The 144,179-nt window shown below is 42.2% G+C and overlaps 3 protein-coding genes across 4 annotated transcripts; 1 reads left to right on the top strand and 2 right to left on the bottom strand.

Annotated features, from left to right (window-relative positions):
- Positions 1-22,350: 22,350 nt before the first annotated feature.
- OTUD6A (OTU deubiquitinase 6A) lies at positions 22,351-24,098 on the bottom strand. Its single transcript, XM_031660593.1, has 3 exons — positions 24,017-24,098; positions 23,659-23,920; positions 22,351-23,570 (listed from the first exon to the last, which is right to left on the bottom strand). Exons 1-3 carry the CDS (start codon positions 24,096-24,098, stop codon positions 22,757-22,759), a joined length of 1,158 nt encoding a protein of 385 aa, XP_031516453.1. The 3' UTR covers positions 22,351-22,756.
- Positions 24,099-34,680: 10,582 nt separating this feature from the next.
- AWAT2 (acyl-CoA wax alcohol acyltransferase 2) lies at positions 34,681-45,371 on the top strand. 2 transcript variants are annotated; one of them, XM_031660631.1, is made up of 8 exons: positions 34,681-36,119; positions 41,459-41,569; positions 41,918-41,988; positions 42,232-42,436; positions 42,671-42,845; positions 43,526-43,725; positions 43,949-44,138; positions 44,282-45,371. In XM_031660631.1, exons 1-7 carry the CDS (start codon positions 36,035-36,037, stop codon positions 44,101-44,103), a joined length of 1,002 nt encoding a protein of 333 aa, XP_031516491.1. In that variant the 5' UTR covers positions 34,681-36,034; the 3' UTR covers positions 44,104-44,138; positions 44,282-45,371. The 2 variants fall into 2 exon arrangements, with proteins under 2 accessions (XP_031516491.1, XP_031516492.1); XM_031660632.1 differs by having other exon boundaries at positions 44,306-45,371.
- A 1,024-nt stretch (positions 45,372-46,395) lies between these two features.
- LOC116271824 (ectodysplasin-A-like) lies at positions 46,396-63,015 on the bottom strand. The gene is made up of 6 exons (XM_031660582.1): positions 62,997-63,015; positions 57,909-58,088; positions 56,407-56,441; positions 55,425-55,476; positions 52,391-52,512; positions 46,396-50,516 (listed from the first exon to the last, which is right to left on the bottom strand). The coding sequence occupies exons 2-6, from the start codon at positions 57,973-57,975 to the stop codon at positions 50,265-50,267; spliced, it is 528 nt and encodes a 175-aa protein (XP_031516442.1). The 5' UTR covers positions 57,976-58,088; positions 62,997-63,015; the 3' UTR covers positions 46,396-50,264.
- Between the last annotated feature and the right edge of the window lie 81,164 nt (positions 63,016-144,179).

Consider the following 144,179-nt stretch of genomic DNA (forward strand, 5'->3'; position numbering starts at 1 on the left):
GTAAAATCCTGTCTCTACTAAAAATACAAAACTTACCCAGGCGTGGTGGCTTGCACCTGTAGTCCCAGCTAATTGGGAGGCTGAGGTGGGGAGATCACCTGAGCCTGGGGAGATCGAGGCTGCAGTGAGCCGTGATCATACCACTGCACTCCAGCCTGGGTTACAGAGTGAGACTCTGTCTCAAAAAAAAAAAAATAGTGTGTGTGTGAGGTGGGAGGGCTTAAGATGGAGACACCCATTGCAAATTGTATTGAATGAAAAAAAAAAAAGAGCTCCCCCATCCCCCCACCCTCACCAGACAGAGCCTTGCTCTGTCACCCAGGCTGGAGTGCATTGGCGTGATCTCAGCTCATTGCAACCTCTGCTTCCTCCGCCTCCCAGGTTCAAGCGATTCTCCTGCCTCAGCCTCCCGAGTAGCTGAAATTACAGGCGTGTGCCACCACACCTAGCTAATTTTTTTTTGTATTTTTAGTAGAGACTGGGTTTCACCATGTTGGCCAAGCTAGTCTCGAACTCCTAAACTCATGATCTACCTGCCTCAGCCTCCCAAAGTGCTGGGATTATAGGCATGAGCTACTGCACCCAGCCAAAAAAAATTTTTTTTAATTAAAAACTTTTTAAAACGTTGTACCTCGTGGTGGGCAGCGCCCTTTGTGGATTCCGAGCCCTTCGTTTTGAAGGAAGAAATCTGAAGAAAATGCCAAGGAAACCTTCACCTGGGCAGGCAGATGGGATAGGTAATGAGATCTAGGGCCCAGGGAGTCCAGGGATATTCGAAGAGCAACTGGTTTATCCATTTGCTCCCTTCTCAGAACCCCTGGGCTTCCCTCACCTATTTATGCTAATCCTGTAGGCATGTGAGTTACCTGCCGTTTACATAATGACTTAGATTCATGGACCAACAGCATCAGCATCATCAGGTGTTTGTTAGAAATGGAGACTCTCAGGATCCTGAATCAGAATCTTCATTGTAACAAGATCCCGGGGTGATTCAATGCACATGAAAGTTTGAGAAGCACTTGTTTAGTAGACCATGGACATCTGCTCTGGAAACTTATACAAAGGTTCCTGGGCCTCTAGATTACTTGCCCATGTTTGCTGTTTTGTCACCTCCTATCCTAAATCCTAAAGGGCTTACGGGTTTGTTTCAAAGCCAGCAAGAAATCAGTGAACCAGAGAAACGTATCCTACTTTGTAGGCAGTCTGAGAGAGGAGAGGTGACGGTAGCTAGAAAGGAGAGATGCGCATGGACCTAATTGGGGCCTATGGGAGAATCAAAGTGCTACCCAACATCCATTTCCTAGTTATATTTAGATGCGACCTGGTTGCCAGATGTTAAAGCAGCCTGTTAAAGCCCAGGGCTAAGAAGCCAAGGGTTATGAAATGAAACCAGGCTGCTGAACACAAATAGAGAACAAGCATTGTAGCTATAAAGTTTAACTGGATGCTTAAACGTGCTCTCCTGCAAACTTGTCATACAACCTGAGCTTGCACTCCTCCAGTGACAGGGAACTCATTACCCGGTACCTCACAAGGTATCCATTCTGATTCATGGTCGATCAGTTCTGTTAGAAAGTTAATTCCTTGTATTGAGCTGAAATATGCCTCCCTGAAATTTCTACCCACTTATGAATCCTAGTTCTGCCCCTTGGGTACCACCCCTCACCTCCCACCTGCTCTTGCAGCTTTATAATAGCCCTTCAGAGGTACAGACCCACACTGCATTGATGTAGTGAATGCTTATAATTTTATGTTACCTCGGCATCCATTTTGAATGCAGGTTTAGCTTTCTCGTGCCAGAGGCAGGTCTCATTCAGTCACCCTTGACACCGTTTCCAGTTCTACACCACACCCAGATGGCTCAAGTAGGTGTCTGGAGATAAGAGCTTAGAGACATCTCTCCTGCAGGACCATTCAGGCATTTGCCTGTGAAATTAAAAGCGACCCCCACACACCCTATTCTGCAATATATGCAGCTAGTGGACATGCTCTCTTCTCTCTCACCTGCTCCCTGACCTTGCATGTGTGCGTGTGTGCATGCGGCTTCCAGGGCATGCTGTGTACACCCCAGGGTGGGTAAGTGCTAATAAGAACTCTTAGACTTTCACATTGTAGTTGTGTCATTGAAGCTGTGCGTGCAATCCGACCCCTGACCATGAGACTGCCTGCCAAAAGGGACCCATGCAAGTTGGTCCCCTGCTGATGTTCTTTTGACAGAGCCTCTGGTGGCTGCGAGGGACAGTTGCTACCAGCTAAACTGATTTAAAAAAAAACTTGGGCCGGGCGCGGTGGCTCATGCTTGTAATCCCGGCACTTTGGGAGGCCGAGGCAGGTGGATCATGAGGTCAGGAGTTCGAGACCAGCCTGGCCAAGATGGTGAAACCCTGTCTCTACTAAAAATACAAAAATCAGCTGGGTGTGGTGACGGGTGCCTGTAATCCCAGCTACTCGGGAGGCTGAGGCAGAGAATCGCTTGTACCCAGGAGGTGGAGGTTGCAGTGAGCCGAGATCATGCCACTGCACTCCACCTTGGGCAACAGAGCAAGACTCCATTTAAAAAAAGAAAAAAAGAAAAAAAAAACTTGAAGAAATTCATTCAAAACACGCAAGTCTTCCCTTCTTCAAGCTAAGCAGCCCCAGCTCCTTCAACTGTTTCTCTTGGGACCTGGGTTCTAGCTTTCTCTCTAGCCTCTCTGTGCCCCGCTTAACTGACATCCAAAACAGGACTAAGTTGCAGAGATGCAAAAGACACACCAAGAGGTTAAGCAGCAGCCTGGCCCTGTGGCTGGTGACAGGGATCCAAATGCCTGCCAAGGAGGCTTAGCTTACAATCTATGGCCTTTAGTCAGATGGATAATAAAGGACTTTAGTTCATTTGAGAGCAGTTTTAGAGCCTGGTGTTTCCCCCCAGGGACAAAACAAGGCAGGTTTTAAGCAGCTGGCCATCCTTGCAGTACTGGTTCCCAAGCAACTCTTTTTATCAAGTCTTTCCCGAATACATTAGCCTCTTTTAATAACCAGTATGTTCTCCATCTGGGGAGGGCCTAGCAGCAGTTTTATGTACATCTCCCTGCCACTCCCACTTTGCCAGATGTAGCTTTATACTGTGTGACACTTTCCCTGTCAATGACTGTCTTCACCAACCAGGGACCCTAGTCAGACCAGTCATAAAGGAGTACAACCCTCACTTTGCCACATTATTAGGTTTAAGCCCTCCTTTCCCCTCCTGAGCTGGTCACAAGACTTTCTGGGTGATTTTCATGAGTCTACTTGAGCATTCCATTGCCTAACCTACTTTTCAGGTCATACTTTCAGTGGTCCTGGGCCCCCCAAATATGGTGAATAATAAAAACAAAGCAACACTGATAGTTAATATTTATGAAGCATTGAATGTTTATTATGTTTCAAGCACTTTACATATATCAACTTACTTAATACAACAACCTTATGAAGTGGGTACTATCTATTATTAGCTCCATTTTTCAGATGAGAAAATTGAGGCACAGAGAGGTTAACTCGCTTGCCAAAGGTTGCACAGGTAATAGTAGTACAGTATTCAGAATCTGGCTCCAGAGTCTACATGCTTAGCCACTGTCACCCTACAGGCAAAACTTCCTCAGTGTGGCCCACAGACTACCTACATTAGAATCGTTTGAAGAACTTATTTAAAAAGTCCCAGTTCCTGGGGAAACTGTCCCTCCATGCTGTGTCTTACAGGGTGGATCCATCTTCACTTCATCCTCTGTCTGTGGATCTCAGATGCCACTATGTCTCTTAAACTTAAGGGACATCGGAAGCACCTTTAGAGTTGGTTAAAAATGCTGTCACTGGGACTCCATCTCCAGAGAATGCAATTCAGTAGGCCTGGGGTGGGATCCAGACATGTGCAATTGCTTTAAGTGGTAAACATTGAGCACTCCTCACTGCATATTTCCTCCAGCTTTCTTTACCCACTCCTGGCCTCCTCATCACTCAGCAAGGTCCTCAACAATCTACTTTACCTAATGTGTGTTCTCTCTGCTCTCTAGTGCACAGAACTCTTGGCTCTTCAGATCTTAGGAGAGGCCATTCCCTTGGGCAAAGCTGTACATACTTGGGTTCTTGATCCATCCTTTCTGGCCTCCTGAGGGAGGGATCAAGCACTTTCACTCCCCTTTCCCTGGCTTCTCTCCTGAAACATAAATGCGCTCAACCCCTGCCTATACAACAGAACAAAAAACAAACCTCCCTGTTTTCTGCATGATTTACTGTTCTCTTTTTTCATTCACTATAAACTTCTTGAAAGAGTAGTCTGTAACCTCCTTGGGCAAGTTACTTAACCACTCTATTGATCAGTTTCCTCATTTGTAGAATGGAGATTATAATAGCACATACTTCAGTGGGTTGGGGAGAATTAAATTTGTCACCATATGTAAAGTACTTATAGCAATATTTGGCACAGGATAAGTGTTCACTGAAATAATTATTAGCCACATACATGGTAGTTATTGTCACTATTGTTATTCACAATATTCAACCTAGTCTTGGTCACCATCCTAAAATTCTGTAACATTCAACTCTGTTTGACTTTCCCCTCTTTTTTGCTTTTAATATTATTTATTAAAATAGAAGTATAACACACATACAGAAAAGTGGCCATTTCATAAGGGTCCAACTCCACAAGTGTTCCCAAATGAATGCAGCCATATTATCAGTGCTCAGATCCAGAAATAAAACATTTATGATTATCCCAGAAGCGTCTCCCCAAACTCCATCCTCTTGCTCCCTTAGTCACATCCTCCTTTATGAACATTTATTTTAACATTTATAGTTTTTATATAATACTGAAAAACTTAGGAGGATGACAATGAATTTTATAGTAAATTACCTACTTGCTTGTATGGTTTTATTCTATAAGTTACTTTGCAGCTTCATTTTTCTAATAAGTCCTTAAAATATAAAACTATTTTTAGGAAAACATTGAATTTTTTAAAAATTTGAATTATTAGTTTGATCAATTTTCAGTTTTTTAAGGGAGATTTTAACTTTTCATCATGTTAGCTATTGTGTATGTGTATGTAGTTAGCATACTGCATCACTGAAATGTTTAAAATTTTAACATTTAGTACAAGTCTGGGGAAATCTTTATTCATTGAAAAAAATTGCGGCTGATTATTTTTCCATTAAAAAAAGGGAAAACATTTGCAATTTAGAATGATTTTTTTTTCTTATTTTTGAAGAAAATAAGAAAGGCATTTTGTTTGCAGAAAAAATACTATAAAATCATTTAATGAGTCCCTTACACTATCTGGGAGTCTTTACACTGATTTGTTTTTATTGAAATACAATGTAAAATAAAATGTAACATATGCTCACAGCTGATAATCTGCAGAAATTAAATTCACCTATTACTCCACTGGGGAAAAAACAAAGCTCTGATAATATTTGATGTCTATTCTCGCAGTGCTTATTCTATGCAAATAATTTTAAGGGTTACTCCCCACCATCCTTTCTTTCCTGCACTCTCCTCGCCTGGCTTTTGGGGGACTATCTTCAAAGATCACAGAGGGGAATACACCAAAGCTAAAAATTTGACCTGGCCCAAAGTAAAAAACAAAAACAAAACGACAAAAAAGCCTGCAAAAAGTTCTTGAATTTCAAAGCTTCTGCTGCAGTTTCTTTGTGTCACTAGGGTTTAATGGATCTGTTTTTAGACAAAGCATTATATGGGCCTCAGGTGTCTCCACCAGTAGAAACAGAAAGAACAGAAACTGTTTTGCAAAATGTTGTTAAAACCTAAAATCCATCATGGGTCTGAATTCAGGGAAAAAATCATTGCTTTTAAAATGTGAATTTAGACTTTATTATTTCTGAGAATCACTGCTTTCCTCGAAAGGGGTGGGATATATATATGACAAAGAGAGAGGTTATGAAATCTAGCCAATTAATTACTTACTGGAGAACTACAACTAACTGCAATGCAGAGCTCATTGCAGCCAGAGTGCCAGAGCCCTCCCTGCACTGTCCTGCTGAAGCTCCCATCTTATTGTTATCAAGTGAATTGAATCATTCTGAGTTTGGTGGCAATGTTGTTTGTTGAGGGTTACTGCTGGATGACTGTTGACACACGCTTGGCTTGCTACTAACTTTATTAATTTTAATTATATATATTTTAAATTTTAACCATATTTATATTTTGAATAAGCAATACATTCACACCCTGCCCCTTAGCCACTGAGTTTGTTTTCTTGTACTTTCTTATCTTTTCTAGGATAGTCTGTTCTCTCTCTCTCTCTCTCTCATACACATTCTCTCTTTCTCTCTCTCTCTCTCTCTCGTGCACATGCGCACACACAGACACACACACCTCTTTTTAGTTTAGCTCAGAGGTACCAAAAACCTTTAGTGTACAAAGGTTGTACACATGAAACTGGATATACTCTACTTGATAGATGATTTAAGGGATTTTTTTCGGAGGAATGGACAATTTAAGGGATTTTTTTGGGGTTGAGGGGAAGGGTCTTGCTCTGTTGCCCAGGCTGAAATGCAGTGGTACAATCATGGTTCACTGCAGCCTCAACTTCCCAGGCTCAAGCTATCCTCCCACCTCAGCTCCTCAGCTCCCCAAATAGCTGGGACTATAGGCACATACCACCACACCTGGCTAATTTTTAGATTTTTTTTGTAAATATGGGATCTCACTATGTTGCCCAGGCTGGTCTTGAACCCCAGGGCTCAAGCAGTCTTCCCATCTCGGCCTTCCAATATGCCAGGATTACAGGCATGAGCCACTGTGTCCGGCCCTGATTTAAAGTATTTTTAAGGGCCTAACTTTCAGTGAACCATTTCCAGAGTTACTTAGAAACCGGGGAATCACCAGGATCACCTGTGATCCTGGTTTTACCCTCCACATAAATGCTAATTCTATTCCGAATGTTCACAACTTTGGTCCCCTCCTCTCTCCCTGCTGCCACTGTCCCAATCCAGGTCAGCATCATCTGTCATGAATTAAAAGAGAAACTCTCAATTCATCTTCTTCCCTTCAATCTCTCCTTGCAATTAATTATTTCCCCCAAATGTCATCCAGTGTGTCATTCCTAAAGCATAGCTCTGATGTCTCATTCCTTCTGAAAAACATTAACTGAATGGATCCCATTGCCTATATTGTAACATTCTGAATCGTCAGTAAAGAAGAGCTTTTCCTGGGAGGGTGAGCAAGTTGCAGAAAAAACATTCTCTCTTATCTCAGGTATGGGGTGGTTGCTGAGTCAAGGCTCTACAGAAAAGGTAGCTCAAGAAGTTGCTGTGGGGGCCGGTCCTTAGGATAAAAAACTGAGTACTCTCTGTACCCTCAGTAATGATTGAGGGCTAGAATATACCCTGAGTAACCTCTTCTTGGTTTCCAGGTGGCTGAGAATTCTAGAAAAAGTTGCTTCATGCACACAGATTCAGAACATTGGAAAACGCTGTTTTTGCTACCCATTTCCTTCCTCCTTTCAAACAGAATTCTGATTGGGATTTTCCAGGAACTCAACTCACCTGAAATTCTAGGAAGGCCTTAATAGCCTCTTCCTAGGAACTGATTCAATTTGGTGATTTTCCAAGGTGGCTTCAAAGGGAACAGCCTGTAGCAATTGCAGCAGTCCCGATCCGAAGGTTAAGATGGACCAGGGTTCAAAAAATAAAAATAAAAAGCAACGAAGCAGCCGGGTGCTGTGGCTCACGCCTGTAATCTCAGCATTTTGGGAGGCCAAGGCGAGTGGATCACCTGAGGTCAGAAGTTCGAGACCAGCCTGGCCAACAGGGGGAAACCAAAAATGCAAAAGTTACCTGGGCGTGGTGGCAGGCACCGGTAATCCCTCCCTACTTGGGAGGCTGAGGTGAGAGAATTGCTTGAACCTGAGAGGCGGAGGCTGCAGTGAGCTGAGATTGTGCCACTGCATTCCAGCCTGGGTGACAGAGCGAGACCCCGTCTCAAAACAAAAAAGCAACAAAGCTCATGCACCCATCATATCCTGAGTTTTCCTCTGATTGGATGGGCCCAGGCCACGGGCTCATCTTTGTAAAAAGTGAAGTAGGGGTTCCTCTTCAAAGAGACTTTCCTCCCCGTCTAATTAGGAATAAATAGTAACTTCTCTTAGAAGCGAAATGTATTCAAAGACCTGTGCTAACATTTTAAAATATCTGCTAGCTGTAATAAAGAAATCAATGTACTTTGTGTTCTTAGCTTCCACAATTTAGTCTAAAGATTTGCCCTGGCATGCTTATACTGGTCCAAGAAAGCATTAGGTCATAGCCCGTTCTCCTTCCTTATTTGAAGGTGTTTTTTTTACCTTTCTCAGCATTCCACAAGTTACTTCCTCCTTCCTTTGTTCTCCTCGGCCTTTGCCTCTTTTAAAAAGTTCTAAGTTGCTAGCCATTCGGGACAAATACAGAATGTGAGGTCCCGTTCCAGCCAATGGAAACCGGAGACAGCAGCAGGGTGGATGCCTCAGGTTATAAATGACCCCGTCTCCTCTGTTGGGTGTACTCTCATGGCAAAACTGCTGGCGAGTGTGCCCTTTCTGCAGAAAGTAAAAATGGTCTTGCTGAGGAAATTAAATTTATGTTCAAGTGCTATTTCTTTACAGCACCAGGGAACAAACATTCTATTTCTAAATAAACATTTTTACATATAACATCGTGAACCAGTCACTGTGGCCAGGGAGAAGGGGTGTTTTGATTGGCAGGCCTGAGGGGGAGGGCCCTGGTGAACCCCTTTCAACTTAAGAGGGTGGGAGAGAGATGATGCACCTAAAGATAAGTGGGGGCTTTTGCAGGAATAGCGGGCAATGGATGCTGGAAATGTGAACAACTGTTCTCTACATGTGTCTCGCAGACTGTCATCTTTGTGTGTTTGCCTAATGGGGTTTCCTCTGCCTGGAATGCCCTTACCTTCAGCATTGCCCACCTAAATCTAAGCTGGCCTTTCAAGTCTCCCCATTTCCCCTTGCTCTGCGATTCCTTCACCCCAAGCTGGCTCAGGGCATCCCCGCTTCATTTCCTCATCTTCTTATTGGACCACAGCACTTACTGTTGGGCCTTGGATTTGGGGTCACTTGGATTTATGTTGGTCTCACCTCTGAGGCTAGGCCTCCTTGGAGAGCACCAAGGCAGTCTTTACTGTTTTGGGGCCTTCCTGGGCCCCAGCCCTGCAAGCGGTGCCTGTCGTTGGAGACTCTTGATACATTTTGTTTAACTGAATAGGCTACGTAAAGAGAACAAGCTGTTTTTAAGCCCCCTCAAATATTTCACAAGCACTATTTACACACTTGAGAATGTGTTCCAGTCACTCTAGGCTATTCATTAGAACAGGTCCCTTAAGCAACTCTCCAAGTTGGGCTGAAGTAGCTGTTTTGCACTTAGGAAGGGCGATTGGAATCAACATTGCAGTCATGGTGTCCCCACCTCAGGCTGCTTCTTCAGCTTAACCAAACAAGTGTGTTCCCAAACTCAAGACTGATCAGGGCTTGGTGGGGGATTAACATTTATGTGGTTCTAGAAAGAGGACTCAACTGGGCCAAAGCAAACCTCTGTCAGTGCTGCTCCACCTCCCAAGCTAGTCTTCCCCATGACTTAGGGCTGTCTGCTTCCTCTGGTTCACTCCTCACCTCCATGCAAAAGAAATCTCTTTTGTTTTCTAAATCCTCAGGTGAGGTGGAAAGCTTCTAAATTACCATCAGGTGCTTGAATGACCTGAAAACCTCTTTATGAGGTGGTAGGTGGTGGTTATCCAGCCTGGCTTACACGCCCCCTTGTGAGATGGTCCTTTATATTTTTGAATACCTCTGATTATCAAAACATTCTTACACCAAACCACGACTGCTTTCCTATCGCTTCTGCCTTGTGTTGTGGAGTCATGCACAACATTGAGACAGGTCTCAGGTCTTTTGCGTTGTGTGTGTGGAAGTGGGGAGAGAGATAGAGCAAGAAAGACAGCTGGGAAGGCCTATAGTGATCAATCTAGGTCAATGGTTGTTAACAAGTTTTCTTTTTTTCAAGATATTCAGGAACAATAAGCATATTTAGGGGACGCATTTTTTCCATTCACAGCTAAGATGGGACTTGATAGTTGGGTAAACGCATATTTGCATAATTCCCTTAGGTTAAGACCCACTGAAATGAAAAGGAACCAATGCCAGAAAAATAGATATCTTCTATTATCTTCTATCTTAAACTAGGTTCAGGCCACAGTAGCCTACCACAATCTCATCTCCATATGCAAAATAACGTAAACCCAAGGAAAAATGAAGATACCAAGATGCACAACTACACCCCCTCCTCACCCCCACAAAAGGCCAATTACCTAGGTTTTCTAGCTGTTGCTCCAAGGGCTGGATTTTCTTTTCTTTTTTTAAACAAGATCTTCTAAATGGGAAGATAGGCAGTCTGTTTTTAGTTCTACTGGTGGTTATTTTTATGATGTTAAACACCATGCCTATGCCTATAATTCTCAATATTTCAGCTTCAAAAGTGAAATTGTGTCTGATTCACCCTCTGAGAGATGAGAAAATTGTCACCTCTCCTTTTTACCTCTTGATTTTTTGGTCTTCAGTTTTTGTCCCTATGTATTTTAGATGAATTATTATTGTTTTTACACTACATAGCTTTTCTTTCAAGAATTATATCTGTCAAGAGTCTTACCTCAAAGGCCCAGGCCCAGTTTCACAAGTGAATGGATTATTTCAAAGTTGCAAGGAGCAGATAATTCCTATGCTATTTAAATTATTTCAGAGCAAAAAAAAAGGAAACCATCCGATTAAAAAAAATTTTTTTCTGGTGTTTAGATAATACATAGATAACATTTTTTATTTAAAAATTCAACAATATGATGGATAAACACAATGTGGTACATAGGCACCATGAAATATTATTCAGCCTTACAAAAGAAAGAAATTCTCACACATGCCCCAACACAGATAAGGATTGAAAACATGATGCTAAATAAGCCAGACACAAAAGCACAAACACTGTATGATTACACTTGCATGAGGTACCCAGAGTAGTTAAATTCACAGAGACATAAAGTAGAATATTGGTTGATGGGCCGGGCATAGTGGGTCACGCCTGTAATCCCAACACTTTGGGGGACTGAGGCAGGGGGATCACGAGGTCAGGAGTTCGAGACCGGCTGACCAACATGGTGAAACCCCGTCTCTACTAAAACTACAAAAATTAGGTGGGCGTGATGGCAGGCACCTGTAATCCCAGCTACTCAGGAGATTGAGGCAGGAGAATCGCTTGAACCCGGGAGGCGGAGGTTGCGGTGAGCCGAGATGGCGCCACTGCACTCTAGCCTGGGTAACAACAGAGCGAGACTCCATCTCAAAAAACAAAAAAACAAAAACAAACAAACAAACAAAAAGAATATTGGTTGATGGGCTGAGGGGAGGGGGAATGGGAGTTAGTGTTTAATGGGTATGAAGTTTCAGTTTGGGAAGATGAGAAAATTCTGGAGACAGATGGTGCTGATGGTTGCAAATCAATATGAATGTACTTAGTGCCATTGAAGGGTACACTTAAAAACAGCTAAAGTAGTAGATTTTGTTATGTATATGCCACCACGATACAAAAATTCAGCTATATAGGCTGGGCACGGTGGCTTACGCCTATAATCCCAGCACTTTGGGAGGCCAAGGTGGGCAGATCACCTGAGGTCAGGAGTTTGAGACCAGCCTGGCCAACATGGCAAAACCCCGTCTCTGTTAAAAATACAAAAACGTTAGCCAGCCATGGTGGTGTGTGCCTGTAATCCTAGCTACTTGGGAGGCTGAGGCAAGAGAATTGCTTGAACCCAGGAGGCAGAGGTTGCAGTGAGCTGAGGTTGCGCCACTGCACTCCAGCCTGGGCTACAGAGCAGGACTCTGTCTTAAAAGAAAAAAAAAAAAAGCTATATAGAAGTACGTTGTTTCAAAGTGAAAATTCACCATCTTCCTCCTTTCACTCACCCATTTCTATTCCTCTCCCTAGAGGTAATAATTAATATAGATATACCAAAATTTATTTAATTAGGCTTTACTGAGGATATTAAGGTGTGTCTAGATGTTTGAATTGACAAACAATGCTGTAATGAACATCGTAAAAATAAACTTTGTGTAATGTTGTTCCTGGACCAAACCGAGGATTGGGCTGCTATTTCTCATGCCCAATAACGAGATGCAGATGAACTGGGGAGGAAGAGAGTTTTTATTTCTGTAACCAGTCACAGGGAGAAGGCCTGGAAATTATCACCAGATCAACTCAAAATTACAAAGTTTTCCAGAGCTTATATACCTTCTAAGCAATATGTCTACATGCATGTAAGTGTGCATTCATCTAAAGACATATGTGATTAACTTCTTTTTTTTTTTTATGAGATGGAGACTCACTCTGTCACCCAGGGGGAAGTGCAGTGGCACGATCGCTGCTCACTGCAACCTCTGCCTCCTGGTTCAAGCGATTCTCTTGCCTCAGCCTCCCGAGTAGCTGGGATTACAGGCGTGCCCCACCACGCCCAGCTAATTCTTGTATTTTTAGTAGAGACTGGGTTTCACCACGTTGGTCAGGCTGGTCTCGAACTCCTGACCGCGTGATCCGCTGGCCTCGGCCTCCCAAAGTGCTGGGATTACAGGCGTGAGCCACTGCGCCCAATAATTAACTTCTTTTAATCTATAACTAAGGTCTGAGTCCTGAAGACCTTCCTCTGGAGACTTGGTAAATTTACTTAATCTAAATGGGTCTAGGTGCTGGGGTGATTACCCTTATCTTGTCTCTTGCTAAATCATGGAGGTTTGGGGAGTTCCCTCAGACCTCCAATAAACTTGTTTGTGGAGGCCTGGGGAGTTTCTTCAGACCCCCAGTAAAACTATTTTAATCATAAATAGGTCCTGTTAAGAATTCCTTCGTTATGGCCAGGTGCAGTGGCTCACGCCACCTGTAATCCCAGCACTTTGGCAGGCCGAAGTGGGTGGATCACATGAGGTCAGGAGTTTGAGACCAGCCTGACCAATATGGTGAAACTTCATCTCTACTAAAAATATGAAAATTAGCTGGGCGTGGTGGTGTGATGGCGGGCACCTGTAGTCCCAGCTACTCGGGAGGCTGAGAGAGGAGAATCACTTGAACTCGGGAGGCAGAGGCAGCAGTGAGCCAAGATGGTGCCACTGCACTCCAGTCTGGGTAACAGAGTGAGACTCCGTCTCAAAAAAAAAAAAAAAAAAAAAAAAAAAATCCTTCATTATTTTGTCATGGTTTAAGGCCCAGGAAAGGCCTAGGCAAAACTCTTGGTGGGCTTTTGTTACATCTCAACCTTTGTAGAAGGGCACTGACTTTTAATATTTAACTTAACCACTCAGTCAGTACTGAAACAGTTGTAATGGAGGCCTGTGTTAGTGAGACCTGGCCTGCCACAATACGTATACCCTCAATATACTGCGAGGTCAAAAGCTATGTGCATTTTATTAAGTAGGTTAGGTTTAAATTTTTAATTCATATAGTTCAAAATACCAGAAGTTCAAAAGATTACACAGTGAAAAGCCACCTCCCATCCTTTCCCCTAGGAACCTGGTTCCCCTCCTCAAAAGTGACCAGTTACATCCTTTTAAATATATATTCTAGTCATGTGCAAGGGAAACTGCTAAAAATGCAAATGATACTGGTTTATGCACTTTAAATTTGATAGCTATTGCCAAATGGCCCTCCAAAGAGATTGTACCCATTTATACACCATCCATCAGCAATGTTTGAGAGTGCCTGTTTCTGCATTCCCTCATCAACACAGCATACGAACAAACTTTACTTCTTTGCTAATCTGATTGATGAAACATGGTATCTCATTTAATTTGTAATATTATGAGTAAAACCGATGTTTACTTAAGCTGGGTTACTTCTCCTGCCTCCCTCTTCAGCTTCTTTTCCACAACTCTCTCACAGCTACCCTTCAGCTAGGCTGAACAGGAGACACCTGTTCTTTTTTCACTCCTTCTTGTCTCTGCTCTGGTTGTGTTCTCTGGGCGCTCCTGCTAAGCCTCCTGACACAGCAAGTCGGATGCAGTGTCCTTCCTTCCTCTGTGCTTCCTCTCATCGCAGCATTGGTCATGCTGCTTTCTGTCTATTTCTGTTTTCCTGTCTGCCACCTCTAGACGGTGAGCACTGGAACTAGATCTTTTCTCTCTCTTAAGCTATTGTTTATCACTGTTATCATCAGTAAATATGAAATGAGTGGATGAATGGACGGTTGACAGTTTCAAATTGAGGTAAAAAAATATAGGTATTCCATATAACTGATTGAAAGAGATTCACCTTTTTATAGTATAAGAATATAATATATATGGAAGGTGGCAATTCAAATCACTGGCAAAATAGTGGGTTATTCAATAAGTAGTGTTGAGCTAATTGGTTAACTATCATAATTGAGGAAAATCACTTTATGTCTTAATCTTACACCCATGTAATTTCCAGGTGGATATGTTAAATATAGTTAAATATAAAGAGAAAGCATTAAAAAATCAAAATAAATTATGCATAAGTATCAATCCATTTTCAGGATAAGGAAGCCTTTTCTAAGACTGACACCAAGACGGAAACCTTAATGAAAAAGATTAATAGATTTCATTATGATTTTAAACTTACACATATGCAAAAAGAAAGAAACAAAACTGAAAGGCTAATTAATGCACAGGAAAAACTTATTTATTTATTTATTTTTGAGACAGAGTCTCACTCTGTCGCCCAGGCTGGAGTGCAGTGGCACGATCTTGGCTCACTGCAAGCTCCGTCTTCCTGGTTCAAATGATTCTCCTGCTTCAGCCTTCTGAGTAGCTGGGATTACAGGCATGCGTCATCACGCCCAGCTAATTTTTGTGTTTTTAGTAGCTAGGATGGTCTTGATCTCCTGACCTCGTGATCTGCCTGCCTTGGCCTCCCAAAGTGCTGGGATTACAGGCATGAGCCACTGTGCCCGGTCAACTATTTTTTAAAATATTCAAATGACAAGTGGTCAGATTCATTAATATGGAAGGTCCTATTAAAAATGCATAAGAAGGCCGGGGGGCTGTGGCTCACACCTGTAATCTTAGCACTTTGGGAGGCCGAGGTGGGCAGATTGCCTGAGCTCAGGAGTTCAAGATCAGCCTAGGCAACATGGTGAAACCCCGTCTCTATTAAAATACAAAAAATGAGCCGGGCGTGGTCGTGCATGCCTGTAATTCCAGCTACTCGAGAGACTGAGACAGGAGAAATGCTTGAACCCAGGAGGCAGAGGTTGCAGTGAGCCGAGATTGCACTATTGCACTCCAGCCTGGGCGACAGAGCGAGACTCTGTCTCAAAAAAACAAAAACAAAAACAAACAAACCAAAAAAAAAAAAAAAACATAAGAAAAAGACAGACTTATTCAGAGAAAATTAAGTGAAGTTCAGGAATAGGCAACAAAATAAGAAATATTTGTTCTTAGAAAACAAGATACCATATGTTCTCACTTATAAGTGGGCGCTAAACATTGGGTAAACAAGGACCTAAAGAGGGATACAATAGACACCTGGGACTACTATGGGGGCGGTGGAGGCGAAAGGGGTGAGGGCTGAAAAACTACCTGTTGACTACTATACTCATTGCCTGGGTGACGGGATCATTTGTACTCCAAACCTCAGTGTCATGCAATATGCCCACATAACAAACCTACAGATGTACCTCCTGAATCTAAAATAAAAGTTGAAATTCAAAAAGAGAGAAATACTTGTTCCTGCATGAATGAAATAAACACATAGAAGAATATTCAATCTCACTAGTAATCAATGAAACATCCACTAACACAACATTTTTCATCTAACAAATTAGCAACAATGATAATTTTCCATGTTGGCAATTATGTGAGAAAATAACACCATCATAGCCTGGGAGTGTAAATTCATGCAGTCTTTCCCAGTATGCATTAAGAGCCTCTCCTTTTTGACCTAGATCACTTCTATAAATCTTATCAAAGGGAAATAATCAGAAATATAGACAAAGATTCAGCTGCAAGGATATTACAGTGGCATATTTATAGTGGTGAGAAATTGAAAGCAATCTAAACGTCCAACAATAAAATTGAATAAATAAATTATGGCGCATTCATTGGCTAGAATACAGGCATTAAAATAATCATATTGAAGACCGTTTAAGGACACAAGAAAGTGTTTATAATGTATTGTTAAGTTTAAAAGGCAATTTCAATAGAATGACACCAATATTGTTTTTCAAAACGTGTGAGTCTATTATGTGTTTGTGCAGAAAAATCCTCAAAAGAAGAGCCTGAGGAGTCCCTCCATGCAGGTCACTCTGTCCCCAGGGGGGCACTTTCGGTGAGCTCCAGCAGAAGCTCTGATAGCAACAGCTGGGGCAGACAGCCCTGGGAGAGTCTCTGCTTCCACTGCAGGACCTGTGGGAAGAGGCCAAGTGGCCCCAAAAGTCACTGTAGACAAAATCAAGAAGTGGCTGCTGCCAGAGCTGATATTGTCATGTTCATGGGCTCCTAGATAATATTAATAGTAGCTAACATTTGTTGGGTGCTTATTTACTGGACACTTGATACACATTTTCTTTTCCTCTTTTTTTTTTTTTTTTTTTTGAGATGAAGTTTCGCTCTTGTTGCTGAGGCTGGAGTGCAATGACGCCATCTTGGCTCACTGCAACCTCTGCCTTCTGGTTTCAAGTGATTCTCCTGCCTCTATCTCCCAAGTAGCCCAAGTAGCTGGGCCTACAGGCATGTGCCACCACGCCCAGCTAATTTTTGTATTTTTAGTAGAGACGGGGTTTCACCTTTTTGGTCAGGCTAGTCTCGAACTCCTGACCTTAAATAATCCGCTTGCCTTGGCCCCAAAGTGCTGGGATTATAGGTGTGACCCATCATGCCTGGCTGCGTTTTCATTTAGTGTTCTTAACATCCTGAAGAAATATCTCTAAGACAAGTATTAATCTCCCCATGTTATCCATGAGGAAACTGAGGTCCAGAAAGTTTAGGTGACTTATCCAAGGTCACAAAGCTAGGAAGTAGGTGGGCAAGTTAGGCATTAAACCCAGGTAGATGTCTGACTCCAGAGCCTACATCTGCATACAGGAAGCATCTTATTTTTTATTACTATGGTAAGAGGGGAGAGGGAATGAAAATGAATAAATGAAAAACACTAAGGAAATGAATGAAAGTTGCTTCTGGAATTAGATCCTTTTGAGAACAGTACCCCATGGCTTTCATGAACTTGCCCAGAATAGTCTCTGTCCTCAGTGACTATAGTCATTGTTATGGAATGGAACAAACTGCAAATCCCTCGTGTCCTGCCAGATACCACAGTGGAGACCCCCTCTTTGTGTTCTGGGCATGGTTAGGATCTGGCCTGGGTTAACAATTCCCTCTGCTTCCTGCTGAAGGCAGACCCAGTGGGGGCAGCTGGGGACAGGCCCAGTGAGATCTTAAAGGTTCCCAAAATAGGAATAGCTATTTCTCTTGTATTCAGGGACAAGCCTGTAAAATGGGACTTTACCATCTTTGGTGCCATCTGTCACAGAATTTTTTGGGCTGTACCAGCCCCACCCCCAGCAAGGCTCACATTATCCAGGCAGTGCCCTCTTCAGCAACCTATGCCTCTTCTCCACTTAAGACCCCTGCCCAGCCTATGCCCCCTTTCCCAGCCAGTGCACCCTTCCACAACTGTGCCCAATCCCCAGCCATCCCCCCATACCCTGTGAACCCCTTGCCTAGTAAGTGTCTCTGCCCCCAGCCAGGTGCCCTCCCCTCTTCAAAAGCCAGGAATCTCTTTTTCATCCTATACCAACTTATATACCCTATGCCAACTAGGCTCCCTTCAGCAATGTCACCAGCCTATTCCCCCTTCCTTGCCCAGCTGCACTTCCTTAACCTTGCTCCTCAGTCTATTTCCTTTCTAGACCTAGGCCTCCTTTCTCAGGGAGTCCCCCTTCCCCACCCGATCCCCACCCTATGCTGCCTGCCCTTCTCTCATCAGGAGCCCCGAACCTGCCTGTTCCCTGGAACCCAGTCATGCCCACTTTCTCAGCCAGGCCCCCTCACTTAGCCAGGCCCCTTCCATCCATTTATACCTTTCCTCCCAGGTAGGCCCCTTCCCAAGCCAAGGCCACTTCTCCAGTCAGGTCACCTTGACCTGCTAGGCATGCTTCCCCTATATCTACTGATACAGCCTCCCCAGTCAGGCCCCATTTCCCAGCCAGTACTGCCTTCTGCAGCAACCCTACCCAGGCTCTCTGCCCCAGCTTGTTGCCTCTCCCCAGCCTGTGCCCCCGGACAGGTAGGCCCTCTTTGGCAACCAGGCAGCCTTCCCGAGCCTGAACTCCTGTCTCTAGCTGGTCCTGGATCATGAAGGAAATCTACCCCGGCCAGAGCCCCTTCGCCTGCCAGGTCCCCTTTGCCCAATATCCCTATCTCCAGGCAGGTTCCACGACCCAACTTTATTTTCCTTGCTCAGCTTGTGTCCCCTTGCCCAGGGCCCCCTTCCCCAGCCAGACTCTCTTCCTCAAGCTGTGTCTTTAGATTGGCCCCTTTCTTAGCCATGTGACCAGTCTGTGCGCACCTCTCTGCCCTCTAACCACTTACTACTGCTAGGTTCCCAGTCTGTGTCTCGGTGGGGCTTCCTCCTCATCCTGTACCCACACTGGATGCCCCTCCTTCCTTCCTCTCCCCAGGCCAGCCTCAATCCCAGCCAGAGCTTATTCCCCAACCTGAGACCCTGCTGACAGCCTCCATAGGCACTCTGCCCTTCCCCAGCCCAGACCTTTTATCAACTCTATGTCCCCTTCCCACAGCCAGGCACCCATCCCCAGCCTTTCCCCTTTTCAACTGGACCATTTTTCCAAGGAGTTGCCCCTTTGCTGGCCTTTCCCAGCCAGCACTTCCTTCCGCAGTCAGGCAGTTCTCCCTCGCCTGCCCAGTGGCCTCCCTAGCCATGTAACCTTTCCCACCAGGATCCCTTCACTCACATGTGCCCCATGCTAAGCCAAGTCTGCTTCCCCAGCTAGGAACGCTTTCCTAGCCGTGCCCCTCCTGCAGCCAAGCTCTCTTCACGCAATATGCCCTCTGCCCCAGTCTGTGCTCCTTTTTCCAGGCAGGCCTCCTTCCACAACCTTCGCCTGACCAGGCCTCTTATCCAGCCTATTGCCTCTACCCCAGCCAGACGCCATTCCTATCCTGTGTCCCCCTCCACAACTAAGCCCGTTTTCTCAACCATGTGCCCTTCCTCAGCCAACTTCCCGTCAGGTGGAGAGGCTCTCATTCCCAGGCATGATCTCTTTCCCAGCAAGCTCTCTCCACCTGCTAGGCCCCTTCTCCCAGCCAGGCCCACTAAACTGCCTATGATCCCATCTCTAGCCTATGTCCTTCTCGGTATTCAAACCTCTCCCACCACCAGGTTCCCTTTCCTAGTCTGTGCCTCCCTCCCCAGCCCCTTCCGCTGTCAGAGTCCGCCTCCAGTTAGGCAACCTTTCCCTAAGGGGTCTTTTTACCCCACGATCCTCCCTACCCCACACCCATCTGTCTTCCATAGATTGTGCCAGCCTCTCAAGACTGTGGTCCCTTTACAAGACAGGCATATCTCCACGTCTGGGACCCTTCCTCAGTCTCGCCCTCTCCGCCAATCTATGTCCTTCTCGTCAAGTCTATGTCCTCCTCCCCAGCTTATGCTTGTTTTCCTGCTAGATCTCCTTCACTGATCCAGTGCCTTCTTCAGCCTGGACTCCATCGGATAGCCCATGTCCCCTCCTCCAGCCAGGTGTCCTTCCCCAGCCTTTCCTCTCATTAACAGCTAGGAACACCTTTCTCATCCTTTGGCTCCTAACTCAGCTGGGCCTCCTTCCCTTGACCAGCCAGTTCTTCCCTAACCAGCTCCCTCCACCCCAGCTCACCCTATTATGCCCCTCCCAGCCAGGCTTCCTTGCCCACCCCGTGTCCCAGTCCATAGCCAGGTTCCCTTGCCCAGCCTTGTCCCCTTCCTCTGCCTGTGCCTCCCTAGCCTGTTCCCTCTTCCCCAATATCTTCCTCTTTGCCCTGCCAAGGCCACTCCCATACTTGGCCCCTTTGGTCACCTAAGCCTGCATCATCAGCCTGGCCACCTCTCCCAGCCAGTGTTCCCCTACCCTTGCAGCCAGGTCCCCTCTCCCCCCATCCCAGCCAGGTTTCCTTCTTCCATGACCCCTCCACACCATATGTCACTTCTTCAGCCTGTGTGCCCTCCCCAGTGAGGCTCTCTTCCCTATCCAGGCCCAATTTCCCAATTCCCTTCAATTCCCCTGGCCAGGCAGGTTGCCTGAGCCATTTCCGCATTCAATAGCCAAAGTCCCATTGCTCATTGAGTTGACCCCGGTCAGCCTATTCCTCCTTGTATAGGCAGTGACTCTTTCTTGACCCAGCCCCCTTGCCTGACCTTTTCTCCACCCAACTCCACCCCTGCCAGGACCCATTCTCCAGACTGTAGCCCAGTTCCCAAACAGCTTCCCTTCCCAAGCCAGGCCCCCTTCCTCTCCTTCTCCAGCCTGCCCCAACTGGGCCACGTTCTACCAGGAACCCTTCACCAGCCCATGCCCCAGCCTCCAGCCTGGACCCTTTCCAGGCGTCCTCCCTCAGCCAGGCCTTCTTTCCTAGCCTGTGCCCCCCTACCTAGCTGGGCCTCTTTGTCCATGAAGGTCCCCTACCCTAGCCAGGCCTCTTCTTTTAGCTTGTCACCCCCCACCGACCCTATGTAGCCCACTGAAGTAGAGCACCTTTCCCATTTCTAGAGCGCTTCGCCAGCCTTTGCCCCGTCCCCACTCGGCAACCACCACCCTGCCACCCCCAACAGGCCTATGCTCCCTAACCCTCCAGGATTAGTAGATCCTGGGATATAAACTCTATATGAAGTTAGCTACACAAAAACAGAGAAGCAGGTATTTTTTAAATGGTTTTTATTTTTGAACAAACTACATGTTTAAAAACTTTTAAAAACATATATATTTTATCTTAGAGCATTTGGAATGTAGAAAGAATTTCCAAAATTAATCTCACTGAATTACAGAAAGTAAAGATTAAAATTTTCATAAGTTGTTGACTGTAAATCATTTCACTTTATATTCTTTTGGAAAATTCAAGGATATTAACAAGTCTCAAATAACAAAAGTATATTGTTTACTTTTTTGTCTCATGTCAGTTATTGATATAACAAAATAGAATAAAACTTTAATATTTTAAAGGATCTTTTTAGATATTTCTCTCTCTCTAAGAAATAAGGAAAGTTGTTACATTCATATCTTTCACATTTCATACCAGATGATATAACAAGGTGGATCAAGTACTTGAATAAAGTCATAGCCTTTTATATCTCTAAGAATAAAGGAAACTTAGTCGATTCAGATCTTCACCCCTTAGAGTAAGTAAATTACCTATCAATGTGTCTCTTTTTTCTTTATACCAGTTGTAAAGATAATGAAACATATCAACTATTTGAATAAAGTCATATATCTTCCTACCTTTAGTAAAGGAAATTAAGTTTAGATCTTTCACATGTTAGAGTAAACCTTATCTAGCCTATCAGTTAATCTAAATTTACTTTCTCTATTTAACAGATTTACCTTACATGTTTAACAAATGCTGTTATTTAGAATTAGCAAACATGGGAGCAACTAACGTTAATTAGGAACCACATAAGTTTTGATGAAAAAAACAAAACAAAGTACCAGCGGATCTCTTGTTCATAACTTGAGACATCTCCTGAGTAGCCCAGGTTAAGTAAAAAGCAAACCATGACAATCTTTCCCCCCAAAACTCAGCAAAAGGCCTTCACAAGGCATTTTGATCACATAAACTCCAATTTTGTCTAAGTAATCCAAGATATTCATAGGAAAACCTGGAGACTCCCCGAGCTAGTCTACTAGATTTATTTTTCCCAGAACACATGAAACATTTCCTTTTTTTCCTTTTTTTTTTTTTTTTGAGATGGAGTCTCGCTCTGTCTTCCACGCTGGAGTGCAAAGGCACGATCTCGGCTCACTGCAACCTCCGCCTCCCAGGTTCAATTGATTCTCCTGCCTCAGCCTCCCAAGTAGCTGGGATTACAGGCGCCCGCCACCACGCCCAGCTAATTTTTTATTTTTTTGAGACGGAGTCTCACTGTCTTCCACGCTGGAGTGCAAAGGCACGATCTCGGCTCACTGCAACCTCCGCTTCCCATCAAGCGATTCTCCTGCCTCAGCCTCCCGAGTAGCTGGGATTACAGGCGCCCGCCACCACGCCCGGCTAATTGTTGTATTTTTGTAGAGACGGGGTTCCACCATGTTGGTCAGGCTGGTCTCGAACCCCTAACCTCGTGATCCGCCCGCCTCCGCCTCCCAAAGTGCTGGGATTACAGGCGTGAGCCACCGCGCCCGGCCAACATTTCCATTTTTATCGTTAAGTTATGCACATCATGACCAAATCTTAGTCGGTGAGGGAGGTAAAGACCCTTATGGGCAAGAAGAGGTTAGCACTTATCAAACGTATGCCCCTCTGGTGGTGCAATGCAGAGATTTCCCTCATATTTCCAGGGAATTTCCCTCGAATTTCATTTCCCACCCCGTGAAAGCAGCAAGGTTAGGAAAGTGGGGACGGGGCAGGGGGGATAGTTACGATCAAAAGGAAGGAAAAAAAAAAAAAAAAACAACTGAGAAAAGCAAAGGGGGAAAATAAACTGAGCCTACTGAGGAGATGCAGCGAAGGAAACGCTTCCGCGGGGCCGCTCGGTGCCTCGGGGCCTACCGGAGACGCGGGAGCGCGCCCCCGGCGGCGCCGGCCTCGAGCGGTCTCACGGAGTTGTAGTGCTCGCCGAGGCTGTAGGCGTAGTGCAGGTAGACCAGGATGATCGGCTTCTTGACGTACTCCTCCCCGATGACCAAGGTGGGCGAGTTGGCCTGGATCACCTCGATGGGGGTCTTCAGGACGTGCGACAGGGCCCTCAGCTCCAGCTGGCCTCCCCATGCCGCGGTGCGCACGATGTTGTCGCAGTAGATCATGAAGTCGTCGTAGCCGAGGGGGTCGCCGGTCTCCGGGTTGCTGAAGAAGGGCAGGAACTCGTCGACGTGCTTCTGCATATAGCTGGCGGTGCGGCAGCGCAGCATCTCCACCGACACGCTGAACACCAGCTGGTCTTGGATGGCGCGGTACATGCAGTGGCCGTCGGCCGGGATCTCCTTCATCTCCAGACCTCTGGCTCCCAGGATGTCGGCGAGCTTCTCCTCCTCCTCGCGCCTGAAGCCGGCCAGGTGCTCGGACATCTCGGCCTGGAAGATGCTCTCCTGGCGCTCCCTCTCCTGGGACTCCATTCTTTCTCGCTTTCTCTGGGCTTTGGAGGGGCGGGGAGGCCGGTTTTCCAGATCCATCTTGGCCAGGTCTTCGACGACAGATTCAACGCTACGGTCGTCCTGGAACTTCTCCAGCTCCTGCCGGTGCTTCTGCGCCATCTCGGCCTCCATGCGGGCCACGTCTTGGAGCAACTGCTTTCTTTTCTTCTTATCAGTCTTGGGGACCGAGTTTTTTAAGCTCTGGATCTGGGCCTGCGACCGAACATTGCTGGTGGTGGCGACGTGGCTATGTTTGAACAGGATAATGGCGGTGGTGGATGGCGGTTTCCGGCTGGTTCATTGGCTGGTTCCGGTACTCAAACGCCTCGGGATGGCTGCTGCGACCTCGGCAGGCTCCCGGCGGCTCGACCGCACCCTCCCATTCGTTCTTCCTCGCCGCGAAGGCCGGTTGTCGCCGACGCTGGGCATGCTCAGTGCTAAGTTGGCTGTTGGGAGACGGACGATATCGCCAGTGGTTAGCAAAAGTTTTGGCGGGATTGAATATAGCCTTCCTGCAATGTAGCGCAGTTGGGCTTATGAGAGTCTTTCGCTGATTGACAGCCCAGTTCATTTCCAAGTCTGCACACAATGCAGGCAGTAGCCATACTTGACAGCCCCACGACAGATACTACACCGCTGAATGTGCTCTAACCCTGGACTTGGCATTGCCCCTACTGTTGAGGAAGCAGTGCGTTTTTCTCCAGTCTTTCAGGTCCCTTAACCGGGGAACCATTAACTTTTGTGCATCAAAGGACATTTCCCTACATTCCTGCAAACACAGTCCTTTCAGTTTACTCTTTTTTTTTGGCGGGGTGGGGGGCGGGGTGGAGGGCGGGGAATGGAGTCTCGCTCTGTCGCCCAGGCTGGAGTGCAGTGGTGCAATCTCGGCTCACTGCAACCTCTGCCTCCCGGGTCCAAGCGATTCTCCTGCCTCAGCCTCCCGGGTAGCTGGGACTACAGGCGCCTGCCACCATGCCCGGCTAATTTTGGTAGTTTTGGTAGAGACGAGGTTTTGCCATGTTGGCCAGGCTGGTCTTAAACTCCTGACCTCAGGTGATTTACTCACTTCGGCCTCCCAAAGTGCTGGGATTAAAGCGTGAGCCACTGTGCCCAGCCACAAGTTTTTATTTTAGCCCTTTTGGTAAGTGTGAAGTGGTATCTCATTGTGGCTTTAATTTATAGTTCCCTAATGGCTAATGATGTTCCTCTTTTTATGCGCTCATTTGCCATCTATGCCATATCCTTTTCAGTATAATGTTTACGTCATTTGCCTATTTTCTCTCTCTTTCCTTTTTTTTTTTTTAGTGATGGGGTCTAGCTCTGTCACCGAGGGTGGAATGCAGTGGCATGATCATGGTTCATTGCAGCCTCAAACTCCTGGGATCAGGTTCAGATGATCCTCCCACCTCAACCTCCTGAGTAGCTGGGACTACAGGCACCACCATGCTTGGCTAATTTTGGGGATTTTTTAATTTTTTTTCCCAGATGCGGTGGCTCACACCTGTAATCCCAGCACTTTGGGAGGCCAAGGTGAGAGGATCTCTTGAAGTCAGGAGTTCCAGACAAGCCTGGGCAACATGGTAAAGCCCCATCTGTACCAAAAATACAAAAAATAAGCCGGGTGTGGTGGTGTGTGCCTGTAGTCCCAACTACTCCTGGGGGCTGAAGTGGGAGGATAGCTTGAGCCTGGGAAGCAGAAGTTGTAGTGAGCCAAGACAGCAGCACTGCACTCCAGTCTGGGCTCAAGTGATCCTCCACCTCTGCCTCTCAAAGTGCTGGGATTACAGGTGTGAGACACCACGCTCAGCCCTTCATCTGCCTATTTTCTTTCTCTCTCTCTCACTCTCTTTCTTCCTCTCTCTCTCTCTCTTACTCTCTTTCTCCTTCCTTCCTTCCTTTCTTTCTTTTTTTTTTTTGAGACAGAGTCTTGCTCTGTTGCCCAGGCTGGAGTACAGTGGCATGATCTGGGCTCACTGCAGCCTCCACCTTCTGGGTTCCAGCAAGTCTCATGTCTCAGCCTCCTGAGTAGCTGGGACTACAGGTGCACACCACCACACCCGGATAATTTTTGTATTTTTAGTAGAGACAGAGTTTCACCATGTTGGCCAGGCTGGTCTTGAACTCCTGAGCTCAAGCGATCCTCCTGTCTTGGCCTCTCAAAGTGCTGGGACGACTACACGCACCACCATATCCAGCTAACTTTTTGTTTTTTTTTTTTACTTTTTGTAGAAATGGGGGCTTCGTTATGTTGCTCAGGCTGGTTTCAAACTCCTGAGCTCAAGCGATCCTCTCACCTCAGCCTCCCAAAATGCTGAGATTACAGGTGTGAGCCACCGTGCCTGGCCAGGATTTTTGTAGGAATCATGTTCAAGCTGTATATCAATTTGGGGAGAATTGACATCTTTACTATGTTGAGTCTTCCGGTCCTTGAACACCTGGATATTTATCTCCATTTATGTAGATCTTCATTGATTTCTTTCAGTGACACTGTATAATTTTCAGCATATAAATCCTGTGCACATTTTGTTGGATTTACACTTAAGCATTTCTCTTTTTTTGAGTGATTGTAAATGGTATCGTATTTTTAGTGTTCACATGATCATTGCTAGTATATAAAAATACAATTTAAAAAAAAATTATCTTGTGTTCTATGACCTTGCTTAACTAGCTAATTATTTCTAGGAGGTTTTTTTTTTCCCCCTTGATTCCTTGGAATTTTCTATGTAGACAATCATGTCATCTGTGAATAGGGACAGTTTTATTTCATCCTTTCCAGTAAGTGTGTCTTTTATTTCCTTTTCTTGCCTTATTGTGCTGATTACAACTTCCAGCACTATGTTGGATAAGAGTGGCAAGGGCAGACATCCTTGTTTTGTTCTTGATTTTAGGAGGAAAAGAATTTCGTCTTTCACTGATAAGTATGATGCTAGCTGTAGGATTTTGTAGATGTTATTTATCTAGTTGAGGCCTTTCCCATCTATTCCTATTTTTCTGAGAGTTTTTGACATGAATGGGTATTGAATGTTGTCAATGTTTTTTCTGTATTGATATGCTAATATGATTTTTCTTCTATAACCTATTAATATGATAGATTACAGTGACTGATTTTTAAGTATTGACCTAGTCTTGCATTTCAGAAATAAACCCAATTTGGTCATAGTTTATCATTATTTTTATATGTTGAGGAATTCTTTTGGTAATTTAAAAAAGGATTAAAAAATATACATTCATGAGAGGTATTGGTCTGCAGTTTTCTTTTTTGGTACTGTTTTGTTTAGTTTTAGTGTCAGGGTAAATACTAACTTCACAGGAAGAGGAGGGAAGTATTCCCTCCTCTTCTGTTTTTTGGAAAGAGATTGTGTAAAATCAGTAGTAATTCTTCTTTAAACATTTGATAGAATTCTCCAGTGAAACCTTCAGGGCCAAGAGATCACTTTCTTGGGAGTTTTAAAATTAAAAAATATTTTTCCTTAATAGGACTAATCAAATTATGTATTTCATATTGAGTAAAATTTGGTAGCTTGTGTTTTTTGAGGAATTGGGCCATTTATTCTGAGTAGTCAAATTTATGTATGTAGAATTATTTGTACTATTCCATTTTTATTGTTTGATGTTGGGAGGATTTATAGTGGTATTCCCTGCTTTATTGGTAATTCGTGTTTCCTCTTTTGTTCTTTGTCAGTCTTGCTAGAGATTTGTCAATTTTATTGATCTTTTCAAAGAACTAACATGTTGCCTTATTGATTTTCCCCATTGAATTTCTGTTTTAAATTTCATTAATTTATGCTATTTATTATATTCTTCCTTCTGCTTGCTTTGGGTTTAGTTTGCCCTTCTTTTGCTAGGTTCTTGAGGTGGGAGCTTGGATAATTGATTTCAGACTTTTTGTCTTTTTCCAATGTATACACTTAATGATACAAACTTCCTTCTCAGTACTATTTTAACTGGTTCTTCCATGTTTTGATATGTTTAGTTTTCATTATCTTTCAGTTCAATGTACTTTTTGGTTTTCCTTGAGACTTTCTGGCCCATAGATTATTTACAAGTGAGTTATTAGCTTCCAAGTGTTTGTAGGTTTTCCTGTTATCTGTTAATGATTTCTACTTTGATTCTGATATGGTTTTGGTCTGTGTCCCTGCCCAAACCTCATGTTGAATTGTAATCCCCTCTGTTGGAGGTGAGGCCTGTGGGAGGCGATTGGATCATGGGGGCAGATTTCTCATGAGTGGTTTAGCACCATCCTCTTGGTACTGTCCTTGAGATTGTGAGTGAGTTCTTGTGAGATCTAGTTGTTCAAAAGTGTGTGGCACCTCCCCCAATCTCTTTCTTGCTCCTGCTTCCTCCAAGATTGGAAGTGTCCTGAGATCTCCCTAAAAAGCAGAGTTGCTATGGTTCCTGTACAGCCAGCAGAACCATGAGCCAATTAAACCTCCTTTCTCTTTTGTTTATCACTTACCCAGTCTCTGGTATTCTTCCTTTTTTTTTTTTTTTTTTTTGAGATAGTCTCGCTCTGTCACCCAGGCTGGAGTGCAATGGGGCCATCTCGTCTCACTGTAACCTCCACCACCTGGGTTCAAGCGATTCTCCTGCCTCAGCCTCTAGCAACTAATTTTTGTATTTTTAGTAGAGACAGGGTTTCATCATGTTGACCAGGCTGGTCTCGAACTCCTGACCTCAAGTAATCCGCCCACCTTGGCCTCCCAAGGTGCTGGGATTACAGGTATGAGCCACTGCACCCAGCTGGTGTTTCTTTTTCTGTTTTCTCTTTTTTTTTTTGAGATGGAGTCTTGCTCCATCACCCAGGCTGGAGTGCAGTGGTGGAATCTCAGCTCACTGCAACCTCCGCCTCCTGGGTTCAAGCAATTCTCCTGTCTCAGCCTCCCAAGTAGCTGGGACTACAGGCACTTGTCACCACTCCCGGCTAACTTTTGTATTTTTAGTAGAGATGGGGTTTTACCCTGTTGGTCAGGCTGGTCTTGAACTCCTGATCTCGGGCGATCCACCTGCCTCAGCCTCCCAAACTGCTGGGATTACAGGCGTGAGCTACTGCTCCTGGCCCAGCCGGTATTTCTTTATATATAGCTATGCAAGAATAGCCTACCATAGATTTCTTTGTGGTTAGAGAACATATTTGTATATGATTTCCATTCATTTAAATTTGTTGGGGTTTGTTTAGTTTATGGCCCAGAATATGGCCTATCTTAATGTATGCTCCATGGGCACTTTAAAGAATGCATGTTTTGCTACTGTTGGGTGGGGTGTTCTAAAAATGTTTAGATCCCAGTGGTTCATGATGTTGTTGAATTCTTTTATATCTTGCTGATTTTCTGTCAAATTCTTACGTTTATTGTTGAGAGAGGAGTTTTGAAGTCTCTGACTGTAATTGTAGCCTTTTCTATTTCTCCTTTCAGTTCTATCAGGTTTTGCTTTTCATATTTTGCACCTCTGTTGCAAATCCTATACATTTTAAGATCTTTGTATCTTCTTGGTATATCCATCCTTTTATCATTATTGGAAGTCTAGGCTTCCCACTCAGTCTTTGCTGGTGGGGGTGGGGCCACAGTTGTTTTTTCTCTGGTTATGGCTGGCGTAGAGTGATTATTATCTAAAACTTTTCTGTCTTGCTAGGCTAATTCATTCCTAGTCCTTTGGCTGGAGAAAACAGGCTTTTATAGGGGCTCTTTTTGTCTGTGGCTGTTAGTGTATTTTTGGTTGCTGGCTTCTTTAACTTCAAGTCTACATGAATCAAAAAGAAAATTCATGTCTTTCCTCCTGTCCTGAAGACCCTATGTGGTCTGCCTTCTTTCCACTTTTTGGAGTCTTGTGTTGTTTTGTATATAATATCCAGAGTTTTTAGTTGTAATAGCAAGAGGAATAGGGCAAAGGATGTCTATTCCATCTTCTCCTATCTTATTTGAAATAAATGGAACTATTTCACACTCTCCCTTACTGGCATTTGCATGTTTCAAAGAAATTAAATACTGTGACTTAAAATGAATCAAAGCAATTATAATTTTAGAAAACCATTATGCTGATCCTGAAAGAGACATCTTTTGGACTTTGATAGTGTGATAGCGATGGTCATGTAGAGTCTGCTTGTTTGCTGCAATCAAGATAGCTTTTTGAGATTCTGCAGAAGGAATGACAGGTCCCTCTGAATGTCAAACCCCATTGTGTGGGTTTGTTTTTGTGGCCTGAAGTGCAGAAAAACCAGCTTTGCAAATGTTGAGCTTTCCTGTCTGTAGTTTGTGTTAAGGAAACCATAGTTATTATAATATCGAATGTGCCTTTTCCAGCTCTGAAGTGAAGCCTACTCCCCCAACACATAGTCTCCCATCTGGAGATTATGATCCAACTTCCGAAGCACAGGCCTTGCCTTTTAAAGTCACGTGTCTCCAGCAATGGATGAGCTGCCTGCTCTTCAAGCATCTCTCTATGAATATCATTTCTCACAAGTGAGCTTTTGATAAGGATTAGATGGCAGGGAGTTCAAGGTTACCTCTTCCAATAATAAGCACTAGGAATGGTGATAGGCCGTCATGTTGATTAACGGTTATGCTTTGCCAGTCAGTGAGGTGGGTGGAGAAGAGAATGAGTCCCTAACTTCCAGGGGGCTGTGATGATCAAATGTATGTGAAATGCAATGCTCAGTGCCTGGCACCAAAGAGGCCAGTAATACATTGCAGTTTCTTCCCTCTATCATACCTCAGTCCCCACCTCCCAGCTCCTGTTCCCCATTCTGTATCCCCACATCCACCCTTTTACCCTTATTTCTTCTCACATTCACAGGTCACCAGAGATGGCAGTTTCCATGGTAATCAGGATCCTCATTAGTTCAGAGTTTAATGGTCTCTAAGTGTCTGTCTGGATTGAGTTTGTAGCCTACATCAGAGGGAAGTTTCCAGTGAGCTCAAGGGCTGTTGAAAAATTGTCAAACATAAGCTAACACAACCAAGTTCTCCTAACTAGACACAATAGCACATGTGTTATTTGAATCTAAAGAGAGAGGATGTAAGGAAATCATCCCATCTTGTCCTGGGCTTACAGTTTCTGGGCATCTAGAGAATAACTGTCTTCCTAGAACTTGCCTATGAGGGATTATATCACCGGACTGTAGGTGTTGGAGTGTGAGTCATGAGTCAAGGGATACAGCAGATTGGGCAACAAGGAGGCAACCTCACTGAAGGCTTTTGAGTAGATCACTGTGGATTTACTGTTTCCTCATCCTCCCACGTGTCCCTTAAGGCTCTGGGGCCACACGAGCTTCCTGCTCTGTTCAGGCCTGGTTTCTGTGCTGCCCCAACCTTGTTCCTGACCCCTCTCCTATGCCGACCCCCTTTGCTCATTCATTCAATCAGTCGTTGAGCCACCATTTATCAGCCCTGCAATGTTCCAGGCACTGTTCTAGGCACTTAGGATGTAACAATGAACAAAATAGAGGCTCCTGATCTCAAGGAGCATACAGCCAAGTAGGAGAAGACAGATTAAAAAACAACTACAGAACTGCATACAAAATTGAAGCTGACCTTTGGAAGACAGGTTCCTAGTCTTGCTCTTGATTAGTGTTCTAGCCTCTTTTCTCCCTCTGTCCGTCCTCAGCAATGGTCTATGTACCCGGAGAAGCTTCTCCTGTTCCCTTTCCACATCTGCTGAAGGATTGCATAAGCATTCCCGGGAGAGTTTGAGACTTGTTACTGTCACCAGTGGCATGAGGTTGGAGGTGAATGTGAATGTTTGGGAAAAAGTGGCCATGTGAAAGCCGCCAATCCCAGGAGCCCTTTGGAAACGGGAAAGGTACATGTTACCCACCAGAGCAGAGGACAGTGACCATCTCCAATCCTCTGAGTCAGAAGAGGCCCGCTCTGGCACTTTCAAACTGTCATGCTTGATTTTCTTTGCCTTCCATCACTAATGTCCTGCTTTGGTTTCTTAGGTAGGCTCCCATACCCTGATCATTCTTAGTTTGCTAAATGAGAGAAAGCGAGAACTGGCCCTTGAACCAGAATCAGAAGAGATGAGTGGGCTGGCAGTGGGTGCTGGGCATGCAGGAAATATCCCTCAGCACAGTGGGGACTCTGCTGGAAGAATCTGAGTAAGCCGTTAAGCGCAGGAGATGGAGGCTAGCCTGATTTCTGGGGCAGCTGAGAAATTGGGGATGACATTCAGACTTCGTGAGCCACTGAATGGGGTCTGCTCTCTGGATGTGCCAGACAAGGCCCGGCTGTGGCTGCCAGGGTGTGCCAACTGCTTTGACCACGTGATCCCGGTCTGATCATAGGGTTGCCAGATTTAGCAAATAAAAGTACAGAACCTGGTTAAATTTGAGTTTCAGATGGACAACAAATAATGTTTGAGTAGAAGTATGTCCCATGCAATAATGTTTTAGTGTAAGTATGTCCCAAATATTGCACGGGACATACTTACACTCAAACACTGTTCATGGTTTATCTGAAATTCCAATTTAACTGGCATCCTGTTATTTTACCTGACAACCCTACCTGGACAGAGTAAAAACTGCTATGTGAAGGAAGAATGACTGGCTTTATTTTTCATCTGTTTCCAGGAGCCTAGAGAGTAGGACCAGTGAGGTTTGAGCCTGGGTCTGAGAGCATGAAAAAATATTTCACTGGCAGGGGTCTCAATGAAAGCCATGGAGAGTCTTCCCCTGAGTAGCTTGGAATTATTAATGGAAAACTCCAAGAACCCTTCCAGCTTTGACCATCTCTGAGTCTCAGAAAGTCCAGGAATGTTGTGAGGATAGAGTGGAGAGATGGTGGAGGGGGATAGGACTAAGGACTGGAAGCCCCCACACAATCTTGACCACTTCTCTGTTTGGTGTTAGGATGGGGGGGGATGCACGCAGATGCATCAGCTAGGTACATGGCCTTCTTTCTGTGGACGAGAAGGCAGGGCTTCCAAAATGTCCAAAACATTCACCCTGCCATGGCTTCTGCTCCAGAATTTCTGCCATTCTTTCTCCACAGTGATGCTGTTGGAGGGAAGCCCATTCTGGGACAGGTTCAGTTTGGCTCTGGGCCTTCACTCCTCAGTGCCCCACTGTATCCTTCCTACCCCTTCTCTCAATGGCAGCAACGGTGGCAACCTGTGTTTGGACACCATTTCACGGTTCACAAAGTGATCGACCATCTATGACTTCTCTGGATTCTCATATGTCTGAGAGTGACCATTCATTATCTCCTATTTAGAAGTGAGGAAACCAAGCCTCAGAGACTTGCCCAGTGCCATATGGGCCAGGCCTCCATCCACTCAGGCATTTTCATAACAATTGTCAGTGAGTGGCTACTGTGTGGCCTGTGTTAGGGGCTGGGCACGTGAGAACAGTCAGACCCAGAACCACCCAATTCTTGCCCCTGAGAGCTCCCAGACCAAGATGGGAGAGTGAGGCATCAGGGGCAGGGGACAGATGTGTGAAGAGGTGGAATCAACACAGTTCCGCAAGGCCAGGCTTGATACAAATGAGGCCCGTCTCAGGAGTGTCTCAGAGGAGGGAGTGAAGTGGCCTCAGTCCCAGGCCTTCTTCTCTGGTAGGCAGCTCTTCCTCTCTTTTCAGGCTGCTGCGGTCTCCACTTACTGCCTGGGTGCTGGCCCCTGGAAGTGTCCTGGGGCTCCACGCACTTGGCCAACAGCCCAACCCCAGCTGTGCTGAGTTGGCTTCTCCTTGGCAGCAAGTGCAGATCCTTCCCACAGGGCCGTACAGAATGTTATTCCTCTGCCTCGTCCCAACTCCAGCCCTTCTGCCAAACGGTCTTTTGTGGAATTCTATGTTCATGGAGAATCCAACTACTTCTCTCCATCTCCACTGCCGCCAACCTGGTGTGAGGCACTGTTATCTCTCACAGGGGATTATTGTCGTAGCCCCTCAAAGGTCTCTTCCTTCTTCCCTACCCTTTAGCAACTTAAGTCATTCTGACTTTTGTCTGCTCAAAGCCCTACAGAGGCTTCCCATTTCGGTCAGAGTAGAAGGCTGAGTCCTTATGTTGGCCTACAAGGCCCTCCATGAGCAGGCCTTTGCCAGGCTCTCTGCTCTCTGCCGTCACCTACTCAGTTCTTCTCATGCACTTGATTCAAGTCTTCTTGCTCCTCCTCATGACCTGCCAGGGACACCTTATTTCAGGGGCTGTGCCCTTACTGTTTCTTCTGCCTAGAACATTCTCAATCCAAATTGCCACACTGCTTGCTTCCTCATCTCCTTCAAGCCTTTGCTAAAATGCCACCTTCTCAGCGTGCCCTTTCCTGATCACTCCTTTTAAAATTGTAAAGCCTGCTCTCCCTGCCTGATCCCTTCCCACTGCCCAGCACTCTGCATCCATCCCTCTTACTCTGCTCAAATGTTTTTTCCCCGTAGGTTTTATCACCTTAGAACACACTATAGAATTAGTTAATTAATTAATTTCTATCATTTTAGTAGAAGGAGGAAGTAGACGGAGGAAGACAAACTTCCTCCACCAGAATATAAACTTCACAAAAGCATGATTTTTTTTTAGTTTGTTTTGCTGCCCAGAATGGTGCCTGGTATATATTATGTCCTCATAATAATTAGATGTTGCATTAAGACACCCTTCCAGGCTTCCACCCTTCCATGTATTTGGTCTATAGGACACACCTGGCTGGACTTGGTATCTTTCACACTCGCATATCTCCCATCACACACAGACTTGGAGATGCCACCTACTAATGTGCACATACAAACATGTGTTGACAACTAGATATGTATTTTCCCTTTGTATATATATGCTCACAGGCAAAGACCACATGTGCACATGTATGTGCATGAAAAAAAGTCACATTTGTAAAATTTTTTTTTTTTTTTTAATGAGACAGAGTCATGCTCTGTTGCCCAGGCTGGAGTGCAGTGGCAGGATCACAGCTCACTGCAACCTCTGCCTCCCGGGTTCAAGTGATTCTCATGCCTCATCCTCCGGAGTAGTTGGGATTACAGGCACGCGCCACCATGCCCAGCTAATTTTTTGTATTTTTAGTAGAGACGGGGTGTCGCCATATTGGCCAGGCTGGTCTCGAATTCCTGACCTCAAGTGATCCACCCACCTCAGCCTCCCACAGTGCTGGGATTACAGGAGCGAGCCACTGCATTTTTTTTTTTTTTTTTTTTTTTGAGACACAGTTTTGCTCCTGTTGCCTAGGCTGGAGTGCAATGGTGCAATCTCAGCTCACCACAACCTCCGCCTCCTGGGTTCAAGTGATTCTCCTGCCTCAGCCTGCCGAGTAGCTGGGATTACAGGCGTGTGCCACCACGCCCGGCTAATTGTGTATTTTTCAGTCGAGATGGGGTTTCTCCATGTTGGTCAGGCTGGTCTCGAACTCCAGACCTCAGGTGATCCACCTGCCTCGGTCTCCCAAAGTATGACCTTGAGGGAACTCTTTTCTCAAAATTCTATTATTAAAAAATTCAAACCTACAGAGTAGTTGAAAGAATCGTACAGTGAACACCCACCACCTAGATTGCACAGATAATATTTTGCTATGTTTGATTTATTACATATTTATCCATCAATACATCCCTGTATCCACCCATCAGTATATTTTATATGTATTTCAAAGTAAATTGCAGACATCAGCACTCTTTTTTTGTTTTGTTTTTTTAGAGACAGGGTCTCACTCTGTCATCCAGGCTGTAGTGCAGTGGCATGGTCATACCTCACTGTAATCTCTAATTCCTGTCCTCAACTGATCCTCCTGCCTTGGCCTCCCAAAGTGCTGGGATTACAGGTGTGAGCTACCATGCCCAGCCTAGTATTCTTCACCCCTAAACACTTCAGAATTAATGAGAGTTCTATATTTGTTTACTTTTGAGGTAAAATCCACAGGCAGTGAAATGTACAAATTTTAAGTGTATACTCACTGAGTAATGAGGTTTTGATCTGTGTAACTCAAAGTCCTATCAAGACAGAAAACGTCGCTGTTACCCCTAAAGATTTCCATCATGCCCCTTCCTAGTCAATCCCCCAGCACAGGTAACCACTGCTCTGATTTGTTTCACTACAGATTGGTTTTGCCTATTCTAAAATTTCATGTACACAGAATAATATACCCTAACATTTGTTTCTTCTTTCAATAACAGTTTTATTCAGTACCTATGATAGCTCACAGACATACATGTGATGTCTCTTCAATGTGAGTAATGAGTTCTCCCAGACTGACCAAAAGGCTGAAGGTATTTCTAAGGCCTGGCCTGTGACCTCCTTCCCTTTGCCCTCCAATCACATTGTCACTGAGAGATCATAGACAGTTGGGCCTCAGAAACAGAAATGCAAGTCCTGTGTCCCATTTGAGCCCTGGGCTCCCTCCTGCCCATCACCCTCCACCATCCAGACTGGCCCTGGAGGCCTCTTGTCAGCTGCACGCCTACACTAACTTCCCACTCCAGGGCTTCATCCACATTTCTCTAGCCAAGTGTGCAAAGGAGTGTCACAATCTCAGTCCAGGCAATACCCAAGTGGGTAAAAGTACAGGTGAGTGGGCAGCTGGAAGGAACAGGATAAGCAGAGGCGTTATGTGGTCCTGTAATTTTGTTGGGGGGTGGTGGTACAGGGGCGGAGACTAGGCAGGGGCTGGAGAAGAAAACATTAAGAGAGGGAACATCACAGACTCCTGAGCAATCAGGGCTGGGCAGCTGAACAGCGCTTAACTGGAGCCACTGGGACGCTGGGCACAATGTTCTTGCCCTCTAAGAAGGACCTCAAGACTGCCCTGGAGGTCTTTGCTCTTTTCCACTGGATCTCCATTGCCTTTATTATCAGTGAGTCTTCAGCCTTTGGTAGGGTGACCAACCATCCTGGTTTGCCTGAGACTGAAGGATTTTAGGGTTGCAGGATGTTCAATGGTCAAACTAGGGTTGTTCCAGCGAAACAAGGAAGGTTGGCCATGGTATTTGTGGGATCTGTGAGTGTCCCTGTGGGCATATGTGTGTGTGCATATGGGTGTGTGCCTATGCAGGGGTGTGTATATGCGCGTGTATACACATGGGTTTTGCTGCAGGTGTGAGACCTCCTGGGTCTACATTGGGGTGTAGAGGGCATGCTTTGGGAAGATGAGGAGCAGTTCCACTGAGGCTAGCCAAGGAAAAGGGCTTAGCTGCAATCACAGGGACTCAAGCAAACCACCAGTGACAGACAGTTGGGTCAGGTGGCAGACTGAGGCTCTGGAAACCTCGTCCAGAGGAATTTGACCATTTATCCATCCATGTCTTCCAACACCTACACTACGAACACTTGGTCAAAGTTATTTCTATGCTGGCCACTGTGTTCTAAATGCTGAAACAAATCATTACTGTGGGAAGGGGTCCTAGAAAACATTCTCGCCTTTCCAGTGGTTCAGGTGAGTACCGGCTGGAGTCAGGGACATGAATTAAGTGACCTTGTAAACTATCTAGGAATAAAGAATGCAAGTAGGCCCTGGTGCACAGGGCTGCCACAGAGGCATGCCAGTGAATAGGAAGGGTGGGCATTCCTTACCTCACCTCACTTGTTTTCAAATTCCAGGTCTACTACTTACTATCTGTGCAATTGTTAGCAAGGTATTTATCCTTTCTGAGTCTTATTTTCCTCATTTGCAAAGTGAGAGCATTCAGGGTGTATTAATCAGGATGGTCTAGTTATGCCGTGCTGATAAATTTACCCTGAAATCTCAGTGGCTTAACCCAGCAAATGGTTACTTCTTGTTCATGCTGAATGTCCAACATAGGTTGGTGGGAGTCACCGCTCACTGTGGACACTAATACTCAGGCAGATGGAGGCACCACCAAATTGTGTCGCTGCAAAATGGAACTTGAGGGATTACCACAGCATGGGAGGGAAAGTGAATGGAGAACTCATCCGCAGTCCTTACTACCTCCACCTAGAAGTGACAGGCAAGAAACCATTAGCTGTCGCCTCACTTTGAACGTCCTTAATTACTGATGAGATTGAGCATCTTTTCATCTTATCAGCAATTAGTATTTCTTTTTCTGTTAACTGCCCATTTATGACCTCTGCCCATTTTTCTCTTGAATTTGAGTTGACTCTTGAAGGACAAATAGGAAATAGACGAAGAAAGGAAGAGCATTTGGGGCAGAGAGTGGGCAACACATGGAAAAGCTAGGATGGCAAAGGGCACATAATGCATTCAAGAAGCTGCCAGTGGTTAAGTGAGGTGGAGGGTGAGAAGTACAGAATTGGTGTTCGATAGATATTGAATGAATGAATGAACAAACAAGAGAGGGAAGAAGGAAGAGACTGGAGAAACAGGCAGGGAACAAATTGTATAGGGCTTTGTAAACCATGGAAAGGAGTTTGGACTTTTTCTGAGAGCCATGTGGAGCCATGAGGGAGATTGACACAAGGTGATGGCATCAAAGATTACTCTAGCTCTGTGAAGTAAACTGATCATAGGAAGATAGAAGTGAAAGGGGCAATGCCAGGTAGGAGGCTGTTGCAGTAATCCAGATGGCAGTAATTTGGACCAGGCCATTAGTGATGGTGATGCAGAGAAGAAGAAAGAAGAGGGGAGATTCAAGAAATTGGAGTCGAATTAATAGGACTTGAAGATGGGGACAGGGCACGAGAGAAATGGAGGAAGCAAGACTGAGGGATCAGGTCCCAGTGTGAGGTGGCAGGGGCGCAGGTGGAGCGGAGAAGGGTTAAGGAGGAGAGTGGCTGAAAGGGGATGAGTCCAGGGACAAAATGGACTCAGAGGACTCCTAACTGGAGTTTGACTTTGGGTATACTAAGAAGTATAGAGAGGGCAGGCAGAAGAGCTCTCGGTCCTGGCAGCAGACGTGGGCTGCCAGTGTTTGCCCCTTTCTCACTAGCTCACATAGGGCAAGTGGGGCAATGGCCCTTCGGAGGCCTCTCAGCTCTTCACTCTAGGAGTGCAATTGAATCCATTTGGACCGTAAAGGCCTTGAGAGAAGGCCCTCCCAATAAGTGAGGGAAATAGGGCAGATATTGGTATTTTAGTTCCCATGTTGCAGATGAGGAACTGAGGCTCAGCAACGTCTTTGGTCACACACAGTAAGTGGCAGATCCAAGATTCATCACATCACAGGGCACCCTACCTGAGGCCGCACTTACAAGATGTCCCCAGCACTGCCTAGGTTTGAGCAGAGCCTAAAGGAAACTGGGAGGTGTCCTCCGGACTAGGCTCATGCCTCTCTTTACTTCTCGAAGAAGTCAGTAGTGTCATATGGTGCTTATCAAAACCCAAGAACTACTGGCCTTTGCTCCACCCTTAATGCTCTTTCGCAAGGCAGTGCTTTTCAACTTTGTTGGTTCTTTCTTCTGGAATTTACTTCCATATTTCTAAATCTTATTATTTGCTGATGTAACAATTTTAGACATTGTCTATTGACTTCCTAATATGGAAGATGAGAATTTGGCTGTATACACTATCACTGGAACTTCCTCTTTCCCCATCCTCCCAAAATTGTTATAGCACAGGTTTTGGTTAAATGCCTATGACTAGAAAATATGATTCATAACTGAGCTATTTAGTCACCAAGATTATATTTCCTTTCCCGTGGAATTTCTTGTTTTCCCTGAAGTTAATAATTGCCTCGTTTTATTTTATTTTTAATGTAATATTTTAAAATCAATTTTTGAATCTAAGTACTAAATATTTTTTAGAAATAAAACTTTTTCTACTTAACATAAGGATTAAAAATACCTAATTCCAATCCTAGAAGTATCATCATTGCAATTTGACAAAATAATTTCAAAGTTTATCTGGAAAAAGAAACCGTTGAGATTAGAAAAGAGGAAGCACAGTTGTGAACGTTCCCTATGAAATGTTGGGCAGAAAACTGTTACATAAAAAGCTTCACAGACTCTAGAATTCACAGATAAAATTATTGAGTACAGGTCGGTGGCAGCGGCTCATGCCTGTAATCCTAGCACTTTGGGAGGCTGAGGCAGGTGGATCACATGAGATCAGGAGTTCGAGACCAGCCTGACCAATATGGCAACACCCCGTCTCTGCTAAAGATACAAAAATTAGCCAGGTGTGGTGGTGCACGCCTGTAATCCTAGCTACTGGGGAGGTTGAGGCACGAGAACTGCTTGAACCCGGGAGGTGGAGGTTGCAGTGAGCTGAGATCATGGCACTGCACTCCAACTTAGGCGACAGAGCAAGACTCCGTCAAAAAAAAAAAAAAAAATTGAGTACAGTAGTCTTGAAACAGGCACACAAATTTAATATTTCATAGTGAAGCATCCTAAAGCCATTTAGGGGATGAGTTTCTTACCACAAAGTATCAGGAAAATCGTTCATTTCATTCAGAAACTCTAGTTGTAGCCTTACTCATACCATGCACTGAAATGAATTGTAGTTAATTGCTTCATTTTACGTTTCTTTTGTTATCTATTAGAAATCTATTAGTTATCACGAATTCACCCTCTGAATCTCTGCAGACATGTCAATCTCTCAGTATGGGCAAATGCAACAAGAATCTAAGTCCCCCCCATCATTTTATTTCCTTTAGAACATCGCTGCTGGAGCTCAGCATCTTCCTGTTACAATTTGGCCTCATGCACAGCTGTCACCTTCAGGGCCCTTGAGGCACCTTGGGTGCAAAATTTAAGAAAGTGCTCACTCTCAGGGCTGTGCAAGTGATGGGCCAGTACTTGCATGACCTGAGAGTGAGTGTCTTGCTCAATGTTGTGCCCTGGGCACCTTGCTCACCTCTCCCTATCCCTGGCCCTGCTTGCTGCCCTCCTTCATTGGGTCATTTTTTTCCTGGATTCTATGCCTTCCTCTTTCTTGGTTTACTCCCTCATTTTGGTGAAGCACATTCTCCAGTAGTTTTCTGAGACAGGAGCATGGGAGACAAATTATCTGAGACTGTGTGCATCTGAAATTGCCTTTATTCCACTTATATACTTGATTAATAGTTTGACTGCTTATATAATATCTTAGCTGTGTCTAGTGTAAGTATTTGAGTCTAGAGTCTGTTTGGTTCAATTTTTCGGGGAACAATCTTCCCATCATCTAGTTGTGTAGGGGAGGAGAGGGAACCTGGGGTTCTAATTCCTTGGCAGACTTTCAACCTGTCCTCCAGTTTTTCTAGCCCTGTGCCTCATCCCTGCCTCTTGTGGCACCTGATGCCTCCAAATTCTGAATCTTTCCTAGATCCTCCAGTGCAAATAGGCTCACATCTTGTAGGCATCCCCCTTCAGGTAACTAGATTTTAATTTTTTTGTTCTAAGTCAGTTACCCTCTCCTCCATCTGCTGTCCTATATGGAAATGTTTTGCTAATATCTCTTATCTGCTGTTGGCATCTCATTAATTCTCTTTCTCCTTGTGGATCTATATTTTAAAAAACATTTTAATGATAATTTTCATGGAGCTCCAGCAAGAAGTCAAGGCAAAAACTTGTGTTCAATCTACGATGTTCAATTTGAAATGTTCTCTGTCTTTTCTAACCTTTTATTGACCTACTTTCCCAAATAATCTTACTTACGGCTGCCTTAAAAACTGAGTTCAGTAATAATTCTGAGTGTGGCTCCCTATGACTCATCTCTAGTAACTCTTCCTAACTACACTAACCTACAGCGTTCCTATCTTACTGGAACTTAATACAGCCCAGTACCTTATTCTATTCCGGTTTGTATTTTTCTTTGTTTCTTTGCCATCTGGTGTGCTCCCAACTGGGCTGAAGGTGGGTTTGTGCTTTCCCTGGTATTCCCTTAACTAATGCCTCAGAGAGAAGATATGGAGAGTGGGATGTGAATTGGAGGAAAACTGTTCCAGGATTCCCCACCTCTGGTGGCCCACCACTGGCTCACTGCCACTGACCACACTGCAGGCAGAGCCCAGTGCAGTGCTGGAGCAGGGCGCAGGGAGGAGAGGGCTTACAGTGTGAAGCTCAGCTAGGGAGGAAGACACCTTGCCTTCTAGACCTGAATCAGGTTTCCAAGACCAGATAGGAGAGGGGGCTGGGGACATGGGCAGGTGGGCCAGGTGCTGGGGTGAAGAAGTGAGAGTGTTGAGTGGGTATGTGTGAGAGAGAGTGCATATGACTTTGGGATGGACAGAACTCCAGAGATAGGGTAAGTATGAGGGACCGCTTGAAATTCATTAACTCTGGTCTGGGCTTCCTGCAGCAACCACTGTGACCATTGTCAACCTCTACCTGGTGGTGTTCACACCATACTGGCCTGTCACTGTGCTTATTCTCATCTGGCTGGCTTTTGACTGGAAGACCCCTCAGCGAGGTAAGGGTCCTGCTGGTGCTGTGTTGCCACATGCTCTTTCCCCTTCTCTCATCACAATCCTGAGAGGCTCTGGCCAATTCCCAGACAGCCCTTTAGCCTGTCCCTCCCTGGGCTAGAGAGGCTGAGGGAAGGGGTCCTTTTAATGTGGTAGAAAGGCCCAGATCAGAACTGGAGTAGGTTAGGGGAGGGGCAGCTAGTGAAGCAGAAGCTAGGCCTGTCCTAAATTGCCCTGATATGCCCACCTTCGTTGCCACTTAAGAGGCCAGGAAACAGCAGGGGGTGAGAGCACCCTAGGGCAGGCCCACAGTGGGAATGGACAAAGCTTGGCTGCATTGCCTCTGTTTTCAGGCGGCCGCCGGTTTACCTGTGTGAGGCACTGGCGCCTGTGGAAACACTACAGGGATTACTTCCCTCTCAAGGTCAGTAGCCCCAGGTCCCCACTCAGGCCTGGGCTCAGCCCCGACTTCAGTGCTAGGAGTTGGGTCAGGCTAGGGGTGGAGGGCGCCATCCACATTGAGGCTCTTGAGAATGACGCCCCCTGGAGTTGTACATTGGGCAATCTGCATGGCTAGACCTAGCAGTCCTTTTCTTTTCAGATCTCTGCCCAAAAGAGGAGTTCTCTACCCTGGGGATAGCCCTCCTGATTCTACTTTCTTCCGCAGCTTCTGAAGACTCATGACATCTCCCCCAGCCGCAACTACATCCTCGTCTGCCACCCTCATGGGATCTTGGCCTGTGGATGGTTTGGCCACTTTGCCACAGAGGCCTCAGGCTTCTCCAAGATATTTCCTGGCATCACCCCTTACGTGCTCACACTGGGAGCCTTTTTCTGGATGCCTTTCCTCAGGGAATATGTAATGTCTGCAGGTAAGTTGGCTCCTAGGACACAAAGCCAAAGAAAAAATGGCTCCCCAAGGGAGAAGTGTAGGGGGATGCATGAGAGCAAGGCCAGCTCCCGATTCCCTCTGGTCTGAAACAGCTATCATAGGCTCACCTGCCTGATGTGAGGCTCTTTGCACTGTCCCTCCTTTGAAGCAGTAGAGAGGAAATGTAGGGGTTTGGGAAGTGGCCAATGGCTGTTTGGCTTTTTCTATCCACCAGGGATCTGCTCTGTAAGTCAATCCTCCATCGACTTTCTGCTGACTCATAAAGGCACAGGCAACATGATCATTGTGGTGGTTGGTGGACTGGCTGAGTGCAGATACAGCCTGCCAGGCTCTTCCACCCTGGTCTTGAAGAACCGGTCTGGTTTTGTGCGCACGGCCCTTCAGCATGGGTAAGGACAGCTCCAGTCCAGGCTGGGGGAAGGGATCCAAAAGTGTTGCAGGGAAAGAAGAAGACGGGGTTTTGAGGAAAGGACATCCACAGAGAGAGAAGGAAGTATACAATACATTCTTATGAACTATGGTCATCAGGAAGATAATTTTTTTTGTCAATTAAAAAAATAAATAAGTTAAAAAAAAAAAAAAAAGAGGGAGGAGGAAAGCCACCTCTGGGTTGAAGAGCTGAGACCAGGTCCTGGAGGCGTTTCTGCTGAAGTAGAAAGGGCAGAGGGCCAGCCCTGAGCCTGTTCTCCCTCACAGCAGCCTCTCATCTGGGCCGGTCCCTCTATACAAGGGGACTGGCAACAACTCTGTCTCAGAGAGAGCCAAGCTTAGCTTGTGTTAAAGTGAAGAAAATCAACTGGCATGGCCCTTGGGTCTTAACCTTCCACCGTTTCAGACCCAGGGGTTCCCAGGAGGGTCTGAGCTTGCCTCCTCCTTTAGCTTACTACTGCTTTGCCCCCACAGGCAGCCAGGGGTAGGCCATGGAGCTCCCAACTTGGATCTAGGCACAGCTGGACTGAGGTCTGAGAAGCCTGTAGGCAGACCCAGGGATCACGGGCCGTCAGCGTGTCTGGCATTTGACAAAGTCCTTACCTTTCTGGGCTTCACAGGATATGCTTTTGCTCTGCAGGGTGGCTCTAATACCTGCGTATGCCTTTGGGGAGACGGACCTCTATGATCAGCACATTTTCACACCTGGTGGCTTTGTCAACCGCTTCCAGAAGTGGTTCCGGAGTATGATACACATCTACCCCTGTGCTTTCTATGGACGTGGCTTCACCAAGAAATCCTGGGGCCTTCTGCCCTATAGTCGGCCTGTAACCACCATTGGTGAGTGGGCCTTTCTGCTGGCAGCCTCAGTCTAGGACACAGGATCTAGCTCTGAGGCTGAACCTCAGCTCTGACTCTGCTCAGAGGCAGGGAGGCTGGCTAGGATGAGTGGCAGCTTTTTGAGGTGAGGATGGGGATAGTCTGGGCTTGAGGCCTGGGGCCTATTCTGAGGAATGAGCTATTCTGATGCTTTTCTCTTTTCCTTCATTGTCTCCCCTGGCAGTCGGGGAGCCTCTACCAATGCCCAAGATTGAGAATCCAAGCCAGGAGATCGTGGCTAAATATCACGCACTCTATATTGATGCCCTACGTAAACTGTTTGACCAGCATAAGACCAAGTTTGGTATCTCAGAGACCCAGGAGCTGGAGATAATTTGACAGACATCCCCAGCAGCCTTCATCCTGGCTGGAAGGTATGGACCCAGTGAGAACAGGAGGACAAGAGTCACCTATGGGGCTCCCGCTCCTGATTTGACCAGTCCTCCTTATGGGGAGGGCCTGTTCATTTGCTTGTTTTCTGCACTCCTTTTCCCACTTCATTTCTTTTTCCTTCCAGCTCTTTTCTGCCCTTTCTTTGCAGCTACAGGAGACAGAGTCCCAAGAAACAGGGAAGAGCCTAGGGGAGAGGTGCCCTGAAGGCACTTTGGTGCCAGCATTGAGAAAAACAATGGACAAAATAAAAAGCCCATGTTCTGATACTGCGTGTGCACCCACTCCTCTGTTTCAAGGGCTCTGGGATCCCTGCGCATGTCTCTCCTTCTCTAGCTGTCAAACAGCCCCATCTCCTGGCATTGAGCCCCATCTCCTGGCATTGAGTCCTACTTCCTACAGGAGTAGGACTGGGACCTGCAGAGCCAGTGGGCTTTGAGTTCAAGCTCCACCAACTTCAAGCCACGTGACTGTGGGGCAATCAGTCACCTCTGAGCCTCCTTTCTTCATCTATAAAATGAGACTAATAATCTGTCCCCTGCTTACCTCAAAGGCTGTTGGGAAGATGAAACAATATTGGATGTGATTGAACTTTATAAACTGGAGAGCTACGTGAACCATTTTCTTTTCCAACCATTTTCCTCATTTCCTGTCCCTGAGCAAACAATGCCCTAAATACCCTCTGCTACCCACTAGCCCGCACTCAGTTTCCGCCTCATAAAGCTATAACAGAATAGGTTGGACTCAGGCCTAATTTTCTCTGTTGTTCCCTCAGCAACTTGCCTATACTTGCGTGGCCCTATAATTCTGCCCTTTGTTTGAGAGTCAGCCAGCCTGCTCAGGATGGAAATGAGGCGCCTGGCTTTTAGCAGCCATAAAGAACTCTCCTTCTGAATGGCAAGTCTCTCAGACTCTTGGTCTAATGGCTGTTGCAATGACAGGCTACAACATTTGGCTCACAGCCCTCTCATTCCATTCCTCTTGGGTGGGTGCCATTTGGTCCAGTGATTTACCTGCATTACGTTCGTCAGTTTGGTCTACAACATCCTGCGTGTTTACTGCAGTGTGAGCTGCTGCCTCTACCCTGGGTGCCTGCCTCATGTGATGATTTGTATACAGTGGCCAAAGACATGCTTCTGCTTTTCTGCTGTCTTTGTTACTTGTTGTGCCAGAGATTACATTTTCCCTGAGCTTCCATAAAGTGTTTTTAAACAGTCTGCAGCTTTCCTGTGACTGGTTTCCTTAAAACAAAACAAAACAAAACAAAACTCTAAGGTGGCTAGAGGACCAGCCTGGGCTGCAACACCCAGCCCATGCATACCTGGCCATTGCAGATTTGTCGTGGTCTACTGTGTGCACATTGCTCCACCTATACAATGGCACGGGGGTGGGCCCGGGGAAGCCAAAAGATTGGTGGGGGCCCCGGGGGGAAAGGTGCTGGGATTGTGAAAAGCGCCAGACCTCTCTTGAGCTACGTGTTCTTGAGCTGCTATCGGGTCTTCTTCCTGTGAGCCTCTTCCCTATTGATTTTAGCTCAGGATGGATGGAGGGCAAAATAGGCAAATACTACTTTTCCAGGTAACAGCAGCCTTGGCTGGGAAGGAATCAGACCAGGCTGGCACACTTACTAGTTGGGTAACTCTAGGTGAGTGACTTAAATTCGTTAAGTGTTGGTTTCCTCATATGCAAAATGAGCTGGAGGCTGGGTCTACCCAAGCTATTTGGGGCCCAGGCCTGAAGTGTATTTTGTAGATGCCACATTCTTAAGCTGAGAGTCAGTTCTGTGTATTGCTGCCCCCGGACAATGTTCCTTTTGGCAGGACATCTAGCCTGCTTGTCATGTGGTCACAGAAGACCTAAGGCAAGCTTGTCTACCCTGTGGCATGCGGGCCAGGACGGCTTTGAATGGGGCCCAACACAAATTCATAAACTTTCTTAAAACAGTATGAGAATTTTCTGTGACTTTTTTTTTTTTTTTTTTTTTTTAGTTCATCAGCTATCATTAGTGTTAGTGTATTTTATTTGTGGCCCAAGACAATTCTTCTTCTTCTGACCTAAGGTAATGGGGATGTGGGAGTGTGGTCTGAGGCACAGAGAGGATGTGGGATGTTCCAACAGGAAATTCAGACCATCTTCCTTCTGTTGCTGCCTCTGAAATGGGTGCCTTGGTCCTTCCCCTAGCTCATGTGTGGCGTCATTTGCAAAGAAGCACTTAACATGTAGGAAGTGCTCACGCGGATATCAAGAACAGATAGGGAAAGCGCTTTATTTGCAAAGAATAAACCATTAATTTACACAAACTTACATCCCAGTTTATATACATTATATATAGTTTATATACACAGTATCTCACACTGGATGCTGACCCCCAAAAGCAGCATTGGGCCTGCTCCAGGCCATTCTCACAACAAAGCCCACCCCCTAATATCAGAGCTGGAGGAATATAGAAATGACACACCCCGAGCCCTCCTGGAGAGAGACCTGAAATGGATTAAAAGACAAAAATCAGCTTTATTCTTTGTGCTCACAGGGCCTAGAGAAGCCTCCAGGCAGGGATGGGTCCTGAGGCAGCATTACAGTAGCCTAAGGACTTGCTGGTACTGGGCCAGTCTCCTGCTTTCCAGTCCAGAAGCTAGAGCTGGGAGAATGCCTTGAGAGGAGGAAGAGTTCTGATGAAGGCTGCAGCTACTCCCTGCCTGGCCAGGCTCCTGAAAGGGCCAAGTACTTCCATCCTGGAGTTTGTGGGTGGAAGAAAGAAGATGGCCATGTGGGACAGGAACTGCTTTATCCCCTCAGTCTGCTGACTCTAGAGGTTGGGGCTTGCTCACCACTTGGGGCAGGTCATCTTCCCTCTCTGGGCCTCAGTTTCTACATAAGTAACAGGGTGGAATCTAGGTTGGGCTAGATTCCCTCTAAGGGCCTTTTTAGCTCTAAATTTCTCTGAATCTATTTGCGTCCACAGGAAGTTACATAAACACACACGCTCATACATGGATCAAAGTCTTTGTTTACCTCCAGGGTTCCTAGCTCTTTCCTGTTCAGTAAAAGAAATTTGGCTCAGGATGGACGAAGCGGGAAATAGGCAAATACTACTTCTCCAGGTAACCAGTAGCCGAGCAGCCTCTGCCAGCTGTCTTTTGTGCCAGCTTGGCTGTTGAAGCCCAAGTAGCTGGCAGAGACTCCTGCCATGCAATTCTCCTTCAAACCTCTGTCATCTGCTTGCCCACAAATGTCCTTGTCCCATTCTCCATGCTAGCATTGGTCCTCTGGCAAACTCACACCAGCATAATTCCAAACTGTACATCTATTTGCACATTCTCTCATCAGTAAATTGTTTTGTCACTTTGCCGCCAATGACTTAGCAGCAATAGGGCTCCCCAGCTACCTATTGCTTCCCTCATCATCCCTTGCCCCCTGGAGTTCCTTTGGAGGGTTCAGAATGAATCAAGGGTCCAGTGGAGATCTTATTTCCTTTATCATCCCCTCCATGTCCGGAGAATAGAATGGTATCAGGATGCCCTTTAGGGGCACAATTAGGAAGACTTTTCCTCCTCTCTCCTCACATCTTTCTGGCCTCAGAACTAGTCCTCTTTCAGGTCTTCCCTCCATCCCTGAGAGACCCTGGTAGTATCAAAGTCTCTAAGGTATGGTGGAAAGAGATAAGGAGTCACACTAGTAGTTGTGGGAAGCAAGCTGGCTCCTGTAAGCTGTCTGTAGGGTAATGGAAGGAGGACCTTGCCCACAGTAGGGGCTCCACACATGATGGTTGGCTGGTTCCTAGGATGGGTGAAAGAACATAAAGGCCACCAGCTCTGTGGGTCCCAGAGGCCTGCTGCTTCAACAAGGTGCCAGAAAGATTCTTCTGAACACAAGAGCTCTAAGGTTGATGGCTGCTTCCCAAAGGAATGCCTGACTCCTTTTGCCACAGAGCCCCTGGCAGCCAAGAGGACAGGTATTACCGTCGAGGAATGAAAACGGGCATCTCTGGGTTTCTCCCTAGAGCCCTCAAGGATTTCAGTTCCAAATTGCCACTTTTATTCGTTCTCTTTAGACCTCAAATTCCACACAGTGCTGTGGTATGATGGAACAACTTTGGAGTCAGACCTGGCTGAAGCTCCAGGTCTGCGGCTTAAACTGGTCAAAACGCTCCGAGAGTGCTACCTCACTAAGACTCATCTAAACAATGATGTTTGTCATATTATCAGCCTTGCCTTCCTCAAAAGAGACAATAAAGGAGAAATTATTTTCCAAAGATGAAGGAGAGGTTCTTGTTGGTTTCTGCTACAACTGCAGACTGTCCAAGGCACTTTATAGGAGTTAGGGACAGACACATGCCTGGAGTTCACCTCACCTTGGGTTGCAAGGCTGTTGTTAGCAACCAGACAATGGAGGCCTAGCCCATCACCTCTCACCCTGACCCTTGAAGGGCCAAGCAGTGTGGTTGCTTAGAAAGGGAAGGCACAGCTGAGAAATAAGTACCCTCTGTTCTCGATGAATTTCAGCTGCCTGAAGGAACTTATTCCCCATCTCCTGAAAAGGAAACATATTTCAGGAACAAGAGGAGCAGACTGTACAAGGCTGGCCTTCCCAGGTTTGGGCTGGACCTAGCACTCAGAAGCCAGGCTGAGCCAAGGCACTTTGAAGTAAGGCCCTCGAGGGTCCTACCACATGATCTAGTGGGAAGCTTGGGGTTTAGGGGAAGGTGCATTTGGACCCTGAACTAGGGGGCAGATCCCTGCTCAGTGCCTAGACACTGGCTTCTCCTGAGTCTGGCTTCACAGGAGCAGCATGAGCATCTGTGGTGACCATGCTCTGCTATGGCTTTTTGAAGCCAGAGTGAAGAAAGACTGGGTCAGTATGGCATCAGCAGCTGGCCTTTCAGGTAAGGCCTGGCCTAATGTCCACTTGTGTTGCAGCAAACTGGAACAAAATCCCTCTGTCCTATCCTCACCCCTTGCCCTTTCTAGGCCAGGTAAAAAGGCTCTGCCTTGCTAATGCCCAGGAGCAGCCTAGGGTTTGGGAATTTAGAAGGCTGTGGTGAGGGCCACCTGCTAAGAGTCACAAGTACTAGAAATGGAAGGGACTTCTGGAGGTCATCCAGTCCAACCCTTTGTCTCCAGACAGAATTGATTAGGAATGGATGAAAAACATTTGTACTGTTTAATAAACGACAAATTCTCTTTGTGCCCAGGTAAGCTAAAGAATATCCCAGACTCACATGAGCACAGGTCCCAGGTTAGGCACCTGTCTCAGACAGAGGTAGGCTCTGTGGAGAAAGAAGGCAGGAGTTGTAGTCAGGCTGGGAATGGGGGCAACTAGGTGACCCCAGGGAGTTTTCTGAGTGTGGAGCACAGCTGTAAATAAAATGAGAGACGTGTGACCCAAGGACGGATTCAGGGTCTTATGCGGGCAGGTTTGTGGCCATTCCCTGTGATTGTTCCAAGGCAGAGCAAACTTCCCCTTCCCAAAGCCCAGCAAGCTGCCACAATGTAGCTGTCAGCCGGAGTGGGAAGAGCACTCCGACCCTCCTGCAGGCCACAGTATAGAGCAGAAAGAACATCCCCACTGCCAAGGATGCTCTCTTGGCAGGTTTCTCTCATGGTCTCTTGCCAAAAGCACCTGCCTTTTCCCTCTCTGGCCTTCTCAGGCTGCAATGCTACCTTCCCACTCCGCCCCCACCACCACCCTACCCAAGAGAGGAGCAGCAGCCCCTTGGGGTCAGATGTCCACCCCCAGAGTCTGGAGTGCACCTCTGCTCTCTCTGGCCTGCTGCCCTGGATCCTCATTTTAGTGCAACAAACAATAGATCTGACAACAGGGACCTCGGGGTTGAAGAGTCACGCCATAAGCCAGTCAACATGGAAGCAAAGAAGGTCCTGCTTCATGTAAACCCTGGGGCTCCATCAACTGTCCTGTTAACTCAAGGTCATTCTGGAAAGTCAAGCAGGCCTTGTCACCCTGGAGTCACTGGGGAATAAATAGCACTGAGGCATTTCTCTCTGTGGCTGCAACACCAATATACCTCACTCCACAGCAGCACTTAGAGGTTCTGGGAGTCCTGGCTCCCAAACCCAGGGAAGGGGCATGGACAGAGGCAAAATGGGGGGAATCTAGGATGCAGGGGCTTCACCCAGCCTGATGGCCCCAAAGAAGGTGGTGTGCTTGCTCATGTTGATGGAGATGTCAGCGTGCACCATCTTGACGGCGATCTTCTGCCGGGCTTTGAGGAGGCAGACGCCTGCGGTATAGCAAGTGTTGTAGTTGGTCTTGCCCGTCTCGATGCTGCGTGTGCACTGCAGGAAGGGCTTCTCATCCACCACCACCTCATAGCTGGCAAAGTCAGTGAAGTTGATGTAGTATACCTGAGTGAGAGGCAACAAGAAGGGATTGGGGAAGAGAGGAAAGAGAGGGTGGGGGGCCCTCCCTGTGGTGAATTGACAGAATCTTCTCAGATGAGCTGCCAGCATACCCCATGGATGGGGCAGTGCCATGTGAAGGCGTGCTAGCTGGCCAACAGGAAAGGCAGGGTGACAGGCGGATGCATTGCCCTTCCCCTAGTCCATGGGGCTCAGCTGGTTGAGCAAACCTTTCTTACAACAGCACACCTGTCGTAAACTCTGTAAGGCTAAGAACCATGCCCTATTTGCAGCTTCACCGTGCCCCTGTACCCCCACCCGCCCCTGCCCCAGCTCTGACACGAAGCAGAGTGCCCTGCACATAGCAGGTGTGCACACAGTGCCGTAGACACAAACCGACTTCCACTCTTGAGCCCCGCGGACTATTTGTGGAGAAACTTAGAAGTCACTGATTCCCCAGAGAGGTCATATAACAACTTGCGATTTCTTCAGCTCCTTAACAGAAGCTTATTCAGCTTGCACCACCCCTCCCCTGTGCCTGGACTCCCCTCACTGATTCACAGTACCCCTTGAGCCTCCCATTTGATGATTGAGGAAACAGGTCCAGAGAGATGGAGAGCTAGCTACCGCAAACAAGACAAAGAATTTGGAAAAGCCCAGGCCCCTGACTTTGTGGCCAGAAGGAAGCACTAACTTAATGCTCAGTGGCCTAATGTCATGGGGATTTTCCCAGCCTGCATGGGCCACTCTCAATTCTCTCCTAGGCTCAGAAAATTAATTTTTCCATTCTTCACTACCCTTATCCATCATACCTCACACCAAGTTGTGATCTGCCCTCCCCCACCACCGCCCCCACTGCCCCCACCACGTGGAGCTTGGCTCATAGGACATCAGGGTTATGCCCATGTGCCCCATGGGTGTTGGGACTCTCAGATATCACTGTAAATCTTTTTATGAAAGGTCACTCCCTCCATCAGCTCTTCAGCTGGGAACAGCATATTTGGGTGCCACATATGGATCAGGACCGAAGCTACACCGGGGTGCTCAGTGTGCCTAGCAAATGCTTGTTAGCCCACCTTTGCTGGCCGCTCTCCTGTGACACCCATGTGTTGGTTCCATAGTCCTTCTGCCCACCTGCCTGCTTGCTGCCCACCCCACAAAAGTCCCAACCTCATGGCTCATCTTCCTCTATCTCCAAGGAGCCATCCCCGTGGAGGCAAACAATCGGGGAATGGAAGTAGATGGACACTGGCGGACTTGGGGAGCGGGCCCAGGGCAGGAAGAGGACAAAAGCAGAGGGAGAAAGGGCTGGGAGAATAACAGCAGGAAGGAGGCAAGAATAGAGGAATAGAAAGATAGGGAAACAAATGGGAGAAAGAGGAAGGAAAGACAGTCAGAAATCTTTTTGAGGTGGAAAGAAAGTCTGCAGGAGCACTATTCATTATAACGCCCGAGCCAGCAGTGTTGAGGGGAGGGGTTCTCAGTAACCCTGGAACTGACTTTCAAAGAATATACTGAGACCAAGTTCAAGTTTGGCAGTGGAGCCAAACAGCTCGGAGGGTAAACAGGGGCCTGAGGCCCTGCAGGAGGGAATCAGATGGCAGAATGTAGGAGGGGCCTTTTTCACAGTTTTTCAATAATATTTGGCTAGGGAAAAACAAAACAAAACAAAACAAAACAAAACAAAACAAAACGAAACAAGCTGGCCTCCTCTCTCTTTCCTTCTTTCAACTCCCTCTCAGTGCGGCCCTCCCACCCCCTCACCCAAAGCAGGAAGTTAGCCATTGGATGGTCTTGGCTGGCTCCACAGTGCCCCTATGTGGTCTGCACCGGATCTGCATTCTGGATATAAGAAGAGTTAGGCCTAAGACCGTACTCACTTCTACCTGACTATAGATGAAGTAGGTGCCGTCCACCAGTACCTCCAGCTCCCCGCTGCGGGGATGTAGCTTAAACACCTTGGGGTTCATAGTGATGCGAGACCAGTCATTGAGCACTCCACCTGAAAGATCTCAGTATGAGAGAAGGGCAGTCACTCAGTACATGTCAGAATAATCGAGGCAACAGAAAATAAATACCAAGGAGTTCACGACCCCCAACCCTATCCCAGTGCAACCAGGGTAGCCTAGAAGACCAAACTTTAAGAAGAGCATTTGAAAGCAGAGAAGCTGTTCTGTTTGTAAAGCAGCTGCCAGGCCTGCTTCAGGGCTCCTGGGCTCCTGTCTGTCTTTATACTTCCTTTCTTGACCCTTGCATCTGGAAGGGTCTTTAACCGTTACCTTCTAGCTGGAATTTGCCGGAGGAGGATGAGAGTGGGCATGCTGCCCTATTTTCTTTGTTGTTATGGGGCCTGCACAGGCAAAATTCAGACACTGAGTGGCAGGCTAGGTCTTATTATTCAATTTTACTTTCCCAGTCAGAGCTCCTGAATTCCTCTTGTCTCATAGGTTCATGGGTTTTCTCTTTCTCCTTAAGAGATTCTTTTTTTATGGTTCTTCCACACCCACAGCTTTCTGGAAAGCCTCCCTGGGAGGAAACCACTCAGCCCACTGTCTATCTGGAGAACCTTAGGGATTAGAGATGATTCAGACTCCACGGCAGCTGGGGCTACTGACCACCAGTACCAGGGCCCCATAGGTGAGAGGGATCCTTATGAGAGTGAAAGATAGACTGGCAGGCTGCAACAGAGCCAGCTGGGAGGATAGGAGCCGAGGCACCCTTGGCAAAACATCTGTCTCAGCTCCACCCCAGGCAGGGGTGGAGGGGCAGTCGCATTCCTTTGGACAGTGGAAGCCAGCGTGTGAGGGTGGAGGAAAATCTTCTCTTTCCATCCTGCAGAAAGAGGAATGTTCCTTCCCACCATGAGAGGAGGACATCCAAGCCCAGGGAGCCTTTTCCCTTCTAAGTCATCCATCCTGCACCCAAGAAATTATATTTTATAAGTCCATCTTTGGTCAGTTTCAGTAGGCCTGTCTCTCTGAGGGATGAGGAAACAGGTTTTCTGGAAAAGGTGACCATCTTTCCTTGAGGTGGTAAGTAGATGGGCTAGGAGTTAGGAGGAACTGCCCTGGCTCTGTCCCATCAGTGGACCACTCTGCATGACGTCCTCCAATCCCTGACCCCATCACTTCTTCTTCTTCTTCTTCTTCTTTTTTTTTTTTTGAGAGGGACTGTCACTCACTCTGTCACCAAGGCTGGAGTGCAGTGGTGTGATCTTGGCTCACTGCGACCTCCACTTCCCGGGTTCAAGTGATTCTCCTGTCTCAGCCTCCCGAGCAGCTGGAATTACAGGTACGTGCCACTATGCTCAGCTAATTTTTGTATTTTTTGTGGAGACGAAGTTTCACCACGTTGGCCAGGCTGGTCTCAAATTTTGGCCTCAAGTGATCCGCTCCCCTCGGCCTCCCAAAGTGCTGGGATTACAGGCGTGAGCCACTGCACCCCACCCCCATCACTTCTTCTGGTCGTACTAAGGGTCAGCACAGACCGCTTCTGAGGATTGGCCCAGAGGGGCTGGAAACAATCCTACTGTGTGGCAGTGGGAGCAAAATCAGTGGCTGCTGGCACAGAAGAAACACTATCTGTCTAGATACCCAAACAAATCTATTTTGGCCTGTCTCTGGCCTCCCTGGACAGGTGGGGATCATTGCCCACTCAGGGCCTTGCGGTCCCCAGCAGGACCAATTGGGTTTTGGTGCCATTCTCTTCCTATTTACACTTCTGAGGCTACTAAGTCAGACATGGAGGTGGCAGTCAGGGAAGTAACTAAATACAGTCATTAAGGAAACTCAGTACAGCCAGTTCAGGACTGACTGAGTTCTTAGAAACTGTCCCCAGGTAGCTGTTTTTTTTTTTTTTAACCTTCCTTTACCGTTTCTGTACTCAAAACCCCTCCCTTCCACTCCAAGCTCTGTAAGCATCTAGCATCTTGGTTAGCTTGCTGCTTCCCAAGGCTCCTGGGGGTTCACGCATTTTAGGCTTTGTGCACTCTGGGGACTGGACATTATTCCAAAGTGCTGTTCTTTCATGAATGTTCATGTCTCTTTGGGGGAAGAAAATGAACCTTATCATTCAGTGGAGTGTACATACATATCACTGAAGTAGCATAGGGGAGAGGAGAGAGTCAGAAAGATGTAGTTTTGAATCCTGGCTCCTAAACTAACTTGACTAAGAAATATTGGGAAAATTAATTAACCTCTCTGAACTTCACTTTCTGTCTTTGTAAAAAGGAGCTCATACCTACCTCATAGGGTGGTTGTGAGGACTGGATGAAATTAAAGACAAAGAAAGCATGCTGAAAACTCTAAAGTATCATACAATATGAGGCAGCATGATTTATTAATGTATTATCCAATCTCTCTGGGACTCTGTTTCCCCATCTGTTAAATGCAGGGATTACGATAAATCAGTGTTTCTTAAACCCATTAAACACATTCTCCCTTTTGATAGACACTAGCATCTTCAACTCCCTGGAGATTCTAACATGCCCCACTTGCCCTGAGAGAAGCAGCCCGTCTGCCCACCTGCGTAGATCCATCAGACAAGAAGAATTTAATTTTACATTGTTTTACTTTCTATAATTTGTATTGTGAAAATATTAATCTAACTACACATATCTCCATGGTGGCTCTGATATACACTCCATCGCCTGAGAATGCCTGGGCTAGATGATGTCTCAAGTCCCTTTCAGCTCCGTAATCAGTGATTCTAAATGCAATTTGGGTGTAGCAACTGGTCTTGATGCCAGCAATTGCTCAGGACAGCCAGTAGAGGGCATGATGGAGCAAAGAATGACTTCGTATGCCAAGGGTACCTCAGGGCCCTGGGAGGAACTAGGCTGGGTGATTATTTGGAGGTTGGGGAGGAGGAAGGGGAGAAGCTCCTCTTTGGGAGAGAGCCTATTTTGATTCTTACCATTCTTGACTTGAATTGCTGACCCTTGGCCCTGTAGATGCACCACAGCTGGCTGGCAGGATGAGAAGGATAGAGAGTAGTCACTATGAGTAATGGCTGCTTGCTCAGTCACCGGTCCCATGTTTCCATCCTGGTTTCTAGTCTTCTATTGTAATCCAATTCTGATCCCTCTCCCCTCTCTTGGGATGTTACTGACTACGTTTCTACTAGAGGGTAATATGATTTTGTAGCTCTACCGCTTGCTAGCTATGTGACCTCAACCAAATGTAATGCCTCTGAGCCTCATTTCCCTAACTGTAAAATGGGGATTATAAGAATGTCTGGCCTCTCTCACAGGGATGTCTAAAGATCAAATGAGGTGATGGATATAAAATTGCCCTGCAAGCCGTCAAGCACTGTGCAGCTGTGTAGATTTATCACTGTGGCCACACAGCTGTGGCGAGGGAGGCTGAGATGAGACAAGGCAAGGCAGCAGAACCTGCCAATAGAGACAGATTAGGAAGCTCAAAGACTGGGAGGAGCTCTTCAGGCCATTAAGGCAGACGCCCAGGCTAGGCTGGGCCTGGAGCTGGCTGGCTGTTTTTCAAGGACATACTCTTCAACTCTTCAGGTCCGGATCCCAGGTGGTCTGAGAGCCGACAAGGTGTCTGGGGTGGCTGGGGAGTTGGAGGCTCAGGTGAATAGGTCTGACTGGCAGCTTATTTCAGCTGACTACTGGGCCTGGCTATGGTGACCCTGGGGTCTCCTGTGGAATGAGGAAAAATGATCCTGGCAAGACACCCTTTCCTTAGCTAAAAACATGCCCTGGGGCAAAGCTTTTCTATTCATAGAGATGGGAGGGGGCTGTGAGTGAAAACCCTCAGAATCTCCAGGGTGTTCTCATGAAATAAAGCCTCAGGAAATCTAATAAGAAGCTAATTTAAAGGTGGCTCTAGCCTGTGGCTTTCCTTCCTACCCAAGAAGAGAGCAATCCCCAGCCAACCTGGTTTTCTCGAGTTCCAACTTTATCAGCAGCACCTGCAAAATAGGACAGGACTATCAGAGGGCATAATCTTTTGACTTCCTTTTCCCCTCACCTGAGCAGCTAATGGTGGTGAGCCGTGCTCCCTGCAGCCAGCCCTGTCTGAGCTTTATTCTTCAGGGCTTAGAGCTGGAGGAAGAGTCAGAGTGCACCTCTTCTGTTTCCTGCCCCGACCTTCATCTTCAGTGGGCCCAGCACCCAGCAGGGAAACTTCTGAGTATTGCCTCTGGCCAATATTAGCCCAAGGCAAGCCCCACCAGGCACCCATGGAGAACAATGAGAGGGCATTCCTGTCACTGTGTGACCCTGAGACAATGGCATTGGCTTCTCTAGCCTTTTGCTCCCTTTCTATCAATTTTCTTCATAGAGCCCACTGCTGTTTGTAAATATCTTGTTTCTTTGTTCTCTTTTCCTCTAGGAGATAACCTCTATGAGAAAAAGGACCATGTATCAATATGTCTCTTTGTATACAGAAAGTGCTCAATATTTAAGGAATGATTGGATGAAAAAAAATCCCCAACTCCATCTCTTGTGGCCATGGTAACACTGCTTAGCCCTGTGTGAAGTACAAGTTAAAGAATCTGAATCCTGCTGCAGAATTCTTGCCCCTGGAGAAATCAGCTGTAAGGGTCCATTTCTTTAAAGCCCCAAGATACAGGGCAGGGGAGTGGGGAGCAGGGGGAAGAAATAACAAGTGACATAAGCCCAGGCAGTCTGACTCTTGTCAATGCCAATTAGGCAGGTTTGGATCTGAATTCATACCTTTCAGATGCCCTTCAGGGCTTAAGGAGAAAGATGCAAAGGGATGAAATGACATTTGAATGGCAAGTGTGGTAGGGTAAGGATCTAGTGCAAGAAGCACTTGGTTCCTGGATGGGACAGCCTTGGTGCCTGGGTTTGCTTTATCCACAGACTGAGTGACTCTTAAGTTTCCAACTTCTTGACCATTAGTGACTACTTGCTATGGGAAAAGCACTTCAGACTTCATAAGATGAAACTGTCCTAGGGTTTGTCATTTTGTTCAGTCCTCAACTTTCCACTCCATAGCCTGTTTCTATGCAAACATCAGCATGTGGAGCTAGATGCAGGGAATCAGAGAAGATTAAATCTATTCCCCACTGGAACTCCAATGAACCACCAGGGCCTCTGTCTCTGGCTCATATGAATTTTACTGGTCCACTACAGGGAGGCTAAGAGTCAGGGAGGGCTTGTGATAGAAGGGTTGAGATGGGGTAAGAACAGGTGGCCTGTCCTTGACAGGTTGGTAGATATAAGAAGCTAGAGCAGGTCAGGCCCTACTGGCTTGTTCAATTCCTAGTTTTACACTGGTCTTGGAGAGCTGCATCCCTCATTGCACACCAACCCCATCTCCACCGTTTGAAACTGCTCTCAGGATCACCCACTCTTGCTCTCCTAAAGTACTTGTAAGGCACCTGGTGGGGTGGAAAGACAGGGGAACTCACCAGAAGGTCCCTGGAGGCCAGGGGGTCCTTGAGGACCAGGAGGACCTGGAGGACCAGGTGGTCCCATAACCGTTGTTCCTGGAATTCCAGGAATCCCTGGAATTCCTGGGGGTCCCTGGGGTCCTGGAGGTCCTGGGGGTCCTGGAGGGCCATTGGGTCCAGGAGGTCCTGCTTTCTTTCCTGAAAAATAGGGTTCAGTGTTACTTTTTTTTTTTTTTTTTTTGAGACGGAGTCTCGCTCTGTCGCCCAGGCTGGAGTGCAGTGGCGCGATCTCGGCTCACTGCAAGTTCCACCTCCCGGGTTCACGCCATTTTCCCGCCTCAGCCTCCGAGTAGCTGGGACTACAGACGCCCGCCACCACGCCCGGCTAGTTTTTTGTATTTTTAGTAGAGACGGGGTTTCACCATGTTAGCCAGGATGGTCTCGATCTCCTGACCTCGTGATCCACCCGCCTCGGCCTCCCAAAGTGCTGGGATTACAGGCTTGAGCCACCGCGCCCGGCCTTTTTTTTTTTTTCTTGAGATGGAGTTCTGCTCTGTTACCCAGGCTGGAGTTCAGTGGTGCGATGTCGGCTCACTGCAACCTCCACCTCCCGGGTTCAAGCGATTCTCCTGCCTCAGCCTCTGGAGTAACTGGGTTACAGGCACGTGCCACCGTGTCCGGCTAATTTTTGTATTTTTAGTAGAGATGGGGTTTCACCATGTTGGCCAGGCTGGTCTCGAACTCCTGACTTCGGGTGATCTGCCTGCCTTGGCCTCCCAAAGTGCTGCTGGGATTACAGGCACAAGCCACCATGCCTGGCCTCAGTGTTGCATTTGTAGTTATTTCCTGGATGAGTGGACTGTCAGGAGTTCTACAGACTTCTGAGGACACAAAGTCAGCTCTCTGGGAGTCCCTGCTAAAGAGTTGGATACCTTTATCACACAGCTCTGTCTCCCTGTCTCTGTCTGTCTTGTGCTTTCTCTCCCTTCCCCCCACTCCCTTTTGTGAATACGCATTTACAAAGCTAGGTTTGAGCATATAGAAATAAGTGGCCCTCCAGGAGATCAGTCTGTGTCTGTGGGGAAACAGACACAGTAATGGGATAGTAGAAGTGCTACCTTAGTGGGTAGGGACCAAATGCTGAAGAGGTCAGGGAAGGTTTCAAAAAGGAGGTTACATTTCAGCTGAGTCCAAAGGATGAGAACTACCAAGTGATTAGACCTATGGGTCACTTTGTGGTTCTTTTTAGAATTGGGCTATTGTTGAAGAATGTAGAGCTTTTATGTTTGCTGCCCAGTTTGGTGGACTTGATGTCGATAACAAGAGGAAGCTGTACAGCCTGGCCTTAGGAACAGTATCAGCTCCGGGAAGGTTCCTCTAGGAGTCAGGATGTACAGGAAATGGGGGTTGGGATGGGGACAGTGCTAGTTGGGAATGAGAAATGGGAAGGAGTTTTGGAGATGGGGGAATGGAGAAGGAGGAAGAGGGGCACGGGAAGAGGGGGAGGGAGAGAGAGATATCGAGAAACAGGAAAGAAGCAGTGACAGAGAGTAGAGAGAGCTGAGGAGGAGGCAGCAGGTTTCACTTTCTTAGCTGACCTCTGTAAACTCTTTTTTAAAAGATCTCTGGGAAAGGAAATTCTGTAAACTCCATAGTAACATGTTCCAATGTTTATTGCCCCTCACTGCTCACTGTTGGGAAGTTCTCTGGTATATTAACTGATGTCCCTCTTGTGGCAGTTTAAGCTCTTATTCTATTTGCGTAGACAGAGAAGAATATACATATACATAATCCTTATATATGAAAAGAAATTAAGTCACCCACCAACCCCTATTTCTATAGGCTAAATAATCCAGCTTCCCAAAGTCTTTCCTCAGAAGTCCTATTCTCAAATGTATTACTAATCATGCCCACCAACTCTTCCCCCATTTCCTCCTTGCTATCCTTCTAGAACAATCTCGACCCTCCTATTTCATATTCCAGTCCTTTCAACATTCCCACCAGGATGTAGTTATCTTAAATGAGTCATAACTGTGGTCTTGAACCAAAACCTCCAGCTCCTCCTGTTGACTTCCTCTGCTCTGTGCTGCTACACTCAAAGACTACAGGTGGGCGCAGGTCTTCTTCCTTCCTTCACCACCTTCTCACAATTTTATGGAAAGTTTCAGGAATGGAAGCCTGTTTCCAGACTTCATCACAATGTCTTCACCTGAGGTAGTTTCTTAGTTTTAAATACAACCTTTCTAGTCTCACTAAAGACCTTCTTACTGACTCTGACTTCCTGCTCCCCAGACCCTTAGGCAGGAAAATCCTGTCCTGATTTATCAGGTCCTCCTTTAAGAAGAATGCCTCATGGCCAAGAAACCAAATCCTCATGGCAATGCCACTCAAGAGGCCAGTTGTCTATGTCTAACCACATCTGCATTTGGAATAAAACCATGGGGTTATCGTGGGGCCTCTTCCTCAGAGAGGAAGGAAAGGAAGGTCCAGAGAACATCTCTCCCAGAAGAGTCCCTGTAGCCTTAAAGACCTAGAGGCATGAGCTTTAGAGGTTTCTCTGCACTTAGCAGCAAAAGATTGGATCTGCCCCGTTTCTAGATCTAGCCAATTTCAAGATGCTGAACAGGAAAACCATCTCCCTTCAGATTTGGGCACCTTCCAAATCAGGCTTATTCAGAGCCCAAGTTTCAATTCCAGCTAGTGTAGTGGAAAGAACACAGAATCTGTACTCAGGAGATAAGGATGTAAGCCCCAGCTCTGCCACAGACACACTTTGGGCAAATCCCTTCCTCTCCTTGAGCCTCAGTTTCTACATCTGTGAAACAAGGAGCTTGGCCTCAATGATTTCTCTGTTTCCTTATGAGACTGACTGAGCTTCCATAAGGAGGGGTGACTTACCACTTGCAGTCAGGAAGCTTCCTTAGCCTGGTTGTAAGGTTTGCTTCTCCCTCCTTATTTTCTAGGTGGCATAGACACAGAGGTTGGTGCATATTAGGCTGTCCTGTGTCCCAAGATTTCCAAGCCTAACAGTGATTTTCAAGCTACAGGGTGTTCTGTGGGTAGCACAAACTTCAGCTTCAAGAATGTGAGTCTCCTGTAATTGCTAATGTAATTTTGGAAGACTTACAGCCAGAAACTCCTCCAGTCCAAGAGACTAATGGTTGCAGTGAAAACAGAATGTTCACTTATGAAAATGTTAGAAGGCATTTGAGAAAAAACTCCTGCTTTGTTCCAGTTCTGCAGCTGGTCCTCTGTTCCTCTGCAACAAGGGTTAGGCAAGTGTGCTTCTCACACTTGTATACTTACACAAAGCTGCGCTCAGAGAAGAGAATGTACAAAATGACCCCTGGAGCAAGAGGATAACTTCAGAGGATTGACTCCCTTCTCTGGATTTCCTTACTTTAACAGAACACCTTATGATATAAAAGCCCAGAGACGTCTGTACTTAGAAACATACCCTATGTAGTGTTAGATGAAAGAATATACACATTTCTTTCAAAGCTAAACTTCATCAAAGGAGTATTTCCTTAACCTTTTAGCTAAGCCCCAAATGAAAGAACAACCAAAAGTGAGTGAATGAGTGAGTGAGAGAGAGAGAGTTGTGGAAGGAGGAAAATTCCATTAAAGGGTGAAAATTAAGTGAACAATTCAATTTACCTCTTCAAGCATGTGCCTATTCACCATATCCAAGGAAATCCATATTAAATGGCTTCTAAATAACTTTCAGCCAAAGTAAATGTTTAAGGCCTACGTGCACTCTCTTCTCAATAATGTCCAAGGTAGCAGTGCCAGGCAATGATCTGAGTTATAATTTCTGTTTTAAAGGGATGTGACAAGATTTAAGAACTACATGTTTGAAAATCAAATCTACTTTCTTAAAAGACAGAACATCTTGGTGGTAAATGCCCAGGCCCCACAGGGAAAGGTTTCCTCACTGACTCCAGCTCCCTGGCTGTTTTCCAACCTTGCTCAGTTCAGGCACTCAGGAGGTCAGGTCATTCCTCAGCTTCTTTACAACAGGCACACAACTTTTCCATGTGGACTATGATACCTCAAGGCACCAGAGTACCCTAGTGTTCGAAGAAGTGGCAGACTGCAGGTGAAGCCAGTCTTTTGGCCTAGTCTGGGGTTGGCAATCTATTCTATAAAGCTCCATAAATCTTATCACACAGCATCACTTCACTTAAAGCATTTTCATGAAAAATCATTAGTTTTACTCTGTCTTCCTCCCAGGTCAGAACCCAGAAACAAACAGGTGCTTTAGCTAGTTTCATAATTGGGTTTTTCAGTCCTAAGTAGTAGACCATATTGCCTGGCCCTGTCTTTGGAGACTGTTCTGTCTTTGGATTGATTCTCCTCTTTTAGTTAAGTGAGCACTTGTACGTGCCCTAGGGCCAGTTTCATTGCAAGTACACTGGGGACTTACTGACTCAACAACGGCACAATGGAAGCTGCTTTGAAAAGACTAAACGGTCAGGGTACTACCCCAGAATAGCATTTTCATTACAGAGAAAATGATATTGAATCCTCAAAGCAAGAAATACCTTCCCTGACTCTTTGGGAAATCAAATCAGGGAAGCTTTAAGTCCAAGAAACAGGGTGCTGACATCTTTTGATAGGTAGCGTATCTAGTTCCTACATGGTGACTCAGGATTTCATTCATACCCAATCACTGATTTGATAAAGGAGGAAAAAAAAAGGATAAAAGCGAGTGCCTGTAATCCCAGCTACTCAGGAGGCTGAGGCAGGAGAATTGCTTGAACCCCAAAGGCGGAGGTTTCAGTGAGCTAAGATTGCGTCATTGCACTCCAGCCTGGGCAACAAGAGTGAAACTCCGTCTCAAAAAAAAAAAAAAAAAAAAAAAAAAAAGATAAAAGAAGAGCAGGGAGAAGAGTAAGGAAGAATGAAAGAAAAAGGTGAATCATCACTAAAGAATGATTTCTTGTTCTTCAGAACCTACAATACTCAAGAAGATAACATATTGAATAAAATAACGGACAGACAATGCTGAAAGAATGTAATACAAAAATCGTACTCTTGATTTTTTTTCTTCTAATTTTAGAAAAGATATGACAAGACAGCAATTTTATAAAGTAAGGAACTTACCCTTTTTCTTGTTTTTAACTGGACCTATATGAAAAAGAAAATAGATAATTAAGTCATTAGAAATGAACAGAAAATGTTTATTTTCTAAGATAGTCACTAGGAGGGATCCCCAAGACACTGCAAATTTGAGGGAGTCTCACAGTCAAGGGTCAGGCTTTTGACAAGGATCCAACTATCAAACCTCCCCATTCTGTCTTCTGGCTCTTGAGGCCACAAAACTTTCAAGGAAGATTTTTCCCTAGGGAGAAAAATCTTTCTACCTCAGTCTTTGGGGTGAGGGAATGGGTACTTCTCCATAGAGATGAAATGCCCAGAAACGCACAACTCAACAACCTTAGGACGGCATTCCATTAATTCTGCAAGTCCTGAGGTTGAAGAGTCATGCATTCAGGTGAGAATCTGATATGAAGTCTCATGTGTTGAACTTGGAAGGAGCAAAGGGTTATTTTCATGGAAAGAGCAGAGCAGCAGTGTTTGATTAACTTTTAGTCACTTCCTTATCATGATTTAATTTGTTACTTATTAAAAGTTTGACCATAATACACTCGTGAGGGCCACATGCATTTCCATTGTAATTTACCATAAGTTAATGGACACTTTAACAGAAATGTCGGCCGGGCGCAGTGGCTTATGCCTGTAATCCCAGCACGTTGGGAGGCTGAGGCGGGTGGATCACGAAGTCAGGAGATCAAGACCATCCTGGCTAACACAGTGAAACCTCGTCTCTACTAAAAACACAAAAAATTAGCCGGGTGCCTGTAGTCTCAGTTACTGGGGAGGCTGAGCCAGGAAAATGGCGTGAACCTGGGAGGTGGAGCTTGCAGTGAACCGAGATCACACCACTGCACTCCAGCCTGGGCGACAGAGCGAGACTCCATCTCAAAATAAAATAAAATAAAATAAAATAAAATAAAATAAAATAAAATGAGAAATGTCAACCATTTCATTGGCAGTGAAATCACAAGCATTTTCTTGGGAATCACTTCTAAGGAAAATAATTCTAATCAATTGAAGGCACTTGGAAAACCCAAGGTGTTTCTAATATAGTTAGGTGACCACAACTCACCAAACAGTTTAGGTCACTCCCAGACAGTCACTTTTTTTTCCCTTCTAGGAAATCAGTTCTCTTCATTCTATATTTGGATTTGACTTTCTTTAAATACAGGTATTTAAAATCTGTTCCAAACTGCCATGAAGACACAATTATACATTAAACCACTGTCAGTGCCCTCAAGAGCTTACAAAAGGAACACCAAGCATTTTAATATTATAGTTTATAAAACATATTTCCATTTATCATCTCATTTGATATTTGCAACAAACCTGGAATGATCTCTAACTGTAAGAGCAGGCCCTATTAGAGATCAGTAAAGTCTCTAACCTGGAGGGCTGCCAGAGTGGCCATCAGAGCTTTCACAGGTCTCTTGAAAAACCAACGTCTGTGTAGACTTTTCTGGCAAAGTAATTTCATGAGCAACAGTAGCTATTGTTATGTCCAGGGGATGTTTTAGATTGGAGCAACCTGCTGTACTTAAGGTCATGAATCTCAATTCTCTTTTCCTTCTCTCTTCTCCTTTCCTCTCCTCCTAGTTCTTTGTCTTCTTTCTTTGTTACCCATCCTTTATGAATTTTTTTAACAGCATTGTGAGTTCTTGAGAATGTGCTTGGAAGTTCTGAGAGGAAACTACAACTACATAGCCATTAATGATAAGAGGCTGCGACTCAACCTGAGAAATGCCTTTTTCTTGAACAAGAAAGCTGTCTGGGGAAAGATTTACACAGAAAGGGCTCAGCTCTATCAGCCAGCCAGCCACCACAGCCTAGGAGAGTAGTAGAAAGACGGCCATTATAGCCACCCTGCCCTCTTGGCAAAAGTGTGCTAGCCCGGACCAAGATTTTGACCATTTCAGCTGGTTAAGGGTAAGCACTGTTACATCAGACTTCAAAAGCATGCTTTGAGGAAATCGGGCCATCACCAGCCAACCAGTCCTTACTGAGCATGTGTATGGAAGGCAGTAAATAATGAAACACAACTTACAACTCTATCTTCAAGAACTGACAGTTGAATAGGGAAATACAAAAGATGAGGGGTGGCTTCAGGAATTATACTGGCCATTTAAGGGGAACAAATAGCTTCCTGGAGAAGGTCTGACCTAAATCCACAAGTGAAAAGAGCGAAATTGAAATTTCAAAATCTTTTTAAGCTTCAATTATTTTTATACAAGATATACCTACTCCTTACATATACATAAATGCATGCATACATACATATATGCATAAAAAAGAGGAGCAAAAGGAAAAAGAGCTTATTAAAGTACCCCCAAATAACCTCTACTAACATTTCATGCACATCTAGAAGTCTTCTATGTGTATAAATAGGTATTTTTACAAAATCGGATCAGATGAAAAGTGTCATTTGATAACCTTTTTTATGTCAATAACTACATTTTTACATTGTAATTTTTAATATGGATGCATCAGCATTTAATCATCTTTGATAGGTATTTAGACTGGGTCCAGTTTTTCACTATTATAAACAATGATGTAGTTAATGTTTTTACATATGTAAATTTTTATACACTTGTCCAAAGGTTTTTTAGGATGTGTCATTAGAAATGACACTGTTGGGTCAAAGGGTGTGAAAAGCTTTCCTTACATGTAATTAAACCTAATAATCTTTTCCTATATGGTTACTGCCTTCAGTGTCATGCTTACTTAGGCCTTCCCTAATGTGACATTATAGGTAACTCTTTATATATTTTCTAGTTCTTTTATGGTTTCATTTTTATTTTTAAATCTACAATTAATCTGGTATAGATTTTGGCAAACAGTGTAAGACAAAGAGTTAAGTAAAATTTTTATATTTTTTCCCTAAAATGCCCATGACATGAAGAGTACCAAGAGAAACAGGGCTCAAAGTCATTTCTTAAACTTTTATTTTAGTTTCAGGGGTACATGTGCAGGTTGGTCCTATAGATAAATTGTGTGTCACAGGGGTTTGGTGTATATATTATTTCATCACCCAGGTAATAAACATAGTACCCAATAAGTAGTTTTTTGATCTTCACCCTCCTCCCACTCTCCACTTGCAAGTAGGCCCTGGTGTCTATTGTTCCCCTCTTTGTGTCCAGATGTATTCAATGTGTAGCTCCCACTTACAAGTGAGAAGATGCAGCATTTGGTTTTCTGTCCCTGCTTGTGATTATAGCCTCCAGCTCCATTCATGTTGCTGCAAAGAACATGATCTCATTCTTTTTTATGGCTGCATAGTATTCCATGACATGTATGTACATTTTCTTTATCCAGTCAACTGTTGATGGACTTTTAGGTTGATTCCACATCTTTGCTATTGTGAATAGTGCTGCCACGAACACACATGTGCATGTGTCTTTATGGTAGAACAAGTTATATTATTTTGTGTATATACCCAATAATGAGAGTGCTGGGTTGCATGGTAATTCTGCTTTAAGTTCTTTGAGGAATCACCACACTGCTTTCCATAATGGCTGGACTAATTTACACTCCCACCAGAAGTATATAAGTGTTCCTTTTTCTCCACAACCTCACCGGCATCTCTTGTTTTTTGATTTTTTAGTAATAGCCATTCTGACTGGTGTGAGATGGTATCTCATTTAGTTTGGATTTATATTTCTCTAATGATCAGTGATGCTGAGCATTTTTTCATATGCTTGCTTATTGCTCATGTATATGTCTTCTTTTGAAAAGTGTCTGTTCATGTCCTTAGCCCATTCTTTCATGGGGGTGCTTGTTTTTTGCTTGTATATTTAAGTTTTGTTGGGAGCAAGCCCCCCAAAATCTAGCCATAAACTGGTCCCAAGACTGGCCATAAACAAAATCTCTGCAGCACTGTAACATGTTCATAATGGCCCTAACGCCTGTGCTGGAAGCTTGTGGGTTTACGGGAATGAGGGCAAGGAACACCTGGCCCACCCAGGGCAGAAAACCGCTTAAAGGCATTCTTAAGCCACAAACAATAGCATGAGCGATCTGTGCCTTAACGACATGCTCCTGCTGCAGTTAACTAGCCCGACCTATTCCTTTAATTTGGCCCATCCCTTCGTTTCCCATAGGGATACTTTTAGTTAATTTAGTATCTATAGAAACAACGCTAATGACTGGCTTGCTGTTAATAAATACATGGGTAAATCTCTGTTCAGGGCTCTCAGCTCTGAAGGCTATGAGACCCCTGATCTCCCACTTCACACCTCTATATTTCTGTGTGTGTGTGTCCTTAATTCCTCTAGCACCACTGGGTTAGGGTCTCCCCCACTGAGCTGGTCTGGGCAAGTGGTGTCCATTCATGGGGGCTCGAATCCAGGTCAAAGGGTTGCCAGAGCGACAGTTGGAATGGAAAACTGGCTGGAGGACACCTGAGTACTCTTAAAGCAATCCCTGTGGTGAGTAAGAAGGGGAGCTCAGAAGTGTCAGGGTAACAATGGGACAGGTGTGGGGTCTGGTTCGTTTCACCTTGGAACTTTTTCACACTGATGATGAGGAGGAAGGAGGATATAGCAAAGTAACAGAAGAGGTTACAGAGCATGTTTATTTACCAGCTAAAGCTAAAGCGGCAAAGGAGGGAGAGGTTCATCCCTACCCTTCTGCACTCTCTCATTATTATTTTGAAGAAAAAAGACCCTCCAGATCTTTCTATTCTGGAGGACACTGGGCAAAAAGTAGTTGCCCCAGTGACTGTTTGAGCAGCGCCTCGAGCGACCACTCTTAGTTCTATTCAGGCAGGAATTCAGCAAGTTAGACAAGAGGGAGATTTAGAGGCTTGGCAGCTCCCTGTTAGAATACACCCCCCAGATCAACAGGGAAATATTACAGCTACATTTGAGCCTTTTCCTTTTAAATTACTCAAATAATTAAAACAAGCTATAAATGAGTATGGACCAGGTTCTCCTTTTGTAATGGGACAGTTAAAGAATGTTACTGTTTCCAGTCGAATGATTCCTACTGACTGGGATGCTCTTACTCAAGCTTGTCTAAGTCCTGCTCAGTTCTTACAATTTAAAACTTGGTGGGCAGATGAAGCTTCCATTCAGGCTGCTTGCAATGCCCAGGCCCAACCTCAAATTAATATAACTGCAGACCAACTTTGGGGGTTGGCGGCTGGGCTGGTTTAGATGCACAACTGGTCATGCAAGATGATGCCATAGAACAGCTTAGAGGAGTGTGCATTAGAGCTTGGGAAAAAATCACTTCAGGTGGGGAACAATACCGTTCCTTTAGTGCCATAAAACAGGGACCTAGAGAACCATAGGTTGATTTTATAGCTCGGTTACAGGAGTCTCTTAAAAAGATGATTGCAGATTCAGCTGCTCAGGCTATAGTGTTGCAGTTATTAGCTTTCGACAATGCTAATCCCAATTGCCAGGCTGCTCTGTGACCTATCAGAGGGAAAGCACATTTAGTTGATTATATCAAGGCCTGTGATGGTATCAGAGATAATCTGCATAAAGCTACTTTGTTGGCACAGGCAACGGCAGGACTGAGAGTGGATAAAGGAAATACTCCATTTCCTGGAGCTTGTTTTATCTGTGGGAAGCATGGTCATACTAAAAAAGAACGTAGAAAAATCAGCAAGTCAGGCCGCCAGATACGGGAAAAAAGAAAACTGTTGAGCCTGAAATATGTCCAAAATGTAAAAAATGAAAACATTGGACTAATCAGTGTCACTCTAAATTTGATAAAGATGGGAACCCGATTTCAGGAAATGCCATGAAGGGCCCGTCCTGGGCTCCATTCTAAACTGGAGCATTTCCAGCTGAGGCCATTCCCTCACCCCTGTACAATGTCCGTCCCCCGCCACAGGCAGTAGTGCCGCAGTAGATTTATGCTGCACAAAAGCTGTGAGCCTTCTGCCTGGGGAACCCCTGCAAAAGGTCCCAACAGGAGTCTGTGGACCCTTGCCAGCAGGGACTATAGGATTACTTTCAGGAAGGTCTAGTGTAAGTTTAAAAGGGGTACAAATACATACAGGAGTTATTGATTCAGATTATAATGGGGAAATTCAAAATTCCATTTCTTGCACTGGTTTAATTAGCTCCTGACAAAATTCAGACTACTACTCCTTACTCCTACTTGGGGACCTTAGTAAATGACACTACCATTGTGCCACAGAAAGTAACCATATGTTGGGATCAACTAAAAACATTAAATGACTTTCAAAAATTACTAGGGGATATTAATTGGATATGACCTGCTCTAGGCATTCCTACTTATGCCATCAGTAATCTGTTTTCTATCCTTAGAGGAAATCCTAGTCTCACTAGCCCTTGGCAATTAACAAAGGAGGTAGAGGCAGACTTAACAACTGATTGAGAAGCAAGTCCATAAAGCTCAGATAAATAGAATAGATCCAGAGAAGACTCTCAATTTGCTAATTTTTTCAACTCAGCATTCACCTACTGGTGTTATTGTCCAAGAACGGGACTTAGTAGAGTGTTTTTTTCTTCCACATACTAATCCATGGACTCTAACTCCTTATTTATATCAAATCTCTACTATGATAGGGATTGGGAGAACTCACATTGTTAAATTACATGGATATGATCCTGGAAAAATTATTGTCCCTCTCACGAAGGCACAAATACAGCAAGCTTTTATAAATAGTCTTACTTGGCAAACCCATTTAGCTGACTTGGTGGGTATTCTCGATAATCATTTCCTAAAACGAAGCTGTTTCAGTTTTTGAAATTAACTAATTGGATTCTCCTTAAAATAACTAAATTTAAACCAATTGAAGGTGTTGAGAATGTTTTTACAGATGGGCCTAGTAGTGGTAAAGCTTCTTATTCTGACTCAAAAAGTAAAGTTTTCCAGACATCTTACATTTTTCTCTATGTGGAATATTAAACACCTCACTGGTATCCCATCCAATTCTCAAGGACAAGCCATAGTGGAAAGAATGAATCTCTCCCTAAAACAGCAGTTGCAAAAGCAGAAAGGGAGAGACAGAGAATATGGAACCCCATTGATGCAACTGAACCTAGCATTAACTTGAAATTTTTTGAGCCTGCCCAAAGGCCAGATGTTATCAGCAGTTGAACAGCATCTACAGAAACCAGCTGCAAAGACAGAAACAGAACAACTGATTTGGTGGAGAGATCCAATAACAAAAAGTTGGGAAATAGGTAAAATAATAACTTGGGGTAAAGGTTATGCTTGTATTTCTCCAGGCCAAAATCAATAGCTGATTTGGATACCATCAAGACACCTGAAACCTTATCATGAGCCAGATGCTGAGGAAGAGACTCCGGGAGGATCCTGAGGACTCCCCGGTTGCAGCCATGTTGAGACTGATGCTGAGGAGGACCCAAACTGTCACGAGCAACACCCATCGAACACAGCCAGCCCCCTGGGGACAGATCAAGAAGCTGTCACAAATGGCAGAAGAAAACCTGAGGAAAGCAGGACAACCAGTCAGAATGAATAATTTAATGGTAGCTATGATAGCAGTTATTACCACTGCCGTGAGCATTCCTTCAATAAGGGCTGGTAATAATGCCTGGATGCAATCACTCTATGACACAGTTACCATAATAAATCTGCTTCTATAATTGAGGCATACTGCCTTCAAAAACCTATTTGTAAACAGGATTGGACCCATTTAGAAAAAATGAATGTACTTGTTTAGGAAGATTGCTTTGCTGAACAGGCAGAGGTGCTGCACAACGATTCCTATGGAGTCATTATTAATTGGTCCCCTAAGGGGATATTTAGCTTGAATTGCACCTCTCAGTCTGCGTGCCACAGTCACACTATGTTCAGATGATCTGGACAAAATGGTCAGATGGTAGAAATGATAAGAAGTATGGCAAAAGTTCCTATTATCTGGAACCATGGCCTCAAATGATATGGCCCACTCTAGGCGCTAAACAAGGATTTGTGGAAACTATTAAATGTTCTTAATAAGATCAAAATTTAGGAAAGAATAAAAAAGCATCTAGAAGGACACTTGACAAACTTGTTTTTGGATATAGCAAAATTAAAAAACAAATATTTAAAGCATCCCAGGCACACCTGACTTTAATGCCAGGAACTGAAGTACTTAAAGGAGCTGCAGATAAATTAGCAGCTAGTAACCTATTAAAATGGATTAAAAAACACTGGAAAGCTCTGTGATTTCAATGATGACTGTGTTTTTAATCTATGTTGTTTGTCTTTGCATAGTCTGCAGATGCGGATCTCGACTCCTGTGAGAAGTAGCTCACTGTGACAAAGCTGCCCTTGCTTTTATCTCTGCAAATCAAAGAAGGGAGACATGTTGGGAGCAAGCCTCCCAAAATCTGGCCATAAACTGGCTCCCAAACTGGCCATAAACAAAACCTGTGCAGCACTGTAACATGTTCATAATGGCCCTAACGCCACGCTGGAAGGTAGTGGGTTTACGGGAATGAGGGCAAGGAACACCTGGCCCACCCAGGGCAGAAAACCGCTTAAAGGCATTCTTAAGTCACAAACAATAGCATGAGCGATCTGTGCCTTAAGGACATGCTCCTGCTGCAGTTAACTAGCCCAATCTATTCCTTTATTTTGGCCCATCTCTTCGTTTCCCATAAGGGGTACTTTTAGTTAATTTAGTATCTATAGAAACAATGCTAATGACTAGTTTGCTGTTAATAAATACGTGGGTAAATCTCTGTTCAGGGCTCTCAGCTCTGAAGGCTGTGAGACCCCTGATCTCCCACTTCACACCTCTATATCTCTGCGTGTGCGTCCTTAATTCCTAGCGCCGCTAGGTTAGGGTCTCCCCCACTAAGCTGGTCTCAGCAAGTTTCTTATAGATACTGGATATTGCATCTTTGTCAGATACATTGTTTGCAAACATTTTCTCCAGTTTTTGGGTTGTCTGTTTACTCTGTTGATAGTTTCTTTTGCTGTTTTGCTATGCAGGAGCTCTTTAGTTTAATTAGGTCCCATTGATCAATTTTTGTTGTTGTTGCAATTGCTTTTGTGTCTCTGTCATAAAATCTTTTCCAGGGTCTATGTCTAGAATGGTATTTCCTAGATTTTCTTCAAGGATTTTTATAGTTTTGGGTTTTAAATTTAAGTATTTAATCCATCTTGAGTTAATTTTTGTATATGGTGTAAGGAAGGGGCCCAGTTTCAATTATCTCTGCTTATGGCTAGCCAGCTATTCAAGCACCATTTATTGAATAGGAAGTCCTTTGTAGATTGTTTGTTTTTGTTAATTTTGTCAAAGATCTGATGGTCATAGGTGTGTGACATTATTTCTGGGCTCCCTATTCTGTTCCATTGTTCTACCTATACCATACTGTTTTGGGTATTGCAGCCTTATAGTATAGTTTGAAGTCAGGTAACATGATGCCTCCAGCTTTGTTCTACTTGCTTTGGATTGCCTTGGCTATTCAGGCTCTTTTTTAGTTCCATATGAATTTTAAAATAGTTTTTTCTAGTTCTGTGAAGAATGCCATTGATAGTTTGATAAGAATAGCATTGAATCTGTAAATTTCTTTGGGTAGTAACGCCATTTTGACAATATTGATTCTTCTGATGCATAAACATGGAATATTTTTCCATTTGTTTGTGTCATCTCTGATTTCTTTGAGCAGTGCTTTGTAATTCTCATTGTAGAGGTCTTTTACCCCTTGTTTAGCTGTATTCCTAGGTATTTTATTCTTTTTGGGCTATTGTGAATGGGACTGCATTCTTGCTTTGGCTCTCAGCTTGGATGTTGTTGGTGTATAGGAATACTACTAATTTTTGTACATTGATTTTATATCCTGAAACTTTGCTGGAGTTGTTTTATCAGATCAAGGAGCTTTTGGGCAGAGACTATGGGGGTTTTCTAGGCATAGAATCATATTGTCTGCAAACAGGGATAGTTTGACTTCTTCTCTTTCTATTTGAATGCCTTTTATTTCTTTCTCTTGCTCAATTGCTCTGGCTAGGAGTTCCAGTACAGTGTTGAATGGGAGTGGTGAGAGAGGGCATCCTTGTCTTGTTCTCGTTCTCAATGAGAATGCTTCCAGCTTTTGCCCATTCAGTATGATGTTGGCTGTGGGTTTGTCATAAATGGCTCTTGTTATTTTAAAGTATGTTCCTTCAATGCCTAGTTTGTTGAGGATTTTTAACATAAAGTGGTGCTGTATTTTCTTAAAAGCCTTTTCTACATCTATTGAGATGATTATGTGGTTGTTGTTTTTAGTTTTGTTTATGTGGTGAATAATTTTTATTGATTTACATATGTTGAACAAACCTTGCATTCCAGGGATAAAGCCTACTTGATTGTGGTGGCTTAGCTTTTTTGAGGTACTGCTAGATTCAGTTTGCTAGTATTGTGTTGAGGATTTTTGCTTTTATGTTCATCAAGGATATTGGCCTGAAGTTTCTTTGTTGTGTCTCTGCCAGGTTTTGGTAGCAGGATGATGCTGGCCTCAGAGTGAGTTAGGGGGAAGTCCCCCCTCCTCAACTTTTTGGAATAGGTTCAGTAGGAATGGTACCAACTCTTCTATGTACATCTGGTAGAATTTGGCTGTGAATCCACCTGGTCCTGTGCTTTTTTTTTTTTTTTTTTTTTTCCCTTAGCAGGCTATTTATTACTGATTCAGTTTTGGAGCTCATTATTGGTCTGTTCAGGGATTCAATTTCTTCCTGGCTCAGTCTTGGGAGGTTGTATGTTTCCAGGAATTTATCAGTTTCTTCTAGGTTTTCTAGTTTGTGTGCATAGAGGTGTTTGTGATAGTCAATTTTTTTTTTTTTTTTGCATTTCTGTTGTATTGATGGTAATGTCCCTTTTGTCATTTCTGATTGTGTTTATTTTGATCTTCTCTCTTTTTTTCTTTATTACTCTGGCTAGTGGTCTATCTTATTTATTCTTTCAAAACACCAACTATGACTTCATTGATCTTTTGTATGTTTTTTCACATCTCAAATACATTCAGTTCAGCTTTGATTTTGGTTATTTCTTGTCTTCCACTAGTATGAGGTTGGTTTGCTCTTGTTTTTCTAGTTCCTCAAAGTGTGATGTTAGGTTGTTAACCTGAGATCTTTCTAACTTTTTGATGTGGGCATCTAGTACTTAGCACTGCTTTAGCAGTGCCCAAGAGATTCTGGTAAGTTGTATCTTTGTTTTCATTAGTTTCAAAGAATTTCTTGATTTCTGCTTAATTTCATTATTTTCCCAGAAGTCATTCAGAAGCAGGTTATTTCCATGTAATTGTATGGTTTTGAGTGATCTTCTTGGTATTGATTTCTATTTTTATTGTGCTGTGGTTTGAGAGTGTAGTTGGTATGATTTCTGTTTTTTTTTTTTTTTAATTTGCTGAGAATTGTTTTATGGCCAATTGTGTGGTCAATTTTAGAGTATATTCTATGTGCAGATAAGAAGAATGTGTGTGTGTGTGTGTGTTTGTGTATATATATATATATTTTTTTTTAATTGGTAGAGAGTTCTGTAGATGCCTGTTAGGCCAATTTGGTCAAGTATCAAGTTCAGGTCCCAAATATCTATGTTAGTTTTCTGCCTCAATGATCTTTCTGATACTGCCAGTGGGGTGTTGAAGTCTCCCGCTATTACTGTATGGTTATCTAAGTCTCTCAGAACTTGTTTTATAAATATGGGTGCTCCTGTGGTGGGTACATATATATTTAGGATAGCCAGGTTTTCTTGTTGAATTGAGCCATTTACCATTATGTAATGCCCTTCTTTGTCTTTTTAAATTGTTGTTGGTTTAAAGACTGCTTTGTCTGAAACGTGAGATGGGTCTCTTGAAGAAATCAGCTGAGTCTTGCTTCTTTATCCAACTTGCCACTATGTGACTTTTAATTGGGGCATTTACATTCAAGGGTAATGTTGATACATGCAAATTTGATCTTGTCATTGTGTTGTTAGTTGGTTATTATGTAGACTTGATTGTGTAGTTGCTTTACAGTGTCAATGGTCTACGTAACTAATCGTGCTTTTGTGGTAGCCAGTAACGGTCTTTCATTTCCATATTTACCACTCCCTTAAGGACCTCTTGTAAGGTCTGGTGGTAATGAATTTCCTTAGCATTTGCTTGCCTGAAAAGGATCTTATTTCTCCTCTGCTTGTGAAGCTTAGTTTGGCTGGACATGAAATTCTTGGTTGGAGTTTCTTTCTTTTCTTCTTCTTCTCCTTCTCCTTCTCCTTCTCCTTCTCCTTTTCTTCTTCTTCTTTTTTTTTTGTTTAGATGGAATCTCACTCTGTTGCTCAGGCTGGAGTGCAAAGGTGTGATCTAGGCTCACTGTAACCTCCGCCTCCCGGGTTCAAGCAATTCTCCTGCCTCAGCCTCCCGAGTAGCTGGGATTACAGGCATGCACCACCATGCCTAATTTTCGTATTTTTAGTAGAGACGGAGTTTTGCCATGTTGGCCAGGGCGGTCTTGAACTCCTGACCTCAGGTGATCCACCTGCCTTGGCATCCCAAAGCGCTGGGATTACAGGCGTGAGCCACTGAGCCTGGCCGGAGTTTCTTTTCTTTAAGAATGCTCAATATAGGCTCCCAATCTCTTTTGGCTTGTAGGGTTTCTGCTGAAAGGTCCACTGTTAGCCTGATGGGGTTCCCTTTGTAGGTAGCCTACCCTTTCTCTCTAGATGCCTTTAATACTTGTTCTTTCATGTTGACCTTGGAGAATCTGATGACTATGTGTCTTGGGGATGGTTGTCTTATACAGTATCTCATAGGGGTTTTCTGCATTTCCTGGCTTTGAATGTTGGCCTCTCTAGCGAGGTTGGGGAAATTTTCATGGATAATATCCTCAAGTAGGTTTTCCAATTTGCTTGTTTTCCCTCCCTCTCTTTCAAGAGATGCCAATGAGTGTTAGATTTGGTGTCTTTACATAATCTCCTATTTCTCAGAGGTTTTGCTCATTCTTTTAAAATTCTTTTTTTTTTTTTCTTTATTTTTGTCTGACTGATTTAGTTTGGAGAACCAATCTGTGAGACCTGAGGTTCTTCCTTAGCTTAGTCCATTCTGCTGGTAATACTTGCAATTGCATTATGAGATTTTTATAGTGTATTTTGCAGTTCTATCACATCAGTTTGGTTCTTAAAATGTCCATTTCATTTTTCAGCTCCTGTATCATTTTATTGTAGTCCTTAGATTCCTTGGATTGGGTTTTGACTTTCTCCTGAATCTTATTCTGAATTTTATGACTATCATTACAGCCATTTCAGCCTGGCTAAGAACTCTTGCTGGGGTACTGGTACATTCATTTGGAGGTGAGGAGAACTCTGGGTTTTTGAATTGCCAGAGTTCTCATGCTGGTTCTTTTTCATCTGTGTGGGCTGATGTTCCTTTAACTGTGGCATAATTTCAGTTATGGTCAGTTGACTTTGTTTCTGGATGTTATCAGAGGGCTGAGACTTTGCGCTAGGTCTTCATTTGTAGCTGAACTCTTGTCCTTGATTTTATCGGGGGATACACTAGCAAAGTATTTTTGTTGTTGAAATTTGATGCATAATGGCCAGTAGGTAGGCTCTTGCTCAGCCATGTGGTTCCTCTGTATTTTCTTGTGTCTTCAGCTGTGCTCCCTCTCAATGCTCTGAGGGTGTGGGCTCATTTCCTACATGAGTGCTGGCTGTAGATCTCAGCTGTCAGCTCTCTACTTGGCAGTCCTGGGCTGTGCTCAGGCATTATGTTCCCTCCCCAGCTTGGGGACTGCAAGGGCCAGGACCTTGGCAGTGGCAATGGCAGAGGGCCTGTCACTTGTATCTTGGGGCTCCACCCCAGATAAATATAGAGCCACTACCAATTGGAGCAATCAGCCTGGGATAGGGCAGCTGTGCCATGGGCCCAAGCCAGGGCACCCTGCCTGGTGATGAGCAGGGAGGCAGGGGTATTGTGGGAGAAGACAGACTGGCCTCTTCTCCTTAGGGCAGCTGTGTGGGTATGTTGGAGTTGTGAGTAAAGCACTCAGGATCTTTGCTCTTTTCCCACTCAGAGAGCAGCAAGGGCAGTATCAGTGCAGTGGCAGTGGCAGTGGCAGTGGCAGAAGGGCTTTCAGTCATTTCTGGGAGCTCCAACCCACAGAAATGCAGAGCTGCTGCCAATGGGAATGTTCAGCCAGAGGGTGGGGCAGCTGCACTATGGGCCTGAGCTGGACCCTGCTTGGTGAAGAGCAGGGGGTCAGAGGCTCACCGGGAAGAGAGACTGGGCTCCTTTCCATATGGCAACTGTGGTGTGCTGGAAGTATAAGTAAAGCCCTTAGGCTCTTTGTTTCTTCCTCAGTCTGAGGGCAGCAAGGGCAGAACCACTGCAGTGGCAGTGGCAGAGGGGCTGTCGGTTTCCTCTGAAGTTCCACCCCAGGGGAACACAGAGCCACTGCCACTGGGAATGCTCAGTCAGGGTTGGGGCAGCTACTCGGAGATCCCAAGTTGGGGGCCCTATCTGGTGAAGTGTAGGGGGAAGGGCTCACAGGGAAGAGCTACTGGGCTCCTCTCCCTATGGTTGCTGCAGTGTGCTGGAGGTGCCAGTGACACAACCAGGCCCTTTGTTCCTTCCCCAGCCCATGGGCAGTAAGGGTGATACCACTGCAGCTGCAATGGGAGAGGGGCTGTAGGTTGTCTATGGGATTTCTTTCCCTAGAGAAATGCAGAGCCACCACTGACAAGTGTTCAGGCAGGGGCAGGGTGGTTGTGCTGGGGGCCCAGGTGGAGAGGCTCTGTCCAGTGAGGAGTAACAAGGTCAGAGACCTGCATGGAAAACAGTCTGGCTGCTTTTCTGTAAGGCATCCGCACTGTGCTGGAGGTCCATGATAGTCCTTAATCACCATGATCCGTCCTGAGCCTGAGGGCATTAGAGGAGGGAGCTGTAGAGCAGCAAAAGTGGCGGGCCTGTCTGCTTCCACTGGGAGCTCTGTCCCAGGGAAGTGCAGAGCTGCTACTGGCCCAAGAGCCTAGGTAGTGGTGGGGTGGCTGGGGTCTCAGGTCGGGAGGCCTTGCTCAGTGAGGAATAGCAGGGACACAGACCCACGTGGAAAACAGTCTGGCTGCTTTTCTGTAAGGCAGCTGCGCTGGGCTGGGGGCTCACAAAGTCTTCTTCCAGTACAGCTTGGGTCATAGAAGGGCTCTCAGAGAGCTCCTGCTTAGTGGACATTTGGCATATCCCTTGGGAAAAAACAAGGATGTAAAAGTATACACAAGATTGTCATTAGATAGTATCACATTTCCCATAAGTGCTAATAAGTACATCATCTCAGCAGTATAGGAGTTTCTTCTTGTTCTAAGATAGCTCACCATGACCAGTAAATACTTATTATTATTTTCAACATGGACCTCTAAGATTTGGCTCTGTCTCTACCATGCCCATTGCTTTTGCTTGAGGCCATTGTAGTTGTAGCTTCTAGAGAGAAAATGTCAGGGAGCTAGAGCTGTCCCATACTAGACGTGAGCATCTTGACTCAGAGCAAAAGCAGTAATCCCTGATGAGTTCTATAATCTTTTAGATATATCTATTTGTTTTCTCTATATGCTTCAGAACCTTATTCACACCTATTCAGAGCACTAGCACTATTACATATCTATTTCTAGTGTAATAAGCAACATTTCTATATCATTCTAATTCTCCCTATTTGTAACCATATGTTTTCTTTAGACAAAACCCACCTGCATCAGAGGGGGACATATAGCTATGCAGTACGGGGGACTGCTTTGATAGGAGTAAAATTGGGATTGGACAAATTTTGATCAATATGGGTAGGTAGTTTGCCTATCTGACACTAAGAAAAGGGAATTTTGTGATGGAATCAGGGCCATGGAGGCCAGCAGCAGCAGGTCTAGCCAGATTCTAGTGCTTACTCAACCACAAAATGACCATAGGGCAAGTGACTTTTCTTCTGGTTCTTCAACGGCTAAATTAGGGGACACTACATACTTTGTCTCTACTCAAAGCCCAGGGTTCTGATGAGGATCAATAATATAAAATAGCAAGCTAGAATGTTGTATCCAGTGAAACCGTCCTTCAAAAATGAAGGAGAAATAAAGACTTCCACAGACAAACAAAAAAGAAGTAACTTGTTGCTAATAGATCTGTCTTGCAAGAAATGTTAACCGAAGTTCTTCAGTGAGGGCAAATGACATAGGTCAGAAACTTAGATCTACATAAAGAAAGAAAGCACATTAGATAACAAATAAATGACGGTAAAATAAAACATTTTATTTGTTCTTAATAGATTTACTAGATAACTCCAAAATAATTAACCAGCCTGGCCAACATGGTGAAAACTCGTCTCTAACAAAAATACAAAAATTAGTCAGGAACAGTGGCTCATGCCTGTAGTCCCAGCTACTCGGGAGGCTGAGGCATGAGAATCGCTTGAACCCAGGAGACAGAGGTTGCAGTGAACAGAGATCATGCCACTACACTCCAGCTTGGGCAACAGAGTGAGACCCTGCCTCTAAAAAAAAAAAAAAAAAAAAAAAAAAGCAAAAATGCTTTCTGTGATTGTAGTACGTGGATATGTGAAACAAATCACAGCATTTGATTCCCTTTTAAGGGATGAAAGTGAAGGATTGGGAGAAGTAGTATAGTGTTATTTCAAAATGGACTTGGATTAGTTGCATATGTATATATGTATATATCAAACTGTAGGGTAACCACTAAACTTTTCTTTAAACAAAGTGTAATTGATATGCTGAGAGGAGAGAAAATGGAATCATATAAAATGCTTAGTTAAAATCAGGGAAGGCAGAAAAAGTGGAAGCCAAAAAAGAAACAAAGAAGAATGGCAACAAATATAAAATAATTACAAATATGGTTGATACAGTTTGACTGCGTCCAAAATCCAAATCTCATCTTGAATTGTAGCTCCCATAATTTCCACGTGTTGTGGGAGGGACCTGGTAGAGATAATTGAGTCATGGAGGAAGTTTCCTCCACACTGTTCTCGTGGTAGTGAATAAGTCTCATGAGATCTGATGGTTTTAAAGGGGAAAACCCTATTGCTTGGCTCTCATTCTCTTTTGTCTGCCACCATGTAACAAGTGCCATTCGCCTTCCACCATGATCATGAGACCTCTTCAGCCACGTGGAACTGTGAGTCCATTAAACCTTTTTTTTTTTTATTATTATTATACTTTAAGTTCTAGGGTACATGCACACAACGTGCAGGTTTGTTACATATGCATACATGTGCCATGTTGCTGTGCTGCACCCATTAACTCGTCATTTACATTAGGTATATCTCCTAATGCTATCCCTCCTTCCCCCTCCCCACAATAGGACCCGGTGTGTGATGTTCCCCTTCCTGTGTCCAAGTGATCTCATTGTTCAATTCTCACCTATGAGTGAGAACATGCAGTATTTGGTTTTCTGTTCTTGTGATAGTTTGCTGAGAATGATGGTTTCCAGCTGCATCCATGTCCCTACAAAGGACATGAACTCATCCTTTTTTATGGCTGTATAGTATTCCATGGTGTATATGTGCCACATTTTCTTAATCCAGTCTGTCACTGATAGACATTTGGGTTGATTCCAAGTCTTTGCTATTGTGAATAGTGCTGCAATAAACATACGTGTGCATGTGTCTTTATAGCAGCATGGCTTATAATCCTTTGGGTATATCCCCAGTAATGGGATGGCTGGGTCAAATGGAATTTCTAGTTCTAGATCCTTGAGGAATTGCCACACTGTTTTCCACAATGGTTGAACCAGTTTACAGTCCCACCAACAGTGTAAAAGTGTTCCTATTTCTCCACATCCTCTCCAGCACCTGTTGTTTCCTGACTTTTTAATGATCGCCATTCTAACTGGTGTGAGATGGTATCTCATTGTGGTTTTGATTTGCATTTCTCTGATGGCCAGTGATGATGAGCATTTTTTCATGTGTCTGGTGGCTGTATGAATGTCTTCTTTTGAGAAGTGTCTGTTCATATCCTTTGCCCACTTTTTGATGGGGTTGTTTTTTTCTTGTAAATTTGATTGAGTTCTCTATAGGTTCTGGATATTAGCCCTTTGTCAGATGAGTAGATTGCAACAATTTTCTCCCATTCTGTGTTGCCTGTTCACTCTGATGGTAGTTTCTTTTGCTGTGCGGAAGCTCTTTAGTTTAATTAGATCCCATTTGTCAATTTTGGCTTTTGTTGCCATTGCTTTTGGTGTTTTAGACATGAAGTCCTTGCCCATGCCTATGTTCTGAATGGTATTACCTAGGTTTTCTTCTAGGGTTTTTATGGTATTAGGTCTAACATTTAAGTCTCTAATCCATCTTGAATTAATTTTTGTATAAGGAGTAAGGAAAGGATCCAGTTTCAGCTTTCTACTTATGGCTAGCCAATTTTCCCAGCACCATTTATTAAATAGGGAATCCTTTCCCCATTTCTTGTTTTTCTCAGGTTTGTCAAAGATCAGATCGTTGTAGATGTGTGGTATTATTTCTGAGGGCTCTGTTCTGTTCCATTGGTCTATATCTCTGTTTTGGTACCAGTACCATGCTGTTTTGGTTACTGTAGCCTTGTAGTATAGTTTGAAGTCAGGTAGCGTGATGCCTCCAGCTTTGTTCTTTTGGCTTAGGATTGTCTTGATAATGCGTTCCATATGAACTTTAAAGCAGTTTTTTTCCAACTCTGTGAAGAAAGTCGTTGGTGGCTTAATGGGGATGGCATTGAATCTATAAATAACCTTGGGCAGTATGGCCATTTTCACGATATTGATTCTTCGTATCCATGAGCATGGTATGTTCTTCCATTTGTTTGTGTCCTCTTTTTTTCACTGAGCAGTGGTTTGTAGTTCTCCTTGAAGAGGTCCTTTACATCCCTTGTAAGTTGGATTCCTAGGTATTTTATTCTCTTTGAAGCTATTGTGAATGGGAGTTCATTGATGATTTGGCTCTCTGTCTGTTACTGGTGTATAGGAATGCTTGTAATTTTTGCACATTGATTTTGTATCCTGAGACTTTGCTGAAGTTGCTTATCAGCTTAAGGAGATTTTGGGCTGAGACAATGGGGTTTTCTAAATATACAATCATGCCATCTGCAAACAGGGACAATTTGACTTCTTTTCCTAATGGAATGAACTTTATTTCTTTCTCTTGCCTGATTGCCCTAGCCAGAACTTCCAACACTATGTTGAATAGGAGTGGTGAGAGAGGGCATCCCTGTCTTGTGCCAGTTTTCAGAGGGAATGCTTCCAGTTTTTGCTCATTCAGTATGATATTGGCTGTGGGTTTGTCATAAATAGCTCTTATTATTTTGAGATACGTTCCATCAATACCAAATTTATTGAGAGTTTTTAGCATGAAGGGCTGTTGAATTTTGTCAAAGGTCTTTTCTGCATCTATTGAGATAATCATGTGGTTTTTATCTTTGGTTCTGTTTATATGCTGGATTACGTTTATTGATTTGCATATGTTGAACCAGCCTTGCATCCGAGGGATGAAGCTCACTTGATCATGGTGGATAAGCTTTTTGATGTGCTGCTGGATTTGGTTTGCCAGTATTTTATTGAGGATTTTTGCATTGATGTTCATCAGGGATATTGGTCTAAAATTCTCTTTTTTTGTTGTATCTCTCTCAGGCTTTGGTGTCAGGATGATGTTGGCCTCGTAAAATGAGTTAGGGAGGATTCCCTCTTTTTCTATTGATTGGAATAGTTTCAGAAGGAATGGTACCAACTCCTCCTTGTACCTCTGGTAGAATTCGGCTGTGAATCCATCTGGTCCTGGACTTTTTTTGGTTGGTAGGCTATTAATTATTGCCTCAATTTCAGAGCCTGCTATTGATCTATTCAGGGATTCAACTTCTTCCTGGTTTAGTCTTGGGAGAGTGTAAGTGTCCAGGAAATTATGCATTTCTTCTAGGTTTTCTAGTTTATTTGCGTAGAGGTGTTTATCGTATTCTCTGATGGTAGTTTGTATTTCTGTGGGGTTGGTGGTGAAATCTCCTTTATCATTTTTTATTGCACCTATTTGATTCTTCTCTCTTTTCTTCTTTATTAGTCTTGCTAGTGGTCTATCAATTTTGTTGATCTTTTCAAAAAACCAGCTCTTGGATTCATTGATTTTTTGGAGGGTTTTTTTGTGTCTCTATCTCCTTCAGTTCTGCTCTGATCTTAGTTATTTCTTGCCTTCTGCTAGGTTTTGAATGTGTTTGCTCTTGCTTCTCTAGTTCTTTTAATTGTGATGCTAGGGTGTCAATTTTAGATCTTTCCTGCTTTCTCTTGTGGGAATTTAGTGCTATAAATTTGCCTCTACACACTGCTTTAAATGTGTCCCAAAGATTCTGGTATATTGTGTCTTTGTTCTCATTGGTTTCAAAGAACATCTTTATTTCTGCCTTCATTTCATTACGTACCCAGTAGTCATTCAGGAGCAGGTTGTTCAGTTTCTATGTAGTTGAGCAGTTTTGATTGAGTTTCTTAGTCCTGAGTTCTAGTTTGATTGCACTGTGGTCTGAGAGACAGTTTGTTATAATTTCTGTTCTTTTACATTTGTTGAGGAGTGATTTCCTTCCAACTATGTGGTCAATTTTGGAATAAGTGTGATGTGGTGCTGAGAAGAATGTATATTCTGTTGATTTGGGGTGGAGAGTTCTGTAGATGTCTATTAGCTCCACTTGGTGCAGAGTTGAGTTCAATTTCTGGATATCCTTGTTGACTTTCTGTCTCATTGATCTGTATAATGTTGACAGTGGAGTATTGAAGTCTCCCATTATTATTGTATGGGAGTCTAAGTCTCTTTGTAAGTCTCTAAGGACTTGCTTTATGAATCTGGGTGCTCCTGTATTGGGTGCATATATATTTAGGATAGTTAGCTCTTCCTGATGAATTGATCCCTTTACCATTATTTAATGGCCTTATTTGTCTCTTTTGATTTTTGATGGTTTAAAGTCTGTTTTATTACAGACTAGGATTGCAACCCCTGCTTTTTTTTGTTTTCCATTTGCTTGGTAGATCGTCCTCCATCCCTTTATTTTGAGGCTATGTGTGTCTCTGCATGTGAGATGGGTCTCCTGAATACAGCAAACTGATGGGTCTTGACTCTTTATCCAATTTGCCAGTCTGTGTCTTTTAATTGGACCATTTAGTCCATTTACGTTTAAGGTTAATATTGTTATGTGTGAACTTGATCCTGTCATTATGATATTAGCTGATTGTTTTGCTCGCTAGTTGATGCAGTTTCTTCCTAGGATCGATGGACTTTACATTTTGACATGTTTTTGCAATGGCTGGTACCGGTTGTTCCTTTCCGTGTTTAGTGCTTCCTTCAGGATCTCTTGTAGGGCAGGCCTGGTGGTGACACAATCTCTAAGCATTTGCTTGTCTGTAAAGCATTTTATTTCTCCTTCATTTATGAAAATTAGTTTGACTGGATATGAAATTCTGGCTTGAAATTTCTTTTCTTTAAGAATGTTGAATATTGGCCCCACTCTCTTCTGGCTTGGAGAGTTTCTGCCGAGAGATCTGCTGTTAGTCTGATGGGCTTCCCTTTGTATGTAACCCGATCTTTCTCTCTGGCTGCCCTTAACATTTTTTCCTTCATTTCAACTTTGGTGAATCTGACAATTATGTGTCTTGGAGTTGCTCTTCTCAAGGAGTATCTTTGTGGTGTTCTCTGTATTTCCTGAATTTGAATGTTGGCCTGCCTTACTAGGCTGGGGAAGTTCTCCTGTATGATATCCTGCAAAGTGTTTTCCAACTTGGTTGCATTTTCCCTGTCACTTTCAGGCACACCAATCAGACGTAGATTTGGTCTTTTCACATAATCCCATATTTCTTGGAGGCTTTGTTCATTTCTTTTTACTCTTTTTTCTCTACACCTCTCTTCTTGCTTCGTTTCATTCATTTGATCTTCAATCGCTGACATTCTTTCTTCCAGATGATCGAGTTGGTTACTGAAGCTTGTGCATTTGTCATGTAGTTCTCGTGTTATGGTTTTCATCTCTATCAGTGCTTTTAAGGACTCCTCTACATTGGTTATTCTAGTTAGCCATTTGTCAAATTTTTTTTTCAAGGTTTTTAGTTTCTTTGCGCTGGTTACGTAATTCCTCCTTTAGCTCTGAGAAGTTTGATTGACTGAAGTCTTCTTCTCTGAACTCGTCAAAGTCATTCTCCATCCAGCTTTGTTCCATGGCTGGTGATGAGCTGCATTCCTTTGGAGGGGGAGATGCGCTCTGATTTTTTGAATTTCCAGCTTTTCTGCACTGCTTTTCCCCCATCTTTGTGGTTTTATCTGCCTTTGGTCTTTGACGATGGTGATGTACTGATGGGGTTTTGGTGTGGGTGTCCTTTCTGTTTGTTAGTTTTCCTTCTAACAATCAGGACCCTCAGCTGTAGGTCTGTTGGAGTTTGCTTGAGGTGCATTCCAGACGCTGTTTGCCTGGGTATCAGCAGCAGAGGCTGCAGAAGATAGAATATTGCTGAACAGTGAGTGTTGCTGTCTGATTCTTGCTCTGGAAGCTTCGTCTCAGAGGTGTACCCCGCCATGTGAGGTGTGAGGTGTGAGGTGTCGGTTTGCACCTAGTGGGGGATGTCTCCCCATCAGGCTACTCGGGGGTCAGGAACCCACTTGAGCAGGCAGTCTGTCCATTCTCAGATCTCAACCTCTGTGCTGGGAGATCCACTGCTCTCTTCAAAGCTGTCAGACGGGGGCATTTACCTCTGCCGAGGTTTCTGCTGCTTTTTGTTTAGCTATGACCTGTCCCCAGAGGAGGACTCTACAGAGGCAGGCCGGCCTCCTTGAGGTGCAGCGGGCTCCACCGCATTCGAGCTTCCAGGTGGCTTTGTTTACCTACTTAAGCCTCAGCAATTGCGGGCGCCCCTCCCCCAGCCTCGCTGCCGCCTTGCAGTTAGATCTCAGACTGCTCTGCTAGCAATGAGGGAGGCTCCGTGGGTGTGGGACCCTCTGGGTCAGGTGTGGGATATAATCTCCTGGTGTGCCGTTTGCTAAGACCCTTGGTAAATCGCAGTATTAGGGTGGGAGTACCCGATTTTCCAGGTGTTGTGTGTCTCAATTTCCTTTGGCTAGGAAAAGGAATTCCCTTCCCCCTTCCACTTCCCAGGTGAGGCGATGCCTCGCCGTGCTTCAGCTCTTGCTAGTTGGGCTGCACCTGTGGACCAGCACCAACTGTCCGACACGACCCAGTGAGATGAACTCGGTACCTCAGTTGAAAATGCAGAAATCACCTGTCTTCTGTGTTGCTCATGCTGGGAGCTGGAGACTGGAGCTGTTCCTATTCGGCCATCTTGGGCGTGCCTCTCTAAACCTTTTTTTCTTTATAAATTACCCAGTCTCAGGTACGTCTTTATCAGCCATGTGAAAACAGACTAATACAATGATAGGTATTAATCCACCTATATCAATAATCAATTTAAATGTGAATGCTCTGAACACACCAGTTAAAAGACAAAGACTGTCAGAGTGAATGAAGAAACAAGACCCAACTATATGTTGTCTATAAAAAATCCACTTTAAATATAAAGACACAGGTAAAATTAAAGTATAGGGATGGAGAAAGATATATCATGCTAACTCTAATCAAAAAAGAAGGCTGGTATAGCTGTATTAATTTCAGACAAAGCCAACTTCAGAGCAAGGAAAATGATCAGGGATAAAGACGGGTATTACATTATGATAAAAAAGAGTCAGTACTCCAGGAAAACATAACAATCCTTAATGTATGTGTGCCTGATAACAGAACATCAAAATACATAAGTCAAAAACTGATATAACTACAAGAAGAAATAGATGAATCTACCATTAGTTGGAGACTTCAATATGTCCTCAGCAATTGCCAGATCCAGCAGGCAGAAAATCAGTGACAATATAGTTGAGCTGAATAGTACCATCAATCAACTAGATCTAATTGACATTTATAGAATACTTCATCTAACAATAGCAGGAAACACATTCTTCTCAGATTCACATGGAACACTGAACAAGACAGACCATATTCTGTGCCATAAAACACACCTTAAAAATTCAAAAGAGATATCATACAAAGTATGCTCTTATATCACAATGGAATTAAACTAAAAATTAATAACAAGATAGTTGGAAAAATCCCAAACTACTTGGTGATTTAAAAACACCCTTCTAGGCCAGGTGCGGTGGCTCATACCTGTAATCACAGCACTTTGGGAAGCTGAGGTGGGCAGATTACCTGAGGTCAGGAGTTTGAGACCAGCCTGGCCAACGTGGTGAAACCCTGTCTCCACTAAAAATACAAAAATTAGCTGGGCATGGTGGTGCATGCCTGTAATCCCAGCTACTCTGGAGGCTAAGGCAGAAGAATCACTTGAACCTGGGAGGTGGACGTTGCAGTGAACCAAGATGGAGCCACTACATTCCAGCCTGGGAGATAGAGTGAGACTCTGTATCAAAACCAAACCAAACCAAACCAAACAAATCCACCCTTCTAAATAAGACATGGGTCAAAGGAAAAGTCTCAAGGAAAATTAAAAAAAAATATTTTGAACAAGATGACAATTAAAAGGAAACCTATCAAAATTTGTGGGATGGAGCAAAAGCAGTGCTGAGAGGGATATTTATAGTGTTGAATATATATATTAGAATAGGAGAAAGATAAAAAATCAATATCTAAGCTTCTACCTTAAGAAACTAGAAGTAAAGAACAAATTGAATTTAAAGTAAGCAGAAGAAAGGAAGTAATAAAAATGAGAGCAAAAATAAATGAAAGTAAAAACAGTGGGTCGGGCATGGTGGCTCACGCCCATAATCCCAGCACTTTGGGAGGCTGAGGTGGGCGGATCATGAGGTCAGGAGATTGAGACCATCCTGGCTAATAGGGTAAAACCCCATCTCTACTAAAAAAATACAAAAAATTAGCCTGGCATGGTGGCGAGCACCTGTAGTCCCAGCAACTTGGGAGGCTGAGGCAGGAGAATGGCATGAACCCGTGAAGCAGAGCTTGCAGTGAGCCGAGATCTTGCCACTGCACTCTAGCCTGGGCGACAGAGTAAGACTCCGTCTGAAAAAAAAAAAAAAAAAAAAAAAAGAAAGTTTATAAAAACAGGAAAGCAATAGAGAAAATCAATGAACTTGAAAGCTGGTTCTTTAGGGAGATTAAAAAAAATTGATAAACTCCTACCAAGAAAGAGTGAGAAGACACACATTTTACTAACATCAGAAATGAAAGAGAGGCTGCCATCGTTATGGATCCCACGGACATTAAAAGAATAATAAAAGAATATTATGAATAACTCTATGCCCACTAATTTGATCACTTAGGTAAAATGGGCTAATTCCTTAAAAGACACAATCTACCATAACTCACAGAAGGAGAAATAGGTAATCCGTGTAGGCCTATATATATTAAAGAAACTGAATTGACAATTTGCAACCTTCCAAAAGAGAAAGCACCAGGTCCCAGTGGTTTCACTGGTGAATTTAATCAAATATTGAAAGATGAAATCATACTAATTCTCTACAGTCTGTTTCAAAAAATAAAATCAGAGGCACTACCTGGGTGATGAGATCATCTGTACCCCAAACCTCAGCACTGTGCAATATACCTATATAGCAAACCTGCACATGTACCCCCAAATCTAAAATAAAAGTTGAAATTACATAAAAAAGGAAATAGAAGCAGGGGGAACACTTCCTACCTCATTCTATGAGTTCAGCATCACCCTAATATCCCCAACAGACAGAGGCACTACAAGAAAGGAAAACTACCACTGCTATCTCTCTTGAATATAGATGCAAAAATCCTCAGTAAAATATTAGCCAATCAAAGCCAACAATGTATTAAAATAATTATGTACCACAACCAAATGGGATTTATTCCTGGTATGCAAGGCTAGGGTTAACCATTCAAAAATCAATTAATTGAATCCCATTACTCATCAAAAGGTTAAAGAAGAATCATATGATCGTGTCAATAGATCCAAAAAAGGATTTTTGACAAAATGCAACATCACTTCATGATAAAAACTCTCAGCAAATTATGAATCAAAGAGCACTTCTACAATTTGATAGAGAACATCTATAACATTCAGAATATTTATGATCCTGGAATAACTGGACATCCATATACCATACAGCTAATTTAATGGTGAGGAATTTAATGCTTTTGCTTTCCCTTTAAGATTGGGAACAAGGCAAGGATGTTCCCATTCATCACTCCTACTGAACATAATACTGGAAATGCTACCTAATGCTGTACGCAAGAACAAGAAACAAGAGGCATAAAGACTGAGAAATAAGAGATAAAACTGTCTTTGTTCACAGATTACATGATTGTTGATGTGAAAATTCCAAGGAATCAACAAAAATCTTCCAGAACTAAGTAGCATTATAATAAGGTTGCAGGATACACACCTAATATATAAAAATCAATTGCTTTCCTACATACTAGCAGTGACCAACTGGAATTTAGAAATTAAAAACAAACACTATTTATATTAACACAATATATAGAGAAATACTTAGGTATAAATCTAACAAAACACGAATATATGAGGAAGACTACAAAACTCTGATGAAAGAAAATAAAGATCTAAATCAATGGACATCTTAATAATATTGAGTCTTCCTATCCATGATCAATGTTTGTGGATAGGAAGACTCAATATTGTTAAGATGTCACTTTTTTCCAACTTTGTCTATAGCAATCCCAATTAAGATCTGTATTAGTCCATTTTCATGCTGCTATGAAGACATACTCAAGACTGGGTAATTTATAAAGAAAAGATGTTTAATTGACTCACAGTTCCACATGGTTGGGGAGGCCTCAGGAAACTTACCATCATGGGAGATGGCAAAACAGGCACGTCTTACATGGAGGCAGGCGAAAGGAGTGCCGAGCAAAGGGTGAAAGGCTCCTCATAAAACCATCAGATCTCACTAGAACTCACTCGTCATCACCAGAATAGCATGGGAGTAACTGCCTCCATGATTCAATTACCTCCCACCAGGTCCCTCCACGACATGTGCGGATTATGGGAACCACAATTCAAGGTGAGATTTAGGTGGGGACACAGCCAAACAAAATCGAGATCTCAGCAAGTTGCTTTGTGGGTATCAACAAACTGATTCTAAAGTTTATATGGAAAGGCAAAAGACTCAGAACAGCCAACACGATATTGAAGAATAACAAAGTTGAAGAATGACACTACTTGATTCAATTCTTACTATAAAGCTACAGTAATCAAGACAGTGGTATTTGTGAAATACCACAAATTAATGGAACAGAAATAGACCCACACAAATATAGTCAATAAATTTTTGACAAAGGAGCAAAGGCAATCTAATGGAGAAGGGATAGTGGTTTTTTTTTCAACAAATGGTGCTGGGATAACTGGACATTTATACAAAAAAAATCTGGACAACTTTGACAAAAATTAACTCAAAATGGATCACAGATCCAAATGCAAAACACAAAAACATAAAACTCTTATAAGATAACATAGGAGAAATCTAGATGACCTTGGGCTTGGTAATGAATTTTTAGATAGAACACCAAAAGCACAATCTGTAATAGAAAAAAAAATTGATACATTGGACTTCATTAAAATTAAAAATTTCTGAGAAAGATACTGTTAAGTGAACCAAGAGACAAGCCACAGACTGGGAGAAAATATTTGTAAAACATATATCTGATAAAGGGCTTTTATCCAAAATATATAAAGAACTCTTATAACAACAATAAGAAAACAGTTAATCCAATTAAGAAATGGGCAAAGATCTGAACAGCAAACTCAAAAATCAGAAAAAAAAAGATCCAATTAAGAAATGGGCAAAAGATCTGCATAGACACCTCAACAAAGAAGATATACAGATGGCAAATAAGCATAGAAAAATATGCTCAACACCATTTGTCATTAGGGACTTGCAATTTAAAACAATGAGATAGCACCAAACATCTCTTAGAAGGGCTAAAATTCAAAATACTGACAACACTAAATGCTTGAGAGAATATGGAACAAAAAGAACTCTCACTTATTGCTGGTGGGAATTCAAATGATACAGCCACTTTGGAAGTCAGGTTGGCAGTTTCTTATAAAGCTAAACATAGTCTTACCACATGACCCATAAATTGTGCTCCTAGGTGTTTATTTACCCAAATGTGCTGAACATTTATGTCCACACAAAAACCTTCATACCAATGTTTATAGCAGCTTTATTCATCATTGCCCCAAATTGGAAGCAACTAAGATGTCATTTAATAGGTAAATGGTTAAACTGTGGACATCCATATAATGGATTATTATTCAGCAATAAAAATAAATAAGCTATCAAGCCAGAAAAAGACACAGAGGAACCTTAAATGCATATTGCTAAGTGAAAGAAGTCAGTCTGAAAATGCTACATACTGTATAATTCCAACCATATGGCAGTCTGGAAAAGGAAAAACTACAGAGATAGTGAAAATATCAGTGGTTGCCAAGGGTGGGAAGAGAGGGAGTATACAGGAACTCTCCGTTTCTGTTCAATATTACTGTATACAAAAACTGTTCTAAAAATAGTCTGTAATTATAAAAATAAATTTATAAAACATCCACTAGTTTAAAAGCAACACTGCATGGCATGTAGTTCAACATGAATCTCCAAGCCCTGGCTCTACATCCACCACACTTTTCACATACCTCTTGCCTCTATACCTCTCTTCATGCCATTCACTCTGCTTGAAGTGCCCTTCTCCAGTCCCACTTTCTCTCAATACCTGCACATCCTTTAAAACTTTAAAACTCAGACACTAATTCCTCTGTGTTCCGTTAACACACTGTTGCATTTATCAAATTATAATTTTCTGATATGTGATTGTTCTACTTAATATACTGTTAACTCCTTGAGGGCAAGGGCTGTGAATTACTCATCTCTGTATCTCCAGCTCCTAAAGCATTTCTTTTATAGTAGCTGTTCAATAAAAATGTTTGTTAAATGAACAAATGAATGACAAAGAAAGCGGTAAGCCTGGGAAGTAAACCAAGATTCTTCTGACTCCAAGCTCATGGTACCTTCCATTGAATCACAGTCATGCTAAGCTTAAAGTATTAACAATAATAGTTTCAAAAAACTGTCCATTTGTAAAATGGGCATAATTCTATCAATGTATAGTTATTTTATGGCCTAAATAAATGAAAGTTATGTGCATAGAGTAGGTATTCATAAATTTTAATTTTATTTGTTATCTGATTATACAGGTAGTAGCAGCTTTCCCCCACCTTTTTTTCCTGAGACATGGTCTTGCTCTGTGGCTCAGGCTGGAGTGCAGTGGCACAATCATGGCCCATTGCAGCCTCAACCTCCTGGACTCATGTAATCCTCCTGCCTCAGCCTCCCAAGTAGCTAGGACTACAGACATGTGCCACCACACCCAGCTAGTTTTTTAAAATTATTTTTTGTAGCAATGGGGTCTCACTATGTTGCCCAGGCTGGTCTCGAAATCCTGGCCTCAAGCTATCCTCCCTCGTTGGCCTCTCTGGGATTACAGGTGTGAGTCACTGCTCCTGGCCCAGGCTTCTAGCTTTCATGCTTTTCTCCCTTTATGTTGAGAACAATACCAGAGAACTGGACATTGTCAACATTTCTTCAGTACCAGTTAGTAAAGGAATAAAGAGAAGGCAATGGCTAGCAAACGGGGAGGTACAGGAATGGACATTTTATTCAAGAAAAAGAAAACCATTCTTCAATACAGTTTGTATCTTCAAATCTTGGCATCTTAACAGTTTATTTTATTTTCTATCTTACACTATTAGAATTGTAAACAGAGGAAATGTGCAAATACGTGTGGCAAGCTCAATATATATGAAGAAGATAGAAGCCATTAGCTTCAAAGAAGAGTGAGAATTTTGAATGCAAACCACATGGAATGCCCATGTTCAGAACCCAGATTACAGTTTCAACATCTGCTCTAAGCATGACAAAAAGGCAAGAAAAGGTAGGGGTTTGCAAGTTGATTCTCGTCCCGCCCCATCTCATCCCAATCCCAAGTATTTCTTATGCGAGATGGCTTACATTCGTCATTCAAGGATTTCCTCTCTAGCCCTTGCAGCAGGGGCCCATCTCTGGGGCTTCAGGCTCCAAAAACTTAAGTTATGATCAGCTGTGAAACTTCTCTGGCTCAGTTCTGGCTTAGTTTGGGAAAGACTAACAAATATTACTGTGGTTAAGACAGTACTAAAAGAGTCCTACCAACTACTGACATTTCAGAAGCATAATGGTCCCTCAAAGTTTCATGAGGTGTAGGTTTCTTCATGTTACCAAAGATGTTCCCAAAGTCATAAGCATGTGTCTTTGCTAAACAAGTATTCTGCAACACTTAGTCTTTGGTCACTTTAGTGGTTAGGATGGAGAAAGCCAGGCCTAAGGGTAACAGTCTCTGAAGATAATCAGAAAGATGAATGGGAGATCATGCAGTGTTTTTCACACTATGTTCTAGAGAGCACCAGTGTCCTGTGTGACATCAATGGATGTTATTGGAAATGGGGCTCCTTGGTCAAAAAGAGTTTGGGAAACACATGGTTAAGGAAAAACAGATTTCTTCTTTGAAGATTTCTCATATCCTTTAATATACTATTTGGAAATGTGACTCTTCAAAAAGGGGATAGGAAGTGCAGCATTTCCCAAACTTATTCAGTTATAGAAGCTTTTTAAAGAAATACCTATCTCTTGCTGACTTAATGCTCTGGATTGTACTGTTTGGGAAATGCTGGGGTTGTGGAAAGAGGATGAGCTTTGTTAACTTTTCAGAACTGGGTTTGAATTCTAGTTCTATAATAATATTCAATAGCTATGTAACCTTGGGCAAGTTATTTCACCTCTCAATCAGTTTTTCATTTATGAAAATTGGGACAATAATATCTACCTCAAAAGGGATGTCAGGAGGATTGAATTAGATAATTTACAGTACTTAACACAAGGCCTAGCACATATAGACACTCAATAAATAGCAGCTATAATCATCACATTCATTTTCTATCACCATCATTATCAAGCCACATACCTACCTGACAGGGCTAACAAAACAGCTTCAAAATCGGTCTGACCTGGGACTCAAATGGCTATATCTGACTGCTTTGAGAACTGAGTGTAGGGAGAAGAAAACCAGAGTAGTTGTCCAGAGATATAGCTCTATGACTTATTTGCTGTCTGACCTTGGGCGAATCACTTCACCTGTTTGCATTTCTCTGTCCTCCTGCCAAATATAGGTATGGACTAGGTAACCTCTTACTCCAAAATTTTATGAACCTCAGGTCTAAAATGCTATATAAGAGATTTATAAATTTATTGTTGAAGAAATCTGTCATACAGGTTAAATCCAATTATAAAGGACAGTCCTGTATAACAAAGCTATTTTTGCGTTCCAGCAGATGGCTGGCAGAAATAGTGCTTTGCCAATCTGGTTACAATGAACTCCATATAGTGAATAATTCTGTATAACAATTGCTTTCTCTGGTCTTGACCCCGTAATTGTCACTCTCTAACATTGTCCTAATCAACCAAAGAACTTGATTATGTGTTGTTTTCATTATCAACACAGAGAGGGGAGCTGAGTTAAGCTAATCTACAGAATTTCTAGCTGAGATGTTCATGTCCAATTCCATTATCTTACAGTCGAGGAAACAGGACAAGAGAGGTTAAATAACTTTTCAAGGGTCACACAGCTAGTAAGTGGCAGAGCTTTGAATGGGTGTTTGGACTAAATGATTCATCATCTGCAAACTTAGAGATTTCACTGCAAACTCTTTCACCCAGACTATATATAAAAATGTTTAATAAAACCAGAAACAGCATTTATCACTCCCCTTTATCCCTGCATTCAAGCCCTCTTCATAGGATGGCCCCTATAATTCCATGGTTCATGGTGACATAACTTAAAGCATAATAACCTTTGCTGTGGAACGTCAGTTAGAGATTTTTTGAAAGTCTAAATAAATTACACCCATTGATCCCTTTAGATATATGCACAGTTCCTTCCACAAAGGCCTCTGATTAGTGATGTTTTATTTTTTCATTATGAAATCATGTTGCCTTTGAAAAAAAAACTAGGTTAACATAGATAGAAACCTTAACACATTGAATATCAAAAGTTAGTCTTCAGGCCCCTGCTTTTCTTTATCTACACACTCTTTCATGAGCACATTTTGTTCCAGGACTTTCACCCTCAAGGAGAATGACATAGCCCATGTCTCTAAGACCACTGTGACATTGCCACTTGAATGCATTCCCTGTTACCGGGAACTCACATGCCTCAGATTGAATTTATCTTCTTAGTGGTTCTCAAATCTGTCTATATATTATAATCACCTGGGGAGTTTCAAAAACTCTCAATGCTTGGACCCCAGCCCTAGGAATTCTGATGCAATTGGTGTGGGGTCAGGCCTGGGCATAAGGATTTTTCAAACCTTCCCAGGTGAGTCTAATGTGTGACCAAGGTTGAGAACCACTACTCTAGGACAAGCCCTGAGCACCATTTCTCCTTCACTTGGGCTCAACAGAAGTCTGAGGGTAAGAATATTCCAGAGTATTCCATCTCCAGCTCCTGGGATTAATGAGATAATAGAAGCAAAAACAGCTTTGGAAAGTATGAAGTGCTAAGCAAATGCAAGGAATTATTTTAAGCAGTATGCACATGAATCAAATGGATTGCTTCAGTAGTTGAGATGTGTTAACTCACTAAACATAGTAAAGGTTACACTGGCAATTTATCATCCAGCCTTTCTGTTCAGCAGAACATAGGAGTCAGAAGGGAATCTACTTTTGGGATGTGACATAAATCATCAGAGCTACCCTGTCTCACTGTGGGCAGGTTAACCCCATCAATGGGCTGAAGGAGTCCAAATGGCTGGCATCGATGTGCTATTCCCAGAAGCACATGATGACAGCCATTTGGCTGGCTCCTCTTCACTGAGGAGGAGTGCTGCCACAGCAGCTGGCCAGCCAAACCACAAACAGCGATTACATCGAGAACCACACATATGCAACATGGCTCTAGACTGGGTCCCAGAACAGTTCACGATGGCTAGCTATTGTGCTATTATGCATGTTGTGTCCCTTTAATCAGGAATGGAGCTTATCCTGAGTCACACTGCATTCTTCTTCTGATGGGACAAACTAAGGATTTCTGATGTTCAGTTTGTGTGTACTCCAGTCATTTACATTAGTGCCTGCCCTAGGATGGAGGTGCTGCTAATACTTTGATTTAGAAAGAGACAATCCAATCTTTTTCCCCAAGAAGGGTATACTACCTGGATTCTTCTGGGATTATCCTTCAACATGGTAAATATTTATCTTGCCTTTAATATCTTCATTATTGCCACTCCCTTCTCGATAAAGTCAGTGTCTGTTTTGGTAGCTGTGTGTTGGCTATCCTCTATACATTATACTCAGCAGAACTTTATCCCAGGAAATACCTTTCCCTTCCAGGGAAATTGAACATATAATTGAAAGTCACTAGTGGAAAAGGCATGGTCTTTGAAGTCACAGAACTGCATTCAAGCCCAGCTCCACTACTTAGTAAGTGCTGCATGACACTGAGCAAATTGCTTCATCTCTCTGAGTACATTCTCATTTATGAAATGGGGATACTATTACCGACCTTACAGAGTTGTTATGAGGTTTATACAAGATAACATGAAAAGCAAGTATAAGATATTCTCTAGGTACTCAATAAAGACAAATTCATCTTTCTGCAAAATTCTATAACCATATAAACTTCCTTTGTCCCAAACTCAAGCAAACAGAAATCTCAATTAATTGAACCTCTTCATCCAATATAAATTGGTGTTCACAATAATTATCACAAGACACAGCAAGATTCTGAAATGGCCTTGAAGGATTTAACTGCCTGGAGAGAGTTCTTTTTCAGTTAATTCTTTCAATTATATTCAACTTATAAATGCTGTTTGAACACAAGATATGCTAGTACCATATTTGTACTACAAACAGATAATATAAGACCTGGCCACCTCAGTAATTGCTATTTATAATATCTTTTTAATCCATTCTTTTGGGTTTTCTAGTTATAGAACAATATCTGTAAATAACGGTACTTTGTATAATTCTCCAACAGTTATATCTCTTATTTCAGTTCCTTGCCGCATTACATTGGTAAGAACTTAAAGAATAATGTTGAACATCAGTAGTTATAATGAGCATCTTTGTCTTATTCCCAATTCTAGCAGAAATGCCTCGAATATACTTACCATTAAGTACTATGCTGTTTATTAGGCCAAGATATTCTTTATCATATTAGAGAATGTCCTTTTATTCCTTGTTTACTAAGAACAATCAGGAAAGAGTGATAAATTTTTACTAAATGCCTTTGTGGCATCTGAGGTAATCAAATGATTTATATCCTTTGAGTTGATGACATAATATAATATTAAGAGGTTTCCTATTACTGAATAATCTTTGCATTCCTAGGACAAACCCTACTTGGTCATGACACACTATACTTTAAATATATTGCATGGTTTGATTTGCTAGTAGTTAACTAAGATTTTTAATGTGAGATGTCTTTAGTTGCCTTTCTGGTACTGTTTTGGAAGAGTTTGTTATCAAGGTTATACCAATTTTATAAAATGAACTGAGAGGAATTATTTCTCTTTCTATGCTTTGCACCAGTTTAAGGAACATGGGAACTGTTTTGTTCTGTAATATCTCAATTTGGGCCTAACTCCGGTTTTCTCTTTTTCTTTTTTTCCTTTTTTTGAGATGGAGTCTCACTCTTGTAGCCCAGGCTGGAGTGCAATGGCGCCATCTCAGCTCACTGCAACCTCCACCTCCCGGGTTGAAGCAATTCTCCTGCCTCAGCCTACCAAGTAGGTGGGATTACAGGCAACTGCCACTGTGCCCGGCTATTTTTTTTTTTTTTTGTATTTTTAGTATAGATGGGGTTTCACCATATTGGCCAGGCTGGTTTTGAACTCTTGACCTCAAGTGATCTGCCCACCTTGGCCTCCCAAAGTGCTGGGATTATAGGCGTGAGCCACCATACTCAGTCCTAACTCTCTTTTTCTAAGATATCATTGGGTGATTTTTTCCTCCCTGGTAGAAAAAAAGTCCAGTAACCTTCATTAAAAATAATATGGTTATTCCTAGTGTGTAACACTTTCTTGAGAGAAAACAACTCATACATGACCTCAGTTTATTTTTCTCAGTCCACCCAGCTACGCTGATTTTTGTAAAGTTCATAATCTCTTCTTATCTGTTTTCCATGTGCTTTCATTTCAGGTACCAATGTTACTGTCTCTAGAGGCATCAGAGGTGGGAAGGATGAAGGACAAAGGTACAGAAGGAGGAGACAGGAAGGATGGGCTCAAGGAGATAAGAAACAAAGTCTGGGAGGTTTGCCCTAGGAAGGCTTTGTATTAGTCTGTTTTCATGCTGTTGATAAAGACATAGCCGAGACTGGGAAGAAAAAGGTGTTTAATGGACTGACAGTTCCACGTGGCTGGGGAGGCCTCACAATCATAGTGGAAGGTGAAAGGCACGTCTCACATGGTGGCAGACAAGAGAAAGAATGAGAGCCAAGTGAAACATGTTTCCCCTTATGAAACCATCAGATCTTGTGAGACTTATTCTTATTTACTACCACGAGAACAGTATGGGAGAAACTGCCCCCATGATTCAGTTATCTCCCACCACATCCCTCCCACAACGTGGGAATTATGGGAGTACAATTCAAGATGAGATTTGGGTGAGGACACAAAGCCAAACCATATTGTTCTGCCCTGATCCCTCCCATATTGCATGTCCTCACATTTCAAAACCAATCATGCCTTCCCAACAGTCCCCCAAAGTCTTAGCTCATTTCAGCATTAACTCAAAAGTCCACAGTCCAAAGTCTCATCTGAGACAAGGCAAGTCCCTTCTGCCTATGAGCCTGTAAAACCAAAAGCAAGTTAGTTACTTCCTAGATACAGTAAGGGTATGGTACAGGCATAGGGTAAATACAGTCATTCCAAATGGGAGGAATTGGCTGAAACAAAGGGGCTACAGGCCACATGCAAGTCTGAAATCCAGCAGGGCAGTCAAATCTTAAAGCACCAAAATGTTCTCCTTTGATTCCATGTCTCATATCCAGCTGATGCAAGAGGTGGGTTCCCATGGTCTTGGGTAGCTCTGCCCCTGTGGCTTTGCAGGGTACAGCCTCCCTCCCAGCTGCCTTCATGGGCTGGTGTTGAGTGTCTGTGACTTTTCCAGGTGCACAGTGCAAGCTGTCAGTGGATCTACCATTCTGGGGTCTGGAGGATGGTGGCCCTCTTTTCACAGCTCCACTAGGCAGTGCCCCAGTAGGGACTCTGTGTGGGGACTCTGACCCCTCTTTTCCCTTCTGCACTGCCCTAGCAGAGGTTCTCCATGAGGACCCTGCCCCTGCAGCAAACTTCTGCCTGGGCATCCAGGCATTTCCATACATCTTCTGAAATCTAGGCAGAGGTTCCTAAACCCCAATTCTTGACTTCTATGCACTCGCAGGCTCAAAACCAAGTGGAAGTTGCCATGGCTTGGGGCTTGCACCCTCTGAAGCTATGGCCCAAGCTCTATGTTGGCTCCTTTTAGCCACTGCTAGAGCGGCTGGGACAGAGGGCACCAAGTCCCTAGCCTGCACACAGCACAGGGACCCTGGGCCTAGCACACGAAAGCACCTTTTCCTCCTGGGCCTCCAGGCCTGTGATGGGAGGGGCTGCTGTGAAGACCTCTGAGATGCCTTGGAGACATTTTCCCCATTGTCTTGGGGATTAACATTCGGCTTCTTGTTACTTATGCAAATTTCTGCAGCTGGCTTGAATTTCTCCTCAGAAAATGGAATTTTCTTTTCTAGCCCATTGTCAGGCTACAAATTTTCCAAACTTTTATGCTCTGTTTCCCTTTTAAAACTGAATGCTTTTAACAGCACCCAAGTCACCTCTTGAATGCTTTGCTGCTTAGAAATTTCTTCTGCCAGATACCCTAAATCATCTCTCACAAGTTCAAAGTTCCACAAAACTCTAGGGCAGGGGCAAAATGCTGCCAGTCTCTTTGCTAAAACATAACAAGAATCACCTTTGCTCCAGTTCCCAACAAGTTCCTCATCTCTATCTGAGACCACCTCAGCCTGGATCTTATTGTTTCTATCACTATCAGCATTTTTGTCAAAGCCAGTCAACAAGTCTCTAGGAAGTTCCAAACTTTCCCACATTTTCCTGTCTTCTTCTGAGCCCTCCAAACTGTTCCAACCTCTGCCTGTTACCTAGTTCCAAAGTTGCTTCCACTTTTTTGGGTACCTTTTCTGCAACACCCCACTCTGCTGGTACCAGTTTTCTGTATTAGTCCCTTTTCATGGTGCTGATAAAGACATACCAAAGACTAGGAAGAAAAAGAGGTTTAATGGACTTACAGGTTCATGTGGCCTGGGAGGCCTCACAATCATGGTGGAAGGTAAAAGGCATGTCTCACATGGCAGTAGACAAGAGAAAGAATGACAGACAAGCGAAACATGTTTCCCCTTATCAAACCATTAGATCTCGTGAGACTTATTCACTATCATGAGAACAGTATGGGGGAAACTGCTCCCATGATTCAATTATCTCCCACTCACAACATGTGGGAATTATGGGAGTATAATTCAAGATGAGATTTGGGTGGGGACACAGAGCCAAACCATATCAGGCTTTATGGTGGGCATGAAGCTTAAAGAGTTATCTGGAGGAGGACTGGTTGCTGGCCAAGGTGACTAATGTGGGAGTTGGGAAAGGAAATGTAATTTCAGTATTTACTGCCATCAATTAATATTTACAGAATTATTGGCATATCTTCATTTTTAATGCATAGCTGTAACTGAAATGACCTCTTATGGGGATGTAGTGATTAAATTTACAAATTGCAGGTACCAAGCTCAGATGGTAAGTACCTTATCACGTTTCCTTGTTTATGGATCTTGTTTATGGAAAAGGTCTTTGTCATCCATGTTTAGGAAATTAGCTCTTTGGACCTTGTTTAGTGATCACCTTCTGCATAGACAGAAACAGAAGTGAGAAACACAGTAGAACACATGGGCTGTGCCTGTAAGCCCTGATGATAGGATGTCAGACAGTACAGGAGGCCATTCATCTTGGTTATTCCTAATAATTTGAGAAGTCAGTGTTCAGGAACTACCCTACATATAGTTTTCTAAAGGAATAGGAATAGCCTGGAAAGCCCATTCTCTTTAGCAAGTGTGGATTGGCTTCAAACTGCATCCTTCTAAATGGTTCACCCTTTTCCTCTACTCTTCCCTTTTCTAGCAATATTCCCACTTGCTTAATTTGCTGGAGCATCTGGGTCAGTAACTTTCCTTGGGTACTTCAGTTTATTTCCTCTAAGCTCCAGGGCTGTTATAAAAAGGCTTGTTGAAATCTAGGTTGTGATTCAGTGGGGTCTGATACAGAGCCTAGATTCAGCATCTGGAAAATCCTAAGTTTCACCCATCTGTACAAACAACTAGATGGAAGTGCCTGGCTCTGCGAGGACTCCGTTCCTTCTGGCCTAGTGGTTGCCCCTTCTGGAAGTAAGGAGTGAGGTTAACAAAAACAAAAACAAAAACAAAAAAACCGCAACAAACTAATTTGCCTTTTTATAGAGGTTTATTAAAAAGTTAAACACATTATTTTAGAAAACTATTTTTAAACAAAGCCCTCCCCACCCATTAGCACAACAGTCAACTGCTGGCTCTTCCCATTCCAAGGAATGAGGTCATGCTTTATGGGAGACATCTGCTTCTGAGGATATTACTGCCCTGGGCACAGAACATGACTTCATTAGAGGGAACAGTGGACCAGAGAGATTCAACAGGAAACCTGCATATGTGACAGTAAAAAGAAAAACAGCCAATTGAGATTCTCTCATCAGGTCTCTCTCTATCCTTCAGGATAGATGGAAGACCTGGTGACTTCACTGTCATATGACTTCCTTTTACTTTCAAATCATGAGCTATATTTGAAAACTTCCAGAAAACTGTAACTAATAGCAACTCCACCTGTATTTGTAAATAAAGAATTTGTCTTCTCTCAAGGGACTGGGTGGATTACATTCTAGGAAGAGACCAGGTATTTGAAACTTTGGGGTAGCTACTGAATGCACACCCAGGGCAGAGTAAGCTCTGTCTCAAGGAAACATTGTTTCAAATAGTGCTGCAGATGTATACAATGTCATTTTCAGTTCTGAAAAGCAAATTCGGAATATTAGCAGGGATTCTGGCTTTCCAGGAAGATGATTTCCACAGCAGTTTTATAGGATTTTTGACATATGTTGTTTATAACCTTAATTTTTAAAATGAGCAAGTCCAATAAATCTGTTACCTACTAACCAAGTTCTGGTCTAGTTGCATCTGTTCCCATTTTATTCGATACTGTAAAGAAATTTCGATAGACAGTTAAATATTTTGGTGTTATTCATAGTCTTCTGCTCCTATTGACAGACTTTTCAAAGAAAACTCTTAAAATCACTACCATTTTAAACAGCAATAATTGCTGGTTTAATTTACTAGGCTTTGCTTCTAAGGACTCACGATGCAGCTGCAATCACAGAAGTGGAAGGGAATGTTAAGATATCATGTGATTGGGTCCTCTTTGACCTAGGAGGGACAGGAGTTTGGAACATTAGGGAAGAGTGACTTATAACCTCTCACTGTAAGCTGCTTTAACCTTGAATTCCACTCAGGGCCAAGAAATTCTTCTTTGTATATATGGTGCTAAGTGTTTTAGGCAAAGTATGTCTTCTATCTGGCTGTGTTTAAAGAACTGTCTGGAAAGAATTTTAAAAGTACAGATTTCTGGGCCTCATCTCAGATCTATTAATAAAATCTGAGGGTAGAGTCAGGAAATCTGTATTTACAAAGCAAGTCCTAGGTGATTCTTATGAATTTGAAAACAATGGCATTAGGGTTGCTGCATCAGGGTCATCTAGCAGGGTGTTGTTGGTAAAGATGTGAAAAGAACAGAAATGATTATAGAGAATGGCAGATGAGTAAGAACAGTGCCACCTCCCTTTGCACATTAATTTACAAGGTAAATTTGCAATTGTTATTTTATTTAATCCTCACATTAACTAATGTTAATGTCCATTTTACAGAGAAGAAACCTGAAGCTCAAGGAAGGAAAGATCACTTGTCTAGGATCCCAGAGCCAAAAGCAGAGTTAGGACTCAAACTTATGTTATCTGATACCAGATCTCTTGCTTTTGCCACTTATTACAACTTCTTCATAACATTCTTGGGGAGCAATGAGCACTGAGTTCAAAGGAGGAAAAAATGATAGTTTAATAAGAAGTCAATATCCAATTGTGGTAATACGATAAAATAATGCAAGGGCTGATATCACATCAGCGTTACATTTGGTTCCTTTAATATATGAAATCCAATCCAAAAATGTTAACAAGAATAAGTGATTTAGCCCTCCCTTAACCACCCCTTGTTTACTTTTTCCTCCCCCATGCTACCTAGAGCTTAGCAGGAAAGTCTCTGACAACCAAATTATGTACCTCAAGTTGAGGAAATATGAGACAGAGATATAAATAAACTAGAGGATGAGAGAGGAAGCAGGAGCTCATAACTAATGTTATGCACTAGTCAGGAGTGCAAACAAGTAAAGCAGTCATTCTGAGAATACTTGGTCATTCAACGCACAACAGTGCATTGTAACACATATTCTACTCCTAATGGGCAAGTTGTGTCTTCCTCAGTTCAGGGCTACGAGCTTTCCTTGGAAGTAGTGTAGTAAACTGACAAAATCAAGCTCTTTTGAATCAGACAGACCTGAATTTAAGCTCTGTCTATCCGGCTGTGTGGCCTAGGCAACTTAACCTTTCAAAGTTTTAGTATTCTTACCTGTAAAATGGTAATAACATCATTTCTTTCTCAAAGTTATTGCAAATGATAAATAAAATGACCATGGCAGTAAATTGAGCAGCAGTATCTGATGCATCATAGGTGCTTTATCAATGTTAACAGGTACTTAAATCAGTGTTAATCTCCACCCCTGATCCTCTAAGTTCCTTTACAGTAGAAAGTTGGTTTAAGGTTAAGGTTTTATTTGGGGTACCTGTAATAAAAAGTTTCTCATTTTAAACTCAATATTGTGCTTAACCCTCATTTTTGGGAGTTATTTTTATTTTATTTTATTTTTTACTTTTTAATTTTATATTACTTTTATTTTTGTTTTTTAAAGGTTTTTTAAGGGTTGTCTTAAACTTCAGAGTCAACCTAGACTTTATGGGATTGTGAAACATGATTGAAGTGGCATTATAAATGGGGAAAGAAAGGACTCTTCAATGAATGGTGTTGGGGCAATTGGCTATCCATAGTAGAAAAAGTAGAACAAGATTCTTTTATCAGACCATACACAAAAATAAGTTACAGACACAGACTAAAGGCCTAAATTGGAGAAAAAACATTTTTAAAGTATTTGAAAAAATATTGAAGAAAAAAACTGAAGAATATTTTTATGACTTTCATAAAGTCATAAAAGTGTGGGGAAAGATTTCATAAAGAAGACACAAAAGCAGACTCATAGGAAAAGAGGTGAATAAAGTTGACTACATTAATACAAGTTTTGGTGAAAATGTGGCAAAATGAAACATCTCACGCATTTTTGGCAAGAGTATAGACTGGTATGATTTTGAAGAGCAATTTGGCAATATTTGATAAAGTTCATGCTGTATATATCCTGGGACCTAGTAATTTCATTCTGGGTATAGACCCAAATAAACTCCCCGACATGTGCACAAGGAGATATGTATGAGAACATTTACTACAGCATTGTTTGTAATAGAGAGAAATGGAAACCTCATTGTCCACCAACAGGAGAATGAATAAATAACTTGTGGCATATTCATATAACAGCAAATTTTATAGCATTTAAAATGAATAAACTATACATAAATAAACTTTACCAAAATGAGTGGATCTCAAAAACATGATATTCTGTGAAAAAAGCACATTGAAGAAACCTAAAGACAATAGGATGCCAGTTATTACAATTGAAAATATATGTAAGTCAGGGTTCTGGTTCTGGGACAAGATACCTTCTTCCTTCTAACTACAACTAAATACCCTGGAAACAATTCAACAGACAATCACAAAAGCTTTGAAAAGTGGAAAAGAGAAAGTGGACTGGCTAGGGCCATCACAACTTGAGGAACTACATGGGGGGTGAGTTCCCTGGGTTTTCCGTCTATCTCTCATATATGCCAGATTAGGTGCTAGAGAGGTCTGCCACCTGGTATCGCCAACATGCATAGACAAAAATGAAAAAAAAGCCTGCTGTCTCTGGCCATAGGATTGGAAAAAGGAAAGCCCAACAAGGACTTAGCAGGGAAATTCTTATCCAGTGACAGAGGACCCAATCTTCTTAAAGTAACTATTAATACAACAGTGGAACCTGAGCAGGCTAACCCATCCTCTGCCCCACACCAGTGGGTGGCAGGCACTTCTCTTGCACCAGCAGTGCCAGCTGGCCAGGTGCTTCCCAAACGTCTCTCCCCAGATCCAGTGGCTCCTAACCCTTTACCTAGCAACAGAAGATAATCCAGGCCAGGCATCTGCCACCAGACCTTTACCCAATGGCAGAAGGCAACACAGGCCTTAGTGCCTCCTGGCCCTCCAATGAGTGGTAAAAAATGACAGAAAATGATCTCTGGCTAGGAGATTTCTGAACCTCCACCTAGTGGCAAAGACTCATACAGAATCTGTAGCTGCTATCCATCTACCCAGCAGAAGAAGGGAGCCCAATTAGGTAATTTCTTCTTCTGCAGGCACTAGCAGAGATGGAGTGGAAAGCCCACAAGCTCTGGGTGGCTGGAGAATAGTCAAGAGAAAACCTTCTCTGTCCTGCAGGTCTAGTATTCCTGACCTTCTAGTAGTGAAACTGGATGGCCCATGGAAGCACCTTCTGTTCCCATAGGTAGCACCAGTAGGAGTCAAGCAGAAGCTCAAGTAGAGCCAGATCATGAAGCAGGCCAGAATAGCGGCATTGCAAGGGCTTAGAAAGCGAAATTGTCATTGGAATTATAGCCCGCAGAAGTAGGCCAGAACTGACACACTGTACTTAAAAAATGCTAAAATAGAAGATGTAAGTAGGGTCAAAAATCTCCTAACATAATATTAAAAATGTCCAGAATATAATAAAAAAATCACGCATCATAATGAGAAGCAGGAATAATAATGTGAATCAAAAAATCAACTGATATAATACAGGGATAAATCAGATTTTTGAGCTATTTGACAGAAGTTTTAAAATAGACATCAAAAAGTGCTTCAATAATTATGAATTCCCTTGAAACTAATGAACAAATACAAAACAAAAAAATAGAAGTTAAAAAAATGGAAATTACATAACTAAAATTTAAAATGACCAAAATAAACCAACTTGCTAAATGGGCTCAAATATAGAGTAGAGATGACAAAATATAGAAACAACAAACTCGAAGACAGATGAATACAGTTTACTCAATGTGAAGAACAGAGAAAATGGACTGACCATTGGGACCCAAGGAGGAACAGGGTAATAAGTTCTCCTGGTTTTCTTTTTGCCTCATAAATCCCAGACTTGGAAATGAAGAAGCCAGCAACCTAGAAACGCCAACAAGAGCAGACAGAAAAAAAAAAAAAAAAAAAAAAAAGCCCTAGCAAAATCCTGCTCTCTTGAGCCAAAGGACCAAAAAAGGAGCAACCCAGCATGAGAGAAAACATTTAGATAATATCCTCTTTAGTCAAACACTACAGAAAAAGAAACCTGTGGCCCCACCCCATTCACACAAACAACCAACAAAAGCCAAGTGAGGAGCCTAGAACTCCACCTTCGTAAGGCTGTAACAGGGTACCCTGCTGATGTGGTATCAGAGAAGGCCAAGAAGAGAGCTGGCACTTTCATCCCCCCTGGCAGATAACTAGACTCTGGCAGCTGGAACTGGTCTAGTTACTGATAGCTAGTTACAGACAGCTGGAACTCCCACCCCAACCTAGCAGTAACGAGAAGCTCTTTATCCTTCAGGTGTCAGAGGAGACCAAGTGTGGGACCTACACTTCTACTTCTACCAGGCAGTAATGAGGTGGCAACCGTTCTACGCCTACCAGGCAGTGTCACAAAAAGCTTTAACTAAAGCGGGTTTAAATAAGATCAAGAACATTAAAACAAAATAGAAAAATGTTAAGGTTTCAATAAAAAGTTACCCATCATACTAAGAACCAAGAATATGTCAAACTGAATGAGAAAAAGATAACCAGTAGAAGCCAACAGCCAACAGTGAGATGACAGAAATGATAGAATTATATGACAAATATTTTTAAAGTAGCCGTCATAAGAATGTTTCAATGAATAACTTTGAACACATAAAAAATGAAAAAAAAAAAAAATAGAAAGCCTAATCTCTTTCTCTCTCCCCTCCTTTTAGACACTGATGATACGAATACTGGATCTTTTGTTATTGTCCCACGGGTTCTCTGAGGCTCTGATCATTTTTTTTTCCTGTTGTTCAGATAAAGTAATTGTACTCATTTGTCCTCAAGTTTATGGATTCTGTTTTCTGTTATCTCCACTCTACTATTGAGCTCATTTGCCAACTTTTAAAATTGCAGTTACTATAATTTTCAGTTCTATAATTTCTATTTGCTTATTTTTATAACTTCTATTTCTTTGCTGAGATTATATATATATTTCTATGCTTCAGGAGGATTTGAAATTGCTTGTTAGATAATTTTCATTATGGATTTTACTACCGATGTTTTATAATTGTCAGATAAAATCTGCTTGGTGTTGGTGTCCATTGGATTGTCTTTTCTGATTAGTGAGTTTCAACTTTAATCTTGAAATTTTGGATATTATTATATATTATGAAACTCTGGATTCTATTTAATCTTCTTTTTAAAGCAGGAAATCCCAATGTGAGTTATAATGTGAGGGCCAAGTATGTTCAGCTTCCTGCTATGTCCTGCTGACATGACCCTGGCAACAAAGTGGGGCATTGACTCACACTTTCGTGTTGCAAATGGGTGGAGTGAAAGTTTGGCTACCCCCTTGGCCTCACTGACACTATCCCAGTGAAAGTGGGGCAATGACTGACAAGGCTTCTGGCTTTTGTTGCTTCTGAATGGAGGTGTAAGCTCAGCTCCCTGACAGGCCTTGCTGGCATCAGGGGATGGGAGGGGGAGAAGCAGATTGCCAATTAGCTTTACCTTTCACCATCTTGTTAAGCCTCACTGATGCTGATTGGAGGTGGTGGTTCAGTTCCTCACTGGGCCTTGCTGACATCAGGGCAGTGGGAATAGGAGTGCTGACTAGCCTTGCTTCACGCTGCCTCTTTCAGTCTCATTACTGTCAGGTGGGTGTGGGGTTTCAGCTTTCCACCGGGCCTCCTAGCACCAGGGGCTGAGGGAAAAACAGAGCCCTTATTTTTTTTATTTTATTTTAAATTTTTTCTTTTCTTTTTGAGATGGAGTCTCGCTCTCTCGCCCAGGCTGCAGTGCAGTGGCGTGATCTTGGCTCATTGCAACCTCCACCTCCCGGGTTTAAGCTATTCTCCTGCCTCAGCCTCCTGAGCAGCTGGGATTACAGGTGCCTGCCACTACGCTCGGCTAATTTTCGTATTTTTAGTAGAGATGGGGTTTCACCATGTGGACCAGGCTGGTCTTGAACTGCTGACTTCAGGTGATCTGCCTGCCTCGGCCTCCCAAAATGCTGGGATTAAAGGTGTGAGCCACCGCGACTGGCCCTTACTAGTCTTTAAAATTTATTTTTTATTTTTAAGTTTTGTGGGTACATAGTAGGTGTATGTATTTATGGGGTACATGAGGTACTTTGATACAGGCATGCAGTGTGAAACAATCGTGTCATGGAACATGGCGTATCCATCCCCTCAGGCATTTATCCTTTGTGTTACAATCCACTTACACTCCTTTGGTTATTTAAAAATGTACAGTTAAATTATTATTGACTATAGTCCCTCTGTTGTATGATTAAATATTAGGTCTTATTCTTCTAACTATTTTTTGTACCCATTAACCATCCCCACTCCCCTCTTAACCCTTCATTATCCTTCCCAGCCTCTGGTAACCATCCTTCTACTCTCTATCTCCATTAATTCAACTGTTTTGATTTTTAGCTCCCACAAATAAGCAAGAACATGTGAAGTTTGTCTTTCTGTGCCTGGCTTAGTTTACTTAACATAATGAGCTTACTAGTCCTGACATGCAGTTCCTTGTTCAGTCTTTTTGATGCTAGGTAGGGGTGGAAGCTCAACCTCTTACCCCCATTGGGCAGCAATGACATGAAATGGTGGGGGGTTAAATCTAATGGCAATTAGCCCACCTTATACTGAGCCATTAATTCTCCTCACTGCTTGGTAAGTGTGGTGGCTTAGGTTGCCACTGGACTGGGTTGACACTACTCTGGCAGGAGAATAGGAGCACCATCTGCTTCTGACAGATGGGGGAGAGACGATGAGCTGTCTGATCAGTCCTGCCAACAATGCTCTAGTAGTGGATTAAGAGCAAGCTGTCTGCTTTTGTGGGGGGAAGAAATGGAATAGAATCTTAACTTCTAGGTAGGTCCCACTGAAACTGTAGGCTGGTGGGGAGGGTAAAACTTTTTCCGTTATTGTTACGCTGGAGTAGGAAAAGTATGGTCAAAAAGTTTTCTGCTGTAAAGTGACCCTTTCCATCTTTTTTTTTTTTTTTTTTGGATACAGGAAACAGGCTTTTCTTAGAGTGTTTTTTTGTCTGTGCTCAGTTGCAGTTATGAATTGGAAGCTTCTGTAGTGCCCTGTCTGGGGTATGTGAGAGGCAAAAAGGAAACCCAGGGAGAAGAACTTGAAAACCACTGGTTCTTCAAGTTCCAAGGCAGTCTTCATTTTTCTTTCCACCACTCAGTCTTGTTTGTTGTGTTATATCCAGGGTATTTTAGTTGTAAGAGGGAGGACATACAAGGAATGGGGTTTCTCCATCTTAGTGGAAATGGAAGTCACTCTGTTTTATTTTTAAGAAACAAAAATCAGCAGAGCAAACAATATCCTCGAAAGTGAATTTCTGGATATCTAACAGGATTTCTGACAGTAGCAATAATTTAGGGAATAAACCATAGTAAAAGACAGTCTAAGGAAACTTGAAGAGATGGAGATTTAGTAGGTTTATGGAAAGGCATGCAAGATGCCTTTCCCAATTTCACTGGAAATGTGTGGAATGTTAAACCAATCACTCTTGGTATGGTCCAAGTTCTCTTTCTATTCAATGCTCTTTTGTGGGTTTGTAAAGCCCTTTGTGCTTCTTGGGGGGAAAGATGTAAGTGGCAGGAAAACTTTTGTTTCTTGTGCCTAAAACAAGATTTGACATTCACAGTTACTGGTAAAAGTAAGACTGGTGGGAGTAGGGTACCCTGGAGGTTGCAATAGCAGCTGCTCTAAGTCTCAAAAGTAACGGCAGCAAAATTTTCCCCACATGCACACTCTCAACTGTAAGTATTAGTGACTTTTACTCATTGGGCTTCTTAGTGTAAAGAATACAATTTTAAATTCATGGTTTCAGGAGAGAGGCCCCATGTCTCCACTTGACAACTCCTATCTTAGATGCGGTTTTCTGGTCCTTAAACGCTCCCTTCCCGTCTCCTCAAACCACTATGCTTCAGATGCTGCTGTATTACTAGCACCAGGCTGATCATAACAGTGGATACTATAAGGAGAAAAGCAAGTATCTGACCATGCTAAGTCATTGGAGGCAGTGTAGTTGAAAGAACTTTGGAGTCACAAAGACTTTGGTTCAGTCTCTGCATTTGCGACTCAAATGAGTGGCAAAAGCCACTCATTTGCTTTGGGCAAATTACCTAATCTTTCTGAGCCATAGTTTTCTTGTCTATAAAATGAGAATAATAATACTAACTTCACAGGATTGTTATGAGAATTCAACGACATAAACCACAGAAAGTGAGGGCACAAAGTTGGTATTCAATAAGTCTGAAAAAGCTTCTAGAGAATGTGACTGACTTCTAACAATTACATCTGTATTCAACTAATGCTTCTCCCACGTGACCATGTAGTGGCTGTTTCCTGCTTCTTGCATGCCTTCAATTTAACCCCTTTACTTATGTATGTTACAGCTTATGGGCCAAAGAGCCATCATTCACTTGGAATAGAAAAAAGAATGATATCGTCATCTCATCTTGATATTATAATTACTTATTATCTCTAGTCCCCAGAATAGAAGCCCAAGATGCTCAAAGTGAGAAAAAAACAAAAAATAAAAAAAGTTTGCAATGCAAACTAAACATTTCCTGCTCAATTCTCTTCTATTCTACAGTACAGGTTTGTTTCTATAGTACGAGATTGCTTTTGTGGTGTAGGAGCGGAGAAATGGTACTCAAACTTTCAGTCATACCATAGTGATACCGTATACCACTGGCAATAATGTCCAAGGTCCTATCCTACTGACGTAAAAGGATATAGTGGTAAAGAGAGATGAACCCCACTGAGACAGCAGTTTGGGGTTGGGTCTACGTCTTATAGCTTTACTAAGATTCTAAACTTTCACTTTAAAAATTCACTTTAAGCTTTTCCACCAAGAGACAGTAAAGTGAGCAGATGCCCCACAACACCAGCGGAATGCTTGTGGCTACAAAAAGCTTCCAGCCAAGTAGCTCTACAGAAAGCCCAGCCTGCCCAAGGCTCAGGCAAGAAAAGGTCAACACAGATACTGGAAGCATCAAAAAGACAAAATGAACACCTGCCCAGAGGGGCAAAATAAGACAAGGAAGACTTTATTTTTGTTCTAATCTTTCCACATCACTTGTAACTCTACTCAAGTTATTTAATATATCTGAGGTTGTTGTCCGTGTCTATATGTAAAATGAGAATAACTTCCACTTCATGTGCAGAGGTGATGTGAGGATTAGAGTGACTACCATAGTGCCTGGAACATAGTAGGAATGTAATCAATGATAATTTTTTTAGAATATAGCTTGAGATCTTTATTACAGCACTTGGCTTATTTAGTCTAGAATAAGTAAATCAGATATGTTAAATAGTTTTTATAAAATAATTTTAACTGTCTGCTCAAAATTAATATAATTTAATGGCTGAGAGGAATCTCAGAGGTCATCTAAGATTTTTTAAATGTAAAAGTATTATTCTGGCACATTGTTATAGTAATCAGCTCTGGCGAATTCTTTTGCTACAGTATTCTGTAACTAAGCTATTCAGAAAAAGCACAGGTTGCTAGGGCCTAACAGCTAACATCATAGCTAAGTGTTACAGAATACTTACTATAGTAGATCTCTGTAGGCAAAATGCAGTCAGTTATTGGAAAGACCATGTACAGGTTAGTTCGATGTTAAGGCACAGACATACCTATATGATATAGTCTCACTCCATTTCTGCCAACTGTAAGATGGGAAGGAAGGTCTTTACAGGAGGGTGAGGGAGAAGAAATATTGACTCTTGTCACCCAGATTAGACCATCCCATTCTGCAGAGAGTCAAATACGAGACAAACTAAGATGGCAAAGCTAGGCAGACTACTTGGTCAAAGAAGCTATGGAGCCCTGAAATCATAGTGAAATCACAGAGCCACTTGAGTTGTGAGTGATATAAAATCTCAGTGAAAAACATACCCTGGCCTTTTCTAAGTTTTCTCAGTAAGAAAACAGACCCTGGACTTTTCTAAGTTATAATAGAAACATTAAAAAATAGAAAGTAGAAACACTAAAAAATGAGAAATATAAGTGACAAAAGAAAAAAATAGATGAATTGGACTTTATTAAAATTAAAAACTCTGTGTTGCAAATGAAACCAACAATAAAGTGAAAAGGCTATCCACAGAATGAGACAAAATATTGGCAAAGTACATATCTTATAAGAGATGGCCGGGCGCGGTGGCTCACGCCTGTAATCCCAGCACTTTGGGAGGCCGAGGTGGGCGGATCATGAGGTCAGGAGATCGAGACCATCCTGGCTAACACGGTGAAACCCCATCTCTACTAAAAATACAAAAAATTAGCCGGGCGTGGTGGTGCGTACCTGTAGTCCCAGCTACTCGGAGGCTGAGGCAGGAGAATGGTGTGAACCCAGGAGGCAGAGCTTGCAGTGAGCCGAGATGGTGCCACTGCACTCCAGCCTGGGCGACAAAGTGAGACTCCGTCTCAAAAAAACAAAAAACAAAAAACAAAAACAAAAACAAAAACAAAGAGATGGGATCCAGAATATATGGAGAACTTAATAATAAAAAGACAAATAATCTGCTTGAAGACTAGGCAAAATACCTAAATAGACATTTCTCTAAAGAAAATATTCGAATGACCAATAAGCACATGAAAAGATGCTTGACATCATCAGTCATCAGGGAAATGTAAATGAAAACTACAGTGAGATACCACTTCACACCCACTATGATATAATCAAAAAGATAAATAATAACAAGTGTTGATGAGAATATAAACAAATTAGAACCCTTATCCCACTACTGGTGGGATTATAAAATGATATAGCTGCTTTGGAAAACAGTCTGGTATTTCCTTAAAAAGCTGAACACAAAGTTAACATTTGGCCCAGCAATTCCACTCCTAGGTACATACCTAAGATAAATGAAAACATATTTCCATAAAAATCTTGTACATGAATGTTCACAGTAGCATTATTCATAATATTCCAAAGCAGGAACAACCTGTGTTCATCAACTGATGAGTGGATAAAATATAGTATATTCATAAATGGAATATCATTCATCCACAAAAACGAATGAAGTACTGATATATGCTATAACGCAGATGAACCTTGACTTATATGCTAAGGGAAGTAAGCCAGACACAAAGGACAAATATTGTATGATTCCACTTATCTGAGGGAACTAGAATAGGCAGTCATCAGAAAGTACAATAGAGGTGACCAGGGGCTGCAGGGAGCCGGGGTATGGGGAGTTATTGTTTAATGGACACAGAGTTTCTTTTTGGAAGGATGAAAAAGTTCTGGAAATGTATAGTGGCAATGGTTGTACAACATTATGAATGTACTCAGTGCCACTGAATTGTATACTTAAAAATGGTTAAAATAGTAAATTTTATGTTATGTATATTTTACCATGATTAAAAAGGAATGAAGTATTGATACATGTTACAACTTGGATAAACCTTGAAAAAATTATGCTAAGGAAAAGAAGCCAGACACAAAATACCATGTAGTATATGAGTCCATTGATATGAAATGTCTCGAATAGGCAAACTTACTGAGATAGAAAGTAGATTGCTGGTTGCCTATGACTGAGAGAGAGAATGGTGGAATTGAGGGCTAATACCTAAAGGATTTCTTTTTGAGGTGATGAAATTGTTCTAGAATGAATTGTGGTAATGATTGCACAAGTCTGAGAACATTCTAAAAACCACTGCATTGTATATACTAAATGGGTGGTGTATCATATGTGAATTATATCTCAAGAAAGCTGCTTTTTAAATTTTTTAAAAATTTATTTATTTATTTTTTTGAGACAGAGTCTCGCTCTGTCGCCCAGGATGGAGTGCAGTGGTGCAACCTCAGCTCACCGCAACCTCCACCTCCCGGGTTCAAGCAATTCTTGTGCCTCAGCCACCCAAATAGCTGGGATTACAGACGTGTACCACCACACCCAGCTAATTTCTTTCTTTCTTTTTCTTTTTCTTTTTTTTTTTTTTTAAGAGATGGGGTTTCACCATATTGGCCAAGCTAGTCTTGAACTGCTGAACTCAAGCAATCCTCCCACCTTGGTCTCCCAAAGTGTTGGAATTACAGGTGTGCCTCACTGGACCAGGACTGTTTAGTTATTTTAATAAAATATTGTCTTAATTTTTTAAAAGATAAAAGTGAGCTAATATAATTCTTTCAAATAAATCACATTTGTGTCTCATAGCTGGCATTGTTGACGATATTGACAAAGGCCAAAGGACCTTGTGGCCATATCCTCAAAGTACAAGGGATGCTAACAGGAAATGAATGGTCTTCTTGAATGTTGAAACTGCAAACGTAATGACATCCCACATATTTATATGGTGTTTAGTTTACAAAACACTTTCTGATATATTTCTGATGCACTGATCTTGTCAATATCCTTGTGAGGTTATCAGGATCAGTGTTAGGTCATTTCCTTCCTCTGCCCAAAAACGTGAGCTTGTAAGTCCCATAGCTAGTTAGTGTTTGAACTAGATCTGAATTCCAGATGTATTTCCAACTGAATGCTCTGTCTAATCTACTGTTCTGTTTAATAAATAAGATCACACAGTACTCCATAAACAGGACACATTTTTATATAGCAAAAGAAAACTAAAAATGTGAAAAATATATACATGGGCCATTAATATCCAAAATTCTTCCATGCTGTTCATTTGTGTTTCTAGCTCCAATTTATCTTTTTGTGATCTTTGAAGAAGTTTGCTGTTATGTGAACTTAATGGTTTTTAAATGAAAGCATGGATTTCATAAAATAAACCTAGACAGGGTTTGGGGTAAATGGGTTCTAGGTAATAATTCTGTTAATAAGTATTTTCTGACCATGTAGATTTATATTACTTTGGAATTAGACCTAGACATGGTCTCTCACCTCAAGGAACTGCCAATCTAAGAGAAGGCAGAAGCAAGACAAACGAACATATGACCAAGAAAGCAACAGACAAATACATTAGAATTGTGGAGTCAAGGGGCTCAGGTTATAAGAAAAATGATAATGGACTTCAGAATAGATAGGATGGCTGAGAACAATGACTTAAAAAGAGTTTCAGAAAAGCCTTCGTTGGAATGCCTAATTCAAGTCTGCCATTTCCCTGAAAAAGGAGAGGAAAGAGATTCTAATCAGAATAGCAGTAAGAGAGTAGTTTGTATTGTTTTTCTCTCACAGGTCTCAACCAGTGCAGGAACTGGGATAATATAGAATATGATTTAAAAATTCGCTGGTGTGTTTCCTAAGAATATGATGTTGAACGAAGGATTCATTTCATTGAATGGAAAAGAAGGAAAAATGTCAAACTGTTTGATGTGTGTTCCAAGAAATGTATCCAAAATCTTTGAACTTGTCAATCAATAATGTGAACAGAGAAAATAACTTCTGTAATTTCCATGGCACTTAGTCCAAGGCTTGAAAAAATAGCTGTTTCTATATTAATTATTTTTATAGGGCCTCAGGCAATTTGAAAAGAAAAGTTTCAAGATCTAGCACATAATCAAAATCTGACCTTTGGACTCCTTTTCCTCCCCGCTCCTCCCCCTGTCACAGCTACCTCCATTGAATTTCTTCCTAAGAACAGAGAGAAACCTATAGAGAGTAACCTATAGAGAAATAGATCCATCTTGTTTTCTCCAAATCATTACACTCCCATCAGAAGCCTGATTCATACCCACTGAGAGAAATGATCAGGTACTTTGTTGGAAATCAATACACTGAAATAGTGATTGTTAGTTCTGGTCTTACAATATCCCATTGGGTCTCTGATATTTTCCCAAGGGGTATTAGGGAATTCTCAAAACACTAATTTTAGTTCACTTCAGCTTTCAGTATAAACATATGCCAAATGGCACTTTTTTGGGGTGAGGGGAAGAGATTTGGCCAGGAAAAAACATCCAAACTCCAGCCAACAATAGAGAGCTATAACTCCAGAGGTGGGAACCACTACTTTAGTTATCTGCTTGGCACAAACATTGAGCCATGACCTTCCATTGCCTCTCTGGTATCAGAAAAAATGAGAAAGAATAGGGATAACTTTGATGTTCACATTCTAATACTTTAAAAACACATATACCTAGAAAATCTTATTAATTCTTAACGGTGCCTATATCTGGGAGCTGAGATTGTGGTGTTACATTCTTTCTGTTATATCATAAATTTCTCTGATACTTAATTTTGTTTTAAAAGGAGCATGTATTACTTTTGTATTTATTAAAACTTTCAATTAAGGTTTCAGAAGCCCTGAAATAAAATAAATTAGAATTATTAAACCTAAAAAGACAAACTAAATTGATAGCTTTTTTTTTTTTTTGAGACGGAGTCTCGCGCTGTGGCCCAGGCTGGAGTGCAGTGGCGCGATCTCGGCTCACTGCAAGCTCCGCCTCCCGGGTTCACGCCATTCTCCTGCCTCAGCCTCCTGAGTAGCTGGGACTACAGGCGCCCACCACCGCGCCCGGCTAATTTTTTTGTATTTTTACTAGAGACGGGGTTTCACTGTGGTCTCGATCTCCTGACCTTGTGATCCGCCCGCCTCGGCCTCCCAAAGTGCTGGGATTACAGGCGTGAGCCACCGCGCCCGGCCTAAATTGATAGCTTTAAGCCTGAAAACAGCTGGCTATACACATAAAGAGCAGTGCTCTAGAATTCGTATACCACCATGACATGTTTCTATGTCTGATAGAAACATAATGTGAGCCACATAGGTAATTAAAAAATTTCTATTAACCATATTAAAAAAGTAAAAAGTATCAGGTGAAATTAATTTTTAATATATTGAATGTAACCCAATAAATATAAAATATTTTAATTTCAGCATGTAATCAATATAGATATGTATTAATGAGATATTTTACATTGCTTTTTTGGTACTAAGTCTTTGAAATCTATTATGAAATCTATTTTACATTTATAGCACATTCACATTGGTCTATGTGGAGCCCACTTTCGTTTATTTAGTTTTAAAAAAATTTCAACTTTTATGTTAGATTCAGGGAGTACATGTGCAGGTTTGTTATATAGGTATGTTGTGTGATGCTGAGGTTTGTAGTAAAATTGATGTCATCACCTGGTAGTGAGCATAGTACCCAAAAGGTAGTTTTTCAACCCTTGTCCTCTCCCTCCCTCCTTTCCTCCCTCCCTCCCTCCACGTGTAGTTCCCAGTGTCTACTGTTGCCATCTTTATGTCCATATGTACCCAATGTTTAGCTCCCACTTATAAGTGAGAACATGTGGTATTTGGTTTTCTGTTTCTGTGTTAATTCGCTTAGGATAATGGCCTCCAGCTATATCCATGTACCTGTAAAGGCCATAATTTTATTCTTTTTTATAGCTGCGTTATATTCCATGGTGTATATGAACCACATTTTCTTTATCCAATCTGCCATTGATGTGCACCTAGGTTGATTCCATGTCTTTGCTATTGTGAAGAGTGCTGCCATGAACATATGAGTGCATACATCTTCTTGGTAGAATGGTTTATTTTCTTTTGGGTATATACCCAGTAATGGGATTGTTGGGTCAAATGGTAGTTCTATTTTTGTTCTTTGAGCAGTATCCAAACTGCTTTCCACACTGGTTGAACTAGTTTACATTCCCACCAACAGTGTATAAGTGTTCCATTTTCTCAACAACCTCACTAGCACTTGTTATTTTTTGACTTTTTAATAAAAGCCATTTTGACTGGTGTGAGATGATTTCTCATTGTGGTTTTGATTTGCATTTCTCTAATGATTAGTGATGCTGAACATTTTTTCATGTTTCTTGGCCACTTGTATATCTTCTTTTGAGAAGTGTCTGTTCATATCTTTTGCCCATTTTTAAATGGGGTTATTTGTTTTTTGCTTGTTCAATTTGCTTGTTCTATGTTTGTATTAAACGTATTTAAGAAGCAAGTCATCTCGGACCTGTAACAAAGACAAACTTAAGTTCCTTATAGATTCTGGATATCAGACCTTTGTCAGATGTATAGTTTGCAAATATTTCCTTCCATTCTGTAGGTTGTCTGTTTGCTCTGTTGATAATTTATTTTGCTGTGCAGAAGCTTTTTAGTTTAATTAGGTCCCACTTACTCATTTTTGTTTTTGTTACAATTGTTTTTGGAACTTAGTCATACATTCTTTTCCAAAGCTGATGTCCAGAATGGTGTTTCCTTGTTTTTTGTTTGGGATTCTTATAGTCTGAGGTCTTATATTTAAGTCTTTAATCAATCTTGAGTTAATTTTTGTATGTGGTGATGGGTAGGGGGTCCATCACCACATACAAAATTATTCTGCATATTTCATTCTTTTGGACAGTCAGTTATCCCAGCACTATTATTGAATAGTGACTCCTTTCCCCATTGCTTATTTTTGTATTTATTTAGCTTTAATAAAATAATGTAATAAGCACTTATAAAACAGTCACCCAAAACGAAAGCTAGGACTTTGTTAAAAACTTACATTCAACCGTATGTTTCCTTCTCACTCTCATCTCCCTACAATTTACCCACTCAAGTAATCTTTATCCTGAATCCTGTGTTCATTCATTTCCTCAATTTCCCTTTCATATAATTATATCATGTTTATACATATTCCTTATATATATATATTTAAAGTTAGTTGTTTGTAACTTACAAAGGTTATTATGCTACATTTAATATTTTAGGACTTAGGTTTTTCAGTATTAAATTAGGTTTGTCTTTATTACAGGTCCAAGATGACTTGCTTCTTAAATACATTTAATACAAACATAGTTTTTTCTTTTGTTGGCAAATTCAACATATGAGATTTACTTTTTATAAGCTTAACATTATATTGGTAAGATTCACTCATATTCATAAGTGTTGTTACAGTTCATTGGTTTGGTTGCTGTTTAATATTTCATTGTATGAATATATCGTAGTTTACCCATACACTATTCTGTTGATGGGCATTTGGGTTGTTAGATTTTGCCACTGTATAAGTTTCCTGTTGTATATATGGAAGAGTTTCTTTTGAGACAGACCTAGGAACTCACAATTCTCACCCAACTGGGACAATTAGTGAATGAGGGAGAAGGCAATGCAAGTCAGAGGGAGTTCCAATATGGATCAGAACCACTAGGAGGAGCAATGGGCAAGGAGTGAAGTTGCTTGTGAAGGCCCAAGAAACACTGTAAGTGGCAGTTGGTCCTAGTTTTACAATCTTTGTTTGCTCGACTGGACTGGACCATGTGGTGTTAGAGCTTGGAACAGTAGCAGTAGGTATAGCCGGGCCCTACTGCTGAAGGTTCCCATACAAATTTTGAGAATGCCAACACATTTGAGATTGTAGTTCAGCCATCTAGAGAACTTGGGTCCTATCTTCCCACAAGACCCCTGTCTTGTTTTTGGTGGTCAATCCCTTTCCTCTGTATTCCCTAAGCTGTCTTTCAGCACTGGGCTATGTGTGGGTATATACTGGAGGTATTGGAAAGGCAAGAGAAGAACTTGACTTTTGGTGTATATAAAAACATTCTCTGGGGGTGGGGGAAAAGATTGAAAACTCTAAAATAAGTAAGGAGTTTTCTGTTTTTCTATCCCAGACTGCATGCAAGTTCATAATTAAGAACAACCTCTAGGAGTTAGGGCTTAGCATAGCTAATTCTAATGGAAAAGAACATGAATCTGTGACTGTTAGTTGGATCAACTACAAGAGGATGATTTTGAAGGAAAAGGGGATGAGGAATTCATATAAGGTAAGGAAGGAGACGAAGCAATAGGTAGTTGGAAGGCCTAAACCAAGGGCATGGCAATGAGAGAAAGGAGAATTACATGGGTGCATAAGGGGATATGGAACTCAGATTTGCCCAGGGTTTTACATTTTAAAAATTGTTTTTTCAAATAACATTGCATTTAATCCCCATGTCATCCCAGTGATGTATTACTGTTATTGCCATTTTATAGGAACTGAGGCTGAGAGATCAAGAAGCATGTTCAAAGTTTCACAGAAAATAAATGGCAGACTTACAACTTGAACCTAGGTCCTTAAATGCGAAACCAAAGTCAATTTTACTGCCCCAGTGACTGCAACTATGGTATTGAAGTGTATTGCAAACATTTCGTTTCTAACAAAGCCCTGAAGGTCACTAATAATTTACTTAAATAAAAACTGGAACAAATGTTATTTCTATAATAGTGTCACTCTTATTCACATTCTGATAAGTTTTCTTGAGCAAGAAGAAAAGGGGGCCTAGTTATAGCCATTGTGCTAGAAAAATCTACAGAACCCTAGGGGCCCCAGGGAGGGTGTTCTGCATGTGAATGTATCTAAGCTCTGTATTATGCCAATAAATGGCGAAGAGTGCCACACTATACCTTAGCAATCAGAAAAATCATAAAAATTGGGAGATGAAGGGGAGATAAGAAATATATGATGATAAATTACAATGTAATTTTGTTTCTTATGTTTAAATGTGAAAATGGAACATTATGTATATTACACAGTATAGCCCTTTGAAGAAGTCATTTGTGCACAGTATCATTACTGTGGTACAAGGATAGAACTGGAAAGGGCCCGAAGGCTGCTCCCTCATGAACAAATATTTTGAACAATTTCTTCCCTTGATCTCTCAATAAGTTACCAATTATTTGCCATTATATATAACTCCTTGTGGCTTCAAAGATAACTGCATTGTCTACTACCATCTCTTAAGCTCTTTCAAATATAGTTTTCTTTTTTGGAAGAAGGGTATGCTTTAGCTTTAGGCCTGCAGCATGTTTTCTTTCAATCTACAAATATTCATTAACTACTTAACTGTTTGTTTGCATTATGCTAGTTGCCACAGTGAGATAGAAGGAATCTCTAACCTCTTTTGGCTTGTTACATAGCTGTGAAGATGCAAGAAGCACATGAAAAAGGCCTAGAAAATATAAATATCTTAAGCATGCATGTGGAAGAATGTAAACTAAGAAGATGAGCTATCTGGATAGAGGTTTATCAAGGCCTCTTAAAGGCTATGAAGCCTACAGCTGGATCTTGGAAGGATGAATAAGGATCAAAAGTGAGGAGGTAAAAAGGCAGTCAAGGAGGGGGACTGGCTTGAGTCAAACAAGAGGCTGTAACCAGAAATGTCTGGTGGAAAAGATTACTTACTTTGTTGCTATGGTTGCCACCCCATGGCAATGTTGCATGATATACTAAACATAACCAGGCTTTTGGTTTTCTTATAATCTCTTATTTCTTTGACATTCCCAAACCAATAAACCATTACAAACCATTTTTCTGTATTCAACTTTTATGATAAATAATACTTTACATTTGTACATCACTTTACAGTTTGCATAGCATTTGCACAGACATCAATTCATTTTATCTTTACAGCAATCAGTGAAATGACATGGAGGCTGACTAGCTCCAAATTAGAGGACGAGTGAGTGAGGGAGCTCAGGACTTCAACCCAGATCAGGTTTGGTCCAATCTTCAACATTTACTTGTACAGTTTTGATCAATAATTTATATTCATAAATAATATTGTTAAGGTCCTATAGATTCTGATATATATATATCTGGCATCAGGAATTATTAAACTGTGTCCTGAGTCATTTTTATGTTTAGCATATTTGATTGTTATTCAATTCTTTAAAAATCCATATGAAATATTTTAGAATACATTGCATAATCTTTAAGATGGCATTTATAGAGTTGGCTTGAACACTATACCTCAGATTTCTTTCTAATTACAATGCTATATAGTCCTCACCTAATAGAATTATGCACAGTTTAACACCTTGTTTCCTTGGCTCCATATAACGAGTTCCACAGAAATGAGTTTTCTGGGTAATTAAGGTCTACTTCATTAACAGCAAACTTTGAAACTTGATAGAAATCTTTGTAAAGTGTTTTGAGATTTCCCTGTCTTCTCATGCTAGATACAGCTGTCTATTGAGGACTAAGAATCACCATGAAGATCCCATTCTGGACCATATATTGAGATGTTCAGTATATAGGGAAGTTTGAACACCTACGTTAATGGTTCCAATGTTGAGCAGCACTTTATGTTTTCTAGGTGTTTTAGCATTTATTATCCTTTTTGATCATCACAATCCTGTGAGATAAGCAGGATAACTTCTTTTCAACTATGAAATAGCTAAGAGATTGAGGTGCTTGAAAAAAAAAAAGCATTCACATTCATTCGACTTATAACCTGAGAAATAAATGGATTGGTACTATTCTCATTTTATAGTAAATACTAATAATTACCAATTATTGAGCACATGTCATGTGCCTGCAATGGTTTAGGCATTTTACTTTATCTCTAGTCCTTATAAAATCTTATCAAAGGAAGTATCATTACTATCATCATATAATGAGAAAAGTTAGCCTGAGAGAGGTTACATGACTTGGCCAAGGCCACAAAGCTAAAAGTAGTAGAGCTAGGATTTGTGTGATTTTAATTCCTATGCTCTTTCCTTACCCCAAGCTGTCTCAGAGAGAAACTAAGAGTCAGAAACTTGGTATTAACTGAATTTTTTCTTTCTTTCTTTTCCATTTTGAGACAGGTCCTCACTTTGTTGCCCAAGTTCGAGTGCAGTGGTGCAGTCATAGCTCACTGCAGCCTCAAACTCCTGGGCTCAAGTGATCCTCCTGCCTCAACCTCTCAAGTAGCTGGGACTACACGCGTGCACCACCCAGCCTGGCTAATTTTTTAAAAAAAATTTTTGAGATAGGGGTCTTGCTATGTTCCCAGGCTGGTCTCAAGTTCCTGGTCTCAAGAGATCCTCCTGCCTTGGTCTCCCAAAGTACTGGGAATATGGGTGTGAGCCACCACACCTGGCCTTGTGCTTTTTTCTTTCTTATGTGTGTATTTCATCCATGTACTAGGAACTTTTAAATATGGGCCTTGCTTCTGATAGCTTCTGAATTTTGCATACTATGCTACAGGGTGGGAAGAATGAATTAGACTCAAAATGCTGAAATGAAACTTGAAAGTAACCTCCGAGGCAAAATATGTGCACCACAAATATGCCTTTCTCCTTTAAATAGGTTACAACGTAAACTTACGTTTTTAAAGAGTTTGGGAGATGATGTATAAAAATAACATAGTATACAAACCAATAACTTTGTGACTCATGAAAAATGTTTTTTTGTGTAATCTGAAATATAAAATTCCACTTTTGGAAGTATACAATTCATACTTTATAATCTGATCATTTCAACGCAGTTTATTTTTTAAAGAGATGAAATACATCTGAAATTCAAGAAGAGAATTAAATTGCTGTATTTACAATAACTGAACATCCTCTCAGGAGATACTGTGAAGCTATCATGAGAAACACATTCTTTTTCCATTTCCTTTTAAAGAAATCATATTTCTAAACAGATTAGGATCGAAACATAGCAAATTACCAAGTCAATCTTCTTCCCACTCTTCTGGCACAATGTAAGATAATGAGGTGCTGAATTTCATCTACACAGATGACACTACTAACTTTCTGGCAGCAGGCCAGGCTCACGACTTGTTTTGCTATAGGGAGAATAGATCTGCACAAAGACTTCTTCTTTCCAGTATACCATGTGACAAAGAGCATAGGTTGATTAGACCTCTGGTTTGCAGTATATAGAATTCAGCATGACTAGATCCTAAACAAGTGACTTAATACACCAGAGTACTAGGTTCATTAAAGGAGCTACATACTGGAAGCAGTGGTAAAATGCAGCCAAGATTCATAAGCCTACAGCAAAGCATCCTTGGTACTTCACCATTACAAATTAGCATTTGTAAACATGTTAATTACATAGGACCTATGTTCTCTAAGTCAGCTAAGAGTCTTACACAAGGAAGAAGGTAGGATCAATCATTGCTTCTAAATTACATCAAGGTACTAAGTGTATTTTGCTACCTTGCACCAGATATTGGTAGAGTAGAAGATGAGAGAAATTAAAACGGCTACCAGTGTTAAGAACCATTATACATGGCTTACATTTTATATTTATTAACAAGGAAGAATTGTGCTTGCCTTGCTAACATTTATTTCTGTGTATGGAGGCTAGCGGAGAGAAATAGTGAGGTAGGGAAGATGCTAAGATAATTTGGGATTGAAAGGCCACTTATTAAGTACCTGAATGGGCATTTGAAGGCCCCCTTAGGCTGTTTTGACCTCTTTTCACATTTTCTCTGCCCAACGGTTTTGGCTTTCTCTCAGCCCTTATTCCCAGCCTCATGCCAAGACGAAAGCCAGCAAACCTAGGGGACTTGCTTTTCCCTTTGTTAGAAATGGGTTGTCTACCTTTCTTCATCAAAGTCCCATTCACCTTCCAAAACATAATTGTCACCCAATTTCTCATATATGCATGCCTAGTATGTGCCAGCCATTATGCACTTCTCCTCAGAGATGTATTTAATGTATTTGGTTGACCATTCTGTGGTTCCCTCGTCTATGCTCCCATTGCAGTCTTATCATACCTCTATATAAGTACTTACCTATCACCTTTGTGAATTACTTATAAGATTTTCTCTTTTCTGAAGGCTGTGGGCTTCCAGAGCTTAAAAACCCCCATATTTTATGCATCGTTGTGTCCCTATGTGTAATATAACACAGTGCCTTCCACATAATAGATGCTTAATGAATCTCTAGTTATTACTCTATTCTCCTCCTCTCTTTTGTTTATATTTGCTATTTTCTAATTCCTCATCTGGTTTCATCATGAACCCTTCTGCCCCAACTACTGTACTAAAACTGCTCTCGCCAGCATTGCCAACAACATATTTCATACTGAATAAGGCATCCTCTTTCCACTGGGCATGTTGAATTGGTAAGATGTAAGTCTAGAGCTTCTAGTAGCTATTTTTGTCACCTCATAGCGAGAACCTACATGAAGAATGAGGCCAATACAAAGGAAAGCAGAGCTGAGAAAGTCCTGATGATATCATTTAAGCCCCAAGGTTAAGCCATGTTTTAAGCCAGCTTCATCAAGGACTTTGCAGTTAAATGAGCCAATAAATCCTCCCCCTCCTTCTTTTTTAAAATCTTAAGCCAATTTAGGCCAGCTATCTGTCACTTGTAACTGAGAGAGTCCTAATGTAGCTAATTATCTCCATATCTATATTTTCAGCCCAGCTATCTCTCTTAAGCTTCAGATGCATATCTCAGACTGCTTGCAGGTTTCTCCTCCTTGAATTTCCCACTGGTACCTGAAACTCAACCTGTCCAAAACCACACATCTTCTTCCCTTGATCATTATCTCAGTGACTAGTATAGTACCTTGTCAGAAACCTGGGTGGCTTCCTTGACTCTTTTTTTTCTCCTTTCAATCAAAACACCAAGTCCTGTTTTTTCTACCTATGAACTCAATCTATCTACTTCTGTCTTGATTGCTGTTACTCTAATTCAGCCACTGTCGTTCCTTTTGTGTATCATTACAGCAATCTCCTCCCTTCTTTGTCTTCATTATGCCCTCTCCAGTCCATTATTTTCTATCCACTTTAACCACTTTTTAAATTATATTCTTATAAATTACAGTTACACGTTATTGTAACAAATCAAACATATAGAACTACATAAAGAACCACTTAATAATTATTCCCTTCCCATCCAACCCTCTTCCACCCAAGGTAATCGATATTCACTGTTTGATGCTTCCCCTTCCCACATCTGTTCCTATTGTGTATACATATATATATATACACACACACACATATATACACCTGTACATATTTATAAAATATTTTATATGTTTACATATAAAATAAAAAAATATGTTAAAAACTTTCTCTATGAAAATGCAGTCATATGATACACATTACTCAAACTCGCATTTTTAACCCTAGCAATAGAACATGGCTACTTCAGATCCCTACATAGAACTACATAGAACTCATTCCCTTTAATAGTAATATTACTATTATTATTACATTGAATGATAATATACATAATATTCAATAGTATGTCTATGTCATAGTTTATTTGACCATTTTCTTATTCATAGATATTAGAGTTATCCCTCCTTTTGGCAACAAAACACTGATATAATAAATATCCTTTTATGTATGATCTATATACTAGAATTCTCAATTTTTTTTTTTTTTGAGATTGAGTCTCGCTCTTTCACCCAGGCTGCAGTGGTGCAATCTCGGCTCACTGCAACCTCCACCTCCCGGGTACAAGCAATTCTCCTGCCTCAGCCTCCCTAGTAGCTGGGATTACAGGCCACGCCACCATACCCGGCTAATTTTTACATTTTAGTAGAGGCAGGGTTTCACCATGTTAGCCAGGCTGGTCTTGAACTCCTGACCTCAGGTGATCCACCTGCCTCGGCCTCCCAAAGTGTTGGGATTACAGGCATGAGCCACTGCACCCAGCTGAATTCTCATTTTTGTAGGATAGATTCCCAAGACAGCGAATGCTGGATCACAGGTATCCTAATGTTCAACTTTACTAGAGAGATTAAGATCCAAAATGGTTGTAACAATTTACATTCTTTCCAGCAATATATGAGTTTTTCCACCTCCTAATTATAATAGGATGTTAATGTATTATAAAATTGTTGCTAATGTATTTAGGTAATGAGTAGAAAATGGCATATCATGCCTCTTTTATTTATTTTTATTTTTTAATTGTTATTTTGTTTGAGACACAGTCTTGTACTGTCACCCAGGCTAGAGTGCAGTGGCTCAATCACAGCTCACTGCAGCCTTGAACTCCTGGGCTCAAGCAATCCTCCCACCGTAGCCTCCCATGTAGCTGGGACTACAGGTTCATGCCACCACAATTCGCTAATTAAAAAAAAAATTTTGTAGAGATGCAGTCTCACTATGTTGTCCAGACTGGTTTCAAATTCCTGGCCTCAAGCCATCCTCCCACCTTGGCCTCCCAAAGTGCTGGGATTACAGGTATAAGCCACCGTGTCCAGACTATTTTTAAAATTAAATTTTATCTGTTTATTTTAAATTTGTAAAACATGCACATGTTCAACTAGTCAACTCCCTCCCCACCTCAGCCCCAAACACTCAGTTTTCTTCCTGAGAGCAACCATGATGACCAGTTACAGATTTATCATATTTAATGAGTTCCTAAATAATGGATATGTATTTCCAATTCTCTGCTATTATAAATAGTACAGCAAAGAATATCTTCATTGATAAATGACTTCCAGTGTGTCAGTATATCTATAAATAGAAGCGGAATTGCTGGATTACAGTATGTGTGTTTAGCATTTGAAGATATTTGCCATATAATCTATTCTTGACATTGATCCTGTACTTCCCCATTGTCTTTAGGATAGTTTCTAAATTCCATAAAATGGATTCCAAAGCCCTGCGTGATTTGACCCCTCTTGGCCAGCTCATTTATTATCACTTTCCCTTTAGATCTTTACACTACAACCTTACAAACTTCTTTCAGTTCCTTAAATGAGCCATGCTCCCTCTTTAAGCCTTCCAACATGTATATTCTCTCTGCCTGGTGCACACTTCCCTCAAATCTTCATTTGGCTAACTATAGCATCCATCAGTTTGCAGCTCAGATGTTACACTTATTAGGAGACATTCCCTGTCCTCCCAAGTCTAGATCAGGTGCCAATGTGTCCCATAGCACCCTCTGCTTACCCCATTATATGACTCACTACACTGTACTGAAATCATCCACTGTGAGTTTGATTAGGGTAGGGTCTTATCTTGTTCACTACTGTGCCCCTAGTGTCTGGAAGGATGATCAAGAAACATTGATTTAACAACTAGTTTGGTACTTAAACATTTGCTGAATGAATGAGTTGTTTTTTTTTTTTTTTTTTTTTTAAAGGAAGCTGTAGTAGTTCCTTATCTTTGAGACTGAAGAGGCCCTACAGGTCAAGGAGTAGAATCTAGAGTAAGGCAGGGTTGTGTAAGTAATGCACTATAGAGCCAACAGGTGCCTTCTGACCACACATCTATATCTGCCTGTGATATTTTGAGGAGCCATACAGAAGTGAGCTAGCAGTTCACCACTCAGCCAACAGATTAACCTTCTTAGCCTTCACTTCATGAAACCATTTGCTTGCACTTAATCCTTATTGAGCATTCTCAGTGATGCTAATGAAAAGGCTCATTGACCATCCAAATTGAAACCCTTAGTATTTAATCATCTAGACATCATCTGATTGGCTAAAACTAGCCTAGCTATTATCATTATATTATAGAAGTCAGGAATAGTTAGTAACAAGTTATATTAGAGTTGGCAGGAAACAATTCAACCATCTATTCTAGTAGTTCAACATCTTTTCTTATTCTAATATATCTGAAGGATATGCTCTCATCAGTAATAGTACCTTCCTCAGTATAGTTTTCTTAATGGGGTGTAGAGTGGTCAAAATTCCCAGGAGTATGCATGCTTCGAAAAAACTCCTTATATGCTTTTGGATCTCTTACACTCCAGTTGAGAATCACTGATTCTAGTTTAACCGTTTAGAATAAACTAAGATCAGAGAAGTGAAGTAAGACTTTCCTAAGGTCATCCTGCCACTATAACTACTAATGGCAGAGCTGGAATTAGAATCTAGATCTCCTGGCTTAGAGTTCACCAATTTCCCTAATATTGAGAAAAAAATAACTAGAAGGAACTTTAGAGAGACTGAGTAGACAGGAAGGACCTTTAGAGAACATCAGGTCAGGTGGGCCTGTCACCTCCTTTAGGCAAGTGAGATATTCCTCAAAGATGTCTTAACTTTATAAGTACTATTGTAGCAGGGCGGGGAGTAGGGAGGGCATGTTCACATTATACCTTTCCTCATTCTGTATTGCTCATATTTGTTATAATATATGTATTATTTTTGTAATTTAAAAAATCCCATAAACATTTTAAGCATCTTAATCTTTAACCTCTATACCCAGTTCAATTTAGGCCTTACATACTAAGTACAGGAGTTTGGCAGCTATACCAATTACAGAACCTGGTACAATGTCCTACAAGTAGTTGGTTTTCTAAAAATGCTTGTTAACCAAGTGTTAGTGGTGATGGCCTGTTGAGAACATTTACTGCAGGGCTAGTTCCATCAGTGAAAATACAGCTTTAAAGGATATTCTGGAGTATGAGCAAGCTAAGATATTTTAGCTTACTTAATGTCTTATTTGATATAAAGCCACTCTCCAGAGTGTTCTGCTGTGGGCACTTAAGCTGTTGGCATCCACTACCAGCAGGCAACCTTGGGGATTCTACATCTGAAATCAACGATCCTCTTTGAGTCCACATACATGGTAAGCCTTCAAAAGCTTTACTTTTGTCTTGTGAACAAGCCCCTGAAACTCCATCAGCTCTCAAAATGATTTTACTCTCTCATTTGATAATCCACAGTAATGGCTCTCTGAAAGCAATAAATACAAGAGCAATACTAAAATGAGGGCAATTCTTAATTCTAGCTAACATTTGTACAGGCGGAAAGTCTGTTTTCTTTGACATCATAGACTCTCATGTTCATCTGTATCAATTTAATAGTAGCTATGCCCCATTCCATTATTATTTTTAAAAATTGAAGTACAGAGGATATATTTCAATCTTGTTTTTCCCTCTGCTCTTTGATAATAGTAGAAAAGAATATTAAGTTTTTTGATATGTCCAAAAGTAAACTACAAGGAAGAGAAATTTCTAAGGGATACTAACAAAAAGGGTTACATATATACAGCCAGCCAGCCAGAGTGAGATAGTGCCACAGAGCAATGTACAGATGTGATCATTTGCTGTGATGAGGTAGGCCATAGTGTGAGGCTTGGAGTCTTCTTCCTATGGGCCTGGATAGCATGAGTGAGAACAAAAATGGGCAATTTGGCTGATAGAGAGCATTTTTGAAGAAATTATAATTGTTGTCCATAAATTAGGGAAGGTGAATGCCCCAAATGCCTGGCAGACCATACTAGTATGTTCATTTTCCAGAGAGAGCATAGTAATAGCACTTAATAATTTTCGAAGTATCTTTGCAGGCCAGGTGCAGTGGCTCATGCCTGTAATCCCAGCACTTTGGGAGGCTGAGGAGTGTGGATCACTTGAAGTCAGGAGTTCGAGATCAGCCTGGCCAACAAGGTGAAACCCTGTCTCTACTAAAATATAAAAGCCAGGTGTGGTGGCTGGTGCCTGTAATCCCAGCTACTTGGGAGGCTGAGGCAGGAGAATTGCTTGAACCCAGGAGGCGGAGACTGCAGTGAGCTGAGATCGTGCCACTGCACTCCAGCCTGGGTGACAGAGCGAGATTCCCTCTCAAAAATAAAATAAAATAAAAAGGAGGTACTTTTGTAGATATTAACACTTTTGACAAATATAACAACTCTATGAGGTAAGCGGGGCTAATTATCCCCATTTTAAGGACAAGAACATTGAAGCTTAGAGGTATGTGACTTCTCCAAGATCACATGGTTGGTAAGGTGGCAGTGACATCAAGATTGGGATCAAGAAACTGCAGCTCAGTCTAGTACCTTTTCTATTACACCATGCTGCACTTTCATTCTCTTACCAGGACAGAAACATGGAAGGCAGGCGGGTGTGGAGAGATATTAAGATTTTTATTAACTCCTGAAAACTCTCCTTTTGGAAGAGAACAGATGTTTTTACAATAATATTTGTGAAATATGGAAACTACCTCCTTGGGAATTCTGGATCCATTTTACCTGATTCTAAGGCCTCATGACCTCCCAAATACATTCTACATTTCATTCTAACTAGAAAATAAAGTTCTGTGGATTTCTGGAGTGCTGTGCAAGAGATGACCAAACAAGCCACCTGGAGCTATTATTACTTCAGAAACACATCACAAAGATAAGACACAGCAGGAAATCCTGGCACAGATTTCTAAACTGTTGTGACTCAATACCCACAATGAAAGTATCATACTTTCTTTGAAGAACAACCACCACCAAAGGCCTCAAATAATTAGTACAAATAAACTTAAATGATCTGAAATACTTCCGGCCAACTCAAGTCAGTGAATTCAAGGAAGAAATGTAGTAAAGAAAACGAAATTCACTTCTTTTCTAAGAGTTGAAACTAACCGTGTGTTTGGGACTCCTGCTTAGCTAGCCAATGCCTTCATTTATAAAGTAATTTGAATGGAGAAACTGAGATGAGCCTAGTCATTCTTGAATGGTGAGTCAGAAAGATTGTATATACCCTGGATATTGCCACTGGCTTTCTTTTTAAAAGGCAAGATAGACTATGCATATGCTATGCCTCTAATCAACTAGTTTAATAGTCTGATGAAAAGAGGAGAATAGGCTTCTGCAGCCTGATTTATTCTTGGTAAACCTATGCAGGCTCCTAAGGATCACTACATCCCTTCCTTTTCCAAGAGTTAATGAACCATTTATTAAAATTTTTTTCTCCCACAGCGATTTGTGGAGATCATGAAGCTTAATATCTATAGTTCCTAGAAAGAAAGTCTAGACTGGGTGCAGTGGTTTACGCCTGTAATCCCAGCACTTTGGGAGGCTGAGGTAGGCGGATCACTCAACGTCAGAAATTCGAGACCAGCCTGGCCAACATAGTGAAACCCAGTCTCTACTAAAAATACAAAAATTAGCTGGGTGTCGTGGCGGGCACCTGTAAAAAGCATTTGTTAAATGATGAATGACCAAACAAATGAAGTTGGGTCTAGACTTTCTTCTTCCTTTTTGACGGAGTCTCACTCTGTTGCCTAGGCTGAAGTGCAGTGGCACGATCTTGGCTCACTGCAACCTCTGCCTCTTGGGCTCAAGCAATTCTCCCATCTCAGCCTCTGGAGTAGCTGGGACTACAGGTGTGTGCCACAGTGACCCATTACTTATTTATTTTTATGTATTTTTGGTAGAGACGGGGTTTCACCATGTTGCCCAGGCTGGTCATGAACTTCTGCCATGTTCTTAACTCTTCAAGGTAAATGACTTGTTCTTTGACACTTGTGAGGCAAACCTGAGCTTAGATAGCTAAATTTTTATTATAATATATCAAGTAATTTGTGAATTTAGAATCAACACCTGATAAGATTTTTAAAAAAATCTCTTGGCATAGATTTTTTTTGGCCTTAACTCACCCCAATATGACTTACCTATCCCATCCTACCTCTTATCTGTTCAGAGCAGTTTCCAGACTGACTTGCTTCTTCAATGAGAAGTCCTTTATTTGTACAAAAGAGAGATATCTCATTGTCATGATACACAGTGATGTATAGTGTAGACTTATATATCCACTTGGCTGTCTAATAGCTACTTCAAATTTAACAAGCCTAACTAAACTCTCCCCATATTCCCTTACACATGTCTCCCCTTTTCTTCCCCATCTCAGAAATGACAACTCTACTTGTTTAGTTCCTTAAGTCCAAAACCTTGGGGTCACTGATGCCTCTTCTCTGTCTGTCATATCTCTTATCTAATCAATCTGAAAATCCTTCAGCCATTCCTTCAAAATCTCTCTAGAATCTGACCACTTCTCCCTACCCACACTGCTTCTATCCTGGTCTAAGCCACCATCATCTCTTGCCTGGATTATGGTAATACTCTCCTAAAGATTCTTCCTGCTTGTATCCTTTCTTCCTGCACCTATTTTCAATACAGCAGCCAGAGGAATGCTGTTAAAACATACATCAGATCCTGTCATTCCTCTGCTCAAAATCCTCCAATGGTCCTCCATCTCATGCAGAATAAAAGCCAGAGTCCTCACCTTGGCCAACAAGGCTCTAGATTGGATTTTGCTTTCTGACCTCATCTCCTTCCCTCTTCCTCTTCTTACTCTGCTCCCAGCCACACTGATCTTTCTGGAACATACCAAACATTCTTCTGCTTCAGAGCCTTTGAATTTTGTTTCTTTTTTCCCCAGACATTTGCATAGCTCTTACTTCATTTCATTCAGGTTTCTTCCCAACTGTTCCCTTATCAGAGACACCTTCCTTGATCACCTTACAGCATACCCCATCACTGTCTCTCCCTGTTGCTTGGCTATATTTTTCTTCATACCACTTGTCAAATTTAACCAACTTTATTGTCTCTTTATGCTGGAAGTAAATCACTTTGAGGGCAACAGGAAATATTTATTGAGGGTCTACTAGGTGCCAAGTTTGTTTCTAGGCAGTGGGGATATTAAAAACATATCCTTACTGAATGTTTATTCAAGTATTATATAAGCTGCTGTATTTACTTAGTAAATATTTGATGAGTGTATTGAATAAATATAGTATACACTCAGCAGAGTAACAAGAATGGTTCAAAGGAAAAGGAGATTTGGATTGACTTATCACTCTTTAACTCATTGGCGCACCTGCCACATCTAAAGAAATGGTTCTCCAGACCACTAGGTGAAAAGTTGGAAATCTAATAAAATTCAAGGACCCCCAGGCATTTTCTACTCCTAACTTTAAGGGACTCTTAGATTCCTTCAAGCTATACTGATTAAAGAAAAATGCCTGGATTGCATGAGAAACTTGGCATTGGCATCAATAGACTAGAGTCTAGTGACTGACTAGAGTATCAGATCAGGAGGGAAGTAGATAAGAAGTGCTAAAAATTAATAAGAGAGGCTTTGACCTTGACCAGAGAGAAAACTGTTTTGTATCAGGAAAGAATAAACACTCTAAGGAAGACCAGTATCGGAGATGTTGGTAGCCGGATTTGGATAAAGCAGTTTTGGGGAAAGGAGGAAATTACCTTCTTTAAGAGAAAACTTGGGAGGTTAGATGAAGAGGTAAACCTTAGAAGCCATAAGACTTTCCACTCAGACAGGGAGGGAAGACCACGCTCACTATAGAAGGTGATATTGCTCTTACCACCTGTCTCCTCTCTTCCTTCGCAACCAGGGATTATGAAAAGTTTGATGGCTGTGGGAGCAGCCTCAAGGGAAAAGCCAAAGGTGGAGAGACTTACATGTATCAGAGGGTGAGATGATTAGGAGAGGAAAGAGACCATGCTTCTCAGCTCCCTGCTTCCACATAGCCAGAAGACTTCTAGGAAACTGGCTACAAGTAGTAGGTGAATAATGGGTAACTTTTACTTCATGGACTGCATTTCTTAGGCTTGAATTGGTCATCAATTGTATGTAAAATGACTGCTCTAGAGAATGGTCCCAGTGGTCCAGTTCTCCATTCAAAGGCTCAATGCTGTTGCCATCTCCACTGACTAGAAAACCCTATCTTACTGCTCTGACTCTTTTTTTCTTTTTGTATTATTATGGGGTCCTTGTTCTGAGCTCTTTCTCAGATTTCAGCCATTTATACTTCTTCTTGCCCCTACTGACAAAGTCCTGGCTCCATCTCTTTAATAGCTCCTACCTTCTAAAACTGATTCCGTCATTGGCCCTTACTCACATCAACAAATGTCAGTTTAAAAATTTCATTTTCATCTGTATAAAGTCATATTGCTTTGTAACCCTCCAGACACATATTATTGGCAGATGTAGCCAGACACATACTGTCTTTGAATCCAGATGCCTTTGCAGCAGCCCAGAGCTATGTATTCTACAAACCCCTGTGCCCAAAGGGGTAGCATTATGTCAACTGACAGAGTGATGCTGAAATATCAGAGCAATTCAAAGACCCTGCCCAGGAGCTAGTTCAACATTTTCTTATGCCCCACAGAATTCATTGCTAGTTAATTCAAAGCTATTACACCCAGAACAGGGATGGTTTCCATTGATACATCACTGCCTAGCTGAAGGGGCAGTCAACATCATCAACTTACATAACAAACACCAACAATGTTCCAGATAGTAGGCTAGATTCTAGGATTATACAAAGAGAAATGAAATCTCTGCCCACAAGAAACTTATAAACTAGTTCTAGAAGGTCTAGTTCAGATTTGGGCATGGTAGTGGATACCAACATTGATAAAATTATCATTGGAATTAGCACATCATGTAAGTGCTAGCAGGGTACAACACTGTCAATTCCAAGAATAGGACCAAATCCTCCTGGTGACCGTAATAGGTGTAGGACATCTCCGGGAGAGATGAGGTCCTTAGAGGGTGATCTTGAGAGATACAAATGCTACCATTGGCTCTCAGACATACTGAGAAAGGACTGAAGGTATCTGGAGTTGGAGGAGGGAGGATCCTTGTATACTTAGTTCTATGTTAAAGAACTGATTGTTAGGTTAGGCTTCAGAAATAGTCTATGATCTTGGGTCTATGGAGAGTATATAAGATCATAAAGCACACTTGAAAAGGTAGGTTTTTTTTTTTTTTTTTTTTTTTTGAGATGGAGTCTCACTCTGCCACCCAGGTTGGAGTGCAGTGGCGCAATCTCAGCTCACTGCAACCTCTACCTCCCAGTGTCAAGCGATTCTCCTTCCTCAGCCTCCCAAGTAGCTGGAGCCAGGCCCAGCTAATTTTTTTCTTGTATTTTTAGTAGATACAGGGTTCACCATGTTGGTCAGGCTGGTTTTGAATTCCTCACCTCAAGTGATTCGCCCCCCTGGCCTCCCAAAGTGCTAGGATTACAGGCAAGAGTCACTGTGCCCTACGGAGAAGGTAGTTCTTAAAAGGATACTTTTACTAACAGATAATTCAGAAATGATAAAGGATCAGCTGAATAGACTTACCATCTGCTCCTTCATTGCTTTTGCTTCTTTTATTGCGGCGAACACGCCTACTTTCTTCTTCAGAGTATGGCCTTTCATCAGGGAAGAAGAAATTCAATAGGGCCATCTGTAAAAATTACAAGTACATTAGTCAAAGGTTGACCCCACTCAGTCATAGCCAACATAAAAAACCAGCTTTCCATAGACAGTCTACCTGTACCTTAAGTTTGATGTATCTAAAGCCTGAGCCCATCTTCCCCTCCACTGTACAAACCATTTTATTTTTGATACCATTATTATTCTAATCATGTAGGCATGAAATTTTGGTTAATTTCTGAATCCTGTTTCTTCCACCCTGAATATCTAATAAGTAATCCATCAGGTCCCATTTCTTCATATATTTCTGGGATTCAGAGAGCCCAGCCACAAACTTCTAACTTCCCACACATACTGAGGATGCCTGCTCAGAATTTGAGTTGAACAGAAAATTGAACAGCAAACCTTGAATTTGGCTAGGAGCAGTGGCTCATGCCTGTAATCCCAGCACTTTTGAAGGCCAAGGTGGTCGGATCACCTGAGGTCAGGAGTTTGAAACCAGCCTGACCAACATGGTGAAACCCCATCTCTACTAAAAATACAAAATTAGCTGGGTGTGGTGGGGGGTGCCTGTAATCCCAGTTATTGGGGAGGCTGAGGCAGGAGAATCACCTGAACCCGGGAGGCGGAGGTTGCAGTGAGCTGAGGTCGCACCACTGCACTCCAGCCTGGGCAACAAGAGCAAAACTCTGTCAAAAAAAAGAAAGAAAAGAAAGAGAGAGAGAGAGAGAAAGAGAGAAAGAGAGAAAGAAAGAGAGAAAGAGAGAAAGAAAGAGAAAGAGAAAGAAAGAGAAAGAAAGAAAGAAAACCTTGAGTTTGCTACTCCCCATTGGACTTCATTATTACACATTCATGATTTTGCCGCATTCCTATTTATGATGTAATTTTGGTTTGTTCCCAAAATGCTGTGCATCCAATACTGAGGTACCATGTCAATGCTCTGGGAGTTAAGTCATGACAAAGCACACAATTATTTTCTCCTCTTCTGAGATTCCTACAGCACTTGTGGTCTATAAAACTAATTTTGGTACCTGGTCCTCTACTGTCTTATAATGGTCTCTTATAATAATATAATATGTTTCATATGTGAATGAGTCTGGTTTCACTAATGATCATAGCTTAAATATATACTTGCTGAATTGAATCATAATCTTTTAGCATGGGTGCTTTATTGTGGTAAAACCATGTGCTTCAGGTAAACAGTAAACACGGTAGTAGGATTGAGTGATTCTAATGCCAACTCTGCCACTTACTAGCTGTATAACCTTGAACAAATTACTGAAGCTTTAGTTTCCTCATCGGTAAATAGGGATAATAATAGTACTTTGCAGATAAAACAGTTGTAGAGTTAGAACAGTACTTAGCATGTAGTATGCACTTAATAAATGTTTGCTACTACTATTATTGTTAAACTTAATCTTCAAAATAGAATGGTTAATTTGGGGCCTGAAAAAGAACAAATGAATCTGCATTTGCATTCTATTATCAGTTCAAAAAATAAACAATTCCAGAGTCCTCATGTCTGCTCCATCTCTGATTAAGTGGAAAAAAATGGGTTGGACCCAAGAAAGTCCTAATATTCTACACAAACTTTCTTCAAAATTCTGTGATTTACCCAATATCCTTAAGGTGTAGGATTAGCATCTTGAAGGATACATGAATGTATTAAATATAAAATTAATAAATCAATGTGTAGGTAATTTCCATCTTGTCAACAGGATTGCATTTCAAAATAAACTGCCATTTTTCTCAAAAATGGTTGAACATCAATCAACAATTTCACATGGTTCAACTGAGTAGTATTTTTGAGCCACTTAAGTGGAATGTAAAAATGCATTTTCTCATAAAATCAACATAATAAAGTTTGGCTAGTTTTCCCGATAAGCCCACAGAAAGTTACTTAACTCACAATATAAATAAGCTAATGTACTAATAATAGTATAAAACCAACAGATTTTATTGCTGTTTATAATAAAATCTCAATCATTTGCAACTCTACAAGTCATCCTGGATAGAAGAGTTTTCTTAATAATTTTGAGTGCTGAAACTTACTTCAGCTATGCAGCCATTAAAAAAGAACAAGATCATGTCCTTTGCAGGGACATGGATGGAGCTGGAGGCCATTATCCTTAGCAAACTAATGCAGGAACAGAAAACCAAATATGGCATGTTTTCACTTATAAGTGGGAGCTAAATGATGGGAACACATGGACACATGGTGGGGACAACACGCACTGGAGCCTATTGGAGGGTGGAAAGTGGGAGGATGGAGAGGATCAGGAAAAATAACAAATGGATACTAGGCTTAATACCTGGGTGATGAAATAATTTGTATAATAAATGCCCAGGATACACATTTACCTATGTAACAAACTTGTACATCTTGCACATGTACCCCTGAACTTAAAATAAAAACTAATAAACCCCCCCAAAGACCCCAGTAATAATAATATTTACTTCAGTGTTTGTGAATATTAAAGTATATGATAGGGCCTAGTATAATGCAATAAAAAAGAAATAAGTTTATAATATGTGATTTAATTCAGGGCTGACTGAATATGTGGAGGACTATTTGCCTGTATGTTAAATGACCTCAGTCCACTATGGTTTTGAGGGTTTTTTAATATTACAATTACATGATAGAGCAATACATGCTTTCATGGAGAGGAGCTTTAACTTCTATGGGAGCAAGAGGGGAAGTATCTAACACAAACTGAAAGTGAACAAGTCGTCTTGGAGGAGGTGTGCTACCTCTGTGAGTCCTAAAGGATGTCAAGGATTTAGTGATAAATGGAAAATGGAAAAGGAATTCCAGGAAAAAGGAGCACTGTGCTTAAAGGTTCAGAGGAAAAAGAAAGAATAACAATTTTTGGAACTATAAGTAGCTTAGAATAAGTGGAATAAGGAGAGGGAATGGTGAGAAATAAGTCAAGGAGTATTAAGTAAGAGCCAGATTATCATGTTGAGGAATTTAGACTTAGATCCTGCAGCAGGGGGATCTTCTGAAGGATTTTTTCCCTTCTGAAATTTTTGTGCCTTATAAAAATTTGATATATAATTTACATCCAATAAAATGCACAAATTTTAAGCATACAGGTTGAAGAGATTTGACAAATGGACACGCTTTTGTAACTACCACCCAAATCAAGATAAATCAAGATTTCCATCACCCCCTAAAATTTTTCCTTGTGCCCTTTGGTCATTCTCCAGTGCCTCCGACCCTGAGACAACTACTGTTCTGATTTCTATCACAATAGCTTAATCTTTCCTGTTCTAGATTAGAATCATCCATTATAACTTTTCATATGTATGAATATGAATTTTCATTCAACATACTGTTAGTGAGATTCATTCATGTTGTTGCGTGTATCACTAGTTCATTCCTTTTTAGTGCTGAGTAGCAGTATTTCACTGTATGGCTCTATCACATTTTTTTCTATGAATTCTCCCATTGATAGACATTTGGGTTGTTTCTAGTTTGGGGCTATTATAAATAAAGCTCATATGAACATTGATGTACAAGTCTTTGTGTAGACCTATGTTTTCATGTTTCTTGGGTAAACACCTAGGAGTAGAACCTCTGGGTTACATGGTATTGTAAGAAACTGCCAAACTATTTTCCAGAGTGACTGTACCATTTTAAATGCTCACCAACAACATATAAGGGTCCCAGTGCTCTGCATCTTCACCAACAATTGGTACTGTCAGTATATCCCCCATTCTGGTGGATGTGAAGTACTGTTTCATTGTGCTTGGTTTTTGAGTGCTTAAACTTATTTTTAATGTTATTTTATCCTTTACCTTGCCTTCAACTATCAGATTTCACTTTACCTACCTGTAACATCTTGTCCAGTCCCTTCAGATTTGCTACTTATAACTTGCTATAGGCTTGACATTTAGTTAAAACTAATTAGACTCATGTACAAACAGAATAAACAGGCAATGAGTGTGGTTTTCAATGGCTTTTCCAATAAGTAAGATGCATATTTTCTAGTGGCTTAGAAGCCATTTGTTTACTACTTGATTTCTGGCTCTGGTCTAGATAGGTGAATCTATCATACACAAGTTCTATAAGAGTAGGTTATTAAGCATAATGCTATTTCTAGGAAAAGAGATTTTTGAAATGCAAATGAAGAACCTCCCCGCCATTACCAACTATAAGTCCAGAGATTCCCTCATACTTGTTGTGCTCCCTCATGGGCTCAGCTCCTATGGGAGTTCTGGCAGGGGCCCTAGCACCTTCCTATGTCCTAGTGGTGGCAGTAGGAAAAGATACTCTTGTATTAACTGTTCTAAGGTTCTAATAGGAGCTTGTGAGAACTCAAGCCCCCAGAAGAGGAGGGCTGAGGGAGAAACAAACTTCTGCAGACAGCAGAAACAACTCCACCTTCCATGAGTAGGAAGAGTAGTTCAAAGTCCCTCAAGAGAGGTTGTTGATGAATATGGGACATTCATAAATCAAGTGTTCATTAGAAGAGAACTGCCTGCCTGTATACGAAAATGCTTTGAACATAGTTACATGGTTTGGCTGTGTCCCCACTAAGATCTCATTATTAATTCCCATGTGTTATGGGAGGGACCTGGTGGGAGGGAACTGAATCATGGTAGCAAGTCTTTCCCTGCCGTTCTTGTAATTAGTGAATAAGTTTCGTGAGATCTGATGGCTTTAAAAAGAGGACTTCCCCTGCACAAGCTCTCTCTCTTTGCCTGCTGCCATCCACGTAGGACATAACTTGCTCTTCCTTGCGTTCCCCCATGATTGTGAGGCTTCCCCAGCCACGTGGAACTGTAAGTCCAATTAAACTTCTTTCTTTTTTAAATTGCCCAGTCTTAGGTATGTCTTTATCAGCAGAATGAAACAGACTAATACACGTAGTTTCTATTTTTTCAATAAAAACCAGAAGAAAACAACACAAAAACACTGCTTAAAATGAGAGAGTCCCTATTCGCAGGGCCCTTTTTTGCATCTCAGAGGTAGAAGGGAAAACTATCCTCTGTATAATGGTAAAGACGAAAATCAGTGGCTGCTCACACAAAATGTCTGAAATTCTAGTTTGAGTTTTGCATTCATCAGCATAGCCTCCAGAGGCAAGTTGCAGGATATGAACAAAACAGTCTTCACTTTTAGAATATTGCTTTCCTATTGCACAAGGGAGGAAGCATCAGGAATGTTGGCCACAGCCAGGCATTTTGCTCAAGGCGAAAAAAAAATCTAATTCTTTACACTTTATTAAGTGATTACACCCTTGTTTCCTATGGTAAAATTACATTGTAAACAGCACCTGCAGATTACAGGGATCTCAGCTGGAAACAATTCATTAACAGTGAGACATGAGAGATACATCCATTATTGCTAGTGACTCCCAGACACTTCTACAAACATATTTTTTATATATATGTAAACCCGCAAAATTATGTGGTACTTTTTTGGTACCATGACATAGAATAAATTTAATTCATTTTCTATTTCATGGCTAATGTCCTTGATTTTACTAGATAATTCACAGAAAATTACTCATAAGCCTCTTTAGGGAAGGGATCACACAGACATTTTTGTATAGCTAGTGCCTAGCCTTGGGCCTGGCACATAATAGGGCCTAATAAATCTCACTCTGTTGAAAGAATAATTAGATTGTCTTTGTTCATGTTGTTATAACAAAATACCTGAGATTCGGTATCTTATAAAGAAGAGAAATTTATTTTCTCACAGTTCTAGGAGCTAGAAATTCCAAGATCAAGGTGCCAACAGGTTTGATTATGAAGTGGGGGCTACTCTCTGCTTCCAAGATGGCATCCTGTTGCTGCATCCTCCAGAGGGGAGGAACATGATGGAAGGCAGAAGGGCGAGAGAGCTGAATACTGCATAAAGCCTCTTTTAAAACGACCTTAATCCCATTCTCAAGGTAGGAGCCATAATGACCTAATTGGCTCTTAAAGGCCTCACCTCTTAATACCACCACATTGGCAACACCTACATTTCGGAGGGGACATACTTAAACCAGAGAGCAGACTATCACCAATTCATTCCCTAAAGCCAATATATATATATATTTTACTCTAATTGAGCCTAGTTTTTGAGATCCATCATGAAGAGGTACACTAAGGATTCAATACACTACTGGCAGGAATCAAATCAAAGGGATCCTAAGACTGAGAATCCTATAGGTCAGTGGTTCTCAAACTTCAGTGTACATCAGAATCACTAGGCATGAGTGTCAAATGCAGAATCCTAGGCCTTTCCCTTCCCAAATTTAGAGTCAGTCTGAGGTGGAACCCTAGAATCTGACTTTTCAACTTGCTCACTAGGGGATTCTGATGCACCCAGTCTTTTAACTAAACTTGGAGAAACAGCTGTCTTGTTCATTTATCAGTTCATTACCTTTAGGCTGAAAAAACAAAGTCCTTTGTTTTCTTCTGGGTAAAATAGGGGTATTGCACAGCTAGTGTTTTTCACCTTTTCTTCTATCATTCCCAGAGTTAATGTATTTATGAAATTGGTACTTCATGTGCCTCAAGAGAAGGCAGGTACATACCAGGCTCTGTAAAATCAGTGAATCAGATTTCTCTTTCAATGTTGTTGAATATAAAATCTATGTTTCTTATTGCAAGCACTGCTATCGCTATCATCAGCCATGAGCAATCAGCTGGGACCTTCAAATAAATTAAACGATTTATGCCCTGAAACATTCAACAAAACCTCTGATTTCACTATTGCAAGATATGAGCATCCTGGCACCAATGAGTGAAATAGGGTTGCCTCATTGGTACATATCCATGATGGATATGTCATAGATATAAAATGATTACAAAAGATGGCATTGAACGCACTTTTAATCATAAGAACCCTTAACTCGACATGCTTTGATTATCAACAAAAGGTCTAGAGAAGGTCATTCAGGGTGGTGGTGTCTGAATAAACATTGAGTACTTACCATATGGAAGGCACTGAACTAGAAACTATTTTTAATATATATAGACAAACAACATACAAATAATTTTTTGGTTTTTTGTAGCAGTGATAGCACTACACAATAGGAGGTAGTAAGGATTCAAAAACAGTGTGACAACAACAGAAGCACAGTATGTGCTAGTTGCTGAACAGAGTGTGCCAACTCCTGGGAGTAAGCAAACAAGGACATTCAACATTGATCACAGCATCCCATGGGAGCTGTCACCAGTGGGGTGGGGGTGGAGGTGGCAGCAATCAGGCCAAATGCCAAATGAAACTGGCATCTTGGACATCTCTGATGTGAGTGCCAGGGATTGGCATGTCTTGTAGATATGTCAGAGGATGACTGAAATTATGGAGTAAGGCTAAATGTGGAATCAAAACACAACCAACATTTTTTCATCACATAGAGCTAAAAGCAGTCACTGAATTTTGCTTCCTAGGCAGTTTGACTTAAAAATCACTGCCCAACAATGCAAGTAACTACAAAGTAGAAAGGAAAATAAAAAACTATTTTTACTTGGGAAGATTACCATGGAATGGCACCACTGTGAAATTGTACTACAGACCAGTTCAATCTCTGGCTTTTCTTAGATCCCATTTGGGGCAGAACAGATCGCCTCACATTTATCAAATAATGCCTTATATATCTTAATTGTAATTTTTCTTCCCCCATAGGTAGTAAGCTCCTCAATGGCAGGTATATTTGTGGGCCCAGAACCAGTGTGTACTTGTCCTCTGGACAGGGTGAAATCTATTTAAGATGTACATCAAGGAGAAAGATGAGTTATTAGAAACATATAACTATTAATGCAAAGGGGGAAAATGTACCCCTGCCCTGACTTTTTGTTTCCTAGGTTTAGCTTGATTTCTAACATCCAGAACAAGTTGAAAAACTAAAAGCTTACTGAATTGATCCTCATCAATGGAAAATATAAGTTGGGTCCAGCTTTTGTATGACTTTGAAATGTACACCCACCACAGATATCACATCTACTTGGTGAACTGTTTTATTGTCAGAGTCAGAGTCATGCTTAATGTAAAATGGTAAGAGGGGATGACTACTACTGAGATTCTGGAAGTCAGCTGGTCTATCAGCATTAAATCACTGTTCCTTG

The sequence above is a fragment of the Papio anubis genome, chromosome X (assembly GCF_008728515.1).
Source record: "Papio anubis isolate 15944 chromosome X, Panubis1.0, whole genome shotgun sequence".
Lineage (NCBI taxonomy): Eukaryota > Metazoa > Chordata > Mammalia > Primates > Cercopithecidae > Papio > Papio anubis.

Coding starts and splice junctions, on each gene's coding strand:
- OTUD6A (XM_031660593.1), bottom strand. CDS start 24,098: ATGTCCTTTGATGCACAAAAGTTAATGGTTCCCCGGTTAAGGGACCTG. Junction 23,921..24,016: donor AACGCACTGCTTCCTCAACA/GTAGGGGCAATG, acceptor CATTGTGTGCAG/ACTTGGAAATGAACTGGGCT. Junction 23,571..23,658: donor AGCCATCCCGAGGCGTTTGA/GTACCGGAACCA, acceptor CGCCACCACCAG/CAATGTTCGGTCGCAGGCCC.
- LOC116271824 (XM_031660582.1), bottom strand. CDS start 57,975: ATGGGACCACCTGGTCCTCCAGGTCCTCCTGGTCCTCAAGGACCCCCT. Junction 55,477..56,406: donor TTGGAACTCGAGAAAACCAG/GTTGGCTGGGGA, acceptor TCATCCTGCCAG/CCAGCTGTGGTGCATCTACA. Junction 52,513..55,424: donor AGCAATTCAAGTCAAGAATG/GTAAGAATCAAA, acceptor GAGATCTTTCAG/GTGGAGTGCTCAATGACTGG.
- AWAT2 (XM_031660631.1), top strand. CDS start 36,035: ATGTTCTTGCCCTCTAAGAAGGACCTCAAGACTGCCCTGGAGGTCTTT. Junction 42,437..42,670: donor GGAATATGTAATGTCTGCAG/GTAAGTTGGCTC, acceptor TCTATCCACCAG/GGATCTGCTCTGTAAGTCAA. Junction 43,726..43,948: donor TCGGCCTGTAACCACCATTG/GTGAGTGGGCCT, acceptor CTCCCCTGGCAG/TCGGGGAGCCTCTACCAATG.